This window comes from Ictalurus furcatus, chromosome 19 (genome assembly GCF_023375685.1).
Source record: "Ictalurus furcatus strain D&B chromosome 19, Billie_1.0, whole genome shotgun sequence".
Taxonomy (NCBI): domain Eukaryota; kingdom Metazoa; phylum Chordata; class Actinopteri; order Siluriformes; family Ictaluridae; genus Ictalurus; species Ictalurus furcatus.
The window spans coordinates 9,266,207-9,405,142 of NC_071273.1; the positions used below are offsets into that span (position 1 = coordinate 9,266,207).

At 39.7% G+C, this 138,936-nt stretch overlaps 6 protein-coding genes and 2 pseudogenes across 12 annotated transcripts in view; 7 read left to right on the forward strand and 1 right to left on the reverse strand.

Annotated features, from left to right (window-relative positions):
- The first annotated feature begins 6,452 nt into the window (after positions 1–6,452).
- On the forward strand, positions 6,453–7,767 carry LOC128623130 (uncharacterized; annotated as a pseudogene).
- An 8,404-nt stretch (positions 7,768–16,171) lies between these two features.
- On the forward strand, positions 16,172–30,415 carry LOC128623237 (peroxisomal succinyl-coenzyme A thioesterase-like). The gene is made up of 11 exons (XM_053650210.1): positions 16,172–16,633; positions 16,760–16,956; positions 21,864–21,963; positions 22,754–22,944; positions 23,367–23,521; positions 24,079–24,198; positions 26,571–26,653; positions 27,517–27,607; positions 27,809–27,889; positions 29,031–29,169; positions 29,317–30,415. Exons 1-11 carry the CDS (start codon positions 16,617–16,619, stop codon positions 29,436–29,438), a joined length of 1,296 nt encoding a protein of 431 aa, XP_053506185.1. The 5' UTR covers positions 16,172–16,616; the 3' UTR covers positions 29,439–30,415.
- A 5,209-nt stretch (positions 30,416–35,624) lies between these two features.
- Positions 35,625–47,116, forward strand: LOC128623236 (peroxisomal succinyl-coenzyme A thioesterase). The gene is made up of 11 exons (XM_053650209.1): positions 35,625–36,138; positions 36,255–36,451; positions 39,044–39,143; positions 39,983–40,173; positions 40,603–40,760; positions 41,318–41,437; positions 43,921–44,003; positions 44,885–44,975; positions 45,147–45,227; positions 46,365–46,503; positions 46,631–47,116. The coding sequence occupies exons 1-11, from the start codon at positions 36,122–36,124 to the stop codon at positions 46,750–46,752; spliced, it is 1,299 nt and encodes a 432-aa protein (XP_053506184.1). The 5' UTR covers positions 35,625–36,121; the 3' UTR covers positions 46,753–47,116.
- Positions 47,117–50,288: 3,172 nt separating this feature from the next.
- On the forward strand, positions 50,289–61,021 carry LOC128623131 (acyl-coenzyme A amino acid N-acyltransferase 2-like; annotated as a pseudogene).
- A 2,949-nt stretch (positions 61,022–63,970) lies between these two features.
- Positions 63,971–85,918, reverse strand: il15ra (interleukin 15 receptor subunit alpha). Of its 4 annotated transcripts, none has more exons than XM_053650524.1 (8): positions 85,355–85,918; positions 72,098–72,268; positions 68,894–68,917; positions 68,517–68,630; positions 68,199–68,384; positions 65,327–65,374; positions 65,095–65,182; positions 63,971–65,000 (listed from the first exon to the last, which is right to left on the reverse strand). In XM_053650524.1, the coding sequence occupies exons 1-8, from the start codon at positions 85,419–85,421 to the stop codon at positions 64,817–64,819; spliced, it is 882 nt and encodes a 293-aa protein (XP_053506499.1). In that variant the 5' UTR covers positions 85,422–85,918; the 3' UTR covers positions 63,971–64,816. The 4 variants fall into 4 exon arrangements, with proteins under 4 accessions (XP_053506499.1, XP_053506498.1, XP_053506497.1 ...); XM_053650523.1 differs by having other exon boundaries at positions 65,327–65,371; positions 68,199–68,402; XM_053650522.1 differs by having other exon boundaries at positions 68,199–68,402.
- A 5,101-nt stretch (positions 85,919–91,019) lies between these two features.
- Positions 91,020–103,051, forward strand: rbm17 (RNA binding motif protein 17). The gene is made up of 13 exons (XM_053650707.1): positions 91,020–91,159; positions 91,783–91,911; positions 93,153–93,269; positions 93,419–93,585; positions 93,682–93,797; positions 95,015–95,065; positions 96,081–96,207; positions 97,531–97,682; positions 97,846–97,902; positions 98,189–98,259; positions 98,906–99,004; positions 100,399–100,471; positions 102,539–103,051. The coding sequence occupies exons 2-13, from the start codon at positions 91,789–91,791 to the stop codon at positions 102,640–102,642; spliced, it is 1,257 nt and encodes a 418-aa protein (XP_053506682.1). The 5' UTR covers positions 91,020–91,159; positions 91,783–91,788; the 3' UTR covers positions 102,643–103,051.
- A 2,823-nt stretch (positions 103,052–105,874) lies between these two features.
- Positions 105,875–120,172, forward strand: pfkfb3 (6-phosphofructo-2-kinase/fructose-2,6-biphosphatase 3). 4 transcript variants are annotated; one of them, XM_053650503.1, is made up of 18 exons: positions 105,875–106,296; positions 108,671–108,763; positions 111,723–111,851; positions 112,003–112,099; positions 112,199–112,265; positions 112,339–112,413; positions 112,519–112,575; positions 112,708–112,832; positions 113,233–113,440; positions 114,749–114,895; positions 114,994–115,098; positions 115,835–115,964; positions 116,062–116,124; positions 116,495–116,559; positions 116,682–116,861; positions 117,182–117,204; positions 117,716–117,766; positions 119,016–120,172. In XM_053650503.1, the coding sequence occupies exons 1-18, from the start codon at positions 106,203–106,205 to the stop codon at positions 119,020–119,022; spliced, it is 1,716 nt and encodes a 571-aa protein (XP_053506478.1). In that variant the 5' UTR covers positions 105,875–106,202; the 3' UTR covers positions 119,023–120,172. The 4 variants fall into 4 exon arrangements, with proteins under 4 accessions (XP_053506478.1, XP_053506477.1, XP_053506479.1 ...); XM_053650505.1 differs by lacking the exon at positions 117,182–117,204 and adding an exon at positions 106,491–106,551 and having other exon boundaries at positions 106,159–106,296; XM_053650502.1 differs by lacking the exon at positions 117,182–117,204.
- Positions 120,173–138,465: 18,293 nt separating this feature from the next.
- LOC128623425 (FERM domain-containing protein 5-like) overlaps positions 138,466–138,936 on the forward strand; it is a 7,014-nt gene continuing 6,543 nt past the window's right edge. Inside the window, exon 1 of the mRNA XM_053650478.1 lies at positions 138,466–138,936. This exon is cut by the window's right edge and continues 103 nt beyond it. Coding sequence (XP_053506453.1) covers positions 138,823–138,936 — 114 coding nt within the window. The 5' untranslated portion in view covers positions 138,466–138,822.

Below are 138,936 nucleotides of genomic sequence, written 5' to 3' on the forward strand. Positions count from 1 at the left end.
AGTGCATAAATTAGCATACTTTTCAGAAGGTAGACATTTCTGTATTATAAATTATTTATTCTAATATTTTGAGATACTGTATTTTTGATTTCCATGAGCTGTAAGCCGTAATCATCGAGATTAAAACAAAAAAAGTCTTGAAATATTTCACTTTTGTCATATCAAAGCAAACCAGTGACTACATTTGCTATACTGCACAGAGGCCTACAAACATGGTTGCCATGGACTGCAATTCCCAGAACACACATACACACAGAACACTCATTCTAATCACACACACCTGCATTCAATCTCTCACACATTCACAAGCACAGTATATAAAAGACTGTTCTAACACTATGACTTTGTGAAGTATTACGTGAGTTTTCTGTATACCAAGCGTTTGTTCTCGGTTCATGTGGAATTGTTTTGATCTTGTTCTCGCCCTCGTTCTTGACTCTGGTTTTGCCTTGTTTATGCCTGTTTGCCTGATCCATTGCTTGTTTTTTGACCTATGCTATTGTCTGATTTGGATTTGTCTGCCTGCCTCTCTTTAATTAAAAGCTCTTATCTGCACTTGCGTTCATCCTAATGTCCATTACATTTATTACGTGACAGAATATTTCGCCTACAACATGGAAGCAGCAGGAGAGCATCACGCCAGGAGCTCTATACCAGCCTTTGATTCTGTGCGTTGTCCCCAGTGGTTCTCCCTGGCAGTACCAGCTTCCTTCGATGGCTTTGAGGTACATTCTGAAGGTTTTATACTTCAATGCCAGTTTTATTTCACAAGCCTGGAAGACCCCAAGCCCAGAGAGGAGCAGTGGCTGGGATTCATGCTCTCTCGACTCACTGGACCAGCCTGCAGTTTGGCCGAGTTCCTGATTACTAGGGGGGCTGGTGAGCTTAGCCAAGTAAGCCAATTGGTTAAACTTTTAGTTCAGGTGTTCGGACGTCCAGGGCACAAACTTGAACTTGAAAATGTTAGTAAGGCCCAGTCTAAAGGATGAACCCTCTCAGACTTTCACCTCATATTACGAGAGGGAGCTGGCTGACAGGAGGGTCTCTACAGCTCAGCTTCAGGCCCCGGCCGACAGGGCAGTGATGGGGGTGACACAGACCTGCAAGACCGAGAGCTGCTCTAAAGAAGCCCAGCTACAATGTCCCACATGTAAGAAACTTAGGATCCATGTATCATATTTCTGCTCTCAGGGATGTTTCAAGAGCAGCTGGCGTGCTCACAAACGGCTCCACAAGAGAGCACCAGCTCCAGCTCCAATGTGGTGACCTCACCTCCAGAGCTCCAACCTGAGACCCACGAGGTGGTCTCAGCTCCAGAGCACCAGTTGGGGGTCCACATGGTGACCTCCTCCCTAGAGCCCCAGCATGACATCCATGAGGATGTCTCATCTCCAGAGCTCGAACCTGAGACCCGTGAGGTGGTCTCACCTGCCGAGCTCAGGCCGGAGGTCAATGTGGCGACCTCCTCCCCAGAGCTCCAGTATGATACCCATGAGGTGGTCTCATATACAGAACTCCAGCCAGAGGTCAACATGGCGAACTCTGCTCCCGAGCTACAGCCTGAGATCCACGAGGTGGTTTCCACTGCAGAGTCCCAGTCGGAGGTCAACAAGGCGACCTCACCTCCAGGGCTCCAACCTGAGACCCACGAGGTAGTCTCACCTGCAGAGTTCCTGCCAGAGGTCAACATGGTGACCTCTGCTCCAGAGCTCCAGCTCGAGACCTATGAGGTGCTCTCACCTGCCGAACTCCAGCCGAAGGTCAACATGGCAACCTCATCCCCAGAGTTTCAGCCTGAGACCAATGAGGTTGTCTCATCTCGATACCATAAAGTCAAGTTCCTGCTAGAGGTCAAAGAGACGGCCTCTCACGTGAAGTTCCTGTCTGAGGTGGAAGAGGCGATCTCCCACGCCAAGTTCCTGCCAGAGGTCAACGATGTGACCTTCCACGCCAATTTCCAGTCAAGCTCGCTCTCTCTCTCTCTCTCTCTCTCTATCTATCTATATATATATATATATATATATATATATATATATATATATATATATATATATATATATATATATATATATATATATATATATATATAAACTAGTTTTATCTAATGGCGGCGCTTATTCACCATGACCGGTGTCTTCCATCCATTACTGCAATAACTTTAAAGCATGCTCAGTCAGCAGAAAGCTGTTGTTTACCGCTTAATGTATACAAATGTTTCCTCTTGCAAACAGATCCTTTCTGATGGCTCACAGATTTACAAATAACTAATACTATTTAATGGGTAAGGTTTGTTGTTTTTTTTTTTCACAGAAATGCTAATTTCCACCAATACTTCCACCGATTATATTTAAGTTAAAGAACATAATGTCAATATTAATATAGGGTACTTTATAAAAACCCATGAAAACAGTACATTTTATCTAATGTAATTTCCAAAAATGTGTGAGAGCCCAAGCTTCTTAGATTTCTTAAAGGTTTAGGAGCTTTTAATATGGGCCATTTGCTGTTAATATATAGGGTTGATTGTTTTTTTTTTTTTTTAATTTTTTTTTTTTTGTTATTTGCTAGAGGAAATGGTACACTGCTCTCTCCTTACGGAGTTGATTTGGGACGGTCTATTATATGTTGTTGAATTAATAATTAATAATCTTGGTGTCATAACTTTTGTGGCTCATCTCTGTATTTCTTTCGGAATTCCAATTTGGCTTTCTGATTCTTACTGCTGATGAGTGGTTTGCATCTTGTGGTTTGGCCTCCATATTTCTGTTCTTAAAGTCTTCAAACAGTGGATAGTGATACCTTCACCCCTGTTGTGTGTACGCTGGGGGTGATGTCACTGACTGTTGTTTTTGGGTTTTTTGTCAAAGCTCTCAAAATATTTGTTAGCAGCCGTTGTTGATTTCCTTGGCCGACCCATTCGGTGTCTGTTGCTTAGTGCACCAGAAGTTTATTTCTTTTTCAGGACATTCCAAATTGTATTGGCTATGCCCAATGATTGTGCACTGCCTCTGATTCATCCCTCAGCTTCAAATTGAATCTGAATTTCTCAGCTTCAAATTAGTTTGCTTTTCTCCCATAGACAGCTCTCAGATCTTCATGTAGGATTATCCGTTTAAACAATAAACGCAGTCTTCACAGGTGAAACTGAAGGCTAAAACCAAGAGTAGATGTTCAGAGCTATTTATTGTTTTAACAATCTATCTAACAAGAAACACCTGTCAGTCACATGTTCCAATATTTTTGCTGACCTACAAATTGGCTGGTATGACATGACAAAATGTGCTATGTTCCATGTTGTTTAACACATCTACATATAAGTACCAGGAAATAAATGCTGAAATTCTAAACTAAACGATGAAACTCTTCTCATATTCAAATTTGTTTAAAAAAAAAGACAAAAAACAAAGGGGACTGTATGTTTATTTCATATGTATGGTAAATTATGGGACATACTCACATGCATGTCTATAGTGAGTGATTGTCATAGCGCCCTGAATTGGCAACTGAGCAGATGAACTTAATATATTGAATTCATTAAATTCATTATTTTCCTCAAAATTCTACAAACAATACCCCATAATGACAATATGAAAGAAGTTTGTTTGAAATCTTTGCAAATTTATGAAAAATAAAAAACAAAAAAAGCACATGTACACAAGTATTCACAGCCTTTGCTCAATACTTTGTTGAAGCACCCTTGGCACCAATTACAGCCTCAAGTCTTTTTGAGAATGATGCTACAAGCTTGGCACACGTATTTTTGGGCAGTTTCTCCCATTCTTCATTGCAGGACCTCTCAAGCTCCATCAGGTTGGATGGGGAACGTCGGAGCACAGCCATTTTCAGATCTCTCCAGAGATGTTCAATCGGGTTCAAGTCTGGGCTCTGGCTGGGCCACTCAAGGACATTCACAGAGTTGTCCTGTAGCCACTCCTTTGTTATCTTGGCTGTGTGCTTAGGGTCGATGTCCTGTTGGGAGATGAACCTTTGCCCCAGTCTGAGGTCCAGAGCGCTCTGGAGCAGGTTTTCATCAAGAATGTCTCTGTACATTGCTGCATTCATCTTTTCCTCGATCCTGACTAGTCTCCCAGTTCTTGCCGCTGAAAAATGGTATGATGGTATGGTAAGATGGTATTGGCCAGGTGATGAGTGGTGCCTAGTTTCCTCCAGACATGATGCTTGCCATTCAGGCCAAAGAGTTCAATCTTTGTTCAATCTTTGGTCTGAGAGTCCTTCAGGTGCCTTTTGGCAAACTCCAGGCGGGCTGTCCTGTGCCTTTTACTGAGGAGTGGCTTCCATCTGGCCACTCTACCATTCAGACTTGATTGATGGAGTTCTGCAGAGATGGTTGTTCTTCTAGACAGTTCTCCTCTCTCCACAGAGACACGCTGGAGCTCTGTCAGAGTGACCATCGGGTTTTTGGTCACCTCCCCGACTAAGGCCCTTCCCCCCCGATTGTTCAGTTTGGCCGTGCGGCCAGCTCTAGGAAGAGTCCTGGTGGTTCTAAACTTCTTCTATTTACGGATGACAGAGGCCACTGCGCTCATTGGGACCTTCAGTGACAGAAAGAAGAAAACAAAAATATGCCCAGTTGTATTACAATAAAACTTTGAGGCTTTAAACGGATTTCAATGGGTAGAAAAAGGTATTCATTCATTCATTTATTTTCTGTAATTGCTTTATCCTATCCAATGTGGAGCCTTTCCCAGGAACACTGGGTGGTAAGAAGGATAATTTACCCTGGATGGGACACCTTGCAGCAATTAAGTGCAGTCAATCTGTCTACCTGTATGTTTTTAGAACATGTTCATGTATGCTGGATATCCAGAAATCTTTGCACCTCCGTAACAAACAACCCAGGGCCTGGAACCAGTTAATCCCTCAATATGATAAGATATGGTTGAGTTTCTTTAGATTTGCACTGTGTGAAATCCAATTGGCTGTTGTAAAAATTTGTCAAACGCTTTCATAAGCCTCTTCCCTGATCTTCAGATTTAGAAAGAAATATGTCAATGTATTTACTCGAATAATGACCCATAATAAAAGCATCACAACGACCTGTTTCACCATTAATAGGTATTGGATTACATAATATTGGTAAAGTATAACTGAAACTAAGAAATCTACCTAAAATTAACCATCACAGAAGTTGACTCTCTGCTTCATGGTACTTTCTGCTCTATATGTATATATCAGCCATAACATTAAAACCACTTGCCTAATATTGTGTAGGTCCCATTTGTGCTGCAAAAAAGCCCTGACCCATAAAGGCGTGGACTCCAGAATACCACTGAAGCTGTGCTATAGTATCTGGCACCAAGACATTAGCAGCAGATCCTTTAAGTCCTGTAAGTTGTTTGGTAACTCCGCCATTGCTGGTCTCACGGCAGGATGAGAAAGGAGGAGGCTAGCACCCCCTCTCATGAGAAAGTGATCCATGAGACAATCCAGAAATATTTGAGCCCTGGGAGAGTATGGATCTCTAACAGTAGAACATATGACACCTGGTAGTGAAAACCATATTCATATGGAAGCTGCCAGACTGAAGACTATCATGTCTACCAGGACCACCACCACCATCCACCATTGGAACATGGATAGTCGGAACCATGTACGAGGCAGGGAAAACAGGGCAAGTTGTCACTGAGATGGGAAGATACAACTTTGCCATTTTAGGAATCAGTGAGGCAAAATGGACTGGTTCCAGTCAGAATATTGTCCAGGACAACCCAGAAAACACTAATCAGCTGGGAGGCACAAATTATCACAGCTTGCTTTTATACCGAAACGAGAAGGCTCAACATGGACATCATACATTGCTACGCCCCAAGGAATGACAGCAAGGTGAATGAGAGAGGTATTCTACAACAGATTGCTGACCATTATCCAGAGCCACCAAGGTCATAACATTACAGTCATGATGGGTGATTTCAATGCCAAGATTGGCAGCGACAGCAAAGATTATGAGGAGGTCATAGGGCAGCAAAACCTGGGAGAGATCAATGACACTGGGGAGAGATTTGCAGACCTATGTGCCACAATCAACCTGGTCACTGGAAGGAGTTTCTTCCATCACAAATGGATACACAAAGCCACTTGGGTATCACCAAACCTGCTGACAGAATATATAACCATGTGTGTATTGGGAAGAGATTCAGAAGATCTCTGCAAGATGTGTGCATATGGTGAGGAGCTGATGCTGCCACAGATCATCTACTAGTTGGCAGACTGAAGCTCAAGCTAAGGCGGAACTAAACTAAAGAAGCATACCAATGACAGCATTTGAACACTGCTGTCCAAAAAGAAACTACCAAATTGGAAGAGTTTATGATCTCACTCTCCAACAAGTTCCAGATCCTGCAGGGGTTGCATGAAGGCCCATTGACAACATGTTGCAAAAACTGAAGGAGGCTATAACAGCAACATGTAAGGAAGTTATGGGCCTCAAGAAGTACAACCATAAGGAGTGGATCTCAGCAGAGACTGTAAAGATGATATGATAGAGGACAGGAAGAGGAATAAGGCATATGTCAACATATTTTGACATATGCTACATGAGCAGGAAAATTAAAGGCCCAGGAGGAGTAGGCAGAAGCAAACGGGTGAATTAAGAGTAACATCAGTGCAGACAAGAGAAACTACCTAGAGGAACTGACAGCAGAAGCAGAGGATGCAGCACAGCATGGAGACATGAGAGACCTATACGCTACCATCAAGAAGCTTTCTGGAAAATACAGCATGGCAGAGAGGCCTGTGAGGGGCAAGGAGGGAAAGACAATACCTGAAAAGGAGGGACAAAAGCAGATGGGTGGAGTATTTTGAAGAGCTGCTGAATAGACTAGCTTCACAAGACCCACCAGACATCCAACCAGCCATCAGTGACCTGCCAATTGTCTGTAGCACTCCCACAAAGGTGGCGAGCCGCAAGGCAGTCTAGCAGCTGAGGCCCAGAAAGTCTACAGGACCCAACAACATTGACAACAAGCTTGACGCCGAATTCACTGTAAAGATGCCCTACCCCCTCTTTTGCAAAATCTGTGAAGAAGAGTGCATCCCGGCAGAGTGGAAGAAGGGCTACCTTATCAACCTCCCAAAAAAGTTGACCTCAGCTTCTGCTTCAGAGGAATAACACTAATCAATACCAAGTAACGTTTTCAACTGAGTCCTCAAAACAGGATGAGTGATATGGTTGGCCCCCAGCTTTGAGATCGGTAAGCTGGCTTCTGAAAGGATAGATTTTGCACTGACCAGATTGCAACAATGTGCATCATCCTGGAGCAGTCACTGGAGTGGAATCACCTCTCTGTCAGTTTCATTGACTATGAGAAGGTGTTTGACAGTTTGGACAGGCAGACCCTCTGGAAGCTGTTGGGACACTACGGGCTGCCGGATAAGATCACCAAAATCATTATTAACACCTATAAAAAGATGAGTTGCAGAGTGATCCAGGGTGGACAAACAACCTACGACTTCCAAGTACAGATACATGTGGGGCAAGGAGGATTGCTGTCACATGTCACCACCACTGTAACCATGAAAAGAATCCAAATCTTCATTAACATCTGCCTCATAAGGATCCTTTGGTTCTGCTGGCCTGATACCATCAGCAACCAAAACCTTTGGCAGCAAATGGGACAGCAGCTGGTAGAGGTAGAGATTCTCCAAAGGTGCTGGAGGTGGATTGGCCACACCCTCCACAAACCTACATCCAGCTTAGAACAACAAACCATCCCCTGGAATCCACAGGGCAAAAGGAAAAGGAGCTGACCAAAGAACACGAACTGGAGGCAGACATAAAGAGACCTAAAGACTCACCCAGGGACAACTGGAATGACTAGCCCAGGATCGAAATGGCAGGAGAGATCTTGTTAGCAGCCTATTTCCTGATATGGGCCACAGGTGATGATGATGATGATGATAAAGTTGCGAGGTGGGTCCTCCATGGAACAGACTTGTTGGTCCAGCACATCCCACAGATGTTTGAACAGATTGATATCTGGGGAATTTCGAGGCCAAGTCAACACCTTGAACTCTGTCAAGTTCCTCAAACAATCTTTGTAGTGTAACACATTATTCTGCTGAAAGAGGCCACTGCCATTAGGGAATATGAAGGGGTGTACTCAGTGTGCAACAATGTTTAGGTAGGTGCAATAGCTCTTCTATGGAATTGGACCAGATGGGCTAGCCTTCACACCCCACTTGCCTTAATGAGCCTTATTGCCCTGATGGTGGAAATGGGCATTTTCAATGCTTGTGCTATTTTCTTATAGCCACTTCCCATTTTGTGAAGCTCAACAACCTTTTGCTGCACATCACAGCTATACAGGTGCATCTAAAAAAATTAGAATATCGTGGAAAAGTTAATTTTTTTCATAATTTAATTTAAACTATATATTTTATCTTGTTATTAGTATTCTGCTTTTATTTTCAATTTTATGTGACATTAATAGTATTTTTTCTATTTTCATGTGAAGCACTGTGAATTCCTTATTGTAAAGCACTTTGAGCTGCATTTTGTTGTATGAAAGGTGTTATACAAATAAAGTTGATTATTCCTTTATATTATCCTAATTAACGAATCATGAAATTCACATCAAATTTTGAACCAAGTTTGTGGTCATTGACCATCACAACCCACATGTGCTTTCTCAACATCACAGTTCAGATTTAGTTATAATAACCTCCACTCTTCTGGAAAGGCATTCCACTAGATTTTGGAGCATGGCTGTGGGGATTTGTGATCATTCAGCCACAAGAACCTTAAGCCAATTTTCCACTGCAAGGTACGGCTTGACTTGACTCAACTCGGCTCACTTTAGTTTTCTGAGCTTGCTTTTCTACTGCAGTTTAGTGCCACCTCAACGTAGGTGCCATCTTCCATTCGCTTTCACGCAGGAATAATGTTGCATTATCGAAGTCCTGTACAAATACATGGTCAGGCCGTATTCCAAACACCTTTCCTGTTCACTGAACACGGACCCTATTAAGGATGTAAAATAACCGTGTTCTAGAACCTACATATTGCTCGATATGACTAAATTAGATTCAGCTAGCCAGTCAGTCAATAAATGACTTCGATAAATGTCTGTTTGGAAATCAGTAAAAAACGAGATGTAAAAATCTAAGACAGAAACCTTTGTTGTAATTTTATCTGTAATAAATGGTACATAATTTTCAATTAATGGAATTTTACCATACACAAAGTATGTATTAAATGACACATTTATTCAAGCACAATACAGAACCACTCGTTAAGGAGAATTCCCTACTCCCTCAGTGCATGGCTCACATTTAGTGTCGGCTTGGCTCGTCTGGAAACTCAACCGAGGTGGTACTAAAAAAAATACCAGGTACTATCCACAGTGGAAAGCCCCCAAAAAGTGAGCAGAGTCGAGTCGATCAGGACTCTGTACAGACCACTTGATTTCCTCCACTCCATACCTGAAAGACCATGTCTTCATGGACCTCTCTTTATGCACAGGGGCACTGTCATGCTAGAATAGGTTTGGGCTTCTCAGTTCCAGTGAAGGGAAACTGTGATGCTGCAAAGACATATACAATTGTGTGCACCATGTGGCAACACTTTGTAGAAGACACGCATATAGGTGTGATTTCCTGGTGTCCTCAAACTTTTAGGAATATAGTGTATAATGTTACTGTGTATGTTAAAATGCAACACCATGTTTATAAAATTAATTACTATATGATAGTGTGAGCATAAACTATTATATAATTTCATTATGCATCATGCAATGTGACACGTCATATTTGTGTTAATATAGTATTTATCATGGTTTTAACATTATAGCAATGATTCAAGAGACAAGAGTCATTCATTTGTCATTTGCACAGTTACACTGGGTACACTGGGCATTGAAATGCTTGTGATGAGGCTCAGATTTAAACCTTGACAGTAAAAACACTTACTGACATGAACAAACATATTGGACATTAAGGCTGAGATGATGCTGTGATGTGATGGTAAATGAGACAGTGATGTACAATGACAGAATAAAGTGCACTTTAATCGTAAGCAGTTCAAGCTCCAGGGAGCAGTGTGTTGCTAAAACTGTAAAGTCCATGCCCCAACAAGTGTTAATCATAAAACAAACACCTCCAACTCTGCTCTTAAAAGAGTTTAGTTTTCTGTCTTGACGAAAAATGTAGAATCCCACTAGTGTGATGGCTGCGTCCATAGACGTATACTGTGTCGGGCACTGCTGTGTGTAACCACATCTCACAGAATGCCAGCACACATGTCACGTTGAATTGTGGTTCTCATCAAGTTTGCTATAGGCCAATTTCACACATCCGCGTTTGTTGCTTCCAGGAATGACCATAATCTGACTACTGGTAGTAGCGATGGCTGAAAACAGAAACAAGTCTTTCTGTAGTGTGCCTCAGTGCAATAATTCAAAACAAAAACAACCATATTTAAGCTTTCATGATCTTCCATCAAATGAAAATCAAAGGAAGAAGTGGGTATGTGCTATAAGGAAGGAAGAATGGTCGATGTTCGTGATTCACAGAGCCAGCACGTTTGTGTCTAGTCATTATCTGAAGATTGGTGCTTTTCCAAGTCGTTTTCAATGGCACAATTTTTTATGTACCACCTTTAAAGCAGTCTGCATTTGAGAGATCTAGTGCTCGACTAGGAATAGATGTGCACGCCCCAAAGATCATGGACTTAAAGGATGTCTCTACTAGTTTGGAAGCTAGTGTCAAGTATCATGACTCTGCGGCACACCCTCCTGCTGGTAAGCGTTTGTGTTTATGTGTGCGTCTTTACTCTTTATTGTAAAGTGTAGATAAGCTGTGATGTGATATGCAATACTCCGAACTAATGTGGTTAATAGTTTTTTCTTAGGAGCTGAAGATGATCAATGCAAGAAAGGCCCCAGGCCTGGATGGAATCAGCTCCAGACTGCTTAAAGACATCAGACTTAATTTAAAAACTTAAATCATCTCAGTGAGGTCATCCTGCATATCTTTCACCTGAGCCTCACACTGGAGTGAGTTCCAGTACTATGGAAGACTTCCTGTGTGGTTCCAGTACCCAAAATTGTGCATCCTACGGATCCCAACCACTTCAGACTGGTAGCCTTAACTTCTCACCTGATGAAGTCCATGGAGAGGGTTGTACTGCAATAGCTACGAACGCTGGTGAGCTCAGAGCTAGACCCTCTACAGTTCACTTACCGACCAGGCATAGGGGTTGATGACACCATTATTTATCTAAAGCACAGATCACTGCTACACCTGGAGAATACTGGGAGCATTGTGAGGATCATGTTTTTTAAAATTTTTCCAGTGCTTTCAACACAATTCAGCCATCACTATTTAGGGAGAAGCTTTTGGGAGCTGGAGTTGACCGCCATCTGGCTGCATGGATCACCAACTATCTCACTGACAGACAACAGTATGTGAGGCTCCAGGACTGTATGTCTGATGTAGTGGTTAGCAGCATGGGAACACCACAGGATACAGTGCTCGCTCCCTTTCTGTTCACCCTGTACACAGCGGACTTCAGGCATAATAGTAGCAGGTGCCGCATGCTGAAGTTCTCTCATGATACTGTCATTGTTGGGTGCGTATCAGAAGAGAACGATCAGGAGGTCACGCTGACTTTGTCAACTGGTGTGAGTTAAACCACCTTTGCCTCAACGCCAGCAAGACAAAGGAGATGGTAGTCGACCTCCGCAGGAGGCCACCCCGGTCTCCATCGGTGATCATTCAGGATGTTGACATTGAGAGGGTGAAGACATATAAATTCCTGAGTGTTTACCTAAACAATAAACTGGACGGGTCCATAAACACAGATGTTCTGTATAAAAAGGGCAAAAGTTATCTCCACCTGCTGAGGAGACTGAGGTCTTTTGGTGTGTGCAGGACTCTGCTAAAATTGTTCTATGACACTATGGTAGCATCTGCTATCTTCTGTGCAGTAGTCTTCTGGGGACTTGGGAGCACAGAGAGGGACAGGAAATGTCTTAACAAACTGGTTAAGAGGGCTAACTCTGTCCTGGTCTGCCCTCTGGACAGCATAGAGTTGGTGGGGGAGAGGAAGATGTTAGCTAAGCTGGTGTCAATCATAGGCAATTCCTCTCACCACCTATATGAGACATTAGGGTCCCTGATCAGCTCCTTCAGCAGCAGACTGCTGTACCCTCAGTGTAAGAAAATGTGTTACCTAGGGTTAGGTCCTTAGGGTTGCAGGTCCTTCATCCCTACAGCAGTCAGACTCTTTAATGCAAAAAACCAACATAATGTAGCACTGCTAGTTGTTTTTTTGCATTATCAGCCACACGTTAACAATAATTCTGCAATATGAAAATTTATTCACTTCTTACTATTTGTTACCCTCTACAGTTAACTGTGCAATAATCCATTTATCACTTATCTGTATATGAACGAGGTGTTACTCATCTGTATATATTCATATTTGTATTCATCTGTACATACACTGTGGTGTTCATAGTGTACATATTACCATTATTGTTATTTTTACTACTATTATTCTTATTTTTCTATTCCTATTATATATTTTGTTTAGAATTTTTTTTTTCAATTCTATTCTTTTTGTCATGTATATCAGAAAAGGAACTCTGAACTACAGTTCCCAGCAGCCACGGCTCCTCACTGCATCACAGTCACATGACCACCTGCACCTGAATCACGTCATGTTAACAAGCACCTATAAGTATATAGCCACAGTTGGAACTACACTCCTGAACTTATGATTGTCTTTCTTTGCCGTTGTCTCTGTTGCTGTGTTTAGGGTCTTTGTTTCATGTTTAGTCTTTGCCGTACTGTTTTGCCACAAGTTCTATAGCTACTGTTTTGTGTTTTGTTTGTATTTATAGTATTTATATACTAATCTGCACTAGCATCCGTCTGCACCTCCATTCGTGACAGAACGTAAGTCCTCAAAATGGATGCAGCAGAATTTTTCAGAGTCCAAGTGTTCCTTATATGAAAAGAAAAAGCCAAAGTGGGAGAAGGAGGGAAAACAATCGGGAATGGCTCGACGTGATGTACTCCGTCATGGGGTATACCAAAGGGGAGCCTTCCAACCAGGCTGGGATCATCTCCCACCCTCCCACCCCCACTGTGGATCTACTGCAGCCTGCCGTGTCGACTGAGAATGTTGTTCAGCCTCCCTGCTCGTCTTAGGACGCCACTCACTCTCCCTGTTCAGCTGAACCAGTTTCTCTACCTCCTGGTGTGGCCAAGAGCTCTGCTTTTCTCACCCTGTTCTGCCTCGGATGTCACTATGCCAGGCTCGGCTGAGGACGTCGCCCCGCCTTCCCGCTCGGCTGAGGACGTCGCCCCGCCTTCCCGCTCGGCTGAGGACGTCGCCCCGCCTTCCCGCTCGGCTGAGGACGTCGCTCCCCCTTTCTGCTCCACATAGGACATTGCTCCCCCCTCATGCTTCATGGAGAGCATCGCTCCTCCTCCTGGCCTTACGGAGAACCTCCCTCCCCCCTCTGGCCTCGCGGAGAACTTTGCTCCCTACTCTGGCCTCACAGCGAACTTTGCTCCTCTCTCTGGCCTTGCGGAGAGTGTCGCTCCTGCCTCTAGGTTCACGGGGAACATCACTTCCTCCTCAGTCTCCACCTTGAGCTTCGTTCCTCCTGCTGGCCAGAGTCTGCTGATATGGCCAACCACGTCCTGCCTTCCTGTTCCACTGGACGTCACTCTGCCTTCTCACCCTTCTGAAGCTGATGACCCAGCTTCCCATGCCTGGGTGCCATCTAGCAAGCCTGCCCCAACCTCATGTCTGTCTCTCGGCTCCTTGAGGAGCTTGCTATCCGTTGAGCAATGCCTGCCTCTTGACCTAAGGGATAGTGAAGCCATTTTGCCCAGAGGGCCAGAACCTCCAGGGGAGGGAGTGTTTTCTGATGCTCCGGGAGTAGCACCTTTTGGGTGTGGGGGGAGTTCTGTCATGTATATCGGAGAAGGAACTTTGAACTACAGTTCCTAGCAGCCACTGCACCTCACTGCATCACAGTCGCATGACCACCTGCACCTGAATCAACTCATGTTAACGAGCACCTATGAGTATATAGCCACCGTTTACACTGTAATCCTGGTCTTACGATTGTCTTTCTTTGCCTTTGTCTCTGTTGCTGTGTTTAGGGTCTTTGTTTCACGATTAGTCTTTGCCTTAGTGTTTTGCCACAAGTTCTATAGTTACTCTTTTGTTGGTATTCGTATTAAAGCAAGTCTGCACTTGCATTCGTCTCCGCCTCCGCCAGTAGCAGATAGTTGTCAACTTAGCTTAATAACCGTGAATAAACTCTTCAACTCTTCAACTCAGCCTTGATTGTGTAGCAGAAGAGTCCTGTACAACAATTCCGTTAACATCCTCGAAACTGATTTGCGGCAGGGTGAAGAGAAAAGCAGTGAAGTATCTTTCCATTTTTCCTCAGCATAGAAATTGCATAGAACTGTAGCGGAAGTAGGTTTACATGGCAATGACATATTTCTGTTTCTTGTGAAATTGGCCTATCCAGAGACGGAATGTTGGCTAACAAGATACTGGGGAGAGAAGGGCTGAAGCATTGTTTCTGGGATCTGCAGAGAATACCAGTCGGTTTGCTTTTCCTCCTTTTCTGGTGGTATTTTAGAATGCGAGCCGCAACAATGAGAACACACAATTGTCACAACTGGAGCGCATAATTTCCACAAGGCTGCACTGTTTTAAAACCAGAGTTTAAGAATGATCTAATGTCCAGTAAAGTTTATCAATCACATTGTATAACTACTAGTCATATAGCCACCTACTGGTAAAAGGAAGTAGCACTCATAACACAAGATTTGTAGTGCTCGTAACACAACATTTAATTAATGAAATTTACAAAGCTTTCTTAAAACAAGTATACAAACAAACAACAAACTCAATGCTATATCTACATATTTGTTTAGGAAGCATTATCTGTTCAATTTTAATGTGTTTGTACTTGGTTTTACCTTTTATAGTGCCAACCACTTCACTCTGCCTAGGATACCTCTGCTCCCACAGGCTCTTGAGAGAGTTTGCCAAGATCGTCTGCTGCTAGTAACACAGAATTGGCCAGCTCAAATTTGTTTCTGAGGTAATATCTCGGGCGCACAGTGGCTTAATGGTTAGCATGTTTGCCTCACACCTCCAGGGTTGGGGGTTAGATTCCTGCCACTACCCTGTGTGTGCAGAGTTTACATGTTCTCCTTGTGCTGTGGGGGTTTCCTCCAGGTACTCCTGTTTCCTTCCCCAGTCCACAGACTTGCATGGTAGGCTGATTGGCATGTCCAAAGTGTGCATAGTGTATGAATGGCTGACTGAATGTGTATGTGGTTGTGCCCTGCGGTGGATTGGTACCCTGGCCAGGGTGTACTCCGCCTTGTGCCCCATGCTCCCTGGGATAGGCTCCAGGTTCCCCATGACCCTATAGGATAAGCGGTATAGAAAATGAATGGATGAGATCTCTGCTGGATGGCACTCCCTGAGAGATTCCCGTTCGCAGGGATCTATTGTCTCAAGCCAGAGGGTTGATTTTTCACCCTCGGCCGAAACTATGGAAACTGTGAATCTGGCGCCTGGGGGCACCAGTTCACATATTCCGGTCTCGCAACCAAGGTTGTAGAGACCATGTTAAACGCTAGAGCACCATTCATGAGAAAATTGTGTGCATTCTAATAGCAACTTTTTTATCGTGGTGTGAGGAACACCAGTGAAACCCAGTAAACTGCGCAATAGCTACAGTCCTGGAGTTCTTACAGGAATGTTTCTCAGCAGGGTTGGCTTCTTTTACACACAGTAAAATCCCTACTGTTGAATTAACACCCAGAGTGTTTATTTGAGTCCAATGGACTTATATAAACACTGTAGGATGTGAATTCAACACTGTGGGTGTTAAATCAACACTGGTGATTTTGCTGTGCAGTTAGGGTCTACGTGGCCACCATTTTGGCCAGCCATGCCCCTATTGATGGAGCCGCCCCACAGGCAAAGCACCATGCAATACCGGAAACAGAAATGATTAGTTCAAGTCTTGAGCCTTCGGGTTCGTGTCGTTTGTTCATCATGTCACAGCCCCACTGCCTTCAGCCTATGGGGCGGTCACATAACGAACGAACGACTCGAACCCGAAGATTTGAGACGTGAACTAATCATTTCTGTTTCCGGGGAACAGATGTCACAAATGTGACGTGACAAAAGAAAGAACGACTCTGATCGGGAGGTGAGGTGAACTAACAGACTGCATACCCTGAAGACCTAATGCTAAGCAATTAATTAATAATTTCTGTTTCCTCACAATTTGGTTAGTTTATTTTTTTTTATAGTTTATTTTTTATTCCAAGTGTGATCAACATTGCGTAAGTACTAGATGTGTATGGGAATTTAACATGTAACATTTCATAATATTCTTCTGAAATAAATAAAATGACTTGGAAAAAGACTCGTTCATTTTGCTGGACGTGATCAAAGATCTGAGTCAGTAAAATGATCCGAACTTCCCGTTACGCATGTACTCTGCCGATGACGAAATTTGCGTCACGCATACTGCGCTGCTCCTCGCGTATGAGCAAAAAGTGAAGCATACTTTCTGCTTAAACAGGCACGAGCCTGTAAAATGTTGGCAGTGAACAGGTGAGTTCCCCAGGCTTAAAGTAGTGAGAGCGTCTGTGAGACTCTATGGCCTCAGAAATGGCGTTTATTTGTCATCAAAAAGCACTTAAAACGTCGTGTCTTTTCTCTTCTCGGGGCTCTGAGCAGGATGGTGCCGAGCTGCCCGGGCCCTTCGCTCTCAATTGAGCCCACTCGGGGACTCGTGGACGAAAAGCTCCGAATCTTCGTGACAAATTTAAACCCAAACCAGGAGGTGACCCTTCACTGTCTGCATCAGTCGGAGGACAAGGACTTTTGGGAAGCATTTGGACACTATGTGAGCGACGAACAGGGCACTGTGACTGGTACAAACTGAAACTTCTCTCTCTCTCTGTCTCTCTCTCTCCCAAGGGATAGGATTTCTATCAGTGTTTGTTAATTAATAGAGAGTGTCTTCATGATGTACACATGGTTGTCACACTAAAACTTTGATATACCACATCATTTTAATACAAACAGACAATTTTTTCCATTATTATTATTATTATTATTATTATTATTATTAACCCTCTTACCCCTTAGTTCCCACAGTATTATGTCCCACAACCCTATATTCCCCGTAGGAACAGCACGCCAACCCTGAGTTCCCAGGCCAAAATTGGCCCTCAAATCAACATTTTAATTTGAACATTTTTAGGCCTTGAAACAACTTGTAATAATGTATTTGTGTAATATTACTTTGAAAATGAAGCAGTTCAGTGTTTTGACTCCACTTAGAGCACAATTCTTAACTAGAGAAATGACGAAAAATGCTCGCTAAAATCCTTCTACTCATTTACAAGTACCATACGAGCATCAGCGTGGTCAATGCCTTTGAATAAATTCAAGTAAATAATAAATAAATAAATAAATAAATGCGCCAAAAGTCAAGTTTCTGGTGATAATCAGACCAGCAGGTAGTGTTTTCACGAATGCACAGAAATGGTCCCGTTATGACTCCAGACCCCTGCAGTGTCAGTCGCACTGGTTGATGCTGAAGATGAAGACGGATCAGGGTCTGAATCAGGAGAGTTTGCGTCTCTATCAGTTTCGGTTTCGGTTTCAACATCGCCTGAACTTTCACTGCTGTCACTATCTAGAATCCTCGCTCTCGCCTGTGTAACTGTGTATGTTTTTTCCCACTGTTTTAGATGTACCTGTGTTCACTGTAGGTGTAACTTTAGCTGGAACACGATTAGCTTTTCGCTTTGGCGTTTTTAGTTCACTTCTACTATTACACCAATATTCACGCTTGGATGTTCACCGTAATGCCGGCGTAATAACGTAATCACGTCGTGACGTCATGACGGGTTAAATCATAATAATTAAATAAGTAAGGAATCATAGCAGAGTAATGCCGGTACACCGGCCTTACGGGGATAACGTTTACACTGTAAAGCCGCTATATCGGCCTTATGGGGATTTGGCATAGACGACCAAGCCGGTGTATCTTCCTTACGGGAATAGATCAAAGACGGGCAAGCCGGTTTTTCGGCCATACGGGGTAAGAGGGTTGATGATCATTGGCACATTAGCTGACAAATTAGGGTACATGAAGAAGGAAGATTTTAACAGGATATAAACAAATGGAATCAAATATGGTTTTATCATGATGGAAAACAATAGATTATAATTAACTTCTTAAACCTCATCAGTGATTGGTGCAGAGGTGATCAGTGATTGGTTGTTGGGAAGCAGGGGTGATCAGTGATTGGTTGTTGGGAAGCAGAGGTGATCAGTGATTGGTCTTTGGGAAACATACATTATACATACATTTATTAATTTAGCAGACTCTTTTTTTTATCCAAAGCAACTTACAAATGAGGAAATACAAGCAAAGTGATACTGTGAGGGGAAAAAGTATTTGATCCCCTGCTGATTTTGTACGTTTGCCCACTGACAAAGAAATGATCAGTCTATAATTTTAATGGTAGATTTATTTGAACAGTGAGAGACAGAATAACAACAAGAAAATCCAGAAAAACGCATGTCAAAAATGTTATAAATTGATTTGCATTTTAATGAGGGAAATAAGTATTTGACCCCCTCTCAATCAGAAAGATTTCTGGCTCCCAGGTGTCTTTTATATAGGTAACGAGCTGAGATTAGGAGCACACTCTTAAAGGGATTGCTCCTAATCTCAGCTTGTTACCTGTATAAAAGACACCTGTCCACAGAAGCAGTCAATCAATCAGATTCCAAACTCTCCACCATGGCCAAGACCAAAGAGCTCTCCAAGGATGTCAGGGACAAGATTGTAGACCTACACAAGTGTGGAATGGGCTACAAGACCATTGCCAAGCAGCTTGGTGAGAAGGTGACAACAGTCGGTGCGATTATTCGCAAATGGAAGAAACACAAAAGAACTGTCAATCTCCCTCGGCCTGGGGCTCCATGCAAGATCTCACCTCGTGGAGTTGCAATGATCATGAGAACAGTGAGGAATCAGCCCAGAACTACACGGGAGGATCTTGTCAATGATCTCAAGGCAGCTGGGACCATAGTGACCAAGAAAATAATTGGTAACACACTACGTTGTGAAGGACTGAAATCCTGCAGCGCCTGCAAGGTCCCCCTGCTTAAGAAAGCACATATACATGCCCGTCTGAAGTTTGCCAATGAACATCTGAATGATTCAGAGGACAACTGGGTGAAAGTATTGTGGTCAGATGAGACCAAAATGGAGCTCTTTGGCATCAACTCAACTCGTCGTGTTTGGAGGAGGAGGAATGCTGCCTATGACCCCAAGAACACTATCCCCACCGTCAAACATGGAGGTGGAAACATTATGTTTTGGGGGTGTTTTTCTGCTAAGGGGACAGGACAACTTCACCGCATCAAAGGGACGATGGACGGGGCCATGTACTGTCAAATCTTGGGTGAGAACCTCCTTCCCTCAGCCAGGGCATTGAAAATGGGTCGTGGATGGGTATTCCAGCATGACAATGACCCGAAGCACACGGCCAAGGCAACAAAGGAGCGGCTCAAGAAGAAGCACATTAAGGTCCTGGAGTGGCCTAGCCAGTCTCCAGACCTTAATCCCATAGAAAATCTGTGGAGGGAGCTGAAGGTTCGAGTTGCCAAACGTCAGCCTTGAAACCTTAATGACTTGGAGAAGATCTGCAAAGAGGAGTGGGACAAAATCCCTCCTGAGATGTGTGCAAACCTGGTGGCCAACTACAAGAAACGTCTGACCTCTGTGATTGCCAACAAGGGTTTTGCCACCAAGTACTAAGTCATGTTTTGCAGAGGGGTCAAATACATATTTCCCTCATTAAAATGCAAATCAACTTATAACATTTTTGACATGCGTTTTTCTGATTTTTTTTGTTGTTATTCTATCTCTCACTGTTCAAATAAATCTACCATTAAAATTATAGACTGATGATTTCTTTGTCAGTGGGCAAACGTACAAAATCATCAGGGGATCAAATACTTTTTTCCCTCACTGTATATCAAGTGGGGAACAATACAAGTAGTGCTACCATACAAGATCTTTTAACTGAGTTCTAGAAAAGCAAAGTGTGCAGAGTAGAGGTGTAAGGGCCCAGAGTAAGTTTTATTTATTTATTTATTTTTTTAAAAAGGATAATGTGGGGTTGGAGTTTTAGGGGTTAGCTCTGTGCTCACGGAAGAGGTGGGTCTTTAGCTGTTTTTTGAAGATAATGACAGATTCTGTGGTCCGGATTGAGGTTGGAAGTTCATTCCACCACTGAGGGACAGTTAGTGTGAAGGTTCTGGAAAGGGACCTTGAGCCACGCTGAGTAGGTACTATTAAGAGTCTGTCGTTGATTGATCGCAGATTGCGTGAGGGAACGTAAGCCTTCAGGAGAGTGTTGAGGTAGGAAGGTGCTGTTCCAGACAAGGTCTTGTACGTGAGCATCAAAGCCTTGAATTTGATACGGGTGGCTACAGGAAGCCAGTAGGGGGAGATGAAGAGGGGTGTGACCTGTGTCTTTTTCGGCTGGTTAAAGACAAGGTGTGCTGCTGCATCCTGAATCATCTGAAGGGGTTTGATGGAGCTTGCTGGGAGGCCTGAGAGTAGTGCATTGCAGTAATCCTGTTTTGATATTACAAGAGCCTGGAAACATTGGTGATTAGTGAGTGGTCTTTGGGAAACAGTGGTGATCAGTGATTGGTCTTTGGGAAACAGTGGTGATCAGTGATTGGTCTCAAGCATCACTTCTTAAACAAGTATTTGTCTGCATTTTATTAGTCTGCTTTTTAAACTTGCCCAATGCTTTTTGGAGTGTCTGTATACTGAAGAAAAAAAGAAACCCCTTTTCCACATGTCATAACAGATCTTTTATCAACCAGTTCATTTGTACAGGTATATTTAATCTGGAGTTATTCATACTGGTCATTTCACTGAAGGTAAACAACAGCATAAAACTTTAAAGATGCCTGTAGGCACAGGCCATAAAATTGATTCATATGACAGATTCAGATGGTACTAAAACCCAAGAGGGAGATGCTCTGGTAATAATTACATTACCCCACATCCCAATGTAAAACTAATCCAAGCAGAACAGGGCTCATGTTTTAGAAAACTGTAAAGTTTGCATATGTACAGTGTGCTTAATCCTGCACCTCAAGTACCCATTAGGCATTAACAATGCAGCTTAAAAGTAGAGCAGAATGCAGTCACGCTATAATGCTACTCATGGATTCAACAATCATATACAAGTGAAACAGAACTGATTTTCAAACAACTGGCCAGAAGTAAGTGTAATATACAGAAAGAAGAGAGGAAGCTGCAATTCAGCATGACGTTTGGATTAAGTTCGCATGAGTGCTGGTCACAAAGCAGTCAGTCAAATACAGTTAATATTGGCTGAGGTCTAGTACCATATAACAAGATGTAAATAGAGCCATAATCTTCATTTAAAATTTTGTGACAGCACAGACGCTCATTTCAGAGCACCGGAAAAATGAAGCAGGTGGGTAGAATGATAAAAACATGATATCATAGGATCACAGTATTTAGTTTCATTAAGGTTAAAGTTGGATTACATAGAACATGCGAGGGAAATGTTGACACCATCAAACATTTCGTATGTGTTAAAATGTCACTAAACTTTAGGAGGAGTTCTATAAATAGAAATGATTGCCTTCAATCTTTCCATGAAGAAGCTTCATTTTCATTAGATCATCAATTTTCATGTAAATTCAGCAGTAAAGCAGTGTCATACAGTCTTTAGAGATTGCTGTATGTGAACATGTGCGTACACAGTGGCAAAGGACTCCAGTGTGGGAAGCACGTATACAGGTGTGGAGTCCATGGCACTGATGTGGAGCCTGCAGCCAGTACCAGGCAGCCGAACAGGACTGAGGTATGTCATGTTACACCACTATTATTATACTTATTAACACTTAATGCTTAAAACATGAAATAGATTTTTCTAAACTAGAGCATTTTTTTAAGCAAAACACAACATTCCCACAATGAACAGTTATAAGGCCTCTCTGGACAGAACGGGGTTTTAAGTCTATTCTTTCTCCTTCATTCGGAACTTTTCATGCTCCTTTGTATTCATTTGTTCACCGTCTTCAGTTCAGTGCACATGTCCTAATGCAGAAACTGGGACCGTCATTTTAAAACATAAATGGTTGCAGAAACACACAATATATGTCTTTATGTGGGTGTATGTTTGGAGTCATCATGTTGTTGGTGGATCTATTTGTGGCTGAGTCTTAACTTCCCGTTACTGGCAGCCAGGATGATTATCTGTTCTAATACTACCCGGCAGGTTTAATACTGTGCAGGTCAGGAATTGTTTGAATAGAAAGTTAGATCTATTTTGTGTATTGTTTATTTTATATCATGGTTTTTACCCATTCTATTGACCCTGTTAAATTAAAGGCTATAAAGACATTAGCTGTGGAGAACTTTATGGACTTTCTGAACAAGTTCTCAAACCTTTACTGGGCTAAATAATTGTTTTGGTTTTCATTTTATTGGGTCCTGCCTTGTATGATCTGTTTGTTTTAAGCCTTTGTTAAATATACAATTTATCGACCTGCTTGTTTTTGAGTTATTAAGGTTTGAATTAAACCCATTCAGGGTATGTGACAGTTAAACCTTGTGCACTCGTCTAACCAATCTCAATCTATGTAATTTAGGTTGCGAAAGCGAGATGTCCTCACACCAATGGTATTCCACATTTCTGTGTATGATGGACACATGGCTCAGGATTTTATCCAGCTCACACCGTTAGTGACCATCGTCATAGAAAGATGGTACACGGCTCCAGGTGTGCAGAGGGTCGATGTACGTGAGAAAGGAGTTCGAGGAACTTTGTTCATCCCTCCAGGTACACATGCACAAACACTCAGTCCTGTGTAGAAGTTAGATTGTGAGTTCAAATCTCAGTGTCACCAACTGCCACTGTGACCTGTTCAGTTGTATCATGTCTCATATGTACGCTACTTTGGAGAGAAGCATCAGCCAAGCGAGTAAGTATAAATGTAAAACCTAAGAACCAAGAGGAAACCCATGCAAACACAAGGCGAACATGCAAAACTTCACACACACAGTAACTTGAGCTCGGGATTGAACCAGAGACCCGGGAGCTACCGTGCTGCCCCCTACCCCATATGATCTTTATAAAAAATAATTTAAAAGGTATGTACAGTACAGAAAGATAATGATGAAGATTAGATATTACTATCACTACTAATATTATATTATTTTAATAATAAGTGATTATAACTACCGTGCTCTCTGTTCATCCAGGTCCTGGCCAATTTCCAGGTGTGTTGGACATGTGGGGAGGAGGAGGCCTGGTGGAGTATCGAGCTGCGCTGCTGGCCTCACATGGCTTTGTCGCTTTTGCTCTGGAGTATCTGACTGCAGATGAAATAAAAGACATTAGTGTATCTAACTTTGAGGTAATTCAACACAAAGCCCCTCATGGTCTCATGATTTGCACATACCTACTATAACTTATTAAGAAAACGCACTTCTCCTATGGAAATAAAACGGGTGTTTTTGTCCAAGTTTAAATATTAGTCATTGCACTGAAATCTCTTTGACCACACGGCACCCTGTGTTTATCATCACAGTGCAATAATGACTTACATAGTTATATTAAAACAGGTGGCAGAGTGGATTAAAACATCCAGTCTGATGTCCTTAGCCTACTGTAACTACTTACTGTTTCCTGTGTGCATCTGTGCCACAACGGAGGATGTACCTTACTGTTGTTACTTGGTTGACATACATTCTATCTACTATTTACATATGCATTTTTGTTTTTGGAGAATATTTTGAATAAAAAGGGCATTTTGGGAGAAAGCTTCCCTGAAGATAGAAGCCGCAATCTCAAGAGCTCACCACCATTTATGCACATAGATCATATGGATGTTTTTCTGCAGTTGTGAACATTTTGGTTAGTACATTTCATTTCATACTTGAGCTCAGGTTGGTGTTTGTGTCTGTTTTGTAGATTGCATATCAGATCATACAGGAGCATCCCATGGTGCTAAGGGACAGAGTGGCTCTGTTGGGCCTCTCATTCGGTGCTTCTGTTGCTCTTTCTATGGCTGCTCACTCCTCTGTCATCAAGGTGATTTAGCATTATACATACAATAAACAGATAAAAAGAATAATAGTGATGGGCTTTTCCTCTTTCCACAGGGATATGCAACCAAATATTGTTATTTACTTTAATTTACTTTTAACTCGACTGTTAAGTCTATCTAAAAGATATTGATGTCTATCTGTTCCAATACTGTTGCTCACCTAAAAATTGGGTGGTCTTCCACCAAAGGTCCCATGTTATAAGTTGTTTAACACATCTAGATATTAGGGAATTAACTATAAATGTAAAAATATATATAATTTTTTAAATATAATTTTATAGCAAAATTTTATACAATAATACAATAATAAAGTTCAAAGTAAAAAGTACATATAATTGTTAAAGTAAGTAAAGATCTTTTCTACACCTGATTTTATTAAATTATGCATGTCTCATGAATGAATATAGAGGGTATGCTGAAGCAGGTGGATGGACTACAACAACAGAAGACCACATTGGGATCCACTCCTATCAGCCCGGAACAAGAATCTGAGGTTGTTCTCAGACTCACCCAAACTGGACAGTTGAAGATTAGAATAAAAAAATCACCTGGTCTTTTTACCTGGTCTGTGCCCATGAGAGCCTCAGATTCTTGTTCCTGTCTGACAGGAGTGGAACCTGATGTGGTCTTCTGCTATTGTAGTCCATCCACCTCAAGTTTTGATATGTTATGCATTCTAAGATGCTTTTCTGCTTATTTATTTGATTTGCTATGGACTTCCTGTCAGCTCAGACCAGTTTGGTCATTCTCCTATGATCTCTCTCATCTACAAGGTGTTTCAGCCTGCAGATCCTCTGCACACAAGATGTTTTTTTCACACAGTGATCACACTTCTCCCCCCTTCTGAAGTTTGATGTGAACATTAACTGAAGCTCTCGACTTGTATCTGCATGATTTCACGCATTGTGCTGCTGCCACGAGAGTGGCTGATTGGATAAATGAGATACAGGTGTGCCTAATAAAGTGGAAGGTGAATGTACATTCTGGTCTAGTTTTAAACAAAAATAAATAAAATGTTATTAGCAGCCATATCATAAATATTTTATGGCATTTGGCAGATGCGACTTACATTCATCTCATTTATACAACTGAGCAGTTGAGGGTTAAGGACCTTGCTCAAGTGCCCAACAATGGCAGCTTAGCAGTGCTGGGATTTGAACTAACAACTTTCTGATCAGAAGTCAAACATCCTAAACACTAAGCTACCACTGCCCTAATATAATTTGTTAGCAGGAACTTGTCATATGTTGTTGAATAAAAGGAGGTGTGTCTGGCAGGATCTGAATTTGCCAGTTGAGTTTTTACAGGTCTGTAACATTTCTTCTGGGTTGGATCGGAAATGTTAAACCACGACCACACCCCTTCTCCACATACCTCCACCACCCGACTTGGGCCAGGAAGCCATCTGGCCTGCCTGCCTCTGAGTGGCCTCTGAGGGCTGGTGACATCCTAATAATTAGGCACAAATGTACGATAATGGCCAGCCATTCTCGGCAGGCCGAAATACTCTCCTTCCACCCGTCCGATCGCACACTTCTTTGGGTTCGGCTGAGTCCCACTCGTCTCAGTGATCTCAGGACAGCCCTCAGATGCTGAATGTGCTGTTGACAATCATTGCTATAGATAATAATGTCATTTAGATATGCAGCATGTAGACGGAGGATTCTGTCCACGAGTTGCTGGAATGTCGCTGGGGCCCCGAACAACCCAAAAGGAAGGGTTGATAATGATATTGGAGTCAAGGGGATCTGCCAATATCCCTTTATCTCATCCGGTGTTGAATAAAAGAGAGCCGTACCTAACCGATCGAGCAGTTCGTCAATACAAGGCATTGGATATGCGATAAATTTAGACACTGCATTGATTCTTCTGAAGTCAACACAAAACCTGACCGAATCATCCATCACTGTCACTGTGGGACTCCTTGATTAAGCACATATCGAGCATGGCCTGGAGTTCATCCTGAACCAACTGTTTTTTGTGCTGTAGCAAACAGTAGGGGTGACTGTGTACCACCACTGTCAGAGACATCTCATTGTGGTGTTCTGTAAGATTAGCGTGACCGGGTAGATGCGAGAAAACATTGGAAAACTCCACCTGCAACTTGGCAACCTCCATGATTTGGGACGGGTGTCTCCATAAGGGGAGGATTGAGCCGTTTTTAGATTTTGTTTTCAGACCGGTCCTAGCTCCTCCCTCTCCGGAGCGACCGTCGCCAATGTAATGTAAATATTATGACTATTGCATTGCTTCAGATCAGGGATGCATTACTCTGAGAAAAATTTCTTTTTTGCTGTCTGTATTTTTATTTCCTAAATACGAATTTTGAACACTCTCACACGTGATTTTGTTGCAGCCCCAGTGTTGTATAAGCATCAGCGGCAGTCACGTCGTTCCTGTACGTAATACTATATCTGAAGTCTATGAATGGTTAAGCAGGTACGTACACTGCAAATACTTGTATGTGTGTTGCTGCATCATTTCAAAGCACTTTTAGCAACTCTTTCTTTCCTGTACATTCCAATATTATCTCTATACTTCAGATTGTAGATGGGATTTGCTTAAATGAATTAGAATATTGCTTATTAAAAGATTAAATTGTTAAAATGCTCCCACAACAATACATGTCATGATAATATTCAAATAATTGGAAATGTTTATTCCGTCATTAGACAAGTTTACCACTTGTGCTGATACACTTGGGTACAGATGTCCTAATCCACCAGTGATATTTAAAATCTAAAGTAAAATCTTTTTATTGATTGAGTAGTAACAAGACATTAAAGTTTTGACCCAATTGCATTATTCACTGCACCCACAGCTGTTCATTAAAGACCTTCTTTGCTACAAAATATAATAAAAGAGGAAGAGCGGCAAAGAGAGAAGAAGCTCAGTAACGTCCACAACTAAACACAGCTTTTGAAGCAAACTTGAAATCCCATGTTTGAATTTTACAACAATGTTGGTACTTTATGAAAGCTGAGACTAAATATTATCAGAAAAAGTTTAAGAAAAAAACAAAACTCTAGTTTCTGAGCTAAAATCTGGTCTTTATTCAAAAGAGGCTTTGTGACTTCTGTTCATTGCAGTAAAATGTCATAAATCTTCTGTTATTACATCAGAGTGAACTCACACAAGATCTTCTATCTATCTTATAGCTTTTATAGACCTGGTGGTGTGATATTACTGACTGTTTGTTGTAATCTTAAATATGCAGTACTTAATGAATTGTTGGAGGTGTGTGTATGATTTGGAGTCACTTAAATGTTGTAGTATATTTAAAATATTTCAATTATTTTTAGACTGTTTCATAAAGTGCGTATAATGGACAATCGGGTCATCTGGAGAGACCTTTCGCTGCCCATCCCAACAGATCCAGCCGAGAAAGTGGATGTAAGAAACTTTCCCCTGCATTTTTGTAGCATCCTAGATTTTAGACTGAACGCATCTTACTCATCCATTTGTTGATATTTGACTTATTTCACAATACTCCTGCAACTGGGTGTGTATGTTAGTTTGTGGCTCTGTATGTGTACACTTGTTGTGTTTGCATATGTTAGCTCATAATGAGGTATTGCACTGTAAAACACACAGGTTGGCCTGATAAGATGTCCACTGCTTTTGGTTGTTGGTGGTGATGATCAGAACTGGGCCACACTGGAGTCAGCTGAAGATGTAAGAAGCTCACACAGATCTACACCATTCATTGCATGTCTGCGTAGAATATAGGGCTGCGATACGATCTGTTGCTTTTTCTATTTTGATATTACAGAACTCTACAGTATTTAGTGTTTGGATGTTCCTCTCTTGGGTTTTCTGGCCTCAGAACTTTAACTTCACCGTAATGTATCACGTTTTTAAGTTTAATATGCAGATATCGGCAAAGCAAAGTGTTGCTTGTCTTCCAGTATGACACATTTAACAGGAAAAGGAAGGGGGTGTAGGTTTCAGGTGTTTTCAATTTCAGACTTCTTGATGTTAAAAGTGTCTGCATTTCTTTTGTTTTACATTTTAATTAATTAAAATGTAAGTTTAATTAATTGTGAAACCTCAATATCAAGCAAGTGATTATAATAAATAGTTCAGAGGTTGTCCCTTAATCTTTCTAGTAGAGTCTCTATCAGTTTCATAGATTTGGGGAATTAGTAAATATGGGGGCAAATACATTTTCATACAGGTCCAGTTGGTATTGGATATTTACTTATTGAAGCAAAAAAGTTGTCATTTAAAAACTGTATCTTTTTTTTTACTCAGGTTGCCTTTGTTTTAATTTAAAAAAAAATTTAGTATGAGATTCATTTTAAAACTGGAGAAATCATTATAAGTTGCATTTTCAGTTGAATTTGGGGAAACCACTTGAAGCATCCATTGTGTTGAACTATTTCTTTTGTTTTTTATTACTTAACTATTGATTTTGTTTGATTTGTTCATTGCAAACAGCTGAAAGTCTGTAGATTTTGACAATAAACCTGATTTACAATGGGGGTTGAATAATTTTGATTGTAACTGTTCACAAAAACAGAAGAAATCAGAATAGGTGCAAATACTTTTTGACATCACAAAAACCTGCAATTTTAACAGGGCTGTGTAGACTTTAATATCCACTGTAGAGAGTATATACTGCCACCTATTAAGTACACCTCCCTAAAATGGTAGTTGTACATTATCACATCTCTGTGTATAATATATTGTAACATCATGTTACAGAGTCCCTTAGACTGACAGCCAGCATATCACTTTAAAAACTGACTTGGACATAACTGCCATATGTGATCAGTCATTTGCAACCTCTTTACCTTCCATTGTTTGACCTCAGATGGAGAGAATAACTGAAAAGGCTGGGAATCGGCACTTGCTCAAGATCCTGATCTATCCTGGTGCAGGTCACCTAATTGAGCCACCGTACACTCCACACCACAGAGCCTCCAACTTCATGGTTGCTGGCAAAGAGAAAGGTATGTACAGTGATGTGAAGTAATCTGCATGCATAACACCTGTTGATCATGAATTTATCAGCATGAAATGTATAGTATATACTCCGAGTGTGTGTGTGTGTGTGTGTGTGTGTGTGTGTGTGTGTGTGTGTGTGTGTGATTTCACAGTGATCATGCTTTGGGGTGGTCAGACCAGACTGCATGCATATGCACAAGAAGACTCATGGGAGAAGATTTTGGACTTTTTACGCCAACACCTCTGCTATGCAGGTCCACAGGCCCGACTGTAGTGCTGTGAGAAGTTGTTTTGCTTTGTGTAATTGATAATGAAAAACAAAGAGAATAACTCTCAAAATGTCTGTCACACTTCTTCACTACCACTACAAATGAAATGATAATTTGCAAAAACCTGAGTGGTAGACAAGTTCAAGTGTTGCATTGATGGATAAAATAAACAAAGGATAATTCAGAGAGTCAAATTAAATGTCACACGAACAATAAAATGTTCCAAATAAAATCTTGAAATGTTTTGATTCAATTTTAATCTTAATATTATTAATGCTAAATATTATTAAAATAAAGCAACATATACAGAAATGACAGTTTAATATATAGCCTACAATTGTTGTGGAGTGAGGGGGTCCTTGTGGATTGTTCGAAATATGCTAGCGGTCCAAAGCTCACAAAAGGTTGAGAACCACTGGTCTAGTGTATGAATTTTAGAAAGGTAATATAGTCTCAAATGGAACACATTAGTTTTTTACCAACCTGAAAGTTTGCCCCCATGTGATCAATCGGTTTAATCGGCCAACTAATCGATTATGAAAATAATCGTTAGTTGCAGCCCTAGTGTTATTCCACTTTATTACACATAACTTTATTTATGGACTTTAATGTTGTGAATTCTTTATATTTCCAGATTTCTTGAGTTAATAGTAATTGATGTCTGGTGAAAGTTTCCTGTGAATAGTGTCATTGGAAATATATTTATTTAAAAAAAAAGTTGATGCGTCCAATACTTATTTCCCCCTCCGTACACTTTATGCAGATGATGGTGCACAAAGTTTTTAAATGTGCAAATAAAATAACAAAAAGACATTGTGTTATGAGTGCTACAAATTTTGTTAAGTTTTTACCAATAGGAGGCACTATATCTATGAGTCAGTGCTATAATGTTAAAACCATGATAAATACTCTATTAACACAATACGTATGAATTCTCAGCCACATTGCATGATGCATAGTGAAATTATACAATGCTTTATGTTCACACGTTCTCATATGTTAACTGATGGCATTAACATGGTGTTGCCTTTTAATATATTCAATAACACTAATACAGTATATTCCCAAAAGTTTGTGGATATCAGAACATCACACCCATATGTGTGTCTTCCACAAAGTGGAAGGCATAATAGTAGCAGGTGCCGCATGCAGAAGTTCTCCGATGATACTGTCATTGTTGGATGAGTATCAGAAGTGAACAATCAGGAATTTCGGGAGGTCATCGCTGACTTTGTCAACAGGTGTGAGTTAAAACAACCTTTGCCTCAACGCCAGCAAGACAAAGGAGATGGTAGTCAACCTCTGCAGGAGGCCACCCTGGTCTACATCGGAGAACAGTCAGGATGTTGACATCGAGAGGGTGGAGACATATAAATTCCTGGGTGTTTACCTAAACAATAAACTGGACGGGTCCATAAACACAGATGTTCTGTATAAAAAGGGCCAAAGTTGTCTCCACCTGCTGAGGAGACTGAGGTCTTTTGGTGTGTGCAGGACTCTTTTTTTAAAATTGTTCTATGACACTGTGGTAGCATCTGCTATCTTCTATGCAGTAGTCTTCTGGGGAGTTGGGAGCACAGAGAGGGACAGGAAACATCTTAACAAACTGGTTAAGAGGGGGCTAACTCTGTCCTGGTCTGCCTTCTGGACAGCATAGAGGTGGTGGGAGAGATGAAGATGTTAGCTAAGCTGACGCCAATCATAGGCAATTCCTCTCACCCCCTATATGAGACATTAGGGTCCCTGATCAGCTCCTTCAGCAGCAGACTGCTGCACCCTCAGTGTAAGAAAGTGCATTACCTAGGGTTAGGTCCTTAGAGTTGCAGGTCCTTCATCCCTAAAGCAGTCAGACTCTTTAATGCAAGAAACCAACATAATGTAGCACTGCTAGTTGTTTTTGCATCATCAGCCACACGTTAACAATAATTCTGCAATATGAAAATTTATTCACTTATTACTATTTGTTATCCTCTACTGTTAACTGTGCAATAATCCATTTATCACTTATCTGTATATAAACGAGGTGTTACTCATCTGTATATATTCATATTTGTATTCATCTGTACATACACTGAGGTGCTCATAGTGTACATATTACCATTATTGTTATTTTTACTACTATTATTCTTATTTTTCTATTCATATTATATATTCTGTTTAGACTTTTTGTCAATTCTATTCCTTTTGTCATGTATATCGGAGAAGGAACTCTGAACTACAGTTCCCAGCAGCCACGGCTCCTCGCTGCATCACAGTCACATGACCACCTGCACCTGAATCGTAACAAGCACCTATGAGTATATAGCCACAGTTTGAACTACACTCCTAGTCTTATGATTATCTTTCTTTGCTGTTGTCTCTATCGCTGTGTTTAGGGTCTTTGTTTCATGGTTAGTCTTTGCCTTACTGTTTTGCCACAATTTCTATAGCTACTGTTTTGTGTTTTGCACTTGCATCCGTCTGCACCTCCATTCGTGACAGAACGTAAGACCTCAAAATGGATGCAGCAGAATTTTTCAGTGTCCAAGAAGCCCTATATGAAAAGAAAAAGCCAAGGTGGGAGAAGGAGGGAAAACAATTGGGACTGGCTCGACGTGATGTACTCCGTCATGAGGTATACCAAAGGGGAGCCTTCCAACCAGGCTTGGGCTATCTCCCACCCTCCCTCCCCCACTGTGGATCTACTCCAGCTTGCCGTGTCGACTGAGAACGTCGTTCAGCCTCCCTGCTCGTCTTAGGACGCCGCTCAGTCTCCCTGTTCAGCTGAACCAGTTTCTCTACCTCCTGGTGTGACCAAGAGCTCCGCTTTTCTCACCCTGTTCTGCCTCGGATGTCACTATGCCAGGCTCTGCTTTGGACCTCGCCCCGCCTTCCTGCTCGGCTGATGACGTCACACCTTTTCTTTGCTTCGCGCCGTATGTCACTCCCCCTTTCTGCTCCACAGAGGACATTGCTTCCCCCATGCTTCACGGAGAGCATCGTTCCTCCTCCTGGCCTCGTGGAGAACCTCACTCCCCCCTCTGGCCTCACGGAGAACTTCGCTCCTCCCTCTGGCCTTGCGGTGAACTTTGCTCCTCCCTCTGGCCTTGCGGTGAACTTTGCTCCTCCCTCTGGCCTCGTGGAGAGTGTCGCTCACTCCTCTAGCTTCATGGGAAACGTCACTTCTTCCTCAGGCTCCACCTTGAGCTTCGTTCCTCCTGCTGGCCAGAGTCTGCTGATATGGCCGACCAGGTTCTGCCTTCCTGTTCCACTGGACGTCGCTCTGCCTTACTGTTCTGCTGAGGATGTCACTCTGACTTCTCACCCTTCTGAAGCTGATGACCCAGCTTCCTGTGCCTAGGTGCCATCTAGCGACCCTGGCAAGCCTGCACCAACATCAGGCCTGTCCCTCGGCTCCTTGAGGAGCCTGCTATCTGTTGAGCAATGCCTGCCTCTGGACTTATGGGGTTGTGAAGCCATTTTGCCCAGAGGGCCAGAACCGCCGTGGGAGGGAGTGTTTTCTGATGCTCTGGGAGTAGCACCTTTTGGGGGTGGGAGGGGGTTCTGTCGTGTATATCGGAGAAGGAACTTTGAACTACAGGTCCCAGCAGCCACTGCACCTCACTGGATCACAGTCATATGACCACCTGCACCTGAATCACGTCATGTTAACGAGCACCTCTGAGTATATAGCCACAGTTTACACTGTACTCCTGGTCTTACGATTTTCTTTCTTTGCCACTGTCTCTGTTGCTGTGTTTAGGGTCTTTGTTTCACGATTAGTCTTTGCCTTAGTGTTTTGCCACAAGTTCTACAGTTACTGTTTTGTTGGTATTCATATTAAAGCTAATCTGCACTTGCATTCGTCTCCACCTCCATTCGTGACACCTATTTAATGTGTATTCTTTCTTATCTGTTTTTTTGTGTAATTGAGCTGCTTTTTATCTTATCTTATCTTACAAGCTGTGCAAAACAATTAACAACTAGCCATTAGTATGTTACAACTATATCTCCCTTATTTGATCCACCCAGTTCAAGTTCTAAAGCACTGTACTAAGCATATGAGTAGAATTAGGTGTGTAAAATAAAGGAGAATACAAAACAATGTTAAAGTCAACATCAAATCAAAATGGACCCAATTTACTTTCTTAATACATGTTCTTGGTCATATTGTGAATGACGAATCATACTGATGCTAGCGGCTTCAAGTGACAGTAGCAGATAGTTGTCAACTTAGCTTGATAACCGTGAATAAACTCTTCAACTCAGCCTTGATTGTGTAGCAGAAGAGTGCTGTACAACAATTCCGCTAACATCCTCGAAACTGATTTGCGGCAGGGTGAAGAGAGAAGCAGTGAAGTATCTTTCTATTTTTCCTCAGCATAGAAATTGCATAGAAACTGTAGTGGAAGTAGGTTTACATGGCAATGACATATTTCCGATTCTTGTGAAATTGGCCTAGCCAGAGACGGAATGTTGGCTAACAAGATACTGGGGAGAGAAGGGCTGAAGCATTGTTTCTGGGATCTGCAGAGAATACTAGTCGGTTTGCTTTTCCTCCTTTTCTGATGGCATCTTCGAATGCAAGCCGGCAACAATGAGAGCGCACAATTGTCACAACTGGAGCGCATAATTTCCACAAGGCTGCACTGTTTTAAAACCAGAGTTTAAGGATGATCTAATGTCCAGTAAAGTTTGTCAATCACATTGTATGACTCCTAGTTATATAGCCTCCTACTGGTAAAAGGAAGTAGCACTCATAACACAAGATTTGTAGTGCTCATAACACAAGATTTAATCAATGAAATTTACAAAACTTTCTTAAAACAAGCAAACAAATAAACAAAAACCCAATACTGTATCTACATATTTGTTTAGGAAGCATTATCTGTTCAATTTTAATGTGTTCGTACTTGGTTTTACCTTTTATAGTGCCAACCACTTCACTCAGCCTAGGATACCACCTTTCTCCCTCATCTAGTGTGGCATATAAATTGCCCTCACTCCTCCCACACCAAAAAAAAAGGTCAGGGTTGGATGTGATGGTACACACATGGCTGAGGTCATGTATGTATGCCTTTCCCCCGATCGCTCTGCTCCCACAGGCTCTTGAGAGAGTTTGCCAAGATCGTGCTATGTCTGCTGCTAGTAACACAGAATTGGCCAGCTCGAATTTGTTTCTGAGGTAATATCTCGGGCGCACGGTGGCTTAATGGTTAGCATGTTTGCCTCAGACCTCCAGGGTTGAGGGGGTTAGATTCCTGCCACTGCCCTGTGTGTGCAGAGTTTGCATGTTCTCCCCGTGCTGCGGGGGTTTCCTCCAGGTACTCCTGTTTCCTCCCCCAGTCCACAGACTTGCATGGCAGGTTGAGTGGCATGTCCAAAGTGTGCATAGTGTATGAATGGGTGACTGAATGTGTGTGTGATTGTGCCCTGCGGTAGATTGACACCCTGGCCAGGGTGTACCCTGCCTTGTGTCCCATACTCCCTGGGATAGGCTCCAGGTTCCCCAAGACCAGGTAGGATAAGCGGTATAGAAAATGGATGGATGAGATATCTCTGCTGGATGGCACTCCCTGAGAGATTCCCGTTCGCAGGGATCTACTGTCTCAAGCCAGAGGGTTGATTTTTCACCCTCGGCCGAAACTATGGAAACTGTGAATCTGGCGCCTGGGGGCACCAGTTCACATATTCCGGTCTCGCAACCAAGGTTGTAGAGACCATGTTAAACGCTAGAGCACCATCCATGAGAAAATTGTGTGCATTCTAATATCAACTTTTTTATCGTGGTGTGAGGAACACCAGTGAAACCCAGTAAACTGCGCAATAGCTACAGTCCTGGAGTTCTTACAGGAATGTTTCTCAGCAGGGTTGGCTTCTTTTACACACAGTAAAATCCCTACTGTTGAATTAACACCCAGAGTGTTTATTTGAGTCCAATGGACTTATATAAACACTGTAGGATGTGAATTCAACACTGTGGGTGTTAAATCAACACTGGTGATTTTGCTGTGCAGTTAGGGTCTACGTGGCCACATATTTCGGCCAGCCATGCCCCTATTGATGGAGCCGCCCCACAGGCAAAGCACCATGCAATACCGGAAACAGAAATGATTAGTTCACGTCTTGAGCCTTCGGGTTCGAGTCGTACGTTCATCATGTCACAGCCCCACTGCCTTCAGCCTATGGGGCGGTCACATAATGAACGAACGACTCGAACCCGAAGATTTGAGACGTGAACTAATCATTTCTGTTTCTGGGGAACAGATGTCACAAATGAGACGTGACAAAAGAAAGAACGACTCTGATCGGGAGGTGAGGTGAACTAACAGACTGCATACCCTGAAGACCTAATGCTAAGCAATTAATTAATAATTTCTGTTTCCTCACAATTTGGTTAGTTTATTTTTTTTATAGTTTATTTTTTATTCCAAGTATGATCAACATTTGCGTAAGTACTAGATGTGTATGGGAATTTAACATGTTACATTTTATTATATTTCTCTGAAATGAACGAAATGACTCGGAAAAAGATCCGTTCATTTTGCTGGGCATGATTCAAAGATCCGAGTCAGTAAAATGATCCGAACTTCCCGTTACGCATGTACTCTGCCGATGACGAAATTTGCGTCACGCATACTGCGCTGCTCCTCGCGTATGAGCAAAAAGTGAAGCATACTTTCTGCTTAAACAGGCACGAGCCTGTAAAATGTTGGCCGCGAACAGGTGAGTTAAAGTAGTGAGAGCGTCTGTGAGACTATATGGCCTCAGAAATGGCTTTTATTTGTCATCAAAAAGCACTTAAAACGTCGTGTCTTTTCTCTTCTCGGGGCTCTGAGCAGGATGGTGGCGAGCTGCCCGTGCCCTTTGCTCTCAATTGAGCCCACTCGGGGACTCGTGGACGAAAAGCTCCGAATCTTCGTGACAAATTTAAACCCGAACCAGGAGGTGACCCTTCACTGTCTGCATCAGTCAGAGGACAAGGACCTTTGGGAAGCATTTGGACATTATGTGAGCGACGGACAGGGCACTGTTACTGGTACAAACTGAAACTTCTCTATCCCCCCCCCCCATAGGTTTCCTATCAGTGTTTGTTAATTAATAGAGGGCGTCTTCATGATGTACACATGGTTGTCACACTGAAACTTTTATATACCACATCATTTTAATACAAACGGACTATTTTGTCCTTTATTATTATTATTATTATTATTATTATTATTATTATTAATATTAATATTATTAATCATTGGCACATTAGCTGACAAATTAGGGTACATGAAGAAGGAAGATTTTAACAGGATATAAACAAATGGAATCAAATATGGTTTTATCATGATAAACAATAGTTTATAATTTACTTCTTAAACCTCATCAGTGATTGGTGCAGAAGTGATCAGTGATTGGTTGTTGGGAAGCAGAGGTGATCAGTGATTGGTTTCGTGAAAGCAGAGGTGATCAGTGATTGGTTGTTGAGAAGCAGATGTGATCAGTGATTGGTGCAGAGGTGATCAGTGATTGGTTGTGTGGAAGCAGATGTGATCAGTGATTGGTGCAGAGGTGATCAGTGATTGGTTGTTGGGAAGCAGAGGTGATCAGTGATTGGTGCAGAGGTGATCAGTGATTGGTTGTGTGGAAGCAGAGGTGATCAGTGATTGGTTGTTGGGAAGCAGAGGTGACCAGTGATTGGTCTTTGGGAAACATACGTTATACATACATTTATTCATTTAGCAGACGCTTTTATCCAATGCAACTTACAAATGAGGAAATACAAGCAAAGCGATATATCAAGTGGAGAACAATATAAGTAGTGCTACCATACAAGATCTTTTAATTGAGTTCTAGAAAAGCAAAGTGCGCAGAGTAGAGGTGTAAGGGCCAGAGTGTTTTATTTTTTATTTATTTATTTATTTTTTTAAAGGATAATGTGGGGTTGGAGTTTTAGGGGTTAGCTATGTGCTCATGGAAGAGGTGGGTCTTTAGCTGTTTTTTGAAGATAATGACAGATTCTGTGGTCCGGATTGAGATTGGAAGTTCATTCCACCACTGAGGGACAGTTAGTGTGAAGGTTCTGGAAAGGGACCTTGAGCCACGCTGAGTAGGTACTATTAAGAGTCGGTCGTTGATTGATCGCAGATTGCGTGAGGGAACGTAAGCCTTCAGGAGAGTGTTGAGGTAGGAGGGTGCTGTTCCAGACAAGGTCTTGTACGTGAGCATCAAGGCCTTGAATTTGATATGGGTGGCTACAGGAAGCCAGTAGGGGGAGATGAAGAGGGGTGTGACCTGTGTCTTTTTGGGCTGGTTGAAGACGAGGTGTGCTGCTGCATCCTGAATCATCTGAAGGGGTTTGATGGAGTTTTCTGGGAGGCCTGAGAGTAGTGCATTGCAGTAGTCCTGTTTTGATATTACAAGAGCCTGGAAACAGTGGTGATCTGTGATTGGTCTTTGGGAAACAGTGGTGATCAGTGATTGGTCTTTGGAAACAGTGGTGATCTGTGATTGGTCTTTGGGAAACATTGGTGATTAGTGAGTGGTCTTTGGAAAACAGTGGTGGTCAGTGAGTGGTTTCAAGCATCACTTCTTAAACAAGTATTTGTCATTTGCATTTTATTAGTCTGCTTTTTAAACTTGCCCAATGCTTTTTGGAGTGTCTGTATACTGAAGAAAAAAAGAAACCCCTTTTCCACATGTCATAACAGATCTTTTATCAACCAGTTCATTTGTACAGGTATATTTAATCTGGAGTTATTCATATTGGTCATTTCATTGAAGGTAAACAACAGCATAAAACTTTAAAGATGCCTGTAGGCACAGGCCATAAAATTGATTCATATGACAGATTCAGATGGTACTAAAACCCAAGAGGGAGATGCTCTGGTAATAATTACATTACCCCACATCCCAATGTAAAACTAATCCAAGCAGAACAGGGCTCATGTTTTAGAAAACTGTAAAGTTTGCATATGTACAGTGTGCTTAATCCTGCACCTCAAGTACCCATTAGGCATTAACAATGCAACTTAAAAGTAGAGCAGAATGCAGTCACACTATAATGCTACTCATGGATTCAACAATCATATACAAGTGAAACAGAACTGATTTTCAAACAATTGGCCAGAAGTAAGTGTAATATACAGAAATAAGAGAGGAAGCTGCAATTCAGCATGAAGTTTGAATTAAGTTCGCATGAGTGCTGGTCACGAAGCAGTCAGTCAAATACAGTTAATATTGGCTGAGGTCTAGTACCATATAACAAGACGTAAATAGAGCCATAATCTTCATTTAAATTTTTGTGACGGCACAGACGCTCATTTCAGAGCACTGGAAAACTGAAGCAGGTGGGTAGAATGATAAAAACATGATATCATAGGATCACAGTATTTAGTTTCATTAAGGTTAAAGTTGGATTACATAGAACATGCGAGGGAAATGTTGACACCAACAAACATTTCGTATGTGTTAAAATGACACTAAACTTTAGGAGGAGTTCTATAAATAGAAATGATTGCCTTCAATCTTTCCATGAAGAAGCTTCATTTTCATTAGATCATCAATTTTCATGTAAATTCAGCAGTAAAGCACAGTCATACAGTCTTTAGAGATTGCTGTATGTGAACATGTGTGTACGCAGTGGCAAAGGACTCCAGTGTGGGAGGCACGTATACAGGTGTGGAGTCCATGGCACTGATGTGGAGCCTGCAGCCAGTACCAGGCAGCCGAACAGGACTGAGGTATGTCACGTTACACCACTATTATTATGCAATAAGTGATAATGTAAATATATGGCAATTCTATTTTATTTGAACACTTAATGGTTAAAACATGAAATAGATTTTTCTAAACTAGAGCATTTTTTTAAGCAAAACACAACATTCCCACAATGAACAGTTATAAGGCCTCTCTGGACAGAACGGGGTTTTAAGTCTATTCTTTCTCCTTCATTCAGAACTTTTCATGCTCCTTTGTATTCATTTGTTCACCGTCTTCAGTTCAGTGCACATGTCCTAATGCAGAAACTGGGACCGTCATTTTAAAACATAAATGGTTGCAGAAACACACAATATATGTCTTTATGTGGGTGTATGTTTGGGGTCATCATGTTGTTGGTGGATCTTTTTGTGGCCAAGTCTTAACTTCCCGTTACCGGCAGCCAGGATGATTATCTGTTCTAATACTACCCGGCAGGTTTAATACAGTGCAGGTCAGGAATTGTTTGAATAGAAAGTTAGATCTATTTTGTGTATTGTTTATTTTATATCATGGTTTTTACCCATTCTATTGACCCTGTTAAATTAAAGGCTATAAAGACATTAGCTGTGGAGAACTTTATGGACTTGTAACTTATTTTGGTGCTGTAGAGAACGAGTTCTCAAACCTTTACTGGGCTTAATAATTGTTTTGGTTTTCATTTTATTGGGTCCTGCGTTGTATGATCGGTTTGTTTTAAGCCTTTGTTAAATATACCATTTATTGACCTGCTTGTTATTGAGGTTTGAATTAAACCCATTCAGGGCATGTTAAAGTTAAACCTTGTGCACTCGTCTAACCAATCTCAATCTGTGTAATTTAGGTTGCGAAAGCGAAATGTCCTCACACCAATGGTATTCCACATTTCTGTGTATGATGGACACATGGCTCAGGATTTTATCCAGCTCACACCGTTAGTGACCATCGTCATAGAAAGATGGTACACGGCTCCAGGTGTGCAGAGGGTCGACGTACGTGAGAAAGGAGTTCGAGGAACTTTGTTCATCCCTCCAGGTACACATGCACCAACACTCAGTCCTGTGTAGAAGTTAGATTGTGAGTTCAAATCTCAGTGTCACCAACTGCCACTGTGACCTGTTCAGTTGTATCATGTCTCATATGTACGCTGCTTTGGAGAGAAGGATCAGCCAAGTGAGTAAGTATAAATGTAAAACCTGAGAACCAAGAGGAAACCCATGCAAACACAAAGCGAACATGCAAAACTTCACACACACAGTAACCTGAGCTCGGGATTGAACCAGAGACCCGGGAGCTACCGTGCTGCCCCCTACCCCATATGATCTTTATAAATACCCTAGGTAAATTTAAAAGGTATGTACAGTACAGAAAGATAATGATGAAGATTAGTTATTACTATCACTACTAATATTATATTATTTTAATAATAAGTGATTATAACTACCGTGCTCTCTGTTCATCCAGGTCCTGGCCCATTTCCAGGTGTGTTGGACATGTGGGGAGGAGGAGGAGGCCTGGTGGAGTATCGAGCTGCGCTGTTGGCCTCACATGGCTTTGTCGCGTTTGCTCTGGAGTATCTGACTCCAGATGAAATAAAAGACGTTAGTGTATCTTACTTTGAGGTAATTCAACACAAAGCCCCTCATGGTCTCATGATTTGCTCATACATACTATAACTTATTAAAAAAACGCACTTCTCCTGTGGAAATAAATCAGGTGTTTTTGTCCAAGTTTAAATATTAGTCATTGCACTGAAATCTCTTTGACCACATGGCACCCTGTGTTTATCATCACAGTGCAATAATGACTTACATAGTTATATTAAAACAGGTGGCAGAGTGGATTAAAACATCCAGTCTGATGTCCTTAGCCTACTGTAACTACTTACTGTTTCCTGTGTGCATCTGTGCCACAACGGAGGATGTACCTTACTGTTGTTACTTGGTTGACATACATTCTATCTACTATTTACATATACATTTTTGTTTTTGGAGAATATTTTGAATAAAAAGGGCATTTTGGGAGAAAGCTTCCCTGAAGATAGAAGCTGCAATCTCAAGAGCTCACCACCATTTATGCACATAGATCACATGGATGTTTTTCTGCAGTTGTGAACATTTTGGTTAGTACATTTCATTTCATACTTGAGCTCAGGTTGGTGTTTGTGTTTGTTTTGTAGATTGCATATCAGATCATACAGGAGCATCCCATGGTGCTAAGGGACAGAGTGGCTCTGTTGGGCCTCTCATTCGGTGCTTCTGTTGCTCTTTCTATGGCTGCTCACTCCTCTGTCATCAAGGTGATTTAGCATTATACATACAATAAACAGATAAAAAGAATAATAGTGATGGGCTTTTCCTCTTTCCACAGGGATATGCAACCAAATATTGTTATTTACTTTAATTTACTTTTAACTCGACTGTTAAGTCTATCTAAAAGATATTGATGTCTATCTGTTCCAATACTGTTGCTCACCTAAAAATTGGGTGGTCTTCCACCAAAGGTCCCATGTTATAAGTTGTTTAACACATCTAGATATTAGGGAATTAACTATAAATGTAAAAATATATATAATTTTTTAAATATAATTTTATAGCAAAATTTTATACAATAATACAATAATAAAGTTCAAAGTAAAAAGTACATATAATTGTTAAAGTAAGTAAAGATCTTTTCTACACCTGATTTTATTAAATTATGCATGTCTCATGAATGAATATAGAGGGTATGCTGAAGCAGGTGGATGGACTACAACAACAGAAGACCACATTGGGATCCACTCCTATCAGCCCGGAACAAGAATCTGAGGTTGTTCTCAGACTCACCCAAACTGGACAGTTGAAGATTAGAATAAAAAAATCACCTGGTCTTTTTACCTGGTCTGTGCCCATGAGAGCCTCAGATTCTTGTTCCTGTCTGACAGGAGTGGAACCTGATGTGGTCTTCTGCTGTTGTAGTTCATCCATCTCAAGTTTTGATATGTTATGCATTCTAAGATGCTTTTCTGCTTATTTATTTGATTTGCTATGGACTTCATGTCAGCTCAGACCAGTTTGGTCATTCTCCTATGATCTCTCTCATCTACAAGGTGTTTCAGCCTGCAGATCCTCTGCACACAAGATGTTTTTTTCACACAGTGATCACACTTCTCCCCCCTTCTGAAGTTTGATGTGAACATTAACTGAAGCTCTCGACTTGTATCTGCATGATTTCACGCATTGTGCTGCTGCCACGAGAGTGGCTGATTGGATAAATGAGATACAGGTGTGCCTAATAAAGTGGAAGGTGAATGTACATTCTGGTCTAGTTTTAAACAAAAATAAATAAAATGTTATTAGCAGCCATATCATAAAGAAATATTTTATGGCATTTGGCAGACGGCCTTATCCAGCGCGACTTACATTCGTCTCATTTATACAACTGAGCAGTTGAGGGTTAAGGACCTTGCTCAAGTGCCCAACAATGGCAGCTTAGCAGTGCTGGGATTTGAACTAACAACTTTCTGATCAGAAGTCAAACATCCTAAACACTAAGCTACCACTGCCCTAATATAATTTGTTAGCAGGAACTTGTCATATGTTGTTGAATAAAAGGAGGTGTGTCTGGCAGGATCTGAATTTGCCGGTCGAGTTTTTACAGGTCTGTAACATTTCTCCTGGGTTGGATCGGAAATGATGAACCACGACCACACCCCTTCTCCACATACCCCCACCACCCGACTCGGGTCGGGGAGCCGTCTGGCCTGCCTGCCTCTGAGTGGTCCACCGCAGAGTGCAGCTTTTACCTGAGTGAAAGCCTTCTGGCACAGCTCCATCCACTGGACCAGATCTGGTGCTCCATTTTTTAGTGAGATCAGTCAGGGCTGGGTGACATCCGAATAATTAGGCACAAACGTACGATAATAGCCAGCCATTCTCGGCAGGCCCAAATACTCTCCTTCCACCCATCCGATCGCACACTTCTTTGGGTTCGGCTGAATCCCACTCGTCTCAGTGATCTCAGGACAGCCCTCAGATGCTGAATGTGCTGTTGACAATCATTGCTATAGATAATAATGTCATTTAGATATGCAGCATGTAGATGGAGGATTCTGTCCACGAGTTGCTGGAATGTCGCTGGGGCCCCCGAACAACCCAAAAGGAAGGGTTGATAATGATATTGGAGTCAAGGGGATCTGCCAATATCCCTTTATCTCATCCGGTGTTGAATAAAAGAGAGCCGTACCTAACCGATCGAGCAGTTCGTCAATACAAGGAATTGGATATGCGATAAATTTAGACGCCGCATTGATTCTTCTGAAGTCAACACAAAACCTGACCGAATCATCCATCACCGTCACTGTGGGACTCCTTGATTAAGCACATATCGAGCATGGCCTGGAGTTCATCCTGAACCAACTGTTTTTTGTGCTGTAGCAAACAGTAGGGGTGACTGTGTACCACCACTGTCAGAGACATCTCATTGTGGTGTTCTATAAGATTAGCGTGACCGGGTAGATGCGAGAAAACATTGGAAAACTCCACCTGCAACTTGGCAACCTCCATGATTTGGGACGGGTGTCTCCATAAGGGGAGGATTGAGCCGTTTTTAGATTTTAAATTTAGTTTTCAGACCGGTCCTAGCTCCTCCCTCTCCGGAGCGACCGTCGCCAATGTAATGTAAATATTATGACTATTGCATTGCTTCAGATCAGGGACACGTTACTCTGAGAAAAATTTCTTTTTTGCTGTCTGTATTTTTATTTCCTAAATACAAATTTTTCCACACGTAATTCTGTTGCAGCCCCAGTGTTGTATAAGCATCAGCGGCAGTCACGTCACTCCTGTACGTAATACTATATCTGAAGTCTATGAATGGTTAAACAGGTACGTACACTGCAATTACTTGTATGTGTGTTGCTGCATCATTTCAAAGCACTTTTACCAACTCTTTCTTTCCTGTACATTCCAATATTATCTCTATACTTCAGATTGTAGATGGGATTTGCTTAAATGAATTAGAATATTGCTTATTAAAAGATTAAATTGTTAAAATGCTCCGACAACAATACATGTCATGATAACATTCAAATAATTGGAAATGTTTATTCCGTCATTAGACAAGTTTACCACTTGTGCTGATACACTTGGGTACAGATGTCCTAATCCACCAGTGATATTTGCACCCCAAAAGTAAAATCTTTATATTGATTGGGTAGTAACAAGACATTAAAGTTTTGACCCAATTGCATTATTCACTGCACCCACAGCTGTTCATTAAAGACCTTCTTTGCTACAAAATATAATAAAAGAGGAAGAGAGACAAAGAGAGAAGAAGCTCAGTAACGTCCACAACTAAACACAGCTTTTGTAGCAAACTTGAAATCCCACGTTTGAATTTTACAACAATGTTGGTACTTTTATGAAAGCTGAGACTAAATATTATCAGAAAAAGTTTAAGAAAAAAACAAAACAAAACTCTAGTTTCTGAGCTAAAATCTGGTTTGTATTCAAAAGAGGCTTTGTGACTTCTGTTCATTGCAGTAAAATGTCATAAATCTTCTGTTATTACATCAGAGTGAACACACACAAGGCTTCACACAGATCTTCTATCTATCTTATAGCTTTTATAGACCTGGTGGTGTGATATTACTGACTGTTTTTTGTAATTTTAAACATGCAGTACTTAATGAATTGTTGGAGGTGTGCGTATGATTTGGAGTCACTAAAATGTTGTAGTATATTTAAAATATTTTAATTATTTTTAGACTGTTTCATAAAGTGCGTATGATGGACAATCAGGTCATCTGGAGAGACATCATCTTGCCCATCCCAACAGATCCAGCCGAGAAAGTGGATGTAAGAAACTTTCCCCTGCATTTTTGTAGCATCCTAGATTTTAGACTGAAAGCATATTTCACAATACTCCTGCAACTAGGTGTGTATGTTAGTTTGTGGCTCTGTATGTGTACACTTTTTGTGTTTGCATATGTTAGTTCATAATGAGGTATTGCACTGTAAAACACACAGGTTGGCCTGATAAGATGTCCACTGCTTTTGGTTGTTGGTGATGATGATCAGAACTGGGCCTCACTGGAGTCAGCTGAAGATGTAAGAAGCTCACACAGATCTACACCATTCATTGCATGTCTGCGTAGAATATAGGGCTGTGATACGATCTGTTGCATTTTCTATTTCGATATTACAGAACTCTACATTATTTAGTGTTTGGATGTTCCTCTCTTGGGTTTTCTGGCAAGTCTCAGAACTTTAACTTCACCATAATGTATCACGTTTTTAAGTTTAATATGCAGATATTGGCAAAGCAAAGTGTTGCTTGTCTTCCAGTATGAATAAAATGTAAGTTTAATTAATTGTGAAACCTTTGTTTCAAGCAAGTGATTATAATAAATAGTTCAGAGGTCGTCCCTTAATCTTTCTAGTAGAGTCTCTATCAGTTTCATAGATTTGGGGAATTAGTAAATATGGGGGCAAATACATTTTCATACAGGTCCAGTTGGTATTGGATATTTACTTATTGAAGCAAAAAAGTTGTCATTTAAAAACTGTATTTTTTTTTTACTCAGGTTGCCTTTGTTTTATCTTAGATTTTGATTTAATTTTTTAAAAAATTTAGTATGAGATTCATTTTGAAACTGGAGAAATCATTATAAGTTGCATTTTCAGTTGAATTTGGGGAAACCACTTGAAGCATCCATTGTGTTGAACTATTTCAATTGATTTTGTTTGATTTGTTCATTGCAAACATCTGAAAGTCTGTAGATTTTGACAATAAACCTGATTTACAATGGGGGTTGAATAATTTTGATTGCAACTGTTCACAAAAACAGAAGAAATCAGAATAGGTGCAAATACTTTTTCACAGCACTGTAGGTTATTTTATGTTTTTTTCTTTTCCCTGAAACATTTCTATTTGTTTTTCCACTTGAATTTTGTTGATCAAATTAAAGGTGGAAAAGATCTGACATCACAAAAACCTGCCATTTTAACAGGGGTGTGTAGACTTTAATATCCACTGTAGAGAGTATATACTGCCACCTATTAAGTACACCTCCCTAAAATGGTAGTTGTACATTATCACATCTCTGTGTATAGTATATGGTAACATCATGTTACAGAGTCCCTTAGACTGACAGCCAGCATATCACTTTAAAAACTGACTTGGACATAACTGCCATATGTGATCAGTCATTTGCAACCTCTTTACCTTCCATTGTTTGACCTCAGATGGAGAGAATAACTGAAAAGGCTGGGAATCGGCACTTGCTCAAGATCCTGATCTATCCTGGTGCAGGTCACCTAATTGAGCCACCGTACACTCCACACCACAGAGCCTCCAACTTCATGGTTGCTGGCAAAGAGAAGGGTATGTACAGTGATGTGAAGTAATCTGCATGCATAACACCTGTTGGTCATGAATTTATCAGCATGAAATGTATAGTGTATATGATGTGTGTGTGTGTGTGTGTGTGTATGTGTGTGTGATTTCACAGTGATCATGCTTTGGGGTGGTCAGACCAGACTGCATGCATATGCACAAGAAGATTCATGGGAGAAGATTTTGGACTTTTTACGCCAACACCTCTGCTATGCAGGTCCACAGGCCCGACTGTAGTGGTGTGAGAAGTTGTTTTGCTTTGTATAATTGATAATGAAAAACAAAGAGAATAACTCTCAAAATGTCTGTCACACTTCTTCACTACCACTACATTTAAACAGAGAGGAGCACATGTACAGTGTGGGAAATAAGTATTGGCCCAGATACATTTTTAGATGTATTCGTACAGAAAATGGATGGATGGATAAAATGCAAATTTATACATTAGGGGTATAACAGAGTATGAACTCATTATTAAGACTGAACAGAAAATGTTCCCTAAATGAATATGTAAATCAGTATTGTTTTTGTTTGTTTGTTTCTTTGTTTTAAGAAAGGCCTGTAAATTTCATTGATTAAATTGTGCTATGAGTGCTACAAATTTTGTTACGTTTTTACCAATAGGAGGCACTATAACTATGAGTCAGTGCTATAATGTTAAACCCATGATAAATACTCTAACACAATACGTATGAATTCTCAGCCACATTGCATGTTGCATAGTGAAATTATACAATGCTTTATGTTCACACGTTCTCATATGTTAACTGATTGCATAAACATGGTGTTGACTTTTAATATATACAATAACACTAATACACTCTATTCCCAAAAGTTTGTAGATATCAGAACATCACACCCATATGTGTGTCTTCCACAAAGTGTTGCCACAAGGCTGGAATCACACACATGTATATGTCTCTGCAGCATTACAATTACCCTTTAATGGAACTAAGAGGCCCAAACCTGTTCCAGCATGACAATGCCCCTGTGCACAATGTGAAATCCATGAAGACATGGTTTGTTAAGGTTGGAATGAAAGAACTCAAGAGACATGCACATAGTCCTGACTTCAACCCCACTCAACACCTTTGGGATGAACTGGAACATCGACTGCACCCCAGACCTCCTCACCCAAAATTAGTATCTGATCTTACTAATACTCTTGGGGCTGAATGATCACAAATCCTCACAACCATGGTCCAAAATCTATTGGTAATTTAACATACATGTGAAATTTGGACCACATCAATAAATATACAGTCTGCTCAGAAACTATTGGAATGGCAAGGCCAAATCATTTGTTTTTGCTGTAGACTGAAGACATTTGGTGTTTGAGATAAAAGATGAACATGAGAAGAGAGTTTAGAATTTCGGCTTTTATTTCCTGGTATTTATATGTAGATGTGTTAAACGACATAGACCATAGCACATTTTGTATCAAACTGCCCAGTTTTTGGTGAGAAAAAATATTGGAACATGTAACATCAAGGTGTTTCTTTTTACCTAGGTGTGTCCTGTTAGATTGATTGTTTAAACAGTAAATAGTTCTGAACATTGACTCTTGGTTTTAGCCTACAGTTTCACATGTGAAGACTGCATGTGTTGTTAAAAAGGTAAACCAACATGAAGATCAGAGAGCTGTCTATGGGAGTAAAGCAAGCCATTTTGAAGCTGTAACAAGGGGGGGGAATCAATCAGAGGCATTGAACAAACATTGCACATAGCCAATACAACAATTTGGAATGTCCTGAAAAAGAAAGAAAAAAAAACTAGTGCATTAAGCAACAGAAAAACAACAGCTGATGACAGAAACATTGTGAGAACTGTGAAGAAAACCCAAAAACAACAGTTAGTGACATCACCAACAATCTCCACACAGTAGGGGTAAAGGTACCACAATGCACTGTTCAAAGAAGACTTTGAGAGCAGAAATATAGAGCCAATACCACAAGATGCAAACCACTCATCAACCGTGAGAATCAGCAAGCCAGATTGAAATTCACAAAAAAATACAGAGATGAGGCACAAAACTTCTGGAACCAAGATTAACCTCTACCAAAGTGATGGAAAGGCCAAAGTGTGGAGAAAGAAAGGATCTGCTCATGATCCAAAACAAACAAGCTCATCTGTGATACATGGTGGAGGTAGTGTCATGGCTTGAGCATGCATGGCTGCTTCTGGGACAGTCTGACTCATCTTTATTGATGATATAACTCACAATGTTAGCAGCAGAATTAATTCAGAAGTTTACAGGAGCATTATCAATTTACAAAGAAATACATCCAAATTAATCTGGAGGAACTTTATCATGCAGCAAGACACTGATCCCAAGGGATATGCAACCAAATATTAAGTGTTATTTACTTTAATTTACTCCAAGACATCTAGATGTAAACCTAAGAAGCAGGGATCAAACTCATCAGGGGTGAAAAAGGTGACAAAGATGCGAGACCCCATCCCCACTCTGCTCTACTGAGTGTGCTACAGGAATGCTTGCTCAATCAGTAGATAATGTAAGGTAATAATGTACATGAAATAATGTAAGAATGTAATGTAACGGGACATCAGTTTAGGGCGCTAAAAAAAGAATAAACACTCAGGAGAGTGTAGAGCTGGGTCCAAAATTGTATTAATGTGCATTAAATCCACTATACAATAAAGTGCATCAAACTAAATAAAAACAATATGCACAACACCAGACAAATCAAAATGCATTTTAGGAGGATGTGTTTTTATTATATGACAACCGCTGAGAACAAATTAAGCACTCAACCTACAGAAGAAGCCCACATGTATTACATTGAGTACATATAATATTTTCATATAAATTTTTATATTTAATGTAATATATGATTATTACACATTGAATATACACAAAGCTAAACATGTAAATATTTATTCGTATTATGTTTATTCTTATGAAATCGTATAATAATAATAATAATAATAATCATCATCATCATCATCATAATCATAATAATAACCTTGCGCTATTTATTAATGGGAATACGAAGAAGTCGCGTGGTCGTGTGTGGAAAGAAGCTTCAGACGTCACAGATCACGTGGTTATGGGAAAACGAATCAAGTTCCGGTACAGTGCTTCACTGAGTTGTTCAAGTATGTATCGCTGGAGCCTGGAGACCTCCAAGTGGGAGGTACTTACCTCCAAGTGGGAGGTACTTATGCCACAAGTAGGCGGGGATTCAGAAATGGGCGGGATTTGGGCGGCAATCCAGAAGTGATGGCAAGTATGCGCAAAATCCCCAATCTTAAAAATTTAAAACTAAATATCAACACTGTTTCTTTTAGTTTTAATTTAATACAGCTTTGTCGTTATTGTATACATGTCCAATGCCATTCTATTTGAAGATTAAAGTTTATATAGCTAATAATTGTCTAATATTAAATATTATTATTATTTTTTTTAATTCAACAGTATCAAGATGGAAACAAATTTAAAACGAGCTATAACTGCACACAGTGAGGTGAATGACATTACTCATTAGCACAGCTGGATTGTAGTGCATGAGAAATTGCACAATCCTGGGGTAAAATGCCCTGGAGTTCGCCTCGTCTGCCCTTACCACCTGGTGCATACAAAGCAAGCAAATAAAGTGGATAAAAAAGTCATTTAACAAATAAGACACACTTCCTTTTGTTGATTCTACATAATCTGGGAATTCAGTGTGTCAATATTTAAAATTTAAAAACTGCAAGTTTACCTGTTTAACTCCGTCAGGCCGCTGTATTGCCTCTGGGGAAAATCCGACAGCTTAATTTACGACAGACACTACACTAACCAATCAAGGTCCTCTGGAGGTTTGTACTGCCCACTTAGAGCTAAAGCCCCACCCATTTGGAGCTGGCTCCGATTATACCTAACTTGAGATGCTGACCGCGAACAGGTGAGTTCTCCAGGTTTAAAGTAGTGACCGCTTCTGTGAGAATACAGGGCCTCAGCATTCATTTGTGGAAAACGTCATGTCTTTGCTCTCAATTGAGCCCACTCGGGGACTCGTGGACGAAAAGCTCCAGATCTTCGTGACAAATTTAAACCCGAACCAGGAGGTGACCCTTCACTGTCTGCATCAGTCAGAGGACAAGGACTTTTGGGAAGCATTTGGACACTATGTGAGCGACGAACAGGGCACTGTGACTGGTACAAACTGAAACTTCTCTCTCTTACACACATACACACACTCGGACACATATACACATGAGCTTCAAATGAGAGACTGGAGTCAATAATCACACTAAGGTCTTTTACTGCTGCACATGGTGTAAGAGAAAGGCCATCCAGAGTTACTATATAGTCAGAAAGCTTCTAGCTCCATGTGGTCCTAGTAATTCTTTCTTGTCAGAAATGTTCATATATAAAGAAAAGAGCAGTGGGCCTACAACAGAATCATGTGAAACACCAAACTTTACCTTAGTATGCATAGAGAAGTCATCATTTACATCTACAAATTGATAACAATCAGTTGTAGGAAATTTGGGATAAAATAAGATATAAAGTATATAAACTAATGAAGAGTTAAGTGAAATATTAAGAACTAAAGAGAGCTGGGTTTTGACATTAAACAGTGTTGTGGTTGAGCACACCAGCACAGAAAATGAGGAAGTTCTGTCAGATGCACTGTTAAAGGTAAGAGCGCACAGAAGAGCCTCATGACCGATGCACTGTTGAAGAGGGTAGAACCCAGGCGCAGGTGAAAAGTTCACACACACACAAAGAGGAATTTTAGGTTATTAACAGAATATATCCAAAAACATTTAACATGAACAAAAAAGAAACATTACTCTTTGCTTTTACATAATAAAGTTTCACCGTATGTGTATTTGGCACATTATTATTATTATTATTATTATTATTATTATTAACACAAAGGCCATTTTGAAGTTGGCAATTTCACAGTGGTTTGAAACCAAGACTGACGGTGTCTGGGGAAAAACGTGAGTGGGTTTGTGTGTTTCAACCATCTTGGAAGGCTCAGGGTTGATGTTTGACCATATGTCTAAGTTAGAAGAACACATAAAAGATAGACTGAATTACAAACACAATTCCCCACTGACAACACCCCTCTTACACTCCTTGAAAATTTCAACCTTCCCTCTGATATGCTCCAGTCCTGTTGCCTTCTCCCTCTTCTGCATTCCTTCTCCTTGACATTCAACAGCCGCCCACCCACACACAAGGGAGGAAATATCTTAGACCTGGTCTTAAGTTGCCCCAAGTTGCCCCACTGAAGACTTTGATATTTTAATATTGGAATTCAGGAATTGTTTGAATAGAACAATTCCGAGGCCGAGGCAGCCAGCCGGCTCAGGTCCAGGAGATCTCGTATGGATTTAGAAGAGGAGCCGGAGACGAGCACGGCTCTATCTCTTCCTCTGTCTTCCGAGTCCGGCTCTCCGCCTGACTTTGGAGCTCACCTCGTGACTCCTCCTTCCCATATGGAAAGCCAAAACACCCTCGCTGACTCCGAGGAGTCAGTAGGGGGAGCCATTGCACCAAAAACCGAGAGCAGCTCTCACGCATATAAACAGCTGCTTGAAGTGTTTACTAAGGCAGTTGAAAAGCTGAATATAGACTGGCCCAGGGAAGAGGAAGTGGCTCGTAGCAGGCTGGATTAGCGCTTCATTTCCTGTGGAAATAAATCTCTCGCACACCACAGAAAACTCCCCTTTTTTCCAGAAGTGCATGATGAAATATCATGCTTTTGGGGAAAACCATACACTAGCCGAGTTTATAACCCCGCAACGTCTGATTACTCAGCCATCATGGGGAGTGAGCAGCACAGCTATTTAGCAGTGCTGAAGGTAGAGAAGGTGCTTGCGAGCCACCACTCTCCATCGATGGCAGGTAATTTAGGACGGCCGGTTTTGCTTTCCAAGCCATGTATGGCCACCTCGGTGTTGGTGAACAAAGCCTATGCGGCAGCGGGTCATGCTTGTGGGTCACTGCATACAATGGCAGTGTTGCAGGCCTATGTTGTGGATAAAAAATGTCATAAAATAAACATAAGGGAGACCTAGCATCCAGCAAAGGGGAGAAGAAGAAAAGACGGGCACCAAGACACACAGAAGTAGTGTGAGGCGGATATTGACTGATATTGAATATTGAATTGGAATTACACTTTAAAGAACTTTAAGAGCAGTAGTGGTCAAAAAAGGCAAAAAGAGGTATACGAGCTGAGCTGAGGAGTGCTACCACACACACACACACACACACACACACACTCTCTCTCATACACATACATGAATAATTTTATAAGAATAATGAAAAAGGAGTAATAAGATATTATAATATCTTATAGTAATAGAGAAACTCTCTATAAAAAAAGAGAATAGTAGGATATGCAGGACAGTAGAACTGTAATGATATTAAGAAGTCGGAAGTACAGTAAACCGCTTTTCAAGTAATATAAATATATATATAAAATAAGAAATATAGAGCAAATATGAAAATAAATTATAAACTAGAAATACAGGAAAATGTAAACTTACTCATGACTCAAATGGTGAAGGTTCTTGTCTCGCAAGGAAGGCCTTAATTTTAAGAAAGAACCATGAGGAGCCATTTATAAGGGTGGCTGAGTCAAGCAACACCCCCCCCCCCCCGCCCCCCGCGAGATAACAATAAGACCAAGGTCACTCTAGATGGTTTAGTCTTGTCCACTTTCTATTTTACGGGTAATTCAAATTCTCTGGTTTCGATTCTCTGGGTAACTGAAATTCTCTGGTTTTGATTCTCTGGGTAACTGAAACTCTCTGGTTTTGACTTTCTGGGTTATCAGAAATCCCTGTGTTCTGCTTTTATGTGTAAATTGAAACCCCTGGTTTTGATTCTATGTGTAAGTGGAATAGCCCTTTTCTGGAACATAAGAGTAAGGTAGATGAGCTCTTTTTTAACCCTATTGGTAGTGAGATCGTAGTCTTCTTGAAACATATGGGTGATTTACTGTGTAAGTACAGTATAAATACTGGAGCTTAAGCTCAGGGTATTGGGATCACTTCTGAGAATTCTCATCGGTGTGGATCTCGTGTGGTGGAATGGAACAATAAAGCTGGACCCTTGCTTCTTCTCACTCATGGCTGGTGTATTTTTTTCCTATCTCCAACTGGGCTCAGAGGTAGATGTGAGTATTGGCTTCTATGTTGAATTTTAAGTGTTTTTGGGTAATAGGCTAAATTTGAACCAACACCTACCAAGCAGACCTGCTGAGTAAGCTTGACACTGGGGAGGGAAATGGGCCTGAGGCAGTGGCAGAGCTGCGCCATGCCACAGATTTGTCTCTCCAGGCGACCAAGCAAATGGCCCGTCATATCGGCCGTTCAATGTGTAGCTTGGTTGTGGTGGAGAGGCACCTATGGCTCAACCTCTCAGGGATGGGGGACAAAGATCAGGCCTCCTTGCTAGATGCCCCTGTTAAACCTTCCAGCCTGTTTGGCGGTGCGGTTAATACCATCACCAACAGGTTTCGCGAGACAAAACTGCAAATGTCAGCGTTCAGCCAGTTCCTTCCCCGTCGTGTCGAGTTCGCCTGGGCATCCATGAGGGAGGCACAAAAAGCAAGTGTGGCGGAGAGCCAGGGGGACCGGGCGGCCACAGCCGCAGCCTGCTAACAGGCCTGATCTGAGAATGATCATAAAAGCCAAGCAGGCAAGGAAGGAGCGGTCCTGATGGGCCACAGAGGGACGTATAAGGGGACATGAGGTTGTTAGGGTAGATAGCCCCTAGTGCTACTGTAGGGCTTCGCCTAGCCAAGGCCGTCCCAAGTTTTCAGACTTCTCTGGTCAGCGAGCTGTCACAGGGCAACGAAAATCTTATGCTTTCCCTCCAACAGAATGTGGTAAAGCTAACATCACTGAAAGACCATCTGGCAGTGTGGAAAAGTAAGATCGCCCTTGGACAAAGGGGCCATAGAACATGTACCCCATTCCCTAAGGGAGGGAGGTTTTAACAGCTGTTATTTCCTGGTCTGCAAAAAAGATGGGAGTATGCGGCCAATTTTAGATCTGCGTCATCTGAACCATACTCTTCGGACATACACGTTCAAACTTATCGTTCCACAGATTCAGTTTGAGGACTGGTTTGTGATGATAGATCTGAAAGATGCATATTTCCACATAGGAATATCGCCCAGTCACAGGAAGTTCCTGAGGTTTGCATTTGGAGACAACGCATACCAATATTGGGTTCTTCCCTTCGGGCTAGCTTTATCCCTTCACACCTTCACAAAGTGCATGGATGCTGCTCTGGCTCCCTTGCAACTCTAGGGCATCCGTGTACTAAACTACCTGTACGACTGGTTAATTCTAGCATGATCCAGGGAACTGGCGCTTCAACATCGAGATGTTGTTCTCTTCCACATGAGGAGCGTGTGGCTCTGGTTGAACCTCAAGAAAAGTATGCTTTCTCCAGTGCAAAGGACAACTTTCTAGGGGTTACAGTATATGTATATGTATATGTGTATATATATAATGTATGTATCACGCAACGTGCTTGATTGCCACTTCACCTGATCACGGCAGGCCTATAAATAGGCATGATACACAAGGTTCAGATGCCGGTCACATGCGAGGGTGCTCCCATAGTGTTATGCTAAACGTAACATCTTGTTCCCTTCTCAGTGAACAGGATTACATGAATAACCCAGATGTTTTTTTTTTAGCCACATGTCCATTTTACATTTGTTCTTACTTTTTTAAAGTTTGTCATTTGATTTAAATTAACATAATTTATCAACCTGCTTTATCAACCTTCACTGCACTCATCTAATCAGTCTCAATCTGTGTAATTTAGGTTGCAAAAGCGAGATGTCCTAACACCAATGGTATTCCATATTTCTGTGTTTGATGGACACATGGCTCAGGATTTTATCCAGCTCACACCTTTAGGGACCATCGTCATAGAAAGATGGTACACTGATCCAGGTGTGCAGAGGGTCGATGTACGTGAGAATGGAGTTCGAGGAACTTTGTTCATCCCTCCAGGTATATATCAAATCTCAGCAACCTGCTCAGTTGTATCAGGTCTCAAATGTACGTTGCTTTGGATAGAAGCATCAGCCAAGTGAGTAAGTGTAGGTGGCGGCTACCATACTTTATAATTAGTGATAAAGTGCTCTTTCTGTTCATCCAGGTCCTGGCCCATTTCCAGGTGTGTTGGACATATGGGGTGGAGGAGGAGGAGGCCTGGAGGAGTATCGAGCTGCGCTACTGGCCTCACATGGCTTTGTTGCTTTTGCTCTAGAGTATCTGTTTCCAAAAGAATTCGAAAACATTAATTCTCTTACTTTGACGTAATTCAGCACAAAGCTCATGTTCTCATGATTTGCAGGTTCATACTACCGTGGTTAAAAGTTTGCAAACCCTTTAGAATTTTCTATATATCTGCATAAATATGACCTAAAATATAATCAGATTTTCACAGAGGTGCTACAAGTAGACAAAGAGAACCCAATTAAACAAAGAGACAAAATATTAAACTTGATTATTTATTTACTAAGGAAAATGCTCCAGTATTACATATCTGTGAGTGGCAAAAGTATGTGAACCTCTAGTTAATTTGAAGGTGAAATTAGAATCAGGTGTTTTCAAACAGGTGACAATCAGGTGTGAGTGAGCACTCTGTATTATTTAAAGAACAGGGATCTATCAGAGTCTGTGGAAGTGGAAGTGTATCATGGCACGAACAAAGGAGATTTCTGAGGACCTAAGGAAAAGAGTTAGTGATGCTCCTCAGGCTGGAAAAATTTGACAAAACCATCTCTAAAGAGTTTGGACTCCACCAATCCACAGTCAGACAGATTGTGTACAAATTTCAAGATCATTGTTACCCTCCCCAGGAGTGGAGACCAACAAAGATCAGTCCAAGAACAAGACATGTAATAGTCCACGAGGTCACAAAGGAACCCAGGGTAACGTCTAAGCAACTAAAGGCCTTTCTCACATTGGCTACTGTTAATGTTCATGAGTCCACCATCAGCAGAACACTGAACAACAGTGGTGTCCATGGCAGGATTGCAAGGAGAAAGTCACTGCTCTCCAAAAAGAACATTGCTGCCCAACTGCAGTTTGCTAACTGTGTCCACACTTATCACGTGGACAAGCCAGAAGGCTACTGGATTTTTTTTTTGGAAGGATTAGACCAAAATAGAACTTTGTGGTTTAAATGAGAAGGGTTATGTTTGGAGAAAGGAAAATGCTGCATTCCAGCATAAGAACCTTATCCCATCTGTCATACATGGTGATGGTAGTATCATGGTTTGGGCCTGCTTTGCTGCATCTGGGCCAGGACGCCTTGTCATCATTGATAGAACAATGAATTCTGAAGTATATCAGCGATTTCTAAATCTTTCTAATCCTAAAAATGTCAGGACATCTGTCCATAAACTGAATCTCAAGAGAAAGTGGGTCATGCAGCAAGACAAAGACCCTAAGCACACAAGTCATTCCATACATCCATCCATCCATTTTCTGTACCACTTCTGGGTCGCGGAGAACCTGGAGCCTATCCCTGGAAGCATAAACCAGGGTACACCCTGGATGGGGTGCCAGTCCATCGCAGGGCACACTCACATACACATTGACACACCATTCATACAATATGGACACATCAATCAGCCTACCATGCATGTCTTTGGACTGGGGGAGGAAACCCCCGCAGCACGGGGAGAACATGCAAACTCCACACACATGGGGCCGTGGCGGGAATCAAACCCCCAACCCTGGAGGTGTGAGGACTGGTTAAAGAAGAATAAAGTTAATATTTTGGAATGGCCAAGTCAAAGTCCTGACCTTAATCCAATAGAAATGTTGTGGAAGGACCTGAAGCGAGCAGTTCATGTGAGGAAACCCACCAACATCCCAGAGCTGAAGCTGTTCTGTACTGAGGAATGGACTAAAATTCCTCCAAGCCGATGTGCAGGACTGATCAACAATTACCAGAAACGTTTAGCTACAGTTATTGCTGCACAAGGGGGTCACACCAGATACTGAAAGCAAAGGTTCACATGCTTTTGCCCCTCACAGATATGTAATATTGCATAATGTTCCTCAATAAATAAATGACCAAATATAATATTGTTGTCTCATTTATTTAATTGGGTTCTCTTTATCTATTTTTAGAATTTTGTGAAAATCTGATGACATTTTAGGTCATATGTTTGCAAAAAATATTAAAAAAATTCTAAAGGGTTCACATACTTTCAAGGGAACCCACAGTCTCAAGAGCTCACCAGCATTTATGCACATGGATGTTTTTCTGCAACTGTGAACATTGTGGTTTTTGCATTTCATTTCATACTTGAGCTCAGGTTGGTGTTTGTGTCTGTTTTGTAGGTCGCATATCAGATCATACAGGAGCATCCCATGGTGCTAAGAGGCAGAGTGGCTCTGTTGAGCCTCTCATTCGGTGCTTCTGTTGCTCTCCCTATGGCTGCCTACTCCTCTGTCATTAAGGTGATTTTAGCAATATAGAGAGAGAGAGACAGAGACAGAGACAAACAGGACACCTGCTGGATACAGTGTCCAATAAAAATATTCACTTAAGGGACATACAAATTTTTAAGTAAAAATAAAGTACCTATAATTTTTTAAAGTAAGTGAAGATCTTTTCTACAACCACTGCTGTGGAATCACTGTTTTCTAGTAAATAACAGTTACAGTGGCCGTGTTCATAAAACGAAACAGGAATTAAAATGGGATTCACGTAGTTTGCAAAATGGTTTCCAATTCTCTTTAATATCCATTTTTTATCTAGAAAATTAGACAGCTTATCTTATAAGTTAAACATTCTCCTGACATGCACAGAAAATCCAGATACATTATTCAATTACAGAATAAAAAAATCCTGTCACAAGTCATGTACACTCTATTCAAGTCTGGAACAAAAAGTTTCTTACCCTCTTAACCAATCAGATGCTACTTTACTTAGTTACAGAGTTCAGATTTCCTCTTCCTTCTGGAGTTTAAGGCTGATGATACCGAGACCTACAGGCAAATAATCACGTACAATTGTGTGGTTAATCAGGCAATGTCACATGTGATTTTGTTGCAGCCCCGGTGTTGTATAAGCATCAACGGCAGTCACGTCAATCCTCTACGTAATGCTCTGTCTGAAGTCTATGAAAGGCTTTACAGGTACGTACACTAGAAATATGTGTTGCTCCATCACGTCAAAGCACTTTTACCAACTCTCACATTCATGTACATACCAATATATTGCTTATTAAAAGATTAAATTGTTAAAATGCTCCCACAGCAATACATGTCAAGATAATGTTGAAATAGTTGAGAAGGTTTATTCAGTCATTATACAATATTAACACTTGTGCTGATACACTTGGGTACAGATGTCCTAATCCACCAGTGACATTTGCAACCCAGAACTAAAATCTTTATATTGATTGGGTAGTAACAAGACATTAAAGTTTTGACCCAGTTGCATTATTCACTGCACCCACAGCTGTTCATTAAAGACCTTCTTTGCTACAAAATATAATAAAAGAGGAAGAGAGACAAAGAGAGAAGAAGTTCAGTAACGTCCACAACTAAACACAGCTTTTGAAGCAAACTTGAAATCCCATGTTTGAATTTTACAACAATGTTGGTACTTTTATGAAAGCTGAGACTAAATATTATCAGAATCCTTTTAAGAAAAAAAAAAAAACAAGACTCTAGTTTCTGAGCTAAAATCTGGTCTTTATTCAAAAGAGGCTTTGTGACTTCTGTTCATTGCAGTAAAATGTCATAAATCTTCTGTTATTACATCAGAGTGAACACACACAAGGCTTCACACAGATCTTCTATCTATCTTATAGCTTTTATAGACCTGGTGGTGTGATATTACTGACTGTTTTTTGTAATTTTAAACATGCAGTACTTAATGAATTGTTGGAGGTGTGCGTATGATTTGGAGTCACTTAAATGTTGTAGTATATTTAAAATATTTCAATTATTTTTAGACTGTTTCATAAAGATCGTATGATGGACAATCAGGTCATCTGGAGAGACCTTTCACTGCCCATCCCAACAGATACAACCGAGAAAGTGGATGTAAGAAACTTTCCCCTGCATTTTTGTAGCATCCTAGATTTTAGACCGAGCGCATCTTACTCATCCATTTATTGATATTTGATTTATTTCACAATACTCCTGCAACAAGGTGTGTATGTTAGTTTGTGGCTCTGTATGTGTACACTTTTTGTGTTTGCATATGTTAGCTCATAATGAGGTATTGCGCTGTAAAACACACAGGTTGGTCTGATAAGATGTCCACTGCTTTTGGTTGTTGGTGATGATGATCAGAACTGGGCCTCACTGGAGTCAGCTGAAGATGTAAGAAGCTCACACAGATCTACACCATTCATGGTGACGCATAGAATATAGGGCTGTGATATCATTCGCTTCTTGACTTCTTGATGGTCAAAGTATCCACCTCTGAACCATTTGTTGTGTTGAACTATTTCAATTGCTTTTGTTTGATTTGTTCACTGCAAACAGCTGAAAGTCTGCAAATTTTGACAATAAAACTGATTTGCAATAGGAGTTGGATAATATTGATTGCAACTGTTCACAAAAAACAGAAGAATACTTTTTCACAGCACTGTAGGTTATTGTATGTTTTTTCTTTTCCCTTTTCCCTAAAACATTTCTGTGTTTTTCCACTTGAATTTTGTTGATCACATTAAAGTAGGAAAAGATCTGACCATTTTAACAGGGGTGTGTAGACTTTAATATCCACTGTAGAGAGTATATACTGCCACCTAATAAGTACACCTCCCTAAAATGGTAGTTGTACTTTATCACATCTCTGTGTATAATATATTGTAACATCATGTTACAGAATCCCTTAGACTGACAGCCAGCATATCACTTTAAAAACTGACTTGGACATAACTGCCATATGTGATCAGTCATTTGCAACCTCTTTACCTTCCATTGTTTGACCTCAGATGGAGAGAATAACTGAAAAGGCTGGGAATCGGCACTTGCTCAAGATCCTGATCTATCCTGGTGCAGGTCACCTAATTGAGCCACCGTACACTCCACACCACAGAGCCTCCAACTTCATGGTTGCTGGCAAAGAGAAGGGTATGTACAGTGATGTGAAGTAATCTGCATGCATAACACCTGTTGATCATGAATTTATCAGCATGAAATGTATAGTGTATATGATATGTGTGTGTGTGTGTGTATGTGTGTGTGATTTCACAGTGATCATGCTTTGGGGTGGTCAGACCAGACTGCATGCATATGCACAAGAAGATTCATGGGAGAAGATTTTGGACTTTTTACGCCAACACCTCTGCTATGCAGGTCCACAGGCCCGACTGTAGTGGTGTGAGAAGTTGTTTTGTTTTGTGTAATTGATAATGAAAAACAAAGAGAATAACTCTCAAAATGTCTGTCACACTTCTTCACTACCACTACATTTAAACAGAGAGGGAGCACATGTACACTTCATGCAATTGATGGTGCACAAAGTTTTTAAATGTGCAACTAAACTAATAAAAAGACATTAATTAAAAGAAATTTCGATAACAGAACTGACTGAATCAATCAGCTATTATTTCTCCATACATGTCTCCCCCAGACATGTATCCTCCAAATTTTGTTAAGTTTTTACCAATAGGAGGCACTATATCTATGAGTAAGTGCTATAATGTTAAACCCATTATAAATACTCTAACACAATACGTATGAATTCTCAGCCACATTGCATGATGCATAGTGAAATTATACAATGCTTTATGTTCACACGTTCTCATATGTTAACTGATTGCATAAACATGGTGTTGCCTTTTAATATATACAATAACACTAATACACTATATTCCCAAAAGTTTGTAGATATCAGAACATCTTTTTGATAATCACAAGGTTAGTCAAAAATGTCGACTCCTTTGAGCTCAGCAGAGAGAGTCGACTCTTTTGACTAATCTTGTGATTATCAAAATTATTTTCCCAGTACATTACACTGCACCTTATGAATATGCCGTGCTACTTCACCTCAGTGGTGAGCTCAAAAGAGTCGACCCTCGGTGGTGAGCTGAGCTGAGTGCACTTGGTCAATGAAAAGAGCCGAAAGTTTTGAAGTTCAAGAATTTCATTGGGCATTTCCTGTGTAATTGAAATATATATAAATGATTAAGTAATCTCAGAGATACATAAATTAGCCTAGTTATAACATTATACATTATATAAATGTTTCTTTATTATAACTAAGCTAATGGTTTTAGTGGTGGAAATGGGCTTCTATAGGATTATCTGAGTTAAAAGCAGTGACAGAAAGAAGAAAATAAAAATATTGTTGCAAAATATACAATATAAAAACACATGCAAATAAAATGAAGATCTAATAATTAAAATAATATAAAACAATGTGAGTAATGAGTGTTATAAATGTGTACGGGTCATCACATCTGCTTCACCAGCAGATGTAGCCCAGTTGTATCACAATGAAGCTTTGAGGTTTTGAATATAATGGTTAAAAAAAGCTTTTCAATCATTCGTTCATTTTCAGTAACTGCTTTATTATATTCAAGCCCAGAGAATTCACCCTGGATAGGACACCTAGGGGCAGTTAAGCTCAGCACATCTGTCTACCTGCATGTTCTTTGGACAGTGGGAGGAAACCAAAGAATCCAGAAGAAAGCCATGCGAACAGACAGTAACCCAAATCTCAGGATCGAACTGTGAGGCTGCAATGCTACCCACTTCAACACGATGCCAGCCAAAAAGCTTTACATGAAATCATTACATGAACTCAAGATCTTGTTTTGTAGATTCAGTTGGTTATGTTGTTAAAAAGATGTGTGCACTGCATTTATGGCTAATTATATATTCTTTAAGTGCATATGTTCTTGTCTAATGGATATCACCATGTAATGTTTATTTTGCACTGCACTTACTGTGATAAAGAGTTGATTATAACTTGCTCATAATGATGGTGATAATAGTGATTGGTGGATGCTCAGCCGTAGGTCATTGTGTTGTGCATTTACAATAAATGTTTTAGAGAGTGAGCAAACAAGTGAGCTTTTGCATATAAGGAACCTTTATGTGCTTGTACAGTATTTTGGATATCGAGAAACACATATACAGTAGTCTTTGCCCCTCAGTCATCCCATCAAATATCCCATGGCCTGGAACCAGTTAACTCCTCCATATGATATGATAGTGTTGTGTTTCTTTCGATTTGGTCTGTGTGACATCTCTCAAATGCTATTGGCTGCTGTAAAACAAATTTAGTCAATAGATTTAATAAGCTTCTTCTCAGATTTTCAGCTTTAGAGTCAAATACATCAACGTATTAACTCGAATTATGACTCATAATAAAAGCATTACAAAGACCTGTTTCACCATTAATAGGTGCTGGATTACATGATGGTATATGAGGAAAAAAACTTAAAAAGCTGCAATAGTTGACATGTTTCTTTTTGAACTGAAGTCTAATTGAAACTGTGAAATCTACCTTAAAGTAACCATCACAGATATAAATACAGTTATGTGAAAAAATAAGTATACCCCATGGAAATTGTTGGCTTTTTTGACATATTTGGACAAGCAAACATTTGACCATATTTAAAACAGTGCTTATTAATGAAGTTGATATACTTGAACAAAACCACAAGGAAAATGAGCTTTTTCAATCATTTATTCAACAGAAATATCAATAGATGTGATATCCTTCTGTGGAAAAAGTAAGTACAGAAGCTTGTATTTCCCCCTTTATCAGAAATAACTTCTTGTAGGCGTTTTGCAAAATTGTCCACCAGTCTTGGTGCACTTTCGGTTCAACTTCAACTTTTGGACAGATGGCCTCACATTATCTTCAGACACTCTTTGATATGATGCAGAATTCATAGTTGATTTAATGAATGCAAGTTGTCCAGTCCCTGAGGCAGCGAAGCAACCCCAAACCATAACATTTCCACCACCGTGCTTCACAGTTGGTATGAGGTGCTTCTCCTGAAAAGCTGTCTTTGGCCTGCACCAAACATGTCTGCTGTTACTGTGGCCAAACAACTCTATCTTTTGATTTGTTTGTCCAGAGCACATTATTCCAAAAGGCCTGGTCTTTGCCTATATGCTCATTGGCAAACTGTAGTCTTGCAGGTCAAATTTGTACAACATTTGCACATTCACTTCTGACACAAATTCAGCATTTTACTTTTTAAAAAGCAATCCTGTGCTGGTATTTTTTTTATTTTTTTTCCTCCTTAAAGAGATCAAGTGACATACAGTAAGAGCAATGCACTGAATAATTTGCTTTTCACTGTGGCATGTATCCACATGTCATAAATGAAAAGCAGTTGCATTAATGTATTGCATTACACATTTTTCACTGCTATGGTTACAGTTTGCTCTGGCACAGAATCTTCTTCATTATCATGTTGACAAAAAATTTCAGTAAATATGAGTCATCGGGCAGTCAGCCACATCCGTTGTATGGTGTAATGATTTTATTTAACATGGAAATCATAAGATTGCTCATTGTTTTTCTGAAAATATATGATTATGTACAAGAATAATATTACAATGATTTCTCCATGCTCCATACATATAAATAAACTTAAAGCAAGCACATCAATGCATATTCTTTTTTTTTTTTTTTTTTCATATCAAACAGTCTGCTAGGGCACAAAGACTAATTATTAAACTTCTATATTACTTTAACTCCTCAGGTCCAACAGCAAAAACATTACCCAAAATGTTCATATTGGTTAATGTTTACAGCTGCATAATAAATGCCACAACACATTTATTACATATTTATATAGGGTCAATATAACCCTATATATATATTTTTTTAAATAAAAAAAAATCATCACTGCCTGTTTAACAAGATAAAAAGCTACCTGTATCCTATATTTACTGCAAAAAAAAAAAACTTAAAATAAAATATAAAATACCAAAATATTACCTGAATATGAATAACATTTCATAATTAATTAGATTAAAGGCCATTTCTGCACTTTAAGTGAACACATATCTCTGACAAATTACTGAGAGCACATACACATGTCATGCAACATAGATAAAGCAAATAAAGCTGAACCTGTGCAGAAATGAGCAGAATGAGCTAGAAAATATTAGAATAAAACTGCCCATTACACTGAAGGATGCTCAGAAGTATAATTTTTTTTATTCCTGTCATTCACTTTCATGTAGTTTTCATTGTTTCAAGAATGTATACTGCATTTTTATTGTACATATGGCTTTTTTGATCATAATGCTGTTGGCCACACATGAAATAATTTCTATTTAACTTGCCCTGGTCCGCATTTTAAGCAGAAAGGGGAGCATTTGTATATATGCACTTAGGAGAGTCTTCAAAAGGAGTGAATGGAGGTTGGACGGAGTCTGGAGGACAGCTGCTCGTGATAGGGGAGGCCATTATTAAGGGCTGATCTGAGCCAGGATTCTGGATCGTCATTTCTATAGGATGTGAAGTGCTCCGTAGCTTTGAACTAAGAGAGAGTAACAGAGACAAGACAATGAGTTCGGCAATGTACGATAAGACATCTATGTTGATTTACATTGCATAGATTTTTGAAACCTTACCGTTTACGCCAAAAAAGAATGGCTATGGTTGCTGCCAAACCAGCAATAATGACAAGTATTATAATCCCTGCAGTGATGCCCTTCGTGGCTAAACATCAACAAAACAGAGAGAAATTATTAGAGTGACACCGAGAGGGAGAGATCAGAAATAGAATCAAGGAGATACTGGGAGGTCAGACACATGCATAAAAAATGAAAGATGAGGGATTATCACAGATCTGGAGGCACTTACAACTATCCAGTTCAGTTGCAATTCCATGAGACTTATTGCCAGCAACTGCTGAAAAAGAGAGTGAGAGTTTGTGTGAGGCAGTGGTGTGCTGCTGAACGTGTTTTTGTAAAAACATGTGAAGTGGGTGCCTGCCAATCTGAGTGAATTAACAAAGAAAAACACAAGCATATCTGTCTGAACGCTGAAGTAACTGAGGGTGCATTTCGCTTGGGCAGGAATCACAAGCAGAATCAAATATAACACTCAAACCACAGAACAACTGCAGGAAGTATGTGAGCTGCTAAACTGACGTGCAAGATGTAGAATGACTGGAAGAAGACAGAGTTTAAGTGCTGCTTTAACTGTATTCTGAAAAGAAATGATAAATGCTACAAAATTACTGTTTTCAAAACTATTAATTCATATGTATTAATTTTTAGCACCGGTTCTCGATTTATTTCCAGAATCGAAAAACATTTGTTTGCATTTTTTTTTTAATGTAGGAAAGACTTTCGCAAGTAGGTTTTGAGCCACATCCCTTCCAGCACATTCTATTTTTGCGCTCTCGATTCGCTGAAATTTGTTCAGTGTCAAACCAAGCTGGACCAAACAGAAAGCCAGACTAGGCAAATGGAATAGTGAGACAGGGCCCTGACTATCAGTTGTTCTTCCTCAGTCATTGCTCATCTTAAAAATACCTGTCAGGAAGGTTAGCACTATCCCTTGCAGTAATTACATACAACACTTAAGATCACTATTTCTCGATTTCCTGGGGTCAATGAGTGCACCCTGCACAGATCGAACATGTTTAATGAGCATAGAAAACTATTTTGGCTGTGTCTTGAATGTGTCTACGATTTCTGCCTGTACACCATCTATTGCTGTGCAGTATGCCGGCCCCACTCTTCTCTGGCCATCCGTAGAAACACCTTTAGGAGCACCACTGATCATATATTGTTTGGTTGTTGGCTCATTTTTGGCACGTCAGAGACACTGACATGTTAGTGTGTGTTGTGCTGGTTCAAGTGGATCAGGGAATTCTTAAAACAGGAATTTGATACGGTGCACTCAAAAGACACCAGCAGGCAATTAAAACACGCATACATTAAACAATCACAGTACAACTGAAATACAATCTGGTTGATTTGTTAATACAAATAAAATTCAGTACAGCAACAATTAAAAAGAAATATTAATGGAAATAAAATGAAAATGTCAAGGCAATAAAGTTGTCACGATAAAATCTGTGACTAATAATAATAATAATAATAACCACTACTACTACTATTACTTCTACTACTACTAATAATGATAATTATTATTATTATTAATAATAACCATTACTACTACTATTACTTCTACTACTACTACTAATAATCTGGTGGCACAGTGGGTAGCAGAACCTCACAGAAATTTGTCACAAGGTGGATACTGGTGGCACTCAATGCAATTCAGTAGACCAACTCTTGATACTAGGGCAGGGGTTGAACTTCATGCAGAGCAGTGCATGCCAATCAAAATGAAAGCTAAAAGCAGAAGTGTCGCATCAACGCCATAATTGGCATGACACTACAACTCCCAGAGAACAACATGGCTACAAACATGGCTGCTGCATACTACAATACCCAGCACTCATGAACTCGTCATTCTGATTACACACACCTGAATCCAGTCAAACAAATCACAGAACATAAACCTTACGTCCCAAATCGCCTACTATCCGTACTAAATAGTATCCGAGATGAGAATTAGTGTGTCCCAAATCGTAGTATGTAGAAAGGAGTATCCCAAAGGTACCTGGATGGTCTACTATTTCTGATAGATTTTCGAAGTGTGGCTCCATGGACACTTTTCAAACTAATACTGCCCAGAACTCCTTGTGCGAGGGATGATGAGTTTTGTGAAGTTTAAATGAAATGTGGAAAAATAAATCAAGGGATTTAGTGAATTCAATTATATAGTATAAATTATATAAGGAATAATGAATGTAGAAAAGCTGAAATGCGGCGAGGAGTGTGACACCGCTCTCTTCCAGGCAAAAAGGTTTTCTTCCGTTACATGCCGTGTTAGTATGTACCAGTACTTCCATACTCTTTTACCACACACTCAAAAGTATGTGATTTTTCTTCACAAAAAGAGCACATACTTTTAGTACATAGTATAAGTATGCCAACTGACTCCTAGTTCACATGCTCACCGCGAAGTATACGCTCTGCCTCCTGGCAAAACGTACAAAAACCAGGAATAACAAAACAAAACAGAAATGTACACTGTCATGGAAAAACCTCACAATGATAAGTAGTGAATAAACTGGTATAATTACACGGATGAAAATGAGAGTTATCAGGAAATAGGTGAGCTCAAAAGTGAGAGTAAACTAATCCAAAATAGTTTGGACCGCAGATTTGTGGGAGCTCCTGGATTCCCCATGGACTCGGTTTTAAAACTATGACTCATGTTAATTGTTGTTAATTATAATTTTTTTTGTTGCAAAAAAACACTTTATATAATGATGCTGACACTTGTATTAGTGTCACACACTAGCATGTCAGTGCCACTGCCATAATGAGAACGATCCAACACCCAATATAATATAATATTATATGTAATATAATATCTGATGAGTGGTGGTGCTTTGGTGGTGTTTGTTCACATATATAAATGTTGTATGCATTTATATTTATACAAAGTAACATATGGTAGGTGAACCCGATAAAATGACCACCCAGTCTAGATTCCACTTGGAAAAAAACAAAAAAACAACAATCACATTGTTTTGGACTATGATGCCGGTTTTCAGCTATCAGGTTAGTCTACAGTATTAGTTGAGTTAAACCTGGATAAAGACAATCTATATGTGTTAGTGCGTTTGTTTCTTTTAATTCATGCTGACCAGTGCTTGTAGTAGAAATGCTGCTAGGGGTATGTGAGGATACTGTGGTCAGATTTTCTTTCTCAGTTGTGGGTAAAGCTGTAATTCTAGCCGTAATGGATGTTGCCAGAGGTGTTTCCTCCATTGCTGTGGTCCTCTGAGAGCTTTGGTAGGACGTCGATGATGTTGTGGAAGCTGTGTGTGTTGCTGTGAAGACAATTTTCCCTGTCGTAGGAGTGTATCATACAAGAAAATATCAGAAAAGCCCCATGCAAACACACAGACACACGGAAACGAATACAATGCGGACACCCACGCAAGTTCTTAAACCATACATACCAGATGTTGTGGAAATGCTTTCTGGTTCTGTAGGAGTTTGATGTGTCTTTGGTGTTGGACTGGACCATGACAGAGTGACAGGTGAATGAGAAGTGCTGATCAATGTGGTTGCAACTGTAGTATAATATATAACATTCAACATGAGTCGTGGTTAAAAGGTCATGGGTTTTCAGAATGTGTAGTATTTTTACTAAAGTTAAAGTGATACAGATAGAGATGGAGAAAGAACATGTGAATGTACTCCAAATCTGCTGTCCCAGAAATCTATTTAAATTTATTAAGCTTAAGGCAGTAAGAGACGGTTGCAGGATTTAAATCCAATTCAAATGTAAAAGAAATTTAGACAGGAAATAAGGTTACAAAGGAAGACGACTCACCTGGAAGTGGCCGTTTTGGATCACCTGCAGGACACACATATTCAAACATGAATGCCATACAGGATGTCACATAAAGAAAAAGAATAGATGGCTTATTAGGATAATCTAACTGCACAATCACAATCATAATATCAGTCATTGTTTCTCATACAGTTGCAATCAAAATTAAAGCTGCAAGCAGTGTTTAAAGGGGCCAAGCACCAAAGGCAAAGAAGCACAATGCAGAGCCTGAAGAACACAAAGAGGAGAAATAGAATATACATGAATGAATAAAAGATAGGTTCAGAAGCACAGCTGTTTGAATCAGAAATGAACAGAAGAGACGCATTTATTTGTATGCCAAGAGGTTGAAAGGTTAGTGCAAATCCTTCAGTGCTTGGCCCCTAATTATTCAACCCTTAATTATTAAACATTTACAGACTTTCAGCTGTTTGCAATGAACAAATCAAACAAAATCAATTGAAATAGATCAGTAATAATATTCTTGGGTTATTGTGATGGCCCTGTAGAATCTTCCAGGACTTCTTCAGCAACCAAGCCTTGGTGGAATTTGAGGTATGCTTGGGATCATTGTCCTGTTGGAAGGTCCAATGATGCAATGAACAAATCATTGCATAGCTGTGTGCAATGATTTGTTCATTGCAAATAGCAGAAAGTCTGTAAATTTTAACAATAAACCTGATTTGCAATGGGGATTGAATAATTTTGATTGCAGCTGTATGCAAAACATATGGCCCATGGGCCATACCCGGCCCGTCGGCCAAGTAACGGAAGTGTAAGGCAGTGATGTAATGGAAGTGTAAAGAATTATCCACGCCCAGATGCAGTTACTTATGTATCCACTAAAGGTCCTCTTGTCATCATCCTTAGGCTATAGGTGCCTACTGTTGCTAAAGGTTACTTGTAATCTCTCGAACGTAAGGTGAAAATGTGGGTATGTGAAAATGTCTCTTTCAAAGAAATGGAAGGTGGATCCTGAATGCCTTATATTCCAAGGAAAATTCACAACAGACTCTTTTTTTCTGGGAAATAATAAAAAACCAATTTGTTTAATTTGCTCCCAGCAAGTGGCGGTCTTTTCCTTGAAATGAAAATTTCATTAAAATTGAGGATGAAGGTCTTTTAAATGATAGTTTCAGTGTGATGTGGTGAAATGATAGGTCTGGTCTTGTATGCGTTTTAACCTTCATGTTGTGTGTTAGCCTAAAGCCCTGTTCACACCAGGACGATTTTCACAGCGAGGAAAAACGGTCTGTTTAACGGCCCAATGGCTGTCAGTGGAAGTGTATTTATTATGTCGTGGCTATTTTTTGACGACACTGAAATGCAAGCATATATTCTAAATGATCCATTTAATTCTTTCAGTGTTGTTTTCTACACTAAATAGCATTGTTTGTTTCTTTGTCTCTTCCCTGCAAATGATAATCCGCTGATTGATAGTCCATTGTATTTATTTTGCACCTGGCACATATATTTGCATATAAGTATTCTTATTCAAATTGCTAAGTGCCCCATTATTGAGTCGTTGTATTATCATATTGACCACAAAAAAGACTATTCATAGTCAACACTTCATCAATTTGCAGGAACATTAACATTTTTGGGCACACCAATAACTGCCTTATACCCACCCCCTCCCAAAATATATTAGATTAAAAAAATAACATAATTTGGATCTTAACATAAGTATGTGAATGCTATTGCTGTGACTTTGAATTAATTCAAATGATTACTTATTTAAAAAGAGTATATTGTTTAAAATGAGAACTTTAAGGATTTAACTTTAAGAAGTATTTATTGCAGTGGCCAAATCACCAAATACCTTACATTTCGGAAAAGTGCATACGTGCTTTAACCAGTTCGCAAAAAGTGTGTGAACGGCTTAAAGACGCAAATAGTGGCTCTCTTCTTCTTCTCAGTGATAAGCAGGTGTCAGAAACGGAAAGTTGTGCAGCGCCACCTTGTGCACCGGGGTATTTCTGCTTTTCAGTAAGCTCCATCTACTGTCAGGGAGTGAATTTGCACTTTCATTCAGTTTAACGACTGGGTGTGAACACAAAAAAACGCGGTGAAAAAACGCTACGAAAAATGTCACGGTGTGAACAGGCCCTAATCCTATTATGGCTGTTATATGAAAATTTACCTCAGAATTCCATTTTGGGTGATAAATAAGTGTCAAGTCCAATTTAACTGTTGTGATTGTTCTCGGTTCGCCTAAGGGGATATTTTAGCCAGTGTGGCTCCCTACTCCAAATGAGTTCCCCACCCCTGTTTTAAAATGTGTGCTAGACTGGGAAAACCTATTACTGTTTCTGAAATGTCAAATTTTGGCCAAAATTGGGGGTTTCTGCCCTTAACATATTATGAAAAGTCCTCTGTAAGAAACCAAAACTACATAGAAATATTTTATTTATTTATTTATTTTAATCTTGCCTAGGCTGCCTGTAAAGATCAAGTTGGGTAAGCATCCAGTTTAAAAGACGCAGTGGAAAAACTTCAGTCTGCCTAAAATGATGTCTAAAACCTGTGGTTTCCTCAAACAGTGAATGAATCTTATGCTTTGATGAAGTTGTTGAATAGTTACATGCCGTAGTAAAATGGACACATGCCTAATAATTTCCGTTTGTATACTGGCTTTCAAAATATCCATCATGATGCGGTTGGAATCGAATCTTGAAATCTAATTTTCTCCATTTCTACATTTGGGATTAAGTGACACTCTGTAGCATCGGATATTTATTCTAGTAAATGGCATCCTCTAGTTCTAGGGAGTCCAATCCTCCCTGCAAATTCCAGTGTACATGTAGGCCAGTGTGTGTCCAAGCAGGACATTAAGACATAAAGCTAAACAAAAGCATAACACAATTTTAAAAGTATGTCAATTATCTGTCTAACTGTCTAACTGCTGAAGACAATATGTAGGTATCTACACATAGCTTGCATTTAGATCAACGTCTATTCGGTCTATTGTGATACTATATTTATTTTTAAATACAAATTGTGATACAGCGGAAACCCGAGACTGAAAGAAAACAAAGTTAAAATATGTCTAAAAGTAAAAACATGCTGCAATGTTCAGAACTGCTGTGGAGTGATACACGGTTAGATAGCATGCTAGGAAAAGTTCCAGCAAGGCCTAACTAATACACACATATTATAACACACCATTATAAGCAAATGCATTGTTGAGTAGAAGTCCCTTACGTATGCATTTTAGAGGAGGCTCGTTGATCCATTTGCTTTTGTTACATTGGAAGAGGTTGGAAGTTCCAGCTTTTCTCACGTATCCTTCTTTACAAGACATGCGGAACTTCTGAACAGTGACATTTGTTTTTATCTCTGCATTATCGATCACATTAGGATTCCCACAATTTCCTAGAAGAAAAAAAGGAATAAAACATTTCAAACACGAATACAAACTCAGACACACATACACACGTGTTTATATTGCATAAATGTATAAATGCTGAGCCATGAGATCATATCGTTATGATTTATGAATATGACTCCTAGTTTTGAAGTAACTGAAATGTAATTATGGTTACACTCTGATAAATTATTCACTGGATCTACTCTCAAAAAGTTATCCAGCAAGTGGACCCCTGGTAAATTCGTTGCCGGTAGCTTGACCGGTTAAGGCATGATGGAGATCACAAAAAAGCTTTCAAAGGCTGTGACAACTGTTTTCTTGTGTAAACCTTCAAGTTAACAATTTATTTGGGTATTGTTAAACAAGTCCTGTTTAACCAAAGTTTAATATTTAAGAAGAGCCGACGCGCTGTCTTCCGCCATTTTTTTCTGAGCTCATCCGCACCAGTCCTATTGCATTATGGGAGTTTCGAAAAATCTCGCCGGAAGCAGTACGCCATCCGGGTCTTTGTCACCTACTGAGAATTTGGACATACTACCCCACTGGAGTACTGCTTTTCGCCTAGTGTGTAGTAGGGTAGTACGCGATTTCGGACGCAGCGTCTGTTAACTTGCATAAGGTGGTCTAATTGGTCCTGTGAGGAGGCGCGCTGATAGAGAAGCGTTCCCATTGGCTGCAGCCAGTAGGTATTATGGCCAATCAGGAAAGTCAACATTGCTTAGCCACACGCAGTATATTCCCGCTACCCTTATGTGCAGAACTCTCCCCAAAAAACCCCCCAAAAACAGTCCATAATATTTTGTCTCCTCTATTTTTTCCATGAAAATTAAGGGAGATTTTGGTAAAGTTTTTATTTTTTAAACTACATTTTAGTCTCATCTTTTTTGTCAACAATATTGCATGTTGTTACAGTTACAGTTAGTGTTTAATGATGGTGTTGTCTCGTCATGGAAAAAAAGGTGGTTGACAAGCATTTTTCGTCATAGTCTTCGGTAACAAAGTTGACATTATGCACATGCTGCACCTGAGATACCAGTGATCCTGACCCTTTCTGCTGCATCACCTGACCTTTAACCTGTTTTTGGATTCTGAGCTTGATATTAGGATTCGGATTTGTTCTATAGGTACTATAGAGTATTTTTCTTAATCAAAGTTTAATTTGAGTATGACTGTTGTATAATACATCAGGTTCAATCAAAAGTGTGAATTAATCAACAAGTGTCACGTAATGGACGCTGAGATGGATGCAAGTGCAGATAAGAGCTTTGTTAGAGATAGGCAGACAAATAATAATAGAAAGGCAAAGGCATGGTAATAAAAGGGCAACAGGTCAGGTGATCGGCAAATGGGCATAAAACTAGGCAAAACAAACTCGAATAACAAGGACGACAACAGGATCAAAACTATGGCATGGAAACGAGGAACGAAGGCTTGGCACTGAGTCAAAACCTACACACAACACTTCGCGACGAACAACGAGACATGAGGGGTTTAAATCATAAACGTAAACAGGGTTGAAACACAAAAAAGCAGAATACAATGATGACACATAAGGGACACACCCAATGACAATACAGGGGCGGAGCCAGGACATAAACCATAACAAAACACGTCTCATAAGTAAACACTGAAAAACCCACTCGTGCTTCAAGCTCACACTTTAGGTTTCAGATCGCGCTGCGAGCTCCAGCGCTTTGTGCGAGGGGAAATCGTGACAACAAGAAATGTTTTGTATCTGTCAAAGACCTAAAAGTTACGTTGAATGTGTTTAATCATGAAAATGTTAGCGCTGACAGTGCTGACATTGTAGGAGACTAAGATGATTAGGAATCTTAATCTAATGCTTATGTAACAGTCATTAAAAAAACAATCAGCATTTTAAGAGTGACTGATGACAAATCAGCACTTGCCTTTAAACACAAGCACTTGCCTTTAAACTGCACCCAAAAAAAATCACGAGGTGCCCCAATATTTCTTTTTTTGTTGTTGCATTATTAGCAAGGTGTGCACCATGAGTGTCTTAGACCAGCACATACATAGCACAGCCTCTCAAATAAACTTGAAGTTAATAATTTCATCTGTACTTGTGTGAAGCTAAAAAGTCCTGGCCGTCACATAATGTCACTGCAATGCGCAGAAAATCAAACATTAGCACTGGCGATGTTACTGATAAAAGTAAACCTAGTTCACTGCATCCTTTTTACTTTGTATTCTCCAAAACCCATAAAGACTCCAGATGAGATAATGCCGAGTGATTCAGGGTACCGCTGCTCATCTAGTTTCATTCGGTTTTTCATTATTGAATCCACATTTCACATCGGTAACACTTGCTATTTTTCCTCTCCTGCTGTTGGCTGGTAGCTGTGGATTAAGTTAATTCTTGCTAATTTTTTGAAAAATGCTTTGTTGCTAAAATGAAAAGCTTTGCCATTTTGGGCTTGCATCATTTTTAGCGAACATCCTTAGCTAACCACATCCTTTCCTTTGTATATGACAACATCACACTCCCTAAATGTTGCGTGCACATTTATATCACAGGACCACAGCTTGAATTAGTACACAGAAAACAGAAATACTGACTAGCAAAAAAAAGCATAATACTGTCATATTCAACAAAGATGGTATACAAATTTCACAAACCACAAGTAGGATTTATATCGGAAAAAGTCAGCATAATGTATTGAATAATATAAAGCAATTTCCCAGATCAAGAAGCTGAAGCTGTGTTACAGTCTGGCAGTGTTATAGTGAAACTTTCTTGCAATTAAATAAATTTAAATGGGGGAAATGTTTAAGGTTGAAAAATACACATACCTTTAGACATAAGTGTAATTATGCCATGTTGCAGCTTTAAGAGCTTTTTAATATTTGGTCAAACTGCCTGTAACTCGCTTTACGTGCAACCGAGTTTTACAAAATTTGTGTTTTTTTAATATACATGGAGCACAGTGGCTTAGTGGTTAGCATGTTCGCCTCACACCGCCAGGGTCAGGGGTTCAATTCCCGTGGCTCTGTGTGTGCGGAGTTTGCATGTCCTCCCTGTTCTGCGGGGGTTTCCTCCAGGTACTCCGGTTTCCTCCCCCGGTCCAAAGACATGCATGGTAGGTTGATTGGCGTGTCTAAAGTGTCCGTAGTGTATGAATGTGTGTGTGATTGTGTGCCCTGTGATGGACTGGCACCCTGTCCAGGGTGTACCCCGCCTTGTGCCCGATGCTCCCTGGGATAGGTGCGACCCTGAAAAGGAGTAAAGGAGGATGGATGGATGGACATGCACTAACAATATTTTGACTGACTAACTGCGGCAAAGCAGTGGGATGTAGGTAGCAAGTGTTCTAATAGCCTAATAATAAACCGTAGCTCAAAGTGGCATCTAGATTTTGTATAACACACAGTATGAGCATAGTATTCACAAGTTCCCCTTAAAGAGGAGTAGTAAAGAGTGAGGCCCCTCACACAGATAACAGATAAACACCTTTCTGGCAAAGTCATTTAAGTATATAATGCTCAGATCACAACGCACCTGTTCACACTTATTAACATCCATCTCAAGTCATCCGATCACAAGTGGACAGCCGAAACAAACAGCCGCTCACACCTGGCTTTTTCATGTGTTTCGAATGCATCTCCACTGACCACTTTCACTTGTTTCGTTAGTAAAAGGCTTGCCCAATCTGACTACCTACCTATGACGTCATACGCACATAATACGACGCCGCAAGCTTTAGAGTCACCAACAATGCCATTCTTCAGTTTACTGTTTATATCAACGTTAGCTTTTATTCCCAACATGACCCCAGTCACCATCAGATGGAGGCGAAATCATCAAGTGACTGAGGAAGAAAGTCCTCTAAGGCAGGGGAATATTTTATATTAAACACAGCAGAGATCAAACAGTGCTGCACGAGCACAAACTTATGTTTATATCCAAAACACTCCACTGTATGTAAGGGACTGTGGAAACTGGTGCAAGATGTTGAAAAGGTTTAGTTTAATTGAAATTTATTGTCATTATATGCTGTATTTGCGCACTTGCAGAGTCATTTCTGTCGTTTATCATAACGGAAGTGATCTGTACGTGATCTATTAGTAATGAGGCTGCGTTGCTCCTCATGCGCGGTGTAGATGCGCTGATACACAGTGTAGCGTGAGATTTGTAATGTCTAACTAAACACTATGATCAAAAGTAAACACAAGTAAAATAATATTCCTAAAGTAACAGAAACTACAAGGTGCAGTGAAAGTGAGATTTATTATTAATTTAAGACTGTAGTTTAATTCGCTGCTTTCTGTGCCTCCAAAAAAAATAATGCATAAATACTATTATAATATATATATATATATATATATATATATATATATATATATATATATATATATATATATATACAGTACACCCTTCACATTTTTGTAAATATTTGATTACTGTAATTTTCGGACTATTGAGCGCACCTGAATATAAGCCGCACCCACTAACTTTAAAAAGAAAAAAATTTTTGTACATATATAGGCCGTACTTGTCTATAAGCCGCAGGTGTCCACGTTGTAAACATGAGATATGTACACAGAAAGATGTTACACAGAGATTTTTTTTTAACTTTTAATTAAATACGTACCGTAAATGCTTTATTCCGAACAGTGCCTGTAACACGGCTGGTTAAAAAAAAAAAAAATACAGTTGCCTACCAGGAAAAGTCATTGATCGCTATCTTCATCTTCCTCCTGCGCACTAAAACCACTAAAGTCCTCTTCTTCAGTGTCGGAATTGAACAGCCTCAGAATTACCGGTACTTTGTCACACACTTCCTCAGTCTCTCTTTTGTTGTCGCTCTCAATGTCACTTACGTCTCGAGGCAAATTCGCCCTTGAGCTCGTGCTGTCCTCTTCATCACACAGCAGTCCAGCCTTTTGAAACCCGCTGGTGATAGATTTTTTGACACTGCTCCACGCTGTTAGGATCCACTGGCAGACTTGAGCAAAAGTTGCTCCTCGCATGCTATTTCCTTCTTCGACAGCCAGATCGATTGCCTTTAACTTGAAAGCTGCATCATATGCATTTCTTCGTGTGTTTTCCATGATAAGGGTGTGTGCATGAAGCGCAAAATGACTGATCTGAAGAATTTAGTGTGAGTGCGTTTGATTTAATTCGAACAGTTTCATTGGTCGACTGTGACCTGTTCGGTAATTTCATTGGTCCGATGTGACGAGGCTAAATGTTTTGGCGGCATGAAGCTCGTTAGCCCGTAAAAATCCATAAATTAGCCGCATCATTGTTTAAGCCGCAGTGTTCAAAGCGTGTGAAAAAAGTAGCGGCTTATAGTCCGGAAATTACGGTATATCTTTTCATGTGACAACACTGAAGAAATGACACTTTGCTACAATGTAAAGTAGTGAGTGTACAGCTTGTGTAACAGTGTAAATTTGCTGTCCCCTCAAAATAACTCAACACACAGCCATTAATGTCTAAACCTCTGGCAACAAAAGTGAGTACACCCCTAAGTGAAAATGTCCAAATTGGGCCCAATTAGCCATTTCCCCTCCCCGGTGTCATGTGACTTGTTAGTGTTACAAGGTCTCAGGTGTGAATGGGGAGCAGGTGTGTTAAATTTGGTGTCATCGCTCTCACACTCCCTCATACTGGTCACTGGAAGTTCAACATGGCACCTCATGGCAAAGAACTCTCTGAGGATCTGAGGAAAAGAGTTGTTTCTCTACATAAAGATGGCCTAGGCTATAAGAAGATTGCCAAGACCCTGACACTGAGCTGCAGCACGGGGGCCAAGACCATACAGCGGTTTAACAGGACAGGTTCCACTCAGAACAGGCCTCGCCATGGTCGACCAAAGAAGTTGAGTGCACGTGCTCAGCGTCATATCCAGAGGTTGTCTTTGGGAAATAGACGTATGAGTGCTGCCAGCATTGCTGCAGAGGTTGAAGGGGTGGGGGGTCAGCCTGTCAGTGCTCAGACCATACGCTGCTCACTGCATCAAATTGGTCTGCATGGCTGTCGTCCCAGAAGGAAGCCTCTTCTAAAGATGATGCGCAAGAAAGCCCGTAAACAGTTTGCTGAAGACAAGCAGACTAAGGACATGGATTACTGGAACCAAGTCCTGTGGTCTGATGAGATCAAGATAAACTTATTTGGTTCAGATGGTGTCAAGCGTGGGTGGCGGCAACCAGGTGAGGAGTACAAAGACAAGTGTGTCTTGCCTACAGTCAAGCATGGTGGTAGGAGTGTCATGGTCTGGGGCTGCATGAGTGCTGTCAGCACTGGGGAGCTACAGTTCATTGAGGGAACCATGAATGCCAACATGTACTTCGGAATACCTTCAGAGACTGGGCCGCAGGCCAGTATTCCAGCATGATAACAACCCCAAACACACCTCCAAGACGACCACTGCCTTGCTAAAGAAGCTGAGGGTGAAGGTGATGGACTGGCCAAGCATGTCTCCAGACCTAAACCCTATTGAGCGTCTGTGGGGCATCCTCAAACGGAAGGTGGAGGAGCACAAGGTCTCTAACATCCACCAGCTCCGTGATGTCGTCATGGAGGAGTGGAAGAGGACTCCAGTGAACTCCATGCCCAAAAGGGTTAAGGCAGCGCTGGAAAATAAGGGTGGTCACACAAAATATTGACACTTTGGGCCCAATTTGGACATTTTCACTTAGGGGTGTACTCACTTTTGTTGCCAGCGGTTTAGACATTAATGGCTGTGTGTTGAGTTATTTTGAGGGGACAGCAAATTTACACTGTTACACAAGCTGTACACTCACTACTTTACATTGTAGCAAAGTGTCATTTCTTCAGTGTTGTCACATTAAAGGATATAATCAAATATTTACAAAAATGTGAGGGGTGTACTCACTTTTGTGAGATACTGTATATAATTTATTTTATTCATTTATTTTAGTTTATATTGTATATAAGTATTTATGCATTATTTTTTATGGATGCACAAAAAGCACCGAATTAAACTACAGTCTTAAATTAATAATATATATATTCTGGTGTGTGTGTGTGTGTGTGTGTGTGTGTGTGTATTGGGTTCTTTTCTGTTTTGGACAAACAGTTGTGTAAAGTTTTAGTCTGAAGTTTATATTTGTAACACTCAGTTTGTGGATTTCATTTTAAATAATCAAAAAAATAATCAGCCAACTAATCGATTATGAAAATAATCGTTAGTTGCAGCCCTAGTTAATTTGGTTTCTTATCAAATTCAAATCACACTGGATCGGGATTGAATCTTCACGACTGTCATATCACAGCAAACCAGTGACTACAATTCTCATCCTGCACTGCGGCCTACGAACATGGCCGCCATGGACCGCAATTCCCAGAACACTCACCTTCATTCTAATCACACACCTGCATCCAATACACAGGACAAACACAACCACAGTTTAAAAGGACCTTCTATGCATTCACTCTGTGTGAAGTATACGCTCAGTTACCTTGTCTCTGTTGTTACCAAGCCTTATACCGTCGCTGTTTATTCTGGTGTTTTGACCTTGCTTACGTTTATGACTTTGTCTCTTTGTCCTGCCCTGTTTATGCTGTTTGCCTTATTGCCTGACCTCTGCATGTTCATGATTATTGTCTTCTGCCTTATCCTTTAGACTTGTTGTTTCTGGATTAAAATACCTAACCTGCACTTGCTTCTGTCTGCGCCTCCATTACGTGACAACGATGTTATCCTGAATGCTATGTTCTTTGCCATTTATCCATAAAATACAAACGTTTCAGTCTCTGACTAATATTTCTATTGTGGCAAATACTCTTCTGGTGTGGAAGGATGGTAGGGAGTATTTAGTCATTCCAAATAAGGTATCTCTTAAATCTCCCATTGCGTACAACCCTGATCTTCCTCACTGATACAGAACATCTGTCTTCAGACCTGTAGGTTGAGAGGAGTGCTGGAGTTAGGTCATTTATTTGATAAAGGTCAAATGAGGTCATTTCAACTGTTAAGACAGGAATTCAATTTGCCCAGTAATGATTTTTATAAATTTCTTCAACTATGACACTTCATAGAGTCACAAATAAAAGAAGGTAATATTTGATCTTACTGAAATGGAAGAACTACTGTCCTCCTCATCTACTCTTAAGAGGAAAATCTCTGCTCTCTATATAATGCTGTCTAATGTTGGTCCTTCAGTCTTTGACTCTTAGAGTATATCATAGGAAAAAAAAAGGACATCGGGTCTTATTCCAGCGATGAGGATTGGCTATCTGTGTTTTCCCTAAGAGTGCTTCAATTTCAGACCATGAACAAAATTTTTTATTTGGTAAATGGCGCACTTATATAGCGCTTTTATCCAAAGCACTTTACGCTGTGTCTCATCCACCCATTCACACACAAACACACTCACACACCAATGGTAGCAGAGCTGCCATGCAAGGCACTAACTTGCCATCGGGAGCAACTTGGGGTTCAGCGTCTTACACCAAGAACACTTCGGTGTGTGGAGTCACGTGGGCCAGGAATCAAACCACCAACCCTACGATTAGTGGACAACCTGCTCTACCACCTGAGCCACAGCCACCTGTCCACAGGACCTATCTAACACCAGTTCGCCTCCACAAAGAGTTCCCCAATACTTCACAAATGTAAGGCAGACATTGGCACGGTCATGCATGTGTTTTGGGATTGTGATAAGATCAAAGCTTACAGGAAAGAGATTCACAAAATTACACAAAAGATTATTGGGAAGACTTTTGCAAATGTATACCTTTTGAATTGTAAAACTGATCTGTGTCTTGACTGTGACAGAGTGTCTATTGAATTTTTGCATATATTTGGCGAAGAAATATATACTATTGTTACAGTCAACCCAACAGATGCCCTCAGTCAGTATGTGGACGAGTCAGGCCGCTACTCTTTTACCGTTGGAAAAATTAACTTGTTACCTACATCAACGGCTTTTGGGCCTTTCTTGAAGATGCTCAGTGAATAACTCTGGTGTCTCCTTGCATTCTTGTCTACTTAGGATGAGTTTTATATTCTTTCTTTTCTCAGATATGCCCTGTTGTAAGTGTGGTTGTTTATATATATAATTTTTTTTACATGATATGTCTAAGGATTGTAAGCTAGCAGATGGCTGTAACTGATGTCTTGAGATACCAGTACCACTGTTGTTGTTGTTTAAAAGTCCCCGATACACCAGTCCTTTCAAGATACTGAAACAAGTCACATACAAGCTGGACCTTCCCGACCCTGGTGGAAAGCCCCCAGATTTCATGTGTCCCTTCTCAAGCCCCCTCAGCATGGACCAATCAGCCATGACCCCACCGCTCCCCCTCGAGATTGAAGGCCAACCAGCCTACATCATGGAAAATATCCTGAACTCACTCTGTCTACAAGGTGTGCTGCAGTACCTCATTGAGTGGGAAGGCACGGGCCTGAAGAGCAATGCTGAATACCAGCACACAACATTCTGGATCCCAACCTCTACAGAGACTTCCATGCTAACCACCCAGAGTGCATACACAGCGGCCTACAAACATGGGTGCCCTGGACTCCCCTTCCCAAAACACACAAACGCACACACTGTTCTCATTCACACACTAATCACTGTGCACTATATAAACCTCTTTTTGTTACAGCCTTACTGCGAAGTAACTGCTCAGTTTCCCTTGTGTCTTGTCATTATCATTGTCATTACCTGGTTTTAATCTTTGCCTTTGCCCATGTTATTGATTACTGTTTTGCCTCTCTGTTTGCTGATTGCTTGATCCTAGACTGTTATTCACACTGAGTTTGCCTTAAGTTTTGGATTGTCTGCCTTCCTAATAAACTGTCATTTTGCCTGCACTTGCACCCAGCTCCGAGTCTGTATGATAACAGCCCCACAGAAAAACAACAACAACAAAAAAAAAAACCCAGAAGAACCTAGAACCCTGTGGGCACAAAAGTGACATGTGATTGTGCAATCAAGCTTGATTATGAGCCTTGCTCACAAACAAGCCCTGACTCAGTCCTTAGTATAAGCGGTCAAAATGCACTAAAAGACATTAAGAAGATATTTTCTCAACAGAACAGACTGAATTAATCAGGGATTTTTCCCCCACTTGTGTTAGCTGTACGAACAGTGAACAGAGAATAAAGACAATGTGAGCCTGAGGTAAAATTCAACTTTCTCCTCAGGTGATGAGACAGAGGCTAATGTGGATGATGCTAGAATTATACTCAACAATCCCCATTGTAAATATATCATTCTTAAACATTTGATAGTAACGTTTTTCCAAGTTATACATGTAGAGGTAAACAGATTAGAAATGCATTTGACAAATAATGTATAATCACTGATCTACTGAAACTTTCTGTACGGAGATGTTTATTTAACATTCATGTAAACGGTCTTGTATGTCAGAGAATTAGACACATTTGACTGCATTCACATCTGGGCCCACTTGTGATCTCATCTCCAGAGACGGACAATTTTACACAAGAATTTGCTTGACATGTAGAATGATTCATAGATTGAACTGTTAATTCACTGGTCTGATGATGGATAGAATTCCATGTCGCGCCGCTAAAAGAAGTTTTAGATACTGAAATGAAAATATCACATTCAATGTCAATTTCCATTCTATTCTAAGATTCCGCTCTTCGTGTGCCAAATAGTAGATGTAGTAAAAGCTCAGCTATGCGAACAAAGTGCTTCACGCTAGCTCTACATGAGGCCAAAATGGCAAAATATTAAGCTTTTAATACTCTTAACAACAAATCATTGCTCAGAAAATTAGCAAGAATTACACAAAGAGATAAAGTGAACAGTGAGTGATCTCATCCATGTGTGATCTCATCACCAGAGATGGATGTTAAAACAGATATATTTTTGGTTAATGCTTGGAAGAACTGTGGAGATGACACACTTTGGGTATTTCCATCACACGCACACAGCTCACACTTATAGCTTGAATTAATGTATGCACAGTTACCACTCCAGCGAATGATTTTAATGTTCTTAAAGTTGGACCTTTTTAAAAATGTATTTTGTATGAATCTCTCACATTATTACTGAGACGTCTCATTAAGCTGTAGAGAAAATATCACATTTCGTATATAGTCTGTAGCTAGGGCCCTGGTCCGAATATAGTTTTAACAGAGTCACTGTGATGTAGCTTGTCTATATATTTTATGCTTCATGTCCGACAGACAGGAGTTTCAGTCTCATGTCTGGTGATTTACCTGTTATGCGCTTTCTGAAGATTTAGTGTGCTCAATGGCTTTATAGTAAAAGAAAACATAGGTGCAAGAGCTTACATATAGAATGTTTAACAAAAAGTAAGAAATCCCCAATTGGACCAGTATGTCTTCCATTATGTCACTGTCACTGGTGTTTTCACTGTGCCTATCACAGTGCAAATCTCCACAATGGTATGTGCTTTTTTGGGTTTTTTTTTTTAATGGACCAATCAGACACCTTTTATCATAGCATATGACATCATTTATTTACCTGCATTATCTCTCATGGTTTCAGTTTGTTGATACTGAAACTTTCACAGCCAGGGCTTCATTTTAAAACGGAACAAATATCAGATAACCTTACTGATTTTCCTTTATTTTCCTTCAACTTTAATCAAATTATGCCTGTTATTGCAGCAGTGGGGTGTAGTCACGTTAACAGCCACAGGTTCCCGTTGGCTGACAAGACTATGGGAAGTGGGTTTGGCCATTTTTCTGCTGTGTTGACCGTGTTCGCATAAATCACCAAATCAGCACACGGAAAAAGAAAAGCAAAGGAGAAACTATGGAGTTGAAAGGCAGTTAAGATAAAGTGGCCTACAAAATTAGTGCTAGTATAAGTATTTGTGCGAACTGACACTGTTCATACAAAATTAGCAAAAATAGTTATATAAGTAAAATAGTAGTGTGTCATAAATAGCCCTGACATGAGTAAATGACTCATTGGCTTCATTAAAAAACGAAAAGAAAAAAGTACAGTGATGTCTCAGTACACCTAATTTGTACATTGACTACATTAGGGTTGAGAAAATTCCACCAGCTAAGAACATCCAGACAATAGCAGAATGTTAGGGTTCCCCCCAAACCTTCCATGTCTGGTTACAAAACAATTATAGAGAAATTAGAGACTGTAGATCAGTTTCAGCTTAGCTAGAATCCCTAACTGCACACATACTATATGCAGTAGTCAAATAAAGCAGGTGTGTCTTTTCCTGTAAGTGAACACGGTGTTTACAATTCTTGACAGGTAGACCTGTGATTCTTTTACTTACTCATTTTGCCATTTTTCACACATGTACAAGTCATTTTAAGTGTCTATGTTTTTTCTCCCAGTGAGTTTTCTGCTCCAACATTGTCCACAAAATTCTGATGCATGGTTAGAAAAGCTTTGTCGTGTAGCTTTTTAAAGACTGCTCATTTAAAAACTTTACTGTATAAATGTCTCTTCACCAAAAAAAAAAAAAAAAGGAATCTGATGATATTTGGATATACTTTCAGTCCCAGAATTAGGTTCTTCAGAGCAGTGTATTGGTTCTTCAAGGTATCATCCCAGAACAGGTTCAAGTGAGCCCTATATGGTTCTTTCTGGGACTGGAAAAGTTTCTCCTGGCATCACTCTTAGGAACTCTTTATGAGAACATGGTTCCTTGTGGCACTGCTGTGAAGAACCATTTCTGGGTTCTTTAAAGCACCAGTAAATCCACGGCTCTCTACTTGAGAACTTGAGAGTAAACTTCTCCTATGGCAACAGGCTGAAAAACCCTTTTTTTGGTTCTAACTGGAACCCTTTGATTTTTTGAAGAGTGAAGCGTCAGTGATTTTCCAAATATCCCATGAGTTTGCTATTCATGATATTTTAAAGTCTGACTTCACACAATAAACTGGCACCCTGTCCAGGGTGTAACCCGCCCTGTACCTGATGTTACCTGGGATAGGCTCCAGGTTCCCCCGCGACCCTGAAGGAGTAAGCGGTAGAAGATGGGTGGATGGATGGATGGAGTTCACACAATAAATAATGTTTTGACTGGTTAGTAGTCAGTAGTCTAGTAGCCTAGTAGTCATCCATAAAAATGCGAGCATAACATCGACTGAATAACATTATTGTAGGAAGGTGCTCTAACTTACCATATCCTCCAGTGATGATGGAATATTCAGATATGATGAAGATGAAGGTTAGTATGGATGCGCGCATATCCAATGCGTCCAGACTGTCCGAGTATGACTGTCCTGCCAGGGCTGTATACACATTTTAAGAACTACACACACGTAGTAGTCACTGTGTGCGCGTGCGTGTGTGTTTGCGTGTGTGCGCTTGCGAGCGCGCTCGTGCTTCCTTCCTGGCTGGGCAAGAAACACTTTCGCTTTCTCTTTGGAGATATGTCTAAGTCGTGGAGCGAGGAGACTTGAAACAAAACACACGCGACATACATGCTTTGTGCATGTAATTAATTTTAGGGTATAAGTTATACTATAATGCGCTCAAAGTCTAGATATAAACATTCCTCCAACAAACTACAATTCGCGTGTCTTAACACGCGGTCAATATTCCGTCTTACCCTCGATTATTATTTATTTTCTACCGTCACGGGCTTCAATTTGCCTATTAATGATAAGTACCAGTATCCGTTTGAACCGAGAGCCACGTTTATTGCTGCTACAGGAAGATAACCGCACTGCTTCCGTTTCACTCACGTCACTCTTCCTTTAAATTTTTTTTTTTTTTTTGTTTTTTTTTGTTTTTTTTTTTTTTTTAACCGTAAAGGCGTCTCGCGCTGCTTTCACTGCTTTCCCCACATTAGCCTGAATGAGAACTCAACCCCAGTTTTCATGTGTATGACTTGTCAGTTTGACTTTCGATTTTCATTTCTCGGATGCAGAAAAACCTGAAAAACAACGTGTTACCATCCTTTGTCAAAAAAATAATAAATGAATAAATAAAAATTTAATCAGGGATTCCAATAAGAAATCTGTACAGGATTTTAATATCATATTTTGGAACAGTTCCCTATAAGATTCACAGGAATTGTCTACGGACAAGACATAAATATCATGTAGGACCACTTCAGGATTTCTAATGGGATCCATTTGGGTTCTTGTTCAGGTCAGAGTGGTAAGGAAGGTTATAAGTTTTAGGTTAGACAAGTAACGTTCCAATAGAGAATCAAATTCCATACATTTTCACATTTCATAACATGTTTACTGGATACTAATAAATCAACCAAGTGACATTTTCATATTCTAAATGTTGTATTAGACTCCTAGTAGGATGACTGACGTACTACAGCGGAGTTTTTGCCAGTATGTCATATTATATAGATACATAAGTTCATTATTTCATAAAATAATAACTAAACGTAAACATAATGAGTCTTTATTAATCACATATACATTACAAAGAAATTATTTTCTTTGCATACATTACGTTACATTACAGCATTTGGCAGACGACCATATCCAGAGCGACTTACAATTACCTAATTTATACAAGTGAGCAGTTGAGGGTTAAGGGCTTTGCTCAAGGACCCAAGAGTGGCAGCTTGGCAGTGCTGGGGCTTGAACCCCTGACCTTCCGATCAGTAACCCAGAGCCACCTCTGCCCTCCAAATGTAAATGTAAATGTAAATGTGAATGACGAAACAGACAGTGCTGTACTTGCACAATATAGCTCGGAAAAACAAACAGGCAAGCGCTTCAGACTTGACACAGGGGTTATCAATGGAAATCTAATTTTCTGTGAAATTTCAGACAGCGTGAAGGACATTGCATAATGTCATCCTCTATGGACGGTGTCCAAAAACAAAAACTCTTGCTTGCTCTGCAGCACAAAACTGCTAGATTAAACTTTGTGAAAAGACATAAAAAAGAACACTGATGAATGCTGGTAGTACAATTTTTGGTCAGATGAGACCAAGATAAATTTCTTCGGCTCAGATGAGGTCTGGCATGTTTGGCATGAACCTGGCCAGAACTACCACAGCTCACAGCTCACATAGTGCCAGTGGGAGTGTGATGAGATGGGGTCACATGAGTGCAAAAGGTGTAGGGAGACAATATTTATAGATGGCACCATGAATTTGTTGGCTCAAATTTAGCCTATTACCCAAAAACACTTAAAATTCAACATAGAAGCCAATACTCACATCTACCTCTGAGCCCAGTTGGAGATAGAAAAAAATACACCAGCCGTGAGTGAGAAGAAGCAAGGGTCCAGCTTTATTGTTCCATTCCACCACACGAGATCCACACCGATGAGAATTCTCAGAAGTGATCCCAATACCCTGAGCTTAAGCTCCAGTATTTATACTGTACTTACACAGTAAATAACCCATATGTTTCAAAAAGACTATGATCTCACTACCAATAGGGTTAAAAAAGAGCTCATCTACCTTACTCTTATGTTCCAGAAAAGGGCTATTCCACTTACACATAGAATCAAAACCAGGGGTTTCAATTTACACATAAAAGCAGAACCCAGGGATTTCTGATAACCCAGAAAGTCAAAACCAGAGAGTTTCAGTTACCCAGAGAACAAAAACCAGAGATTTTCAGTTACCCAGAGAATCAAAACCAGAGAATTTGAATTACCCGTAAAATAGAAAGTGGACAGACTAAACAATCTAGAGTGACCTTGGTCTTATTGTTATCTCGCGGGGGGGCAGCTTGACTCAGCCACCCTTATAAATGGCTCCTGATGGTTAAAATTAAGGCCTTCCTTGCGAGACAAGAACCTTCACCATTTGAGTCATGAGTAAGTTTACATTTTCCTGTATTTCTAGTTTATAATTTATTTTCATATTTGCTCTATATTTCTTATTTTATATATATATTTATATTACTTGAAAAGCGGTTTACTGTACTTCCGACTTCTTAATATCATTACAGTTCTACTGTCCTGCATATCCTACTATTCTGTTTTTTTATAGAGAGTTTCTCTATTACTATAAGATATTATAATATCTTATTACTCCTTTTTCATTATTCTTATAAAGTTATTCATGTGTGTGTATGAGAAAGAGAGAGTGTGTGTGTATGTTGTGTCTACTTGCCCGCCCTTGACTGTACGAGCGTGTGTGTGTGTGTGTGTGTGTGTGTGTGTGTGTGTGTGTGTGTGTGTGTGTTAGCACTCCTCAGCTCAGCTCGTATACCTCTTTTTGCCTTTTTTGACTACTACTGCTCTTAAAGATCTTTAAAGTGTAATTCCAATTTGTCAATGTTCGCCTAATCCCGCTTCTATGTGTCTACGTGCCCGTCGTCAGTCCTTCCTCTCCCCTTTGCTGGATGCTAGGTCTCCCTTATGTTTATTTTATGACATTTTTTATCCACAACAAATTCCTGTAGACATACCAAAATACTGGCTGTTGAATGACTCCCAGTCTCCAGATTCTTGGCAGAAGAGGACTATTCCAGCATGATAATGATTCAAAGCACACAGCCAAAATCATGCAAGAGTTTCTAGAGATGAAAAACATGAAAACTACGACCTGGCCAATTATGTCGTCTAACTTGAATCCAATTGAAGACCTTTGGGGTATTTTAAAGAGAAAAGTAAAATTGTCTCTGAAGAATAGCAGAACATCTCTCCAGAAATTTGTGCAACCATGCTAAGGAGGCTTGAGTCTGTCATCAAAAATAAAGGTGGGCATATGAAGTATTGAAAAAATGAAAAGATTTGAATCCCAGTAGTGAAAGGTGTACTCAATTTTGTTGCATTGAGTACCTACTACTTACTGCATAATAAGCATACGTATGCTGTGCAATTCAGAATTTCCTTGCTATTCATAAATTTTTACGACTCCATTTCCTCACATTCTTGAATTTTGCAGAGCAGAAAATGCATGTCTATACAGTTCTGGCCTCAGGGAATGGCATTCCATTTAAAACCACACTGAGTGACATGTTATACTCACTTTTACAGTCTGTCTGCCACCACAACAGCATCACATTTCACATTCCAGCTATTTAAAATAATAGCAGCAATTACATAATATGCTCATAAAACATGAATTAGTTTACTGCAAGTTCTGCCAACTGTCTCTGTTCTAGCACTTTTATCTCATGAATGTTTATGTTTAAAGCAGAGGCCCTGAATTGATGCATAAAGATATGATTTAGAAACTAATTACTGCCATTGCTACAGGTTTATAACACAGTTACACACTATGGGGGAGTCACAGATAACAGGTTCCATTCAAAGAATCAAGCATTTGTTATGGCCACCCCATTCCCTGACCTAAACCCCAGTGAAAATCTGTGGGCTGAGCTGAAGAGGAGTCCACAAGAGAGGACCGAGGACCCTGAGGTTCTGGAGAGATTCTTTATTGAGGAGTACTCTCAGATTCCTTGCTCTATTCAAATTCATTATAGCATTATAGAAGCTTTGGTGCTCTTATGTTGGTTAAAGGAGGTTGCACAAAGTACTAAATGCACAAAGTAATAACTGTAGGGGTTTCATATATTTTTGATATGGTCTTTTTATTTCATTAGAATAAATGGATAGATTTATAGAATAGATTTCTCTTTTTTATCTCACTTTTCATATCCCATTTTACTCATCTTTACAAAGAGTGCCAATAATTTTGGTGCCGACCTTATATTTTTCCCAAACATATCCTCATATCCGAATTATGTACATTCTCTTACAGCTTACTAGGTCACAAAAGATATTCACGTTAATGACTCAGTATGAATGATTAAGCAATTTAAGTGATCAATTAGCCAAGACCAATAACTTCAGCTGGTTCTTTTCAGTAAGCTGACCCAATTGAAAAGAGCAGCAAGTCCCTTTACTAATGTTGATGTCCACAGTGCTTTTGGTAAATGGTCTGCACTTATATAGCACTTTTATCCAAAGCGCTTTACACCGTTTCTAATTCACCCATTCACACACACACTCACACACCAATGGTAGCAGAGCTGCCATGCAAGGTGCTAGCATGCCATCGGGAGCAACTTGGGGTTCAGTGTCTTGCCCAATGACACTTCAGTATGTGGAGTCGTGTGGGCCAGGAATTGAACCACCAACCCTACGAATAACGGACAACCCGCTCCACCACCTGAGCCACAGCCGCCCATGCTAGTGGGCATGTATGAAAAGCCATGCTTCCCCCCAGCTTTCAGCTGTGCAGTTTTAGGGAGCCTGTAATCAGGTTCCTGATCTTGGCTGGCAGAAGTGCAACCTGATGTGGCCTTGTGCCATTGTAGGTTTGCGTGTTCTGCATTCTAAGATGCTTTTCTGCTCACCATGGTTGTAAAGAGTGGCTATTTGAGTTAATTTAGCCTTCCTGTCAGCTCAAACCAGTCTGGTTATTCTCCTCCGACCTCTCTCATCAACAAGGTGTTTCAGAACTGCTGGTCACTGAATGTTTTTATTTATTTATTTATTTAATAAAAAAATGTTTTATTACAAACTCTAGAGATTGCTGTATGTGAAAATCCCAGGAGACCAGCACTTTCCGAAATACTTAAAACACCCCATCTAGCACCAAGTTCAAAGTCACTGAGCTCAAATTTCCCCAACTGTTCTGATGTTTGATGTGAACATTAACTAAAACTCTTGACCTGTATCTCTATGATTTGCTGCGTTGTGCTGCCGCCACGTCATTTGGCTGATTGGATAACTGCATGAAAGCACAGGTATATATATATATATATATATATATATATATATATATATATATATATATATATATATATATATATATATATATATATATATATATATATATATAGGTGTTCATAACAAAGTGACCAGTACGGAGTTATATAGATTGTGCCACTAGAGCGCAGCAAAGCAACGAGCAAAGGCTGAGGATAGTCATCATTGTGGGACTTACTGATGACGTCATGTAGACGCGACAACAACGCGACGGCGCAGTTTTAGCTAGCATGTTGTGCTAATTTTGTGGAATTTACTGAGCTCTTTGACTTTTTGTAGGTATTTTTTCTTCAGTAGAGTGTTTCCTAGAGGAAAAGTCGAGCCGTTTTTCAGAACACTGCGGTTTCGTTGCACATTGCGGTTTTGTTTTGTGTTTGTTGGCTGCTTATTTAACTGCTTTTCCCTTCAGCTAGCCAACGCTGTAGCTATGTTTTAGATATTGGACAATGTATTGTTATAAGGTTAATAGGTGTAATAATACCAGATACTTGATACCAAACATATTTGCTGGTATGAAATTGTAATTTGGATAGCACATTGAGTCATGGTTTGACTAGAAGAAGTGTGTTCATCTATAGCAGTGTGGTGTTTAATAATAACAACATCCAGACTTAGTTATTAGGGTTGAAGTACAAAAGTGTACTATACAATATAGGAACTAGTAACTTCTGTTAACTATGTAGTGCATTATATGACCAACTTAATATTTAGCTCTTTAGACACACCAGAGTGTACAGGAATGATTTTTACATTCTGTTTCCTGCCCTAGATGTTTAACAAGGAATCATTTGAGAGTCTTTTTGGAAAGTCTAATCACCAATTGTTTGAGAATCAAAATGAATATTTTGATAAATCGGTTGCGATATAATTTTTCTCCTTTCCACATGTCTATGTGCAGGTTAACATGTCTCTGTATGATGATTTGGGGGTCGCCACCAGCGATGCAAAAACTGAAGGCTGGTCGAAGAACTTCAAATTGCTGCAATCGCAGCTTAAAGTGAAGAAAGCTGCCCTGACACAGGCAAAGGTACACGTATGTGCTCATATGTTGTGATAAATTATGCCGTGATGTTCATTTCTCAGAGTATTGTGAGTGTCATGAGTAGCTCTGAACTGCATGATACATAAAATCGACTTCCACAGCAGTTGTCAGAAAAACAAACAAAAAAAGGCTGTTATGTGATTGTCTTTTTTGTTAATGATTAATTGCTTTAGTTAAAGGGATAGTTCACTCACAAATGAAAATTATGTCATCATGTCGTTCCAAACCCATAAGGCTTTGGTTCATCTTCGGAACACAAATGAAGACGTTTTTAATGAAACTTGGGAGATTTATGTCCATCTGTTTACAGTCCAAGTAACCAAAAACTTCTTAAAGGCATCCTAAAAGTAATCCATGTGGCTCCAGTGGTTTATCTCTGACGTGCGAATCACGAGAGAACCACGACGCGTGCGTGTTGTGTTGTGTTGTGTTGACGCAAGAGCTACGTGGAAATCGTCAGAAATCTTTGTTACAATGATTGCTCTATGTGACTCGGTTTGTGTACAGTGTCCCTCTTCCTCTGCTGTAAACAGTGCAGCACTTCCATATCCTGCTGTATCGTGAGAACTGTATCGGGAGATATTTTGTGAATAAAGACTTAATTTGAGGTCGTTTTTTTTTTTTGCGCACACAAACGAAGCATTCGTATCGCTTCATAAAATTGGGATTAAACCACTGGAGTCAAATGGATTTACTTTTACGATGCCTTTATGAACTTTTTTGGAGCTTGAAAGTTTTGGGAAGCTTGGAAGTTATAAATGAATCATGGTTGAATCTTCCAGCAGAACAAACTGTGCTAAAACATGCATCTAAGCTTTGACATGGCATTCCCAGTCACTTGATCTAAAAACTATTTTGGACAAAAACTAAACATATATTGTAAAGTTCAAATGAAACAAAATATGTTGAAGCCTGTTAATTGTTTTCTATCTGCAGTAATAAATTGCATGACACGAACAGAAGAAATGTTTACATTATCATTATGAAATCCTGATACTGTGAATATGCAAATAAACTGCAAATGCCCCTTTATGTTTGCCTGCTAAATCAGACATTTGCATATTGGAACCTGATTGGCCTTTATATTTTATGACCCAACAACTCTTACCCAATTACATGTTGAATGCTGTAACATTTTTCCCTAAAATGATTTCATAGTACAAATGTGTACAGCGACTTGAATGTTACCGAGTTCTTTGTTCACATGAATCATTAATGTTTTGCAGACGCAGAGGATGAGACAGACAAATGTTCTAGCTCCAGTCATCGATCTGAAGAGGGGAAGCAGCGTAGATGACAGACAGATCTCAGACACGCCTCCACACACAGCAGCAGGGTTGAAGGTGAGGACTGCATGTGCAGGATTTGTCTTTAGTTACAACTTTTCACAAGGTGGCACCAAGAAATGCGATCGAACATATTAATTATGTTTATGTTAAGTTATTCACGTGTTCTACATAACAGCATGTGTGTGTTTGTGTGCATGAGACAGGACTCTGCACCCGCTGGCTTTTCTTCAGGTGATGTCCTGATCCCGCTCGCCGACGAATATGATCCCATGTTCCCCAACGATTATGAGAAGGTGGTGAAAAGACAGCGAGAGGAGCGCCAGAGGCAGAGAGAGCAGGAGCGGCAGAAGGAGATCGAGGAGAGGGAGAAGTACGCATGTATTCTGCACTAACCATACAACATGTACCTCCCGTCCTTTGAAGGTCGTTGAACCGTAAAGTTCTCTGGTGTCTTTCACTTCTGAAGGAAGCGCAAAGAGCGTCATGAAGGAGGAGGAGGAGCACCCAGCGGGTTCTCTCGCTTCCCTGCCGAGGCAGACTCTGATGAAGAAGAGGAGTATGAGAAAGAGAAGCGGAAGAGAGGTGGGTGTCTTCTGAAACTTCTGCACTGTTATCACTTGCTGTTTCTCTCTCTTACTGTCTTACTTGCTAGCTATGTTGCACAGGACAGATCTGGGTTGTTGTTTTTTGAGAATGTCAAATTGACATTCTCAAATCAAATGCATTTGAGATGTAAGGTATAATCCACGGCTAGGTGTGCATTACATGATTTTAACGCACAGCATGCAGGCAGAGAAACACCTGACACAAAGTGGAATGCAATTAAAATCGTGTAACACACACCTAACCGTGGATTATCCCATTTTATACCATGGTCATTTGCCAGCGTTGACAAGTTAAAGCTGTCATTGATGTTTGCGGCGCCAAATTTGTCTGAAAGGATAAAAACAATTGTAAGTTTTTGTTCTATGTTATTTTATTTAGGCTGCTAGAAATCTGCCTGCTCTAAATCATACAAATAGATAAAGTAGTGCGACACGATTACATTTATTTGCGTCAATTATAATAAATAGTTATGAGATTGTGCGCGTGTGAATTACCTGCGTCTGTATCACATCTCGACTGATAACGAAGCTGTGAGTTTAGCTACTGTATGCGGCTGTAACTGTATATTACTAATGTTACGGTTGTTTCTAGAACGGTGATTAAACTGACAGGAATGACCTGTACATTATATGGTTTGAACGCACACCTTCCAGCCAATCAGAATCGAGTATTCAGACAGACCATGGTATAAATATCTTGCTTCGACAAGTTATGGCATTGATGAGTCCTGTCCCCTCGATGCGTTAGAATACTGATGTATTTAAGAATATTGACCCGAATATCAAAATATAGATTTATATCGTTTCAGTTCATATGTTCATCTGACCTGATAGTTCAGGTGGCATGAGATGGTAAATTGTGCCATAAGAGGAATAAACCACTGCATTACACAACCTCATCGTGTTTTATTCCATACTAATTCAATTATTGTTGATCTATTCGAAATGCAGTGGAAAAGAAGACGGTGTATGTAAGGGTAGTGTACTAAAATCACTCACTTTTTGATCTTTTTAATATTTCTGGAAAAGAAAGAAGAGTTTGATTTTTTTTTCTTCGTTACAAAATGGCTGAAAAGTTTGATAAAATACTCCATCGCGAGAGGTGGAGGCTGATCTTTTCATCCAGCTAATGAACACAATTCTACTTTTCATTCCATATGTCTTATTCTGACCGGCGTCTTGTTTGGCACACAGTTACGGGTGGAGCTGCGATTGCACCTCCATCATCTCTAATGGAGAAGGACTGTAAGTAAAATTCTGTTTCTGTTGTGTATTGTTTACAGCTCGTATTGTTTACACCCCCGCCCCCCCCATGTGTGTGTGTGGTTGCAGTGTGCAAATGTATTGTACGTGATTGCTAATATTATCTGCCACAGTTGTAAGACAGCTCACATGTTGGAGTTTAATCTGGTCTCCACTAGGTTGAGTCGTTGTCTCATGATGTGGCCGGTTCAAGACCTGTCTTTATTTTGTCAAGCAGGTGTTCAACAGAGCCCATTTCTAAAAAGTTTGCAAAAGAAATCGTTGCCTCTTTAAGGTTTCATAATTTAAAATGTAGAAGTTCATGCACACAAACTATTTCCCAATCTGCACTAGGGTACTGCATAGTACAGTCCGTACAGGATTTCACAGAGGTTTTTTATGATTGTCGCGGAAAAACTACTTGAACTGGCGAAATTGCCATCGTCTTCCACAGTGACACTTGTTGGTAAATGAGACCTTTAAGCTGTACTCATGTTCGATGCACGTGAATTGGACGGGGATTTGGCTGAATGCGTGATGTGATCTGACGCATTGTGAAGTCACATGACACCTCCTGGCCCAAGTCTGCGTTAATTTATAAAAATTGCACGCTCCTGCAAATATTGCGGAGCTTTCTTGATTTTGCGTTAATTTCTGCCATTGCAAATTCCTGGAGAAACTGACAGTATCTCACTTTGTCACTCAGAGCTTCTGTAGTGGTTTTGGACCTAGCCAAAAGCCAGGGCCTACTTGTCATGCTAACATCACTTATTTAAAACAACAACAAACAGTCATTGTATCTTCTCAGCTTCAGTACTTTATCCAACAACCTTTTGTGGTGCTTAGGCGTTCTTTAAATTGATATTAAACTTTTTATATTTGGGTTTTCTGACAAATTCAAAAGCGAAGGACAGAAACCAGAACGAAGTGTGTGTGTTTGTGAGCGTCCATCAAATTTAAATTCAGTCTGTGGTAGAATGTCACTGATTTTCATGCTGTGAGTGTTATCTTGTGTCAGCGTCATACTCGTATGATGATGAAGGCCGCCAGCGGTCCAAAGCAGCGATTCCACCCCCTGTTTTTGAGGATTCTGAGAGACCACGCTCACCTCCAGGACCCACCAGTTCCTTCCTGGCCAACATGGGGTCAGTGTCATTGCTGAATGCTTATTCCTTACTTTTACCTGCTCTTTCCTGCTTTATTTAACAAATTATTTTACAATTTAATTATGCATGAATACTCGGATATACCTTTTCTCAAAAAAAAAGCATGATGGACACAGGATATACAGTATATCATGAGATACACCATACTGAGAGAGAAGTTCATCTATGGAGAATCAGGAAGCAGCTACAGCTTCCCTAAACACATAGGACACGTCAACCTGGACACGTCGTGTCCACAGTTTGCTTTTTCAATATATTACTGAACTTGATTCAATGACAGCCTTTATTGTCACACATACAAGTATAGTGCATTTAAATGCTTTTCTTTTGCTTGTCATAATTTATTATTAAAGTTTCTGTGAAGTGCCTTGAAACATGCAGAATTATGCGATGTCTTCACATAGTTTCCACTGAAACAGGAAGTCAGGGTGGGACATATTGAGTGGCTCCTTCCACTTTTTAAATAATCAATCGCGTTTTTCGTACCTCACAGCCCGGGCTAAGCCGTACTTGACAGCTAGTACCATGGATTTTTATGATGTTGCGGGCGGGACACCAGACTCAAGAGAGCATTTGATTGGACAGAAAAGCTGAAGTGCAGAATGATGTCATCAAAATTGTTGATCCGTATCCGTGGTAGAGAGAACGCATATATCTTTTAAATGCGAATTTTGCCATAGAGATAACCTTAAGGCTAACCTATTCATACTAAAAGCCATAAAACTTCATTTATGATTTTATGGGGACTTTAAAGCTGGAGTCAGAGCACAGGGTCTGCCATGATACAGCACTCCAGCAGCAGAGAGGGTCAAAGACACTGAACGAATCACTTTCCTCCTCAGATATTATGGCGAGAGAATCTGATTTACTGACTGCTGATTGTTCTGATGTTTTATCAGACTATTTATGTACAATAATATTACTGAGTCAACCAATTCTTTCGCAGAATTCTAAGTCAGCAGCCGAATGACTACGTTTGTGGTAATGGGGGAAATGACGTACTTTTCATTTTCGTATTTTTTGTAACTGAAACGGTCATTTAGAACACTGCTCATTTACCTCATTATGAATTATGTTTAACATACAGTGGTCAATTTTTCACAAAACACATGCCGCACAAGGTTGCAGGTTACAGTTAAAGTAGTTTAAGTATGATATGACAAACTTTAGATAAGTCATTAACTTAGTTAGCAAGGCTCACTATCGTCTTGAGTTTCAGTTGTATTGTCCGATGTGTCACTGTGTGTGTGTGTGTGTGTGTGTGTGTGTGTGTGTGTGTGTGTCTACCTCTACGTACTGCAGAGGGACGGTGGCTCACAAGATTATGCAGAAATATGGCTTTCGGGAAGGCCAGGGCCTGGGCAAGCATGAACAGGGGCTTAGTACAGCTCTGTCAGTGGAGAAAACGAGCAAACGGGGTGGGAAGATCATCGTTGGAGACTTGACAGAAAAGAGTGAGGCCTTTTGCACACTCACTACTCAAACACTCCTCAACTTTCATACACAATATAAGAATTTTATTTAACCCGATGTTGAATAAACTGATATTCAAGTTATCATTTTTAAGAACATGTTTAATCATTTGTGACTGTGTGTGTGTGTGTGTTTGTTTCTCAGCTGGAGGAGCCAGTCAGAATGCGCCTGAAACGCCTGCCTATATTTCAGGAGCAGCAGGTTTGGCTTCCGTAATGCATTACTCTCATAGCTACACATCAGGCTTTTGTCTTTATCTCGCAGACATCCATGTCCTTACCTTGTATCTTACCTGCTATAGCTTACGAGCATGGGCCTTTATATTTAGCACACTCCATGTAAAATGTATGGCAGATCGCATCCTACAACAGGACTATCTCCTCTAGCCCTCTTCAAAGAGAAATACTAGGCTTCATGTCTGTTTAATCGAAAAAACAATTGTGCTATAACATAACATAAGGTTCCTGCTATATTCCTTTGTTGGCAGATATGAAGAAGAATGAGGTCAACCCTCTGACTGAGATCCTCAAGTGCCCTACGAAGGTGGTGTTATTGCGGGTAAGTGGTGTAAGGTAGCGTGTGTGCACATGAAAAGTGAACGCCTATGTACTTTTGACGAGCTCAAAGGGATAGTTCACCCAAAAATTAACATTCCATCATCAATTACTCACCCTCATGTCTTTCCAAACGAAGACATTTTTAATGAAACCTGGGAGATTTGTCTCTACGTTTAATGGACAAACAGAAATACAAGGGGACGTGGAAGCGCTGCACTGTTTACAGCAGAGGAACAGGGTACACGAGCCGAGTCACATAGAACAATCATTGTAACAAAGATGTCTTCAGACTTCGACATAGATGAGGACTTGTCTGCTCTCGCATCACAACACACAGCGTCGTGGTTGTCTCATGAACGTGCGTCGGAGATCAGTGCGGAAGTGAAGATATTTTGTGAATAAAGACTCAAATTGATTTTTTTTGTGCACACAAAGCAGACATATCGCATTCAATTGGGATTAAACCAATGAAACGTTTTGGAGCTTGAAAGTTTTGGTCACTTGGACTGTAAATGGAGGGACAAATCTCCCCGGTTTCAGTAAAAACGTCTTATGGGTGTGGAACAACATGAGGGTGAGTAATTGATGAAAGAATATTAATTTTTGGGTAAACTATTGCTTTAACACGTGTGCGTGTGTGTTTGTAGAACATGGTGGGAAGAGGAGAGGTGGATGAAGATCTAGAAGCTGAAACAAAAGAGGAGTGTGAGAAATATGGCAAAGTCATCAAGTGTGTAATCTTTGAGGTGAGTAATTAGTGGTACAGGCAGTTGATGTGGATCACAGCTTAAATTCTGTCATTACTAGAAAAGACGCCAATCTTGGATAAAACAGCAAAGCAGATGGTAAAGAAAGCAGGCTAAATGTACTTTGTTAGTGTGTGGAAATATAATGTAGACTAAATGAAGTTAATTCTACGGTCAACTGCACAAGAGCATGCTGGGAAAAGCCTTTTATAAAACTTCCTTTTGCTTTAACGAGTTCCTGCATACTCATGAAGAGATTCCTTTTATAGTTATTTTTGTTGTTTATTAAAACTAAATAAAATTTCAATAAAATCCTTGCACCGTCTGAGAGTGTAGCGCTGGGGTTGCACATCACTATCTAATCCCATTCAGCTAGTTTAGAGTCAGATTAGCAGTACGTGCATATTGTTGTATTGCAGTTCGGTGCATCCTTTGCTGCACAAATAAAACCTCTTCAGAAGAGCGATAAAGGCTTAGTGGTTAGCACGTTTACCTTGCACCTTTGAGGTTGGGGGTTCGATTCATGCTTCTGCCCTGTGTGCAAGGAGTTTGCATGTTCTCCCCATTCTTTGGGGGTTTCCTCCCCCAGTCCAAAGACATGCGTTTGTAGGCTGATTGGCATTTCCAAATTGTCCATAGTGTGTGAATGGGTGTGTCTGTGTTTGTGCACCCCGTCCAGGGTGTCCCCCGCCTTGTGCCCCAAGTTCCCTGGGATATTCTCCAGGCTCCTCGTGACCCTGTGTAGGATAAGCGGTACAGAAAATGGATGGATGGTCGACTAGTGAAAAGTTAACAACCAACAAGCCAGATTTTAAGTTGCATTACTGTCTTTAAAAAAACATATTTTACCAAAATCAAAGTACACAACACACACATCATTAGAGACAACAATTACATGCAGGATCATGTAGATGTTTTTATTGCTTTGAACATCTTATTTTAATGCCATTCATGTAAATAAATTGAGATGCTGGAATTGTTCTCGTGGTGATAGTGATGCTAACTCAAAGACCCAGACCTACAGTGGTGCTTGAAAGTTTGTGAACCCTTTAGAATTTTCTATATATCTGTGTAAATATGACCTAAAACATCATCAGATTTTCACACACGTCGTAAAAGTAGATAAAGAGAACCCAATTAAACAAATGAGACAAGTTTATTATACTTGGTCATTTATCTATTGAGGAAAATGATCCAATATTACATATCTGTGAGTGGCAATGTATGGATAGATCTAGAACATTCTAAAGGGTTCACAAACTTTCGAGCAGCACTGTATGCGTGTGTGGAAAGTGACCAGCTGTTTTTGTGTCACTGTTTTTGTTGAAGGAATGGCGCAATGTGCAAACTCATCTCAAATTTTTGTCTACTTTACATTTTGTGTGTGTATTCAGATCTCGGATGTGCCAGATGATGAAGCGGTGAGAATATTTCTGGAATTTGAACGGGTTGAGTCGGCCATTAAAGGTGAGCATTTTCCTCTCCACATTTTTTTGTGTCTGTAGCTGGTACACTCCAAATTAGGTGCCTTGGTTCTCTTTCCGCCTCTCTCTTTCTCATCATCTCTCGTCTCTCTTTTATTATTTTTTTTTGTAATAAGTTACATCACGTCCACTGCAGAGTCATATCCTCCAGAGAACTGGCAAAGCAAACCAGTTCACTTTATTCATTCAATCACTCGCTCAGACATGGACTGTGGTAGCTTGCTCACTAAGGTGCTGTAGTGACCAGAAGGTTGTCCGTTCAAACTCCAAGCCAGTTTTGGGCAGTTCAACCCTCAAATCCTCAAATCTGCTGAAATCTTTGCTTTGATTAGATTTTGTATTACACGTAAATAGCTTTGTATAAAAACTAATGCCAGGTGAATAAAATAAACTTTAAAAAAAAAAAAGGGTAATGTGTGTTTTGACAAGCCTTTTAGTGGACGTAGTAAGTGTGTTATTCAGAATTAGCTATAATTCTGCTTCACCTCTTATTAGTACATGTATTATAGATAAAAATGCCTGATACGGTAAACTGCTGGAGATCTGTTACAGTGGAGGATCATGTGTAATTTTGGATCACTTCAATTCTAATATTTATTTAAAAACCTTTACTATCTGATGAGCATGAATGTTCAGATCAGGCCTCTCCAGAAAACAGACCATCCATGGAATTATTAGAACAGACTTGGAACGACGCAGCTTGCATGACACGCACTTGAGTGACAGATAATCTGTAATGGCTGTAAACAATACAACCTGCACTCTTCTAAGAATGGAAAGAATGAAGGTGCTCTCAGGAGGACATGGAGGTGTCTCTCACACAGAACATAAGACCTGGAGGTATTTATAACTGTAGTTGTGCATACCAGGAAATAGGTAGTTTTTATTCTCATCATCCTGCGGTTAGAGAAAATAATAAAATCAGAGCATCTGCACTCTTTAATTAGTTAATAATGAAATTTGGCTACCAAATGTAATCCTTTGAGCATTAACCAAACTGCTTTGCAACAGGAGAGCACATTATGGTTACTAATAAAATATACGCTTGTCCTCTTTTTACTTTATGATTACGGCCTGAAGTGTTTTATTCCTCTTATACCAAAGCCATTTGTTAATGAACAATGCAATGGAAGAAAAAAGAAGAGTTTATATATTTGCTTTTCATGTTAGGGAATGTCCGTGAGACATGTTCCGGTTAATACTTGCATTATAGTGTCTATAAAGTCATTCCCTCACCAGCCCTTGTTTTCTCTCTGTTGAAGTTGATGAGACAAAAAAAAAATAAATAAAGGCACAGCTTAGTCATGTTACTAAGAACGGAAAGTACAACATCCTCTGTCCTGAACTCTTTCCTGTTACTGACTGAGCTCTGACACCTGAGACTCCTTTCATAAAGGTTAATAATAACAAACAGTTGCTTACAGAAAACTTCATTAACTCTGACATTCTTCCTTGTTAAATAACAGTATGTTTTTAATCACTTTATTATCATGCGCAGGTTATGTGGAGCTACTACCGTACAAGTAATGCGTTCGAACAAGCACATTTGAAGTACAGCTGGAACTAATGTCTGGGTCATGCTCTTACAGAGAATTAATCCTCACCTTCAGATTCCAGAACTCAACAGCATGTTTGCCTCATGCCTCTGGAGTTGGAGGTTTGAATCCTGCCGCCACCCTGTGTGCGCAGAGTTTGCATGTTCTCCCCATGCTTCGGGGGTTTCCTCTGGATACTCTAGTTTCCTCCTCCACTCTACAGACATGCGTTGTAGGCCGATTGGCATCTCTAAATTGTCCGTAGTGTGTGAATCTGTGTGATTGTACCCTGCGATGGTTTGGCACTACGTCCAGGGTGTCCCCCCACCTTATGCCCCAAGTTCTCTGGGGTAGGCTCCAGGCTCCCCTGTGTATGATAAACGATTATGGAAAAATGGATGGAACTTATCAGGGTTATATAAAGGTTGTGAATGAGTCTTCTTGTTTACAGATACATGTGTATGGACGTGTGCCGAATAACCTGTATCTGGGTATGTGTACATTTTCTTTTTCAGCCGTGGTGGATCTGAACGGAAGGTATTTTGGAGGCCGAGTGGTGAAAGCCTGCTTCTATAACCTGGACAAATTCCGTGTGTTAGACCTTGGAGAACTGGTGTGAGTCACACACGCAGCATAACATCCCTCACTTTGTCTATGTGGAAATTCCAGGAAAATAAAACGTGACCCTTTTTTTTGTACATAGCATGGACGTTTTTTTTTATTTTTCATTCTAATATTGTTTATGATGCACATTGGAATATTTAACCTGCAACCTGAAATAGATTTCTTTTTGTTAATGGATTCCCTATGTTCTCACTTCAGTGTGTATTCCAGTGAACAGCTCATTCTTGACTCTGAATAAGAAGCATACTGTGTTGTAGAAACCAGGAAATAAACAGTGTATTTTGGAAACCTAAACTTTTTTTTTTATCTTATCAAACCCCACATCAGTGTTGTAGATTTGTTCAAGAAGGAAATCCCTGGGAAGTGGGTCTCATGAGGAAAGAGTTTAAATATGTGTGGTAGATGTCAACTGGAGCAAGTGGGATTTCTCTTACTGTCATGCAATGCTTGTGTGTTCTAGGAATCAGGATTATTTTAGAAAGATGCTCATAATGTTTTCCTCCCATGAATCATCTCAAAGACTGAAATTGTTGGCTTAATTTAGTAGTCTGTTTTAAATGTGCTTTAGCTTTAGTCCTTTCTTTTTCAAGCTCCATGTGCTTATTTTCAGGTGATCCATATAAAAATGGTTTACAATGTCCTGTCCAGGTTTGGAGAAAAGAACATGAATGAAAGTGAATGAGACCTGGTTCTTTGGTTATGCAATGCCACTCACCTGTCCCCCTGTGAATCTGTAAAGTAGGGAACCTACATACGGCTGATGTCATCTCCGCTCCTGTGAGAGCTTCACACACGCATCTGCAGACTATTGATAGACCCGAGGCCTGGTTTATCTGTCCCTATCTTGAGAAGCCATTCCAGTCCATTACACTTGTGATGAAATTCTGCAACATTGAATAAAACTGCATCCAGATGGAGAACAATCAGATCGTACAGTCCTGACAGGAAAAGGACAATCGGTGCTGGATGAAAAAGTAGAGTTAATACCAGTGTTTCTTTTTGAACACCTTGTGAACAAAAAGTTGGAATAGTGGTTCACTGAATATTCTGACAAAGACCAGGGTGTCTCTCATCTAATAATATAGTAATCTAAAAGAACACACATTTAACATTATAACAATGCATTGTCGAAAGAATCGGTGTGTGAGGTGAATTATGTAGCTGTGTTACTTTTCTAAAACGGTGTCACTTATCTAAGCTGTTATGAGACGTCTTGGGGGACTCACTGAAGTACCGGTCTACACCATGGGAATTTGACTTGGGACAGAACAGAGAGATGCATCTTCGTGTGCTTTAACAGTAAGAAAGAGAGACACACACAGATGTCTATAGCTTTAACCAGGGTACGTCTTGGTGATCATTCAGGCAAGGCAACTGGTTACACAGAATGGTGGGAAAACAATAAACATACATTGAGTAGGAGTCCTGTATGTAGAAACAGCCCGTTGATATGAGAGACTTTAAAGGCCAGACTGGTTAGCGCTGACAGGAAGGCTGTAAATGTACAATTATAGATGGTTTTGGCTGCCATTTTTGTAAAATATGAAAAGACAAAAATGTAAATGTAATTATGTTTTATTTACACCCAGCATTCACTTTATTAGGAACACCCATACAGCTGCACATTCATACAGTTATCTAATCAAACACTCACTCAAACTGGACAGTTGAAGATTAAGATAAAAATCACTTGGGCTTTTTCCAGTCTTCAGCTGTGCTGTTTGAGTGAGTCTGTCCCCATGATAGCCTCAGATTGCTGTTCTTGCCTGAAAGGGGTGGAACTCAATGTGGTTGTCTGCTGTTGTAGCTCATTCACCTCAAGGTTTGAAGTGTTGTGTATTCTGAGATGCTTCTCTGCTCACCATGATTGTTAAGAGTGCTTATTTAAGTTACTACAGACTTCCTGTCAGCTCAGACCAGTCTAGTCGTTCTCCTCTGATCTCGCTCAACAACAAGGTGATTCAGCCTGCAGGCCCTGTGATCATAGGTAGGTTTTTGTTCCCCTCGCACCATTCTTTGTAAACGGTGTGAAAATCTCAGGAGAGCAGCAGTTCCTGTAATGCTCAAACCAGACCATCTGGTACCAACAACTGTGCCACGGTTAAAGTCAGAGATCACACTTTCTTTTTTCTTCATTCTGATGTTTGATGTGAACTTTAACTGAAGCTCTTGACCTGCATCTGCATGATTTTATGTATTGCACTGCTGCTACCTGATTGGATGATTGGATGACTGCATAAAAGAGCAGGTGTACAGGTGTTCCTATTAAAGTGGATGATGAGGGTATATAGCACTTTTAACAATAGACGTTATCATGAAGCAGCTTTACAGAAATCCAGATGTAGATTGCCAATGCTTTTTAAGCTCATGAAGTCCATTGTTCATATGGACTTGATTTCTTAGTCTGGCAAGGGCATATGATATGGAAGCATAAATAAAAAATAAATAAATAAATAAATAAAAACATTTATTTATCTTTAGAAAGGCGTTTAGCTTGGTCATGGTGGCTGTGGATCAAGGTGAACACACACACTCATCACTCATTCACACCTAGTGGGAATTTAGAGTGGGCAAGTCACCAATTTGGAAGGTTGGAGGAAACCTGAGAATCCACATGAATGCTGAAGAACAATTAAAACTAAACACAAGCAGTAACCTGAGCTCAGGATAGAACCACTTCCCTCCCTGCTGAAACAACAACACAGAAATTGTAATGATTTCCACTACAAACACTTTTACAATCAGCTAACCATTAAAACCATGACCATAACTGGTCCATAATGGTATCCATTAGACATAACATGCCACCAAAAGAAGGCAACAAATTACCAGTAGAGACCCACAGGGTTTATTCTAGTTTCCATAAAAACCAATACAATTCCCATTATAACCATTAAAACCATTACAAATTCCATGAGGGTTTCTATTTTATTTCCAGCAGAGCTGGGGACACTTTCAGCTAAAAATGTAATTTCATTAATAGGACATGTATTTTTTGAAGAAAACCATTCAATCCAGTACGGGTCATTTTGACCCCCTTTATGCATTCGTGAAGGTTTTTTTTTTTTTGGTTTATGCAATGTAGGGTTAAATATCAAAAATCTAAAAGGTGTTTCTCATACCTGACACCTAGTCGAACGCTTTACAGTTGGTTTTGTGACTGTTCATCATTCCCTTCAAATGCTATTGAGCTTTAAATAATGGTATATTTTGTGTATGAGCCCATGCAGTAATACAATACATGGCAATATTTATATAGGATTTAATAGTTTATTTTATTAAATATCAAAAATCTAAGAGGTGTGCATTATAGCTGACACCTAGATGAACACTGTACAGTTGGTTATATGACTGTAAGTCATTCCCTTCAAATGCTATTGAAGTTAGAAACGTGTAAAACAATGTCGTGTGTAACTTTAGAGACGGTCCCTTAATTTCCTGCGAATCTGCGAATACTGAACGTCCAACGTCAAACCAACTTTATGCCAGAACATGACTGCAGGTGTTAAATCCCACAAGTCTAAAGCACATAAGTGGACTTAAGTGATTGTAAGGATGCTCCAAGAGGCACACCCTACACGTCCACGAGCAGATACGTGCGGGCTCGCGCGTCCACCAAAAGGGAGGCAGCTGCACAGTAATAGAGCAGGTATGACAATGATATAGGTATCACATAGGCAAAATATTACCTATGCACACACAATCCCCGAGATGAAATAACAGTTAGACACTTTAAAATTGTGCATTGCTTATTTAAAGGAGTAAATAGTGTTGCTCGGATACATGCTAGTAGGCTACTTATTATTTGAATATGAATAACGGTTCTGTTGTGTGTTTCCATAGAAACCGACCGTCCCAAGGCGCAGTAGTAAAATGGGGGAGCATGACCTATGATGTCAAATGTGTATGTGTGTGTGTCTGTGTGTATGTGTGTGTGTGTTTTTTTCTTTTTACGATTTCAAAATTTCTCATAGAAGAACAATATGGTTATGGTTTAAACATCTATATCAATATGGTTTAAACATCTATTTATCGGTATAGTTTATTATTCTATTAAGCAATGCACAATATTCTAAAGAGTTATCTTTATATGGTTACCAATTGACCCCCCCCCCCCAGTAAAAATATATTGAATATAGTGTTATCTAGTATTTCCTTAAGATTACAATAAACCAAATATTACATCTATTTCTACACTTTTATTATTATTATTTTTTAAAAACCAGTTTCAAGCTTTCCTCAAGCTAAAAATAAATAAAGTCAAATTTAGTCAGATTAACTGCTAATAAAACAATGCTATTTCAAGTTTGAAATCAGTAAACGTCTAGAAATAGCTTTAATTATACAGTATATATACAGCTACATAAGTGTGTGTGTGTGTGTGTGTGTGGTTTATTGTGATCTTATAATAAGAAATACTAGATAAATCTGACTATATTCAAGATATTTTTACTTGCTTAGATGTCTTTTTTTTTTGTTTCAATGTATCAGCATGTAGTGTATTATTAATGTAGTTAAAATTTAACCTGGTATAACATTTTGTTTATTGCCATTTAACTAATAAATGAGATGCATCATGCATCATGCATACATTTCTGTGCTCATCTCACAGTTCACATCAAAGTCCATAACCACTGAATATGGATACTATAACTCAAGTTTAGATACTATAACTCTCTAGTTAAAAAAAAAAAGTTTCTGGATGAAATGTAATAAAAACAGAGATGGTGGTTGAATAATTAAAATGTATTTCAAAACCCGATATGCATTTATAGTAACTGCACAAACAAAATTGCCTCATAATTTTGCTCTTTCATTTAAATTATTTTTAATATCATATAATCTTATTTCAAACTAGGTAATGGTAATCACTATTTATAGGACAAACCCCCAAACCAAAACATATTGGCTATTTTAAAATAACAGCACAAATACCATCATTGCATGAGATGCATAAGAAGGTGTGCGTTTATTACAAGTAAGAACGTGTAATTAAATTAAAAAGGGCAGGAATGCAGCACGTGTAGGGTGGAGAGGTTTTTTTTGGCGTTTTTTTCCAGGCGGTGATGCAGTGACACTCCGCACGTAGGCATTTTGAGGTGATGATAATTTGGTGCACTGGTCAAATTCATGGTTTTAGCATATTAGGGATACATTATTACATTCCAAGACGTCGGATAAGAAGTAATTAAACTGGCACCTGCCTATTGATCATTGGATCTTGTAAGTATGTCTTGAATATAATGTAGAAAAAGTACAATTTTTCGTTTTTATGGACAAAAATGTGGTTATATTTCAGTTTTGGTTCTCAGTTTTCCACCACGGCGTGGCGCAGTGTGGTCAAGGCCTGCGCACGTGCGCACACTTTTCTCCACTCAGGTCACGTAGAAAGGGGTGGGGAGGGTCGCCCCTCCCCCTTCCCCTTCCCCCTTGTATTCCTGTAAGTCCGACCTCCCGCTTTTCTATTTATTTAGTTAGGCTGTTAGTTCAAACACACGAGTTTGAACAGTGACTAAAACGGTTATGAAATTATTTTAAGCTTGATATTAAGGGGAAAAAATAAAAATAGGATAAAACGTCCTTATTAGATTTCATAATTCGTCGCTATCGCTATGAAAGTACGAACTTCCGCTACAAGGGTCACTATGGTGATGTGAACGGCTTCTCAACTACCCAATAAAAGGCCTCGTGTGAGTATGAGCTTCAGCCAATCATATCACTAGAAGGCGGGGCTTTATTGCCGGCATAAATGACGCCACGCAGAAAGTCACGAGGGAGGGAATCGCTTTAAAACGCGCACCTGCCGGTTCACCCGGATCAGTGCGAGCAAGAAAGTGCGTTAAGATGCGTTTTTAAGAAGAAGAAGAAGAAGAAGAAGAAGAAGAGAAAAGAAATTTCTATCGGCGTTTTAAATAGGACGATTTAGCTTTAGCATTCATTTTCGTCTTCTAGTAGATTTCAGGACTTGTTGAAACCTCGAATAACTGCGTTTCACCTTTCTTTGTCCCTGAATTTTCTTCAAGAGATGAAAGAGATGACAAGAGAGCTAACACAGACTCGAATCCAGAAGATCTGGGTGCCATCCAAGGAAGAGAAACCCACAGTGCCTCGTAAATGTGAGTGGTTTTATCATCTGATGGCTTGTGTGAGAATGAGGATGAGGAGGAGGAGGATGATGAGGATGAGGATGAGGAGGAGGAGGAGGATGATGAATACTAATACTTTGCATTAACATGTCTGACAACAACAACAATAATAATAAAAAATGTTTGTCAGGATCATATTTACAGTATTTACATATTTGTCCCTAATTTCAACATCTGGCGATTAATAAAATATTATCTTATCTTATCTTATCTTACAACCCATAATCCAGTCTGACTGCTAATATCAGAACTGTATAAACTCTAAAAGTATAAAGTGATAACTTTATTTCCTTCTGGATATGGTAGTCTGTCTTTATGTTTATGTAAAGAATGGATCAATATTGAAATTTAAATTGATTTATTTCCAATTTGCTCTCCTGATATACAGGTAAAACGTATTTCAGATAGGATGCACACTTGTCTACTCCTAATTAACAAGGCAAGGCTTTCAATTTAACCGAATATACTGCACATATGGATATACAACTATAATTCACCAGATTCACATTGTTAGCAATTCATGAATAAAGCAGGAGGCTTTCAGAGCAGCCGTCGTCGCTGTGGCAACCAACTTGTGACTGGAGCGTGTCACGATTCAGCGCATCGGTTCAGTCTAATACCACTGAATGCAAATGACTCCCTACTGACATGATGCTCTACACAGGGCGTAAAACTTCCCTGAGAGTCCCTGTTTGAAATTGAGTGACTCAGACTGTTCACTGAAAAAAGAGGCAAAAAAAGAAAAGGAAAAGGGATCTCAAACTTATTATGTAGGTAACGGGCCATGTCACACTTAGTCCAGTGTTAAGCAAACCAGTTCAGTGCCCAGTAACATACCACCATCTCCTCTGAAATGTGTTAATTTACCAGCATGTGTCTGAACTGTCCCTTTGGAATGCATAAACAGCTGGATGAACCATATTTCGTATACGAAACAGATGAACAGACTGCGATTCATTACCAAGAAAACAAATTTTCAAAAATTATGTAAAATTATACCTACTTGAAAACTTCCACATTTTGTAGTTTTACAAACTGAAAATGACTTACGATATAATTCACGTCACAAATCTACACAAAATAGCCTAAACAATTTGAAGTTAGGAAAAATCGATATAGATTGAAAACCTGTTTAGATAAAAATAAAAGAAAGTAAAAGTTGTGATTGCATAAAGTATTCACTTCCATTGTTGTAAATGCCCTAAATTCGTTATTTCTTTAAAGAGTTTATGTCTATGAGTTTATTCCTCTATTTTTCCCCCAGTGGAATTGTTCCTCCCCCCATCCCCCGGCCCCCATCCCCCGTCAGCCTTTCAGTTATTGTCCAAACGCTGAATTTAATTTGGTTTCTAAATTCATTTGGTCAGCCAGGTTAGAGCCTTTATTGGCCTTGTCTTGACCCGCAGGCAGATATGTTTGACACCCCTTAGATCGTAAAACCATAAAACTGTTCAAATGTTTATTTGAAAGCAGGAATTACATGTGCATACTTAGCCTAAATTGGTGCAAGGTACTCCACACATTAAAAATACCTAATACATGTAAATGTACTATATATTGCGTATAAAATAATTCTGATCCTGAAACTGGGGCTTATAACCAAGGTGATATCCCTTCTGTTTTTTGGTAGAGGCTGAGGGGTTAGAACATACGAACCAGACACAGCTGTGTCTCACGTATGACTGATCAGTCTGAGCCATGGAGGTTAATGAGATCAGTGTTCTGCTGACTGAGTGGAGTTGCCCGGTCCTGAAGGAGAACAGATTACTGATTTACTCTCGCTCTTTTTTTTTTTTTTTTTGGACCATTCATACTTTTGCCTCACAAATGCCTGATGAATGGAGACGTTCACATGCAGCTATAAAAGGCACTCACACCTGCCTTTCTGAACATTTTATGCATGGAACTGAGATCAAAATGCAAAAGATGTTAAGATGGTGAATAGTGAATATTGTATGACACTTTAAAACAGACACAATTCAAACTAGTAGATTTGATACTTGTTTAAATTAATTTTAGTATAATCAATGAAATCATGTTTTGATGTAAAACATTTTTTTGCTGAAAAAATATTTTCTCTTAAATCTAACTGACCACATGTTCCCTTTTTCAGTGAAGGATTAGAGTCAGATAGCCACTGAGCTTTGAAATTTTGTATGTTCAGTAGCATGTGTGTTACAACATTTTTTCCCCTTCCCCTATTAAGTAAAGTACAGTAGACAAGTTCTACATACACCTTTCATTTTGCTTAGTGTCTCCTCCAGATTTGTGTGTGTGTTATTGCAATTGGGTGGGTATTTTAGTAAGGAAAAGGGTAAAGAAGGAGGAGAAAAGCTTTTCTCTCCTCGTTTGAGCTCAATCTCGCTGATAAAATGACCTAATTCTAGTAGAGGATGTTCTGGGAGAGGAAGAGAAGATCAGAAAGGACAAAATATCACAGATTGGCCATATACCAGTGTTTATTTAACATTTGTAAAGGTCGCTTGTAGTATTATTTGGGCAAAATGACAAAAATATCACATGACATCAGGATACTTGCCACCTGAAGGTATCGCAATACATGATATATGTACAGTCTAGCACACTATTTAGTTTTAATAAACTGAGCTCGGAACAAACACAACATACTGGCAATAGAAAAGTTCTGGGGGGCGGGGATTGGTAACCATATAAAGTTAATGATAAAAGTCCAGTGTTTATTTTTAATTAAAAGCTGTAATAAAAATAAACAATAAATGGACAAGTTGCAAATTGAATGTCTATTCAGTTACTCATAACAATGGAAATGGTCAGTATGGTAGAAGCATTGATACCAGTACTCCCAGAAAAATGGATTGCAATAATTGCTTTCATATTGCTCACCATTAAAGTTTTTACCAACCCGGCTTAACGTTTGCTCACTCCTCCCTCTGTCACTTTTCTGTTACAGCTGGTGGAGGCCCTCATCTGGCCAACTCCCCCTTGGTCATAGTGATGGTTGGTCTGCCTGCCAGGGGCAAAACATACATTTCAAGGAAGCTCACTCGTTACCTCAACTGGATCGGCATCCCTACCAAAGGTAAACTAACCAAATTCTACAAATCCTCCTGACTGGATATTTACATTTATACAAAGGTGACGTGAACGTGAGGCAGAATCCAATACAAGCTGATGGTTAAAGCTGTTTCACAAGGCTCTCGATCAATATTTGTCCATCTTGATTTTTCCAGTCTTCAACGTTGGTGAGTATCGCAGAGAGACGGTAAAGAACTACAGCTCATATGACTTCTTCAAATCAGACAACAAGGAGGCAGTCAAAATAAGAGAGTGAGTCAGACACCTAATTTAATACAGCCTTAGTCAGTAAAATGAGATAGTAATAAATAAAATTGTTCATTATGTTTTCCTTTTTGTCCTTTTCCTTAGACAATGTGCCTTAGCTGCTCTCCAAGATGTCAAGATGTACCTCGATGAGCTGGGTGGTCAAGTTGCAGTAAGTATCCTCTCTCTAGACCGTATAACTACATACACGAGGTACAGATTCTTACCGGTATCACTGTCTGTAGGTTTTCGATGCCACAAACACAACCAGAGAAAGAAGACACATGATCCTGGAGTTTGGTGCTGAGAACAGCTTCAAGGTTGGTTATTTGAGCACAGCATTTGTCATAATGCCTTTGGTAGATGCTTTTGTTCAAAGCGACTTAAAAGTGAGACACGATCCAAAAGACTGTTTCCTCTTACAGATCTTCTTCATCGAGTCCCTTTGTGACGACCCAAACGTCATTGCTACCAACATCATGGTATGTTTTGTGATAAACAGCCAGTCCGAAGTTAAAAGCATTTCTGGATTAAGTGAGGGCTACTTACTACTAAAAGAGATCCTGATTAGATTTTCAGAAAGTGATTAAAATATGAACTTGCTTTAAAAACAGGAAGTGAAGGTCTCCTGTCCTGACTACCAAGACTGCAACAAAACAGACGCCGTGGAAGATTTTCAGAAGAGGATCGAGTGTTACAGAGCAAACTATCAGCCTCTGGACCCTGATGATTATGACAGGTACTCACACAAACACGAGTTTATCTCAAGCTGCCTCCGTGTGGTATTGAAATGATCGTAAATACGATTTCCTGACCTAAAAGTTGCACATAAATGTCCCTTCACATCCATAATTACCAGTGGGGGCTTAGGGGAAAGGTTGATACCTGAATGTCAATATTTTTTCTATCCTTTGCACTTTAAAGTACAGAAACAATTAAAGACAATTTCAATGGTTGATGGTAGATAATCTTTTTTTTTTTTTCTGAATACAACCTACTTTTAGTAGACAGACTTGCCGATACATATAAAATTGAAAGATTAAATAATACTCAGCAAAAACTGTGTATCCATTAATAAGTAGTAAAAAAAAAAAACAATTCTCTCTTCATACTTAACCTTGATTTCGCTTTACTTTCAGGAACTTGTCCTTTATCAAGGTGATCGATGTGGGCCGCAGATTCCTAGTGAACTGCATCCAGGATCACATCCAGAGCCGCATCGTCTACTACCTAATGAACATCCACGTCCAACCACGCTCTATCTACCTGTGCAGACACGGTGAGAGTCAGCACAACCTGCAGGGCCGCCTGGGAGGAGACTCGGGCCTCTCTACTCGTGGTAGAAAGGTACGGTTAACAGGAAGAAACATCTTTCGTATCACTGGGCTGAGCTTTGCACGGAAAATGTGCTTTCTAAATAGTTAACATGATGGTTTATTCATTTAAAATACTCTTTCTGTACTTACATAAAAATTGATTCATGCATTTCACTTTATGTATGAGCTCAGATAGTGATCTAGTAGAATAGGCCCAGTGGCTTGAAACCATATGTAAATTCTTAAAGCTTGACGTGGCTTTAGACAAAACTTGTGGGCTATGCTAGCTAGCTACCTACTTTTGCTAATGTTCGTGATAAACATATTCTTGGTTGTGCTGGTAGGATTTGACATATTTGGGTTACTATTTATCTCAAGTTAAAACTCTGTGTAAAATGCAGTGCAAAAAACAAAACTATCTGTGCCAAATGAAAGCTTTTACTTGTCTGGCTAGCTATGTGCTACCGTGAGATAACGTAAGAGAACGGTATTCCATACACACTTTCAGCATTTTCCAGCATATCAGTCTTCATACAGGCCGTGATTGCTCTGTAAAATCTACCTAGGGCTAATACTTTTAAAGAAAATTGGGGGAAAAAATTCTTCTGTATCATTTGTATGTGTTGACCGTATTGCGAACACACGTTTGCAAGCATACAGAGAATCTCTGCACAACTGAGACAGTGTTAAGTGAAGTTTTTTCACATTTTAATATATTTTTTTTTATACTGATGTGATATTTGTACTAAATTAATGTAATACTCATATACTAATAATTGTTTTTTTTTGTTCTTTCCGTAACAGTTGTTCTATTTAATACGTTTCCTTACATTTGAAATGATGGGAGATGTGAACTTGTATACTGATGTGAATGTTGAATCAGTAAAGGAAAAAAAAAGATTTCTCCATGTGCAGTTTCCTTATCACGTAGAGGAGATTTTGAGGTAAATCACACCATGGTTGGCCTTAACAGATCTGATTGATTGAAAAATAATTAACAATAAATCCAGGTTACGTTTAATACATGACATAGTATCATACTGTTTTATTATAGCAGGAGAAGGTACTGTATACTGAACCGGACTACTGACGTGTATGGGATACTGCGCTCTTACGTTATAGTATAATTGTAAAGTAATAGTACAGTTGTAGAAGGACTGTAGTAACAGAACTTGGCACTGATTCCCAGTAAGTTTGAGGTTCAAAATACTGTTGAGGTATTTCCTCAACACGACTTTCTGCTTTCAATCTGCAGTGTAGTGTCGTGTGCTATAATGCAGTGTGTGGCAGGAGGGCATGGGGGTGTTTTCTAATTTGCACATCATCTTTCTTTCTGCAGTTCGCTGGAGCTCTGTCCAGGTTTGTCGGGGAGCAGAATCTTAAGAACCTGAAAGTATGGACAAGCCAGCTAAAGCGAAGCATTCAGACTGCTGAGGCGCTGAACATGCCGTACGAGCAGTGGAAAGCCCTGAACGAGATCGATGCAGTACGTTCATCAACATGGCCTTAAAACCTTCCATTAATCTCTTGCCAAAAGTATTTTCCGTATGTTCAGCCATATATGTTTGTTGTGAATGTCAACAGGGTGTGTGTGAAGAGATGACATATGAAGAAATGCGGGAGCGATACCCTGATGAGTTCGCTCTCAGAGATCAGGACAAGTATTATTACCGCTACCCTACTGGGGAGGTGAGTGCCATCGAGTCGCACAGAATCTTGGTGTGTCGTACAAACCTACAAGACTGTCATATTACACTGATACAAATAATAACAGTAATTATAAACTAGACTATAGACTGAAGGAATAAGTTTTTTGAATTAGTCTAGAATTTTTTTCCCCCAAGCAAATTGTATTCACACTTGCTGTAACCGCTGCTTTAAACTCTATCAGCGTGTAACAATTCTACTCGTCCATTACCAGAACTTCTATATATTTAGGATCTGTAACGCTCAAAATGTCTAAATCTTCCAGCACAATAATTGCCTAATCATTTGTCCCAGCTCCGAACATTATTACAATAGTGTATTTTATACCACAGTGCTGCTGAATGCTCAATTCTGATTGGTCAGACAGTGATGATTAATATTCAGTAATAGCAGCTTTGACTGTAGCTGAGTACAGTAGCAATGATCACTTTCATACTAACAGTAGGAATACACAGGGGCTTGTATGGCGGAGGCTACACTTAAACAAATTTAAAATGTAAATCACTGATAGGGTTGATCTTTGTAACAGCACACCATGTCATTTTCTATTCCTTACATAAAAATAACTTGTTCTCAATTACAGCACCACTTTTAAAAGGACACATATGAGACTGCCTTTTGAATTTGTCCAAAACGAGCACCGTTTTGATGCATCATGAAGTGGTGATGATTATTGTTGTTGCTGAACATTCCCTTTGTTCTTTTTTCCCCTCTGCAGTCCTACCAGGACCTGGTGCAGCGGGTGGAGCCGGTGATCATGGAGCTCGAAAGGCAGGAGAATGTTCTAGTCATCTGTCACCAAGCTGTCATGCGCTGCCTCCTTGCCTACTTCCTAGACAAGAGTGCTGGTGAGCATTGTGTAGTACATCACTCCTGATTAGCTACTGTTTTTGGATGCTTTGTGTTGAAGGGTCATGTGACTGATCCTTGGCTTTCTGGCTGCAGATGAGATGCCGTACCTAAAGTGTCCACTCCACACCATATTGAAGCTGACCCCAGTGGCCTATGGTAAGAAGAGCCTTGTCATTATTCGCATTTTTAGACTTCTTACCATGTTTTCCAGATGTTAAATCAGCCCAGAATATAAGACTCACCCCCGAGGTTTTGTTTACTTGAAGAAAAAATGGTCTGAACTTACAGTCTTGATGTTAATCACCGTATAAGGTCAGATCTTAATGTGAAAACTTGTAATTCACTTTATAAGGAACGTTTGTCTGTCTGGTCACTCTTACGGATTTGTTCAACGTTATCTTCATCATAACCCCAAGCTAACAGTGTAGCTGCCAATAACCTTCTTGAAGCATTACAATTAGGATCGAGCAAAAATAAAATCATAAAAGGAGAAACAAACTGGTGTTTTTTTTGCTAATCTTTCCAGGATGTAAAGTGGAGTCTATCTCGTTAAACATTGAAGCAGTAAACACACACCGGGATAGACCTGAGGTAAAAACACAGCATGCACACAGAAATTGCAGTACATGCACATACCAAGTTAGACCTCAAGCCTGATTATCTCTCTCTCTCTCTCTCTTTTTTTTTTTCTTTCTCTCTCTCTGTCTCTCTAGGAGATGAGGAGAAGTCAAGGCACTCTGATTAGGAGGAACAGCGTGACTCCGCTCACGAGTCACGAACCCACAAAGAAGCCTCGTATGGATAGCCTGGACGATGAAGACATCCCCGAACTCACTCCAGCACCAATGAGCTTCTGTGCCAGTACAACCAACCCCCTTGCACTGTCCACACAGGTATGATAAACCCTCGGTGTGTGTGCAGTTTTGTGTGGATGTGTTTGTATAAATGTGGCGGCCTGGAAAAAACCCTTCACGTGGTGAAATGTTGACATTTTCTACTAAATATTTTTTTTAAATACCAGTTTCAGTCAAAACAAAACTTTCTGTAACATTTCCCGGAATTCAGACGCAACCACACGTGACAGGATTTCCCAGACCGCCACACTATTATCACTCGTCTGCTACCAACAGAGATCCATGTGCTCTAATCATTTAGTCACACCCCCCCCATTTCCTCATTTCCTCATTTTCTCTCTCCTTTATTAACACTACAGCACTGGCTTGGCCTAGCTTGTCTGTAAGTATCAAATGGTGTCTGTCTTTCGCTTCCTTATTTAATTAGAGCTCGTAGACCAGCTTAGAAGTAAACTTGATTGGTGACATTCAGTCAGTCATTCATGTCATATTAGTCTTACTAGGTTTATATGTGGGGTGAAGGGGAAATGCCAGATAGAACCTTACTACATGCATTATTTATAGAATATAATTATATATAACTTTGCAGTGCGTTTTGAGGTAAAATTCCATCATCATTCAGGTATTATACTGCACCTGTTCTCCTCTAACCTCGCCCAAGCCTTCCTTTCTGCAATTACATCACTTCTGTTCACTGGCATTTCTCCCTCCTTTGCATTATCAATCATAGATAACACAACATTAAATAACCCTGCAGTGTGTGTGTGTGTGTGTGTGTGTGTGTGTGCTCACTGTGCTTGTTCTAGCAGTCATTTAGCTTATAGCTTATTGTTCTTTTAAACACTTTGTAATGCTTGCCTCGTCTATCCTGTCTTTGTTTTGCATGCCTAAAGACGCACTCTGTTCCACTACCTGACCGTCGTGTCAGTGTTGCTGTTTCAGAGGTAATATTGTTGCCTGTAGTGCTCATTTAGAAAAACTGCCCGCTTTTAATTCAGATTTCAGAGCTGAATTTGCTGAGTGCTCGAAATATTCAGTCACCTGAGAGCAGATACCCACAGGTTTTTACTATTGCAACCTCATATGACCTTGGTATACTCCCTTGCCACTCCCTTCAACCTACAAACAAAATTACACTGTTTGCTGAAGAGAGGGGTAAGGGCAGAGTTGTCCAAACAGTTATACCGTTTGTAACCTACACAGAATCTAAAATGTTAAATGGGTCAACATTAGACTTGTTTTAAGAGCACCCTAGCACATAGAAGAACATGGCTTTTTATTTATTTTTTTCATGCATTTGTTTAGCAAGCATTCAGCATCGTCAGTTCTGTTAGTATTTAATATACACTCCCGTCCACTTTATTGGGAACACCTGCGCATTCAAACAATTAGTTATCCAAAGATAGGGAGCCGAATGACTTTGCTGAAAATCAAAAGGTTTCATTGAGCCTGTGCTCAGCATAGCCTCCGATTCCCATTCTTGCCCAACAGGCGCAGAACCCGCCATGTTGTTGTAGTACATCCACCCCAAGGTTTGACATGTTTTGCGTTCCGAGATGCTTTTCTGCTCATGTGAGTTACTATGAGCTCATACCAGTTTGGCCATTCTCTCTCATCAAATCCTTTCCATCCTCAGAACTGCTGCTCACTGGATGGTTTTTCTTTATCGCACCATTCAATGTAATCTCTGTGCACTGTGCCTGAAAATCCCAGGAGATCAGCAGTTTCTGACATACTCAAAACCAGCCCATCTGGCACTAAGAACCAGGCCACGGACAAAATCACTGAGATCTGTTTTTTTCTTTCCAATTCTGATGTTTGATGTGAACATTAACTGAAGCTCTTGACCAGTATCTGCATGAGTTTATGCACTGTGCTGCTTCTATGCTGATTGAATAAGTGCTTGAGTGTGCAGGTGTATGTTACAGTTGTAATTATTAGCTTAATTTTTATATGGCCATTTATTAATGTTTTTATGGTAGCTGTGCTGTACCTCTGTGGTATATTAACACTAGGGGTAAGAATATATTCCAAGCTTAATTGACAGGGCTGCACGGTTTTTATGTTATTTTACTACGTCTTATTTTGATTTGTTGTAATTTTCAATCGATTCATAGATAAAGTGTTCTCAATCATCATCTTCATAATAATAATTAATCAAAGTCAAACTCTTTGTTGTCCTTGTTGTTGCAGGACCTGAAACACCACATCACAGAGGAGCATGACATTGTCCAGCTCTACCAGTGAGGTGGATGGTTTGCTTTGACTTTATTCTGATGGGAATTAACAGAACCAAATCCTTGCAGTGCAGGACCTTTTGAGTCTGTCTCTTTCTACAAGGACAAGGACAGAAAATTGGCACTGAGGGTCCTTCATCCTCAAAGGGGACTAATGAAGCACCTGTGTGAGTGTGTGTGTGTGTGTGTGTGAGTTCACAAAGCACACTACGCCTCAAGTAAGGCCACAAATACTAAGTTCTTTACATTTCGTTTTATTGTCTTATGATGTCATATGATGTTTGTTATGAATTCCTGAATACTGCTGCTGGCTTTGGGAAAGCTAATTTGTTGTTAGTGTCCAATGAACATGTATTTTATAATGAAGGAATGTTTCTATGATGAGAGAGGTGTACGTACGGTTGAAAATGTCATCGTGTGTGTTTCTAACTGGAATCTATTTATCCTGACAGGGTATTTATAATTGTTTATAATGATGAGGAAAAGGTGATCTTTTTACTTGATGTATGACTGAGTGAATTCCGTAGAGTGCCTAGTGCTTCGGCTTTCAGCCCGACAACGCTTTTTGGTACTAATAACCTAAGATCATACTGCTATACTGTTTCTAAGGAGGAAGTGTCTCAGACTTTATTTCCATATGCAGTTCACGTAAACCAAATGTTTACTATATGAATTCCAAGGATTTATCTATATATACATTTCATAGATAAAAACAAGCTTTACTATTTACTATTTCAGACAAGTATTATTTAGAGGATTTAGTGAGGATGTAAATGCACTTTGAGGAGCCTTGGCTGGGCTCAAATGCTAGTTATTTTAAGCATAACACAATGTAGGTGCAAAGTATTTTATTGCTCCTAACTGTAGTAAGAGGTACTATTTTTTTGTTGTTTGTTTGTTTGTTTGTTTGCTTCTGACTTGAATACTGTATTTTGCAATGCTGTATATTTTCTGTTAATCTATTTATTTTTAAATACAACCCACATTTGTATTTTGAGTACAAAGCACCCTCTATGTTAAGATTATTTCCACACTTACCTGCCCCTTTAACACAAAATGTTAAATAAGAACTAAAATGTGTATTTGCTGCACCAATAAATAACCTGAAGGAAATAGGAATGCCTGGGTTTTTTTTTTGTTTGTTTGTTTTTACTGGCTGCTTCTACAGAGCTCACTTCCTTTTCCTTGTTTTCCCAAAATGGTTACGAGCAGATCTTGTCATTAACAAAGCATCTGGCTTGCTTTGGCCCACAGCCTGACTTTATTTAGACACCATGTCTGTCATTAATTCTGAATCTCTCCCACACGCCATCCTTCAGCTTACTGATGATTCCTTTTACACTCTGTTCTCATATGTTAAGAGAAAATGCAGTCCAAGCCACCTTTATCTATCAGTTCTAGACACTTGGAATCAGTCTAGTCAATGTAACAGGCTAGCAATACTAAATGAGTCATTCAAATCATAGGATATCTTTAAAGTGCAACAAATAGAAGGTACACAAGGAAATGAGACAAGGAAATGACTCTTGAATGGCAGTAAAGGGACCCGGATGTGGACCTAGCAAAGTATTTCAGTGAACCAACCTGAAGCAGAGCCGATAAACATAATGAGAGAACTACTTTAGTTCACTGAGTCTAGTTTTCTAAACAAGAACCACAGCTTCTCTAGCAGATCCTCTATTGCTACTTATTCAAATCACACGCGTTTATATAAATTATTTAACTGAAGGTGGCTCATTGGACCAGAGAAAGGGGAGAGTTTGAGGGGACTTTCATAGATGGCATACTGACAACATGGCAAGTTTAAAACCATTTAAATATGTATGGATAGATTCAAAATAGATGTCTCAACTATTCAGAGTCCATGGTGCTATTCAAAAGTGGTAACACAAATCACTAATACGAAACCATTTTATGAATACCACTGACCAAGACAAACACTTAACATTTAGACCTGATCTTGACTTGAATGTAATTTCCTTACATAATAATTTCACTAATGCAGATTTATTTATTATACTATCGGAGACCTAGCTGACAAAAACTGGTCCCAACCCTTTCCTGAGTACCCTTTCAGTTCCTACATAAGAGAAGGACGGCTAAACCGTTAATGGAAAATAGAGACTTGGTGTATACCCATTGTTCATTGTCTGACTCCAATTATCTTCAGAATGTAAAGGGTAAAATCTGCTCCCTGCATACAAGCCATGCCAGTCACTGAGTTCATTGCCAATACAACAGACGTATTCACCATCAATATTTTATTTATACAAGCCGACACTTTCCACACACACACACACACACACACAATCATAATTTGACTTGGGTGAGAGACTGATATATATTACTGTAATAAACAAGAAACGTCCTTCATCATCAGGTGAATATAAACTCCTCATTAGTCACCAGCCATGCAATTGCCCGCAATACTACATGAATAAGCATTTGAAATGTACCCTGTTTTGTAACTGGAAGATAAACAAACAGATATGAACAGGAAATGACTTGCATGATAAAGCAATGATTAACAAACAGTTTTACATTCTCCGTGACAGCTTTGTATTGGACATTAAAACTAGTTAGATATTATTCAAATACTCTACAAGTTTATTTTTAGTATTGTTTATTTAGTCTAATATAATGAAAAGATAGGCATCACTACTACAACACTGGCAAATTGTTTGCCAATTGTATTGAGCCCATCCCAGTTATTATCTTATCCATAAAACGTAATAGTGAGTTTCAAGCCAGTAGTGTTAGATGCAGGGCGGTCATCACTCTAGAGCGCTGTGTGGATGTGACAGCAGTCAGGTACAGCATTATGAGCTCAAATAGTTATTTATAGGACAACATCCAGTCAGTCTGATGACTTCTTATGAGAAGATGTGTGCAGTCAGATGCCACAGCACAGAATCACAAAGCTTATTAGTTATCAATTGATCAATGATGGATACACGTCTTTAAATTCTGCAAAGTAACCTAACTCAGTGGGTGTAAATAGGGTGAACTCAGGGATGCTGACACATTAGGTCAATTGGGAAATTTAAATGTAGCAGCATTTATTTACTTCTCTACTAAGGAAACGCAAAAACTTATGTAAGTACAGTTGAACTGCTTGTTAGCGGTAATATGTCTTAATTCATGCATCATCATATAAAAGGGTGTGGTCAGCATCAAACAGGAAGTCGAGAGCAAAATCTTAAGGAAATAAAAATGACAATAAAAACCAATCTGCTTTGGCTATATCTTTTTCCTTCTGGTTATTAAATTGACATGACCAATATACACTGCCACACAGACTTAGGATGTGTATATACACATACTTTCCATACATACACACAGTGTATATATCCTGTTAGTGAAATCCAATTTATTGCTGTCATGAATAATTTTGCTTATAAAAAAGTCTCATTGAGGATGAAAGTAAAGGTCTACACCAATGAACATACAGTTTTTGTCCCAAATGAACACATTTATGGTAATCCAGTATACAATCTAAATGTTTCCTTCACATGTCGACACCCAACACCTTGAGGATTTCAGAAATGTATCATGTATTGGAGTTTTTATTTGCTTATTTTATTTTTATTTTTATTAATGGCAAAATGGAAATTCAAAAAGCGATAAGAACGCACCCTGCAATAACTAGGACTCTGTTATGGGTTGTTTAGATTGTTATTGTTATTACCTCCCTCTCTCCTTCTGTTGAACCAGACATGATTTTATGGAGATGCTAGTGATACTGAACCGACCTGCCTGATCCATCCTGATGCCCTACCTCTGGATGGAGCTCTCATCAACTGGAGGCCACAGTCTGGAGATTGCTTAGGATAGTACCACTTGAAGTACCATGGAAATGGTTTTGAACACAATTCCATATGGACATTCTCGCTATTGTTGCTGGGACTACGGTTGATGCGATGGCCTCAGGACTGCAATTACCACATGCAGTTTTGCACTCAAGTCTCCTTTAGTGAACAGTGGATTAGTTCAACTAACAGACTTCATGTAAAAACCATAATGAACTTTCTTTTACTTTCACACTAACCGTTGTTACCCATCTGAGTCTGGTTCCTCTTAAGGTTTTTTCCTCAGACCATCTTAGGGAATATTTCCTCACCACGGTCACCATCGACTTGCACAATAGGGATAAATTCACTCACTTAAAATCTGTATCCTGTGTGTATATGTTTCTGTAAAGCTGCTTTGAGACAATGACCATTGTTAAAAGTGCTATACAAATAAAACTGAATTGAATATTGCATTGCACTATTACTTGGGATGTCACCTCAATTACCCAACATGAATCCTGAAATAAAGTTTGAATTTAAGGAAAACATGTTTTTATTCTATGGACCTACAGTACAGTATAATGCCCCATTTTATGTAAGAAGAAATAATTCAACTTATTTTGTACACATCATACTAATATATGCTCTTGTATAGTGCATGGGACAGTATTAGCTTTATGTTAGAAGGAAGAAAACAGGATGCTCAGTTTGTCAGCAGAGTTGAAACCACAGCTTCCTCTCACAAATGTAAGCATCCATCTGTCTTAACCTCTGACAGAACAAAGCCGTCCACATTTATTTTAGTGTATTATTGTTGGAATAGCATTAGATACGCAGTTTAAAGGAATTGTGTGTGTGGTTGCATAGCAAACCCAGGCAGCTGGAAACTGAACGAATCATCTTTATGGAACATTTGCATAGTGGTGGCAGTTTCATTTAACAGTGTGGTGTGTGGATGTGACTTCTGTCACGTCCGCTGGTGAGACCAGCCTCTCGTCTTAATTCACAACATTTTGGATAGCAAAACTGAGGAAGGGAATAAAAGCTTTCATTATCAGTGCATCGAGAACACATTATAATTTTATGTAAGCAATCAAGGCAGGCAGGGGAATGGGATGACGCAAATTCCTTTTAAAAATATTTTGGACTCCAGGAGCTTGGATGAGGCTCTTTGCATTCCCATGCATGATCCAAGTCTTTGCTTTCAGGTCTTGTGTCTCTGAACTGATTTGTTTCATTAAGTGTCTTACATTTACACATGGCTGTTCCAGTGTTTCGATACGATCCACTTAGGCGTGCCTGCTTGAAATAGACAGATAATGCTCTTTATGGAGATTAGCAGACTGACTAATTACACTCTTAAACCTGGCAAATGTTCCCACGCTCCTTAGCATCACTGTCATCAACATATTAAGGCATCAGTCCTTGAGGCTAAAGAGACTTGGACCCATGTGGAAGAACAGGTCACTGAGTGCATTGAGACTAAATGCACAGACAGAGCTGAGTCACCCAGGCACAAACAGCTTCCTATAGTCTGCTGGTTGTAGGGACTGCTTATGCAAGTCCTCAGTGATATTTAAGCTTCATGGTGATTAGAAGGCAAAAGGAAAAGCAAAGTAGTGCTGTCTGGCAAAGCTGACCTCAGGCATCGCTTTTCCTGAGTCATGGGAACGTAGAGCTAAGTGTCTTACCTGAAATACAGGAACAGAGAAACGGATGTACCTGTGTGTCCTTCTGTGACATAAAGAAAGAAAGAAAGAAAGAGAGAGAGCGAGAGAGCGATCTGACTGCACTACGCTGTAAAACCGGATGAGTTCATTTAACTCAAAAAAAAAAAAAGAAATTGAGGAAAATAATTACCTCAAAATTTTTAAGTTGATAAATCAATTTCTTTAAGCCAAATACACTTAAATATAACAAAAAAATTAACTCAAACTTTGTAATTTAAAATTATTTTTTGTTGTATTTAAGTGTATTCGGCTTAAAGAAACTGATTTATCAACTTAAAAATTTTAAGATAATTGGTTTCCTCAATTTTTTTTGAGTTAAATGAACTTAGCCGGTTTTACAGTGTACTGGGCTTTGCAATAAAAATCTCTATGGCTCAGACTGAACTACACAAAAGAGTCAAAAAGAGAAATATTCTAAACTCACAAACGTGTATATTCTCCAAACGTGTTTAGTCTTCATACACAATTTTTTTTTTAAATTTCTCAATGATGAAACAATAATGAAACTAGTGAGTTGGTTTACGAATGTCACATTCTAATTACTGAGTAATTAAATAAAGCCTATTTGTAACATACAGCTAGAGTTTATATTTAATTTACTACTCACTCTTATATGAACCACTAATTAGCTGATTAGCTAGCAGGTGAATTATCTAGCTACTGAATAGGCTCTTCTAGAGTGTAATATAATCTATATATCAGTCCCTCCAGGATTTTGCGATACCGGAAATTAACGCAAAATCAAGCAAACTCTGGAGAATTCAGAGGAGCTTGCAATTTCTTTAAATTACAGCAGATTTTCTGCAGATTTGGTCCACGACGTGTCATGTGACGTCTATCACGACGTGCATTCAGCCAAAGCCCTCCTCGATTCATGTGCGTGGAACATGCGTACAGCTAAAAAGGTCTCATTTATCAACAAACATCACTGTGAAAGACTGTGCAAAACAATTTCCTGAAATTGCAATTTAGCCAATTCAAGTAGTAGTGGTTTTCTGCGGAAATCACAAAACTCAGCAAGTTGCATCACAAAATGTGAAAAATGGTGCAGCAAAATCAAGCGTTTTGGCCAAACAATAAAAAAAAACCCCTCTGAAATCCTTTACAGACTAATATACAGTAGACCTTTCCAAATGGTAAGCAGGAATATACGCTATGACAGGATTTCAAACTTTTTTGTAAACCAGGACAACTGTAAAATATAATTCACAGAACTCCTCAGGACATATTTATGAGTCAAATTGAAATATTACTCCTTATTTAAATGCCTTCAATAATACTCTGGATATTTCTTATAGAGTCATAGAGCTTTTTATTCCAGCACACTTTTTTAATGGAAATTGTAATTAATTATTCATTATTTTGGCGCGATTTGTTTTTGAGTTATGGCTTAAACCCATTCAATTCAACTGACCAGTCAAACAGGTGAATAAATATAACAGCTCAATAAAAAAAACAAAAACATATATATAATACTTTGATTATGCTGGGTTGTGATTTCCACCACTGGAATATTAAGATTTTAAACACATTTAAAATGCTAAGATTAAAAAATTCTATCCATCCATTCATCCATTAAAGGTGACACTTTGCAGTCTGCACACATTGTGCCGACGTCCAGAGGAAATAGAACTCTGCTGACTCTGATCCGAATGAAAAGTGTGACCCAGAACTGGAGCCAGACAGCGGGCAGGCCAGGAGATTAGAGGCTTTACAGTATCCCTGGTTGGGAGACAGCGATAGTAAGTGAATTGCAAATACAGATTTGTAATAGAGTTGAACAATGAGATGATCATTTCCCTTGAATGATGCTGCATTCTTCTGACGCTTACGAACAAGACACAGAAGATGAGATGATAGTTTTTTTTCTGACATACATGGGAGAGACTTAAGGACTGACTGTGTATATCCATTATAATGTAAGTGATAAAAGAAACGAACTTTTCACAGAGGTTCCACAACATTAAACCTAACTGTTAAAGCACCCTTATTACGGGTTTTCATGCATTACCTTTCATGTAGTGTGTTATAGAGCTGTTTGTGAATGTAAAAAGTCTGCAAAGTTTCAAAAATCAAAGCGCACGACAAACGGGGTTATTGACTCCCAAAAGAAATAACCAATTCTGAACAGCTGAAACGAGTCGTCAGTAATTCCAGACTTACTTCCTGTACTAACCTACGTAGGTTTGTAACAAAAACCCGCCTCTTGTCTTCATCGGCTACTCGCAAACAATGTGTACTTTGACCCGCCCTCAAACTCTAAAGTTGTAGTTGCACCCTGAAAGAGTTAGGTTCATATCTAGAAGACGTTGTTTTCTGTGCTGCTTTGCAGGGACTCACAAAAGATGAGAATGTAAAGCGTCAGAGGTTAGAATTCATTTTAAAACGATACCACAGCAGTTCATCTCCGACCTTCGTTTCTGTTCCCGTCATTTCACTGACGACTGCTTCTCAAATCTAGCTCAAGTCAACATGGGATTTTCAAAATGATTATTCATTAAAGATGGGGCTGTGCCCACTTTATTTGAACCATCTTACACCTCTGAATCACAACCTGTAAGTATGATTAATTATTTATATATATTTTCTACCGAGTGTTCCAAATGCATAGTTTTGTGTTGTATACGTGTACAGCCAGTGCAAAGCCATAGGCCTCTGCTAACCAGCTAACTCATGTTATCGTCAAACTACATACCAACTTACCCCTGAGAATCGTCCTGTTCTCATCGTGTTTGCGATTGTGGTTCGGGTCGATCTTCCAATGCATCGCTATCGGACTCAGGCTCAAATCGATAAGGTAAAACCGACAACATTATTACTGAGCTGAAATTCAGATATGGTAGTGGACGTTTCCTTTCCGACACGCGCTGTAAGCGATAGACCAATCACAACAGACTGGGACATCTGACCAATCAGAGCAGAGTAAGCTTTCTGAAAGGAGGAGTTTAGAGTGAATGGATCCTTGAGCCAGTTGTTCTGGATGCTGAGAAAAAGAGGTGATGCAATGTAAATTTTGAGAAGATTAAAGTGTTATTTTGACCTTGGATGCACGTAAACCTATTGTACGAGACCTCTAAAGCAAAATTAGGCACTTTTATATAGCATAACAGGGGCGCTTTAACAAATAAAAAACATTCTTTGATGAATATAAAATTGTAATCTTTGGCAAATTGCTGTGGTATAAGAGGAATAAAACATTTTGTGATGTGCTGTTATTTGGAGAAAAAAAAAAAAAAGTCAACTTTTGTGATGGTCACAGGATTATTTTCCTATCACTTCCCGTCATGTTTTAATCCATACTTACATAGTATCATTCCTACATTAATTACAGGGCAAAATTGATTTTGGGGGCCATGTACAAATATGAGACATGGAACAAGTTCATTTAAGGTTTCAGATGGCATCAAGAGCTGTGTAGACTGATGCACAGAGTAATTGGTGTTCACTTGGCAATAAAATCCAATGGCATTAAGTAGGGTTAGTTTAAATCCATTATGTTACTGGCAGACTGACCTACAGATGTCGTACATTTCATAGTTGTCCTCACTTTCCTCTAATCCCTCTCTCCATCTCTTTTTGTCTCTCACATGGCTGAATAATTGATCCCTGCGTTGTGGTGTGCCAGAGATCACGTACTCCACTCTCTGCACTTTCTCTGCCAGTCTCATTCCCCACACATTCCCGTACATTTTCTAACAGTTTGCAGGTCACTGATGCTAAGCCAATACTCACATTCACATGGTGATGGGAGCAAGAATAATTTTTGAAGGCTTTTTAAACACTGTACACGGTCTATGGTCTGCATGTTAGCATGTTAAGCATGTTTGGTTGTACTCTGAGTGTGTTTGTCAGATGACTCTGTAGTATCGGTAACTAAAAAGTAAAAGTTTGTATTGTGTAAGGATTCAAGATGATTATTTATCCAAAGGGGAACACACTCAACAGTTAAAAGCAGTACATCTACAGGACACTAACATGCCAGAACTCTTCAGACAATGTAAAATTATATTTAAATCAGCAGTTCTAGGTCTTTCTTTAGTTTTGCACAGGGACAAATATACAATCCTTATTTAGTGTTCTTTCTCTAAATCGTGACTCATTGTTTGGCTTTTTGCTTAATGATATTTCATGCAGTGAAATGCAAGCAGTCCAGAGTGCTGTTCATCCTCAGCAGTGTGGGTATGCCAGTAGCAGAATGCCAACACATCCACTCTGTCAGCTACTGTTGGCTTTGGGGGTGGAGCTAACACAGGGTGATAGGTGGCAAGAGACTGAGGCTGGAAGGAAGAGAGGAGAAGAGGAGGAGAGAAGAGGCTCTCAGGTAGACGTGACTCCTCTCACATACTGTGGGTAGGCAACATGGAAATGGAAAAGGGCATGGGGTTCGAAATGCTAAGTAAATGAACCACTTTTTTTTATTAACGTTGAAACATCAATATACTTAGATATAAAAGCAACTATTTTAATACAATTACTGCATGTAAAGGAAAACATTTGAAGTAAAAAAAAAGACAAATGATTGGATAATGTGTGACAGCAATGCAAAGGGAAAAAAAAATAAAAAAAGCATCAAAAGGAGGAACAGTTTACATGAGAAATAGGATATTGCTTAAAAGTATCAACAATTACTCCATATAGTGCAAGAGCCAAATGACACTTCCTCAACATACCTTAAAAAGGGCATGCCAGTAAGTAAATGTGCAAAAGGTAATGTAGTCTTCTAATTTATTATAGCACTCATTTTCAACATTCAGCATTGTGGTTACAACATACAACATTGTGTACAGTTTGTACAGTTTGCTGCGATGTTGGATCAGGTTCTAGAGGAGCAAATTGAGGCATGACCCTGTATGACCCTGTTAAACCATTTTAAAACATTAGAGTCAGCCTTAGAACAGGTTGACCTGAGATGCACTGTTGTTCCAAACTTTCCAGACTTACATGCACATCACATGATGAATGGAATCTTTTAAATTGACCATACTTGAGAAGCAGACAGCAATGTTCATTGTGTGTGCGTGTGTGTGTGTGTGTCGTGATCTCATGACCAAAATCTCCTGAATTTGTATGAAAACCAGAAAAAAAAGTTTTACCTTTTCTCGTCCAGCAAGATATTTCTGACCATGTAACATGATTTTTATAAAAGCTATATGATGCTTTTTTTAAAAAAAAAAAAAAAAAGGAAAAAAAAAGAAAGTAAAATCATTTGAGTAATTACTGAGGTAAAGGTTAAATTATTACATGTAGGTAGTTACCAGTCCCTCCAGGATTTTGCAATCGCAGAAATGAACACAAAATCAAGCAAACTCTGCAATATGTGGAGGAGCATGCAAATTTTCAAAAAAAAAAAAATTTTCCACAGATTTTGGGCCAAGACACGTCATGTGACATCACTAAGTGCATTCAGTCAAATCTCTCTTCGATTCATGTGTGTCGAACATGAGTACAGCTAAAAAGGTCTCGTTTACCAACAAACATCACTGTGAAAGACCATACAAAACAATTTCATGCAATTGTAATTTTATCAAATCAAGTAGTTTTCTGCACAAAAAAAACCTCCACAAATTGCATCGCAAATTTTGAAAAAAGCTTCAGTAAAGTCAAGCATTTTTGGCCACAACAATCACAAAAAACTCTGAAATCCTGTACAGACTGAATTACATACATACATACGTACATACAATTTATACATTATTCATATGAATAATCCTATGTCCTGAAAAGTCTTAAAATCAAATGATGTGGAATTGTGTGGCAAAATTAATCCTCACAGACATGTAGAAAAACAACAACAACACCACACATGCATATACTTCTGTTTGAGCAAAAACAGCAATATACCTAAAACTCATGGAGAAAAAAAATACATATTGGTATGTAAATGTGTATTCAAGTGTCACCTCAGAAAAACTGAATTTCTGAGGCACATAATGACCGTGAGATCAGAGAAGAAAACAATAATCCAAAAGAGAATTGTGCTGAAAGAATTTTTGGCTATGGTTCTAATAATATTTGATTTCTACCTTAGCAATCTAATTTTTAAAGTTCTCATTTCTAATGTTCTGGGTATAGGGCACTTTAATGTCTACTGCATTTATTTAAAGTTACTGTTATATTTCAAATCCACGGAAGCTTTGAGTGTCCAATTGCTACCTCAAAGTGTTTTTGATTTGTCCTTCTAGAGGAACTCTTCAAATTTCTTTGTAGACTTTGACAATAGAGGGTTTCCTTTTCAGAAAATGTCCCAAGTATAACCAGCTCAAACAGCTAGAACAATACCCATCCAAAAAACCTTTACGGAACCTTAAAGTAAAAGTATAATATTCTTAGTTCTGAGGAGCTCTGATATCTTCTCAGCAGGCTAGTCCAAATTTCTGAGTTATTATTATCGGAGGAACTTACTACTTGACAGTTTATGAGCTCTAAATGACTTGATTTCCATCTTAACAGGATCATTTTTAATGTTCAAAATATTTTTAGTTTCTGTCTGAGAAGACTAGGTTTTAAGGGTCTAAAGAACATTTGACTTTTGTTTTAACAAGTTTGGCGCAGTGGTAACATTTCCACCTGACAGCTCTAGGGTCCCTGGTTACTGTCTGTGTGGAGTTTCTTGGCATGTTGTGTCCGTGTGGGATTTCTGGGGGTTATCCAGTTTCCTTTTGCCCCCCCAAAACATGCGGTAGGCTAAGATAAATTGCACCTAGCTGTGAGTGTGTGGTTATGGTGCCCTGTAATGGACTAGTGTACCATTCTGGGTGTATTCCTGACTCAAGGCCATTGTTCCTGGGATAGGCTCTGGCTCCACCAAGACCTTGACCAGGATAAAGCAGTTCCTGAATGTAAGTGAGGGTCTAAGACTTAAATCCAAGTTTCTAACTACTGGTCTTTGATTTCTGTCTTCATTGGCCCATATGCTCATCTAGTTTCCTTGATTTAAAGCTTTTAATGTAAAACCTTAAAGCAGAGGGTTTCGCTTTCACAAAACATTCCAAGTAGAAGCCATTTAGAAAGCTAGCCATTAACTATCCATTGACCTCATAAAGATCCAAGAGTGTACTCTGTTTTCGCTGTACTCTTCCCTTTTTACCTCATTTGTTAATGTGTACATGTACTCAATACTGGAGTTTTCCAATGTCAGTGCGCATGCTGATGAAATGCAATGTCACAATTCTTCTTGAACTTGACCTTGAGGTATGGGTTTGATACAGGTCAATACTTTTCTTGGATTTCTTAATAGTAGAGGTGTGTGTGTGTGTGTGTGTGTGTGTGTGTGTGTGTGTGTGTAATACATGTGTATATTTTAACACCTATCCTTCTGTTATTAGACACACTGTCCTTTCTTTGTATCCACTGCCATGTCAGCTAAACCTTAATCCTGTTACACACTCTCACTAAGGATAATGCAACACTTCCAGTACAGTTCCCACGTCATACCCATTTCTATGACTCAGGCCCTTACAGATATACTCTTCTTAATGGATAAGTTCATCAAGGGAAAGTATAATTATTTATATATTTAATGTTAGTGTATAGTTTCACTATGATTCTCACAGGAGAGGTTAATGCTTTTCTGTATTCTGGATGCTAATTTAAAATTATATCACCATGCTAGTCACACTTGTCAGTTTCTGTGCTTTGCCCCGTCTATAGCAAAAGAACAGAAAACACAAGTGTACCTGAGTTTACTTGATGCTCTACGCATCTCTGTGGCTTCACTGCATAATGCTCATGGTATTGGTATTATTATTTGGAATCTGGCTAGTTAATATTCTGGGATAGTTCCTATTCCTAGCTAAGTACTCAGATGATGAAGCAGGGGTGAGTCAGAGGTTAAGTTTCCGAGCTACTGATTAGAATTTGTGAGTTCATATCCCAGCACAGCCAAGTTTCCACTGATGCTCAATATACACAACCCCACAACCATCCTCAGGGCATTTTGTTCAATTGAATATCTTTAATATGTATTGACATGCATGTTTTCATATTGCCACAAGGACAGATTTTCCACCTAAAGTTTTGATACAGTACCACAGACATATTCAAACTTATTCTCTATAAGTCCCACTTTCCAGTTTTTAGAATCCCACTGTCGCCACCCAACGAAAACAAACTCTGGACAAGACTTCACTAGTGTGAGATTGGGGAAGGGGGTGGGGCTTTCAGAGAGTGTCAATTAATACTGGAGAGCTCCATGTATGTATATCTGCAGACCAGAGTCCAATGAGTGGGAGGGACTAACACTGCAAGTGGGTGGATGCCATCTAGTGGGAGGGACTTACACTGCAAGTGGGTGGATGCCATCTAGTGGGAGGGAATTACACCAAGTGGGTGGATGCCATCTAGTGGGAGGGACTTACACGCAAGTGGGTGGATGCCATCTAGTGCAAGGGAATTAAACCGCCAGTGGGAGGGACTTAAACTGCAAGTGGGTGGATACCATCTAGTGGGAGGGACTTAAACTGCAAATGGGTGGATACCAGCAGGTGGGAGGGAATCACACCCCCACACTTGGACAAGTAGAGATATAAATGACTTTCAAAATATTGCTCAAAAGTCTTAATACAATACCACCGAGTCAACAATCATACAATATTAGGTAAATTCCACTGCTTCAGTCTTACAATGACGGCATCAGAAACTCTGACTCAGTTTCCTCTATCTGACGACCTACTGCATCACATTTTCCCTGCTTTTACTGGAAGAGTGAACGTGAGTGAGGAATGTTTTGAAGGAGCTACTGACACCAAGTGGACAATAAGGAACACTGCACATTAGAGTGTGACAGTCTGTCCTGACCAAGTAGATTTTACCAGTACGTGATGCATACTTCAAATGATAGTATCAATTGGTGCAATGGATCTATTTACCAACTGGGGCAGGGTAAGCGATTTAACTATCCTATTGGCTCTGCTCGGGGTAATGCTTCGCAGACCAACAGGGTGGGAGCTACCCGATTATTTAAGGACCCTTATTGTGGTAGGCGCATAGGTGTTTTGGTGATTCAGAGTTCCTAGCGCCCCTGGCATTTCCGGTTCCCATTTCCGTTCAGGCACGTTCAGGCTTTGTTCACGGTGTAATGAGGTGAACATCTCAAGGCTAATTTGTTTATTTATAGTCTTAGAGCGGCGCTGGTGGCGCGTTGGTGGCGGAGATCGAGTTCAGTGATCGCAACATTTATCCGGTGGCTGAATGATATGGGTATGTGAATGTATATGTGAATGTATATGTGAATGTGTATATATATGTATATGTATATGTGTATGTCTGTGTGTGTATGTGTATGTCTGTGTGTGTATGTGTATGTCGAGCCGTGGTACCTGTGAGTAATCATACCACTTCGTGTCTGGTGTTTGTTCAACCTAATGGTAAGTGCACCTCTCCATTTTTCACATTGGGACTTGGTAGATTTAGGTTGCCTCTGATCTTTGTGTTAAGGTGAGAGTGGGGAGTTGAGCATCTAAGTCTTCTCGAAGACAGATCCCTAGCCGAAGACGCTACATGGGATGCCGCTGCTGGTTTGGCTTTACCCGATCAGGTTTGGCTTTACCCGATCAGGTTTTGACTTTACCCGATCAGGTTTTGACTTTACCCGATCTGGTTTTGACTTTACCCGATCTGGTTTTGACTTTACCCGATCTGGTTTGCCTTTACCCGATCTGTTTTGCTTTACCCGGTCTTGTTTTACGGTCATTGTTTTATGTACTGTTCTGTTCCACCAGATCTGTTTTGCTTCATCTTATTTGTCTTGCTTTACTTTAGTTTTGGATGTATGTTGGGCTAATGTTCTTCAACCACATGTAGTCTGAGAGGCTAAGTGGTAAATTAATGTTTTCCAGCCTCAAACCTGTTTCAGGTTTGTTTTTCCACACAACCACCTTATTATTGATGGGGTGTATGTTATGCCTTATTGTCTCCATGCTATAGTGGCTATACTTTTCATTTGTACTGTTTACCATAATTCTGGTTCTGCTTAGGTGCTGTGAACTGCCTCTATTTCGTGTGGTGGTGTCAGTGGGCCTGGGTGTTATAGCCACCACATCATGGTGTCTGTAATATTAGTGTCTTTGTTTAGTGTCCGTGTAATTTTGGGTTAACCAGTGTCTTCTTTCTCTCCAGGAGCCGGTGAGTCTTGGTGGGACAGGGGAGGCTAGCTGTGTTTATTCACAGTGTGCTCAGTGTGCCAACACAACAACCTCCTTATGGTGTAGGTAGTGTTTGATGATTTTGGTGTGACTTGCAGTGGGTTTGGATGACCTCCTGATCTGTAGCTGGCCTGCCTTGTCCCTGCCTGGTCCTGGAGAAGTGCTCAGTTTTAAAATCCTTATTGTGCTTCATGGGTGAGCGATTTTCTATTTGTATGTTAAGTTTTAATGATGCTGAAGTGTCATAATAAAATAATTTTTATATTCATACTTGCGTCTCACTTGTGTGCCGTTTATTTAGGAGTATTTCCCTGGTTCTCCCCCAAGTTGGCGTAGTTGGATTTACTAAATTTGGGATAAACGTTTCCCTCCACTTGGGAATGCCGCCCAATGGAAATTTGTTCCAAGTCATTAACAGCTAGAGCATAACACAAAGCTTCTTTATTTTTTTCTAATGGGGCACTACTGTTTATCTTCATGCTGTCAAGGTATCTTCCTGTTAGAAATTAAGCTAACAGTGGCTTATTTATTTATTTATTTATTTATTTATTTATTGGTGTGTGTGCAATTTCTTTATGCCATCTGATAGATAATGGACAGATTGCTGACTGGGTCTACTGGACAGGTGCCAAGGGACCTTGGTCACTAAGGGAGTTCAGTGAATTAGACCTTATGTGGTCACACACAGTACGATACACAGAATCTGAAATTAATTTGGTAAGTGTTATCGATGTGTGGATCTAAATTTGTAAAAAGTTGTAATTGCTTGGAAAAACGAAGTGTAAACCCACACCAAGTGGGTCGATGAAAATAAAATTAAGAAGGAGAAAATAAGCCTAATATAAAGAAACTAAAATAGTCCAATAAAACCTCAACATACTGTTACTGCTGGCCATTGAGTTGGAGCGTGTTGGTTAGGAGCTTGAGTTTGCTTGGTGAAAAACAAGAAAGAAACCAGTCTTGGAAGGTAAGACTACTTTCTACATTAGCACAGAGACTACTCAAAACACTGATAATGGACATGTAATGTATGCACTTTATTTTGCATGGATTATGTATTTTGCAAGGATCAATTCAAGAGCATTCTGGGAATTAAAAAAAAAAAAAGCAGGGCTAAAGCTTAACAAAACACTTTGTGTCTGATACTGTGTTTCAGCTGGAATGACCATGCGATTTGGTTGATATGAAGAGGTTAATTTTTGTTTCACTGGTCCCTAAACTTCAACAAACTACTTAAGAGTCTCTCTCTCTCTCTCTCTCTCTCTCTCTCTCTCTCTCTCTCTCTCTCTCTCTCTCTCTCTCTCTCTCTCTCTCTCTCTCTCTCTCTCTCTCTCTCTCTACTGCCTCCAAGTGGTGAAAAGAGTACAAAACACAAAAGTATTGCAGTTAAAGCTACTGTAGTACTTGAGTAAAAGTAAAATAAGTAATCAAGAAAATTACTCAAGTGAGAGTATATAAGTCAAAGTACTACTTCAGTAATTACTTTATAGGTTACTTACAAATTGACATGACTAATTAAAAAAAAAAAATTCTATATCTGAGGAACATGCATTTTTGAACAAACATGTTAACTACCTGAGCGAGCTATGCTGAAGTGAACACCACTTCTGTGATCAACAGTATATACAGAACGATAAAGTTAGCTGGCTGGCTAACTTAGCCAAATGCTGCTGGGGATTCAGTAGCTAGCTCATGTTAAGCTATACATGTTTCTAGCTAGGGACATAGTTAGCTGTCTAGCAAAAGATCCATAACATTATCCTGAGCATTACCTATAAGCTGTAGAAGATATAGGTAGCACAAGACAATTGCTACCGAACACTGAAGTGACATCTTAAGTTTAATACAGAGCTTTTAAACTGTAAAACATCAAAGGATCTGACTAGCTAGTCTAGCTCACTCAAGTAACTAATGGCTTGACCTGTACATGTTTCTTCAGGTTGGATGTTGAGCTGCGAAATACCAATATCTCCACTGCTTTTAGCTCACATAATTTGCAGATCATCATCATGTTTCCTTTCAGCATTTAAAACTGAAGATACCTGATAAATTGGGTCAAGGATGCCCATCTGTCTCTACTTATCTCTGACATTGTTACTGACTAAGCATTTGGCGCCTGAAGTGTAAAATTTAATCAGGAAACTGCTCTATTTTGAATGGGTCTCAAAATAGGTCTCACGCCTGCAGGGTCTGGGGTTCGAGTCCCGCCAGGATCGTGTGTGTGGAGTTTGCATGTTCTCCCAGTGCTGCGGGGGTTTCCTCTGGGTACTCCGGTTTCCTCCCCCAGTCCAAAGACATGCATGGTAGGCTGATTGGCGTGTCTAAAGTGTCCGTAGTGTATGAATGGGTGTGTGAGTGTGTATGTGATTGTGCCCTGCGATGGACTGGCACCCTGTCCAGGGTGTACCCCGATGCTTCCTGGGATAGGCTCCAGGTTCCCTGTGACCCTGAAAAGGAGTAAGCGGTAGAAGATGGATGGATGGATGGATGGATGGAAACTCAAGTAAAAATGTAAGATGTACTTTTAATTCTTCTTCTACTAAAAAAAAAAAGGGTAAACCAAAACTATTTTCTTACATATAGCCAAGGTATGAGATCTATTCAAACACCAATATCTGTCTAATCACCTGTATATTTTGTAAAAAAAAAAAAAAACCAAAACCACTAATCTCTGTGGATGGCTTTAAAAAGTGTTGAACCAGTAAGTTGTGTCCAGTAATATTAAGTTCTTCACACTGCTGTGATCTATATCTTAACTAACTGAGATCAACTAAGGGTTTTCCCTCACATTCCTCACCATCATAACTACATACCTTTACTACTAGACTTACTGTAGTTACTGAATCATTTACAGTACAAGATACTTTAAGATGAAGAACTAATAACAAGCTGGGAGTTTACAGGGTTCAGTGCTCCTCTGATGCTAAGTCGATGCAGCTAGCTTAGCAAGTCTGTTTTTAGCTATTGCACATGCTATGTGTATGTTAAGGAGAGCAGCAGTACACTGATTAAGCAGTGTTACAGCGGATAAAAATAACTCTGATGTCCTTCCTTCTATATGAAACACAATGCTTAGGTTTAGTAAATCATTTCTACTGAAAATAATAATTTATTGTCTTTTATTGACATTTAGTCCTATTGGTCTGACACATCAAAAAGAGCATAACATATTGCAGACGTCTTCCTCTAGCAGTCAGAGTCATAATATGAGAGCAGAATCTGTAATATGAGAGCACTTGCCACTGTACAGTGTGTCCACCTGGACTTGTCACTCTGCCTGTGTGAGAACTTTATAGCGAGTACACCGAGTGTGTGTTATGTGTAAGGTTTGTACCTTGCTTTAAATATATTTGAATGTCATAAAAACATGCTATAGTAGGGATTTCGCATGCTAGTTTTGCAACATGCAGTACTCTTATTCTTATGGACATTCATACATATAAAAGTGGACAATGGAGGACAAAAAATAAAAGGCATGCATTTAACATGTGCAGACAAATAAGAGGATAAATTAGTAATTACACATTGTAATTATGATGAGGATATTAGCATAAAACATGAAAAAATTTTATTTAACGTATTTCATTTTGCAGCACACTAGGGTTAATGTATAAAGAAAGCTTTAATACATATAATATATTCTAATTAGAAGACTGTATTATTATTATTACTATTAATAATAATAATAATAATAATAATAATAATATTAGAAGTAGTAGTAATAGTTTGTGTTTTAGTGTGAATTATTATTTATTATACTACACCATGAGTGTTAATATATCGTAGTAAATATTAGTTCTTTGAAATGTGGATAAATCTTAAAACTATCCATCTCATTTTGGGTCACACAGACATAACATGACAGTGACATAAGATTTGTGCTCTCCATCTATTATTACTGCTGCTATAAATAGCAAGAGCTCCAGCTGTGCACTCAGAACAGGAGGAGGAGCAAACTAGTGAGTGCTCACATGTCCAGTGTTTGACCCAACTGCTTTCTTTCTCCATTACTCCCCTCTTGCTCCCACACAAACACACAACAAAATCATACCCTGATCAGAGAGTTTCTCACACATACACACACACACTCACAAAACACCATGGTGAAGTGTCTGATCCGGATCAAGACGAAGGTCAACGTTCACCTGCGGATGATTAATCACTGTTACCGGGATGTGAAGGTGCGGGTGCTGACGTTGGGACCCAGACTTCTG

What these genes read in the sequence shown, in the direction of transcription:
- LOC128623237 (XM_053650210.1), top strand. An exon ending in GGCAGCCGAACAGGACTGAG is followed by an intron (nt 21,964 to 22,753) that starts GTATGTCATGTT and finishes TATGTAATTTAG; the next exon opens with GTTGCGAAAGCGAGATGTCC. An exon ending in GGTTGCTGGCAAAGAGAAAG is followed by an intron (nt 29,170 to 29,316) that starts GTATGTACAGTG and finishes GTGATTTCACAG; the next exon opens with TGATCATGCTTTGGGGTGGT.
- LOC128623236 (XM_053650209.1), top strand. An exon ending in TTAGTGTATCTTACTTTGAG is followed by an intron (nt 40,761 to 41,317) that starts GTAATTCAACAC and finishes TTTGTTTTGTAG; the next exon opens with ATTGCATATCAGATCATACA. An exon ending in GTCTATGAATGGTTAAACAG is followed by an intron (nt 44,004 to 44,884) that starts GTACGTACACTG and finishes AATTATTTTTAG; the next exon opens with ACTGTTTCATAAAGTGCGTA.
- il15ra (XM_053650522.1), bottom strand. Translation starts at nt 85,421, where the DNA reads ATGCGCGCATCCATACTAACCTTCATCTTCATCATATCTGAATATTCC. An exon ending in GCCTCCTCTAAAATGCATAC is followed by an intron (nt 68,918 to 72,097) that starts GTAAGGGACTTC and finishes TGTGTCCTGCAG; the next exon opens with GTGATCCAAAACGGCCACTT. An exon ending in TGCAACTGAACTGGATAGTT is followed by an intron (nt 65,183 to 65,326) that starts GTAAGTGCCTCC and finishes GTTGATGTTTAG; the next exon opens with CCACGAAGGGCATCACTGCA.
- rbm17 (XM_053650707.1), top strand. Translation starts at nt 91,789, where the DNA reads ATGTCTCTGTATGATGATTTGGGGGTCGCCACCAGCGATGCAAAAACT. An exon ending in ATCTCTAATGGAGAAGGACT is followed by an intron (nt 95,066 to 96,080) that starts GTAAGTAAAATT and finishes ATCTTGTGTCAG; the next exon opens with CGTCATACTCGTATGATGAT. An exon ending in TGGAGACTTGACAGAAAAGA is followed by an intron (nt 97,683 to 97,845) that starts GTGAGGCCTTTT and finishes TTTGTTTCTCAG; the next exon opens with CTGGAGGAGCCAGTCAGAAT.
- pfkfb3 (XM_053650502.1), top strand. Translation starts at nt 106,203, where the DNA reads ATGCTCCAAGAGGCACACCCTACACGTCCACGAGCAGATACGTGCGGG. An exon ending in GACCCTGATGATTATGACAG is followed by an intron (nt 112,833 to 113,232) that starts GTACTCACACAA and finishes CTTTACTTTCAG; the next exon opens with GAACTTGTCCTTTATCAAGG. An exon ending in TCTCTACTCGTGGTAGAAAG is followed by an intron (nt 113,441 to 114,748) that starts GTACGGTTAACA and finishes TTCTTTCTGCAG; the next exon opens with TTCGCTGGAGCTCTGTCCAG.